At 39.2% G+C, this 140,943-nt stretch overlaps 9 protein-coding genes and 1 long non-coding RNA gene across 13 annotated transcripts in view; 4 read left to right on the top strand and 6 right to left on the bottom strand.

Annotated features, from left to right (window-relative positions):
• Positions 1-8,194, bottom strand: part of LOC138197889 (myosin heavy chain, fast skeletal muscle-like) — an 11,173-nt gene extending 2,979 nt beyond the window's left edge. The window contains exons 1-30 of the mRNA XM_069148904.1: positions 8,146-8,194; positions 7,833-8,055; positions 7,544-7,687; positions 7,296-7,452; positions 7,157-7,184; positions 6,959-7,064; positions 6,780-6,872; positions 6,630-6,693; positions 5,912-6,010; positions 5,712-5,815; positions 5,485-5,623; positions 5,262-5,380; positions 5,010-5,159; positions 4,753-4,923; positions 4,360-4,666; positions 3,844-3,914; positions 3,671-3,758; positions 3,451-3,568; positions 3,167-3,290; positions 2,938-3,074; positions 2,583-2,838; positions 2,215-2,457; positions 1,928-2,104; positions 1,674-1,819; positions 1,449-1,539; positions 966-1,355; positions 724-850; positions 492-610; positions 136-332; positions 1-52 (exon numbers count right to left, since the gene is read on the bottom strand). The exon at positions 1-52 is cut by the window's left edge and continues 132 nt beyond it. Coding sequence (XP_069005005.1) covers positions 1-52; positions 136-332; positions 492-610; positions 724-850; positions 966-1,355; positions 1,449-1,539; positions 1,674-1,819; positions 1,928-2,104; positions 2,215-2,457; positions 2,583-2,838; positions 2,938-3,074; positions 3,167-3,290; positions 3,451-3,568; positions 3,671-3,758; positions 3,844-3,914; positions 4,360-4,666; positions 4,753-4,923; positions 5,010-5,159; positions 5,262-5,380; positions 5,485-5,623; positions 5,712-5,815; positions 5,912-6,010; positions 6,630-6,693; positions 6,780-6,872; positions 6,959-7,064; positions 7,157-7,184; positions 7,296-7,452; positions 7,544-7,687; positions 7,833-8,036 — 4,221 coding nt within the window. The 5' untranslated portion in view covers positions 8,037-8,055; positions 8,146-8,194. The remainder of the gene's footprint in view (positions 53-135; positions 333-491; positions 611-723; positions 851-965; positions 1,356-1,448; positions 1,540-1,673; positions 1,820-1,927; positions 2,105-2,214; positions 2,458-2,582; positions 2,839-2,937; positions 3,075-3,166; positions 3,291-3,450; positions 3,569-3,670; positions 3,759-3,843; positions 3,915-4,359; positions 4,667-4,752; positions 4,924-5,009; positions 5,160-5,261; positions 5,381-5,484; positions 5,624-5,711; positions 5,816-5,911; positions 6,011-6,629; positions 6,694-6,779; positions 6,873-6,958; positions 7,065-7,156; positions 7,185-7,295; positions 7,453-7,543; positions 7,688-7,832; positions 8,056-8,145) is intronic.
• Positions 8,195-16,155: 7,961 nt separating this feature from the next.
• Positions 16,156-27,223, bottom strand: LOC138197890 (myosin heavy chain, fast skeletal muscle-like). Its single transcript, XM_069148905.1, has 40 exons — positions 27,174-27,223; positions 26,861-27,083; positions 26,572-26,715; positions 26,324-26,480; positions 26,185-26,212; positions 25,987-26,092; positions 25,808-25,900; positions 25,658-25,721; positions 24,955-25,053; positions 24,757-24,860; positions 24,530-24,668; positions 24,307-24,425; positions 24,060-24,209; positions 23,803-23,973; positions 23,410-23,716; positions 22,898-22,968; positions 22,725-22,812; positions 22,504-22,621; positions 22,268-22,391; positions 22,041-22,177; positions 21,682-21,937; positions 21,314-21,556; positions 21,027-21,203; positions 20,765-20,910; positions 20,543-20,633; positions 20,060-20,449; positions 19,818-19,944; positions 19,587-19,705; positions 19,231-19,427; positions 18,964-19,147; positions 18,710-18,875; positions 18,299-18,423; positions 17,873-18,181; positions 17,585-17,788; positions 17,343-17,468; positions 17,056-17,226; positions 16,857-16,961; positions 16,686-16,781; positions 16,466-16,597; positions 16,156-16,278 (listed from the first exon to the last, which is right to left on the bottom strand). The coding sequence occupies exons 2-40, from the start codon at positions 27,062-27,064 to the stop codon at positions 16,261-16,263; spliced, it is 5,805 nt and encodes a 1,934-aa protein (XP_069005006.1). The 5' UTR covers positions 27,065-27,083; positions 27,174-27,223; the 3' UTR covers positions 16,156-16,260.
• Positions 27,224-34,272: 7,049 nt separating this feature from the next.
• On the bottom strand, positions 34,273-45,358 carry LOC138197888 (myosin heavy chain, fast skeletal muscle-like). Its single transcript, XM_069148902.1, has 40 exons — positions 45,309-45,358; positions 44,997-45,219; positions 44,708-44,851; positions 44,460-44,616; positions 44,321-44,348; positions 44,123-44,228; positions 43,944-44,036; positions 43,794-43,857; positions 43,090-43,188; positions 42,891-42,994; positions 42,664-42,802; positions 42,441-42,559; positions 42,189-42,338; positions 41,924-42,094; positions 41,531-41,837; positions 41,018-41,091; positions 40,845-40,932; positions 40,624-40,741; positions 40,388-40,511; positions 40,159-40,295; positions 39,804-40,059; positions 39,436-39,678; positions 39,150-39,326; positions 38,896-39,041; positions 38,679-38,769; positions 38,196-38,585; positions 37,954-38,080; positions 37,721-37,839; positions 37,365-37,561; positions 37,098-37,281; positions 36,844-37,009; positions 36,416-36,540; positions 35,990-36,298; positions 35,702-35,905; positions 35,460-35,585; positions 35,173-35,343; positions 34,974-35,078; positions 34,803-34,898; positions 34,583-34,714; positions 34,273-34,395 (listed from the first exon to the last, which is right to left on the bottom strand). The coding sequence occupies exons 2-40, from the start codon at positions 45,198-45,200 to the stop codon at positions 34,378-34,380; spliced, it is 5,808 nt and encodes a 1,935-aa protein (XP_069005003.1). The 5' UTR covers positions 45,201-45,219; positions 45,309-45,358; the 3' UTR covers positions 34,273-34,377.
• A 4,531-nt stretch (positions 45,359-49,889) lies between these two features.
• Positions 49,890-51,020, top strand: LOC138197891 (uncharacterized). The gene is made up of 2 exons (XR_011178234.1): positions 49,890-49,947; positions 50,860-51,020. It is a non-coding gene; the product is annotated as an uncharacterized lncRNA (long non-coding RNA).
• Positions 51,021-52,377: 1,357 nt separating this feature from the next.
• LOC138197708 (uncharacterized) lies at positions 52,378-77,133 on the bottom strand. Its single transcript, XM_069148567.1, is given in 78 exon segments — positions 52,378-52,500; positions 52,687-52,818; positions 52,907-53,182; positions 53,277-53,447; positions 53,564-53,689; positions 53,806-54,009; positions 54,094-54,402; positions 54,520-54,644; positions 54,949-55,114; positions 55,203-55,386; positions 55,470-55,666; positions 55,826-55,944; positions 56,047-56,173; positions 56,289-56,678; positions 56,772-56,862; positions 56,978-57,123; positions 57,232-57,408; positions 57,518-57,760; positions 57,886-58,141; positions 58,246-58,382; positions 58,475-58,598; positions 58,711-58,828; positions 58,921-59,008; positions 59,094-59,167; positions 59,607-59,913; positions 60,000-60,170; positions 60,265-60,414; positions 60,517-60,635; positions 60,740-60,878; positions 60,967-61,070; positions 61,165-61,263; positions 61,869-61,932; positions 62,019-62,111; positions 62,200-62,305; positions 62,398-62,425; positions 62,537-62,693; positions 62,785-62,928; positions 63,074-63,284; positions 66,997-67,010; positions 67,119-67,250; positions 67,342-67,437; positions 67,507-67,611; positions 67,693-67,863; positions 67,979-68,104; positions 68,196-68,399; positions 68,483-68,791; positions 68,909-69,033; positions 69,335-69,500; positions 69,601-69,784; positions 69,866-70,062; positions 70,222-70,340; positions 70,444-70,570; positions 70,686-71,075; positions 71,169-71,259; positions 71,384-71,529; positions 71,638-71,814; positions 71,924-72,166; positions 72,292-72,547; positions 72,683-72,819; positions 72,914-73,037; positions 73,159-73,276; positions 73,378-73,465; positions 73,551-73,627; positions 73,756-74,062; positions 74,149-74,319; positions 74,406-74,555; positions 74,658-74,776; positions 74,855-74,993; positions 75,089-75,192; positions 75,294-75,392; positions 75,534-75,597; positions 75,684-75,776; positions 75,868-75,979; positions 76,068-76,095; positions 76,233-76,389; positions 76,477-76,620; positions 76,749-76,971; positions 77,094-77,133. Coding segments are annotated over 77 exon segments (11,703 nt in total). The 5' UTR covers positions 76,953-76,971; positions 77,094-77,133; the 3' UTR covers positions 52,378-52,482.
• Positions 77,134-82,177: 5,044 nt separating this feature from the next.
• xab2 (XPA binding protein 2) lies at positions 82,178-90,248 on the top strand. Its single transcript, XM_069148869.1, has 19 exons — positions 82,178-82,310; positions 82,470-82,618; positions 82,932-83,055; positions 83,179-83,376; positions 83,723-83,857; positions 83,952-84,116; positions 84,266-84,410; positions 84,500-84,651; positions 84,785-84,904; positions 85,010-85,141; positions 85,666-85,797; positions 85,935-86,048; positions 86,166-86,328; positions 86,430-86,620; positions 87,402-87,524; positions 87,636-87,807; positions 88,027-88,153; positions 88,297-88,406; positions 88,533-90,248. Exons 1-19 carry the CDS (start codon positions 82,275-82,277, stop codon positions 88,592-88,594), a joined length of 2,550 nt encoding a protein of 849 aa, XP_069004970.1. The 5' UTR covers positions 82,178-82,274; the 3' UTR covers positions 88,595-90,248.
• Positions 90,249-91,589: 1,341 nt separating this feature from the next.
• camsap3 (calmodulin regulated spectrin-associated protein family, member 3) lies at positions 91,590-114,714 on the top strand. Of its 3 annotated transcripts, none has more exons than XM_069148868.1 (18): positions 91,590-92,107; positions 98,352-98,614; positions 104,842-104,982; positions 105,197-105,283; positions 106,238-106,270; positions 107,057-107,195; positions 107,299-107,438; positions 107,550-107,634; positions 107,746-107,788; positions 107,899-107,954; positions 108,164-108,200; positions 108,287-110,426; positions 110,516-110,640; positions 110,938-111,230; positions 111,335-111,428; positions 111,856-111,980; positions 112,086-112,204; positions 112,294-114,714. In XM_069148868.1, exons 1-18 carry the CDS (start codon positions 91,975-91,977, stop codon positions 112,591-112,593), a joined length of 4,353 nt encoding a protein of 1,450 aa, XP_069004969.1. In that variant the 5' UTR covers positions 91,590-91,974; the 3' UTR covers positions 112,594-114,714. The 3 variants fall into 3 exon arrangements, with proteins under 3 accessions (XP_069004969.1, XP_069004966.1, XP_069004968.1); XM_069148865.1 differs by having other exon boundaries at positions 108,128-108,200; XM_069148867.1 differs by lacking the exon at positions 106,238-106,270 and having other exon boundaries at positions 108,128-108,200.
• Positions 114,715-114,996: 282 nt separating this feature from the next.
• nr5a5 (nuclear receptor subfamily 5, group A, member 5) lies at positions 114,997-119,383 on the bottom strand. Its single transcript, XM_069148870.1, has 7 exons — positions 119,167-119,383; positions 118,320-118,435; positions 117,964-118,105; positions 116,924-117,666; positions 116,624-116,743; positions 116,350-116,497; positions 114,997-115,522 (listed from the first exon to the last, which is right to left on the bottom strand). The coding sequence occupies exons 1-7, from the start codon at positions 119,264-119,266 to the stop codon at positions 115,275-115,277; spliced, it is 1,617 nt and encodes a 538-aa protein (XP_069004971.1). The 5' UTR covers positions 119,267-119,383; the 3' UTR covers positions 114,997-115,274.
• Positions 119,384-120,955: 1,572 nt separating this feature from the next.
• soul5 (heme-binding protein soul5) lies at positions 120,956-123,381 on the bottom strand. The gene is made up of 7 exons (XM_069148871.1): positions 123,320-123,381; positions 123,108-123,167; positions 122,657-122,738; positions 122,447-122,570; positions 121,714-121,856; positions 121,386-121,549; positions 120,956-121,286 (listed from the first exon to the last, which is right to left on the bottom strand). Coding segments are annotated over exons 1-7 (663 nt in total). The 5' UTR covers positions 123,322-123,381; the 3' UTR covers positions 120,956-121,198.
• Positions 123,382-125,825: 2,444 nt separating this feature from the next.
• LOC138197649 (retinol dehydrogenase 8) lies at positions 125,826-129,448 on the top strand. Of its 2 annotated transcripts, XM_069148505.1 has the most exons (8): positions 125,826-125,942; positions 126,713-126,794; positions 127,189-127,329; positions 127,428-127,589; positions 127,687-127,866; positions 127,962-128,055; positions 128,214-128,397; positions 128,495-129,448. In XM_069148505.1, the coding sequence occupies exons 3-8, from the start codon at positions 127,233-127,235 to the stop codon at positions 128,705-128,707; spliced, it is 930 nt and encodes a 309-aa protein (XP_069004606.1). In that variant the 5' UTR covers positions 125,826-125,942; positions 126,713-126,794; positions 127,189-127,232; the 3' UTR covers positions 128,708-129,448. The 2 variants fall into 2 exon arrangements, with proteins under 2 accessions (XP_069004606.1, XP_069004605.1); XM_069148504.1 differs by lacking the exon at positions 126,713-126,794.
• Positions 129,449-140,943: the final 11,495 nt, after the last annotated feature.

Below are 140,943 nucleotides of genomic sequence, written 5' to 3'. Positions count from 1 at the left end.
CACAGCCTCAATGGATTCCTCAGCATCCTGCAGGCGCTGGGCAAGCTTTTTCCTGTGTTTAAGATATTTTTAATCATTTCAAAGCAAACAATTGAAATGAAAACCATTTTAAACAATAAAATTGTAGTTACTTACTTGGCCTCCTCCAGCTCCTCAGTGCGCTGGATAGCATCAGTCTCATATTTGGCTCTCCACTGAGCCACCTCACTGTTGGCCTTGGACATTCCTCTCTGCAGCTCAGCCTTGGCCTCCTGCTCCTCCTCAAACTGCTCTCGGAGCAGATCACAGTCATGGCGAGCTGACTGAACACCGTGGGCAAGGGCGTTCTTTGCCTGTTGAGCACATACTCCATGTCAGATGGACATTTCCATTGAGCTTATCTGTTTTACATCCAAATGCTGGATGGATAAGTAGTTTAAGTGATCGTTTAATATCTTTTTATGTTGCATCTACTTAAATAGTGTAATGATATAAAAGGAGACTTTTCATACCTTCACTTCCTCCTCAACGAGCCTCTTGAGCTCCTCAATCTGCTGAGTGAAGGCCTGCTTGCCTCTGGTCAGCTGAGAAACAAGAGCTTCCTTCTCCTCCAGCTGGCGTGAAAACTCACCTACGTAACAAAGTTTTTAGACATCATTGTGAGTATAATTTTTTGTTAAATGGGTATATTTTCATTGAAGATGTGCTTCAAGTAAAGAGCAGTTTGTATGACAGCTGACTCACCATTCTCTGTCAGTAGTCTCGCCTTCTGTCCATTAATGTCATTCAGCTGGCGAACGTTCTCGTCATTTTTGGCTTTGAGCTCACTCAGCTGGTCCTCAAGAGTTCGGCACATTTTCTCCAGGTTGCCCTACAGCAACAAAATGTTGTTTACGTTGTGCATTTCTATAAGTTTAAAGCTACTGGTATATTTATCAGTTACAGTTGAATTTCTGAGCAGAGTGAAAGGCTAACCAATCACTCACCTTTGATTTAGCAACAGACTCCATGTTGCTGGAGAGGTCATCAATCTCCATCTTGAACTCACTCTTCTCCTTCTCCAGCTTCTGCTTGACGCGCTGGAGGTTGTCGATCTGCTCTCCCAGCTCTGCAACGCTGTCAGCCTGCTTCTTGCGGAGAGCTGCTGCAGTAGATTCATGCTGCAGAGTTGATTCTTCAAGGTCCCGACGCATCTTCTGGAAGTCAGCCTCACGCTTCTTGTTCATCTCAATCTGAGCAGCTGTTGCTCCACCAGCTTCCTCAAGCCTCTCACTGATCTCCTCAAGCTCTCTGGAGAGATCAGCTCTCTGCTTCTCAACCTTAGCCCGAGCAGCCCTCTCAGCCTCAATCTCCTCTTCCAGCTCCTCAACACGAGCCTTGATTTAATGATGTTAACATCAAGAAAACTTAAAACTTGAACATGTTGTTGAAGAATATCTGAGTTTAATATTCATGTGAAACAGTTTTACCTGGAGTTCTTTGATCTTCTTCTGAAGCTGAGCACTAAGAGACTGTTCATCCTCAATCTTGCTGAGCAGCTGGCTGATTTCAAAGTCCTTCCTGGAAACACAGAACACAAGACAATTTTGACATTTGTAAATTTTGCTGAATCAGGAATATTATGTTTTATTATGGCACAGACAAAAAAAAAAAAAAAAAAAAAGGATTAAAGATAATAAAAAATAACAACACACTTTTTGATTTTCTCGTCAGATTGCTGCTTGTCATTCTCCAGATCCATTATGGATTCCTGGGCCAGTTTCAGATCTCCCTCCAGCTTCCTCTTGGCTCTCTCAAGGTCCATACGGAGCTTCTTCTCTTGCTCCAGTGAGCCCTCAAGCTATAAAGCAGTAATTGTTGATTTGAGGGATTTGAAAGACAAACCTTAAATACCAACAACCATTCAAAAAACCCCAACATAACAACATCATAATTATTGTTTTCTTACATCGTCCACTTGCTGTTCCAGCTTTGTCTTGGACTTGGTCAGAGTGTTGACTTTGTCTTCCTCTGCCTGGAGGTCATCCAGTGTTTGCTGATGGGCCTCTTGGAGAGCTTTCTTCTCCTTGGTTAACTTGGCAATCGACTCATCTTGAGATGCCATCTCCTCCGTCAAGTTTTTCACCTGAAATTACGTGAGCAGTTCAATCCCCCGCCCAAATATGAAGTGAAGTAAAGGGGAATAACATCACATGTCTAAAGTTGCATTGAAAAGATAGTCAAAATGAAGTAAACCTTGTTTTCTGTGGCATGTTTCTCCTTCTCCACTTTAGCCAAGGTGAGCTCCAAGTCATCAATGTCCTTCTTCAGCTCAGAACATTCATCCTCCAACTTCCTCTTCTTGGCAGTCAGCTCAGCATTGATTTCCTCTTCATCCTCCAGTCTCTCAGTTGTCTCTTTGAGTTTGGCCTCGAGCTGGATCTTGCTCTTAATGAGCCCCTCACACCTCTCCTCAGCATCATCGAGATGCTCAGCTTCCTATTTTTGAGACAACAATATGGGCTCTTTATTTATCACCTATATGTTGGAAAATGTGAGCAATAGTGTCCAATAGGAGAAGTACAGATGTGTTTCAGTCAAACTTGCTCTTGTTTCCAACTTACTGCAGACACTTGGAGTAGTAGGTCATTCTTCTCCTGCAGGATGGAAACCATCTTCTCCTCCAGATCCTTTTTCTTGGCCAGAGCAGTAGCCAAGTCTGTCTTCATCTTGTCATAGTTCTCCTTCATTGACTGCAGCTCCTTCTCAGTCTCAGCACTCTTCAAAAGAGGCTTGATCTTGAAGTACAGATTCATCCATGGCCAATTCTTCACATTCATGAATGAACGGACATTGTACTGGATGGTGTAGATGGATTCTCTGAAAAAAAGAAGCATTTCATTAACAAAATGTCAATTTTACAATAATAGGGTGATGTAAAACAGAACAGTTGTGTTCATATTTTGATGATAATCCTACCTCCTCTCCGTCATCTTAACATACACCAGCCTCATGACATATCCTCTGCAGAGAGCCTGAGTCATGGTCACCAGAGCGGCCAGTTTCTCATCTCTCATCTCCTCAAGGTTACCCAGCAGACCAGCTTTGAAGAACACCTATGTTGTCAGATGAAGTATATTAGTCATCAGTTCAAATTGATACGACAGTACATTTGTATATGACAAACATTGATATCGTCAAAATGCACCTTAGTGTGTCCAAACTTGTACTGAGTGTGGTCCACATCAATGGAGCCCAGCAGCTTCTCTGAAGCCTTCTTGTTGTCCATGAACTGTCCATCAGGGATGACACTGGCATTCAATACTTTGTATCTGCAAGATAAATGATGTGGTTTATTATATTTTACTCCCATCTTTTCCTGTTGTTTACAATCACAGTACCTTTGAAATCATCTTGACTTTTTATAATTAAAACTGCTGTCACCTCTGCTTGAGACTTCAAGCTTACACATAAACTGAAAATTATTCTCACCTCTGCTTGAAGTCAGCGTAGAGGACTCTGCTGGGGAAGCCCTTTCTGCAGATTCGGATGCCCTCCAGTACACCGTTACACCTCAGCTGGTGGATGACCAGGAAGTTCTCCATAAGACCTGCATATTACCAAATGTGCATTGTTAAAAATATTTCTTTTTTCTCTCTTTTTTTTTTTTTTTTACTTGAAAATGCTGAAAAGTGGATTACAAACTTCTTACCAGGCGTTTTTGATTCATTAGGAATCAGGCATCGGACAAAATGAGGATGAGTGCTCCTCAAGTTGGTCATCAGCTTGCCCAAGTTCTCCTGTTGAGCAGCATCATGAGAAAATTGGTCAACATTACATCAAGATGTGTTTATAATTGTTACGCATAAAGGAAACAATACATACTCTGAACAGAGCAGACACAGTCTGGAAGGAGCCACCCTTCTTCTTGCCACCCTTCTTGCCAGCAGCAGCCTCTGTTCTCCAGAAAATTTTAAATCAGTAAAAGGAATCATCAGTGAGTAAATAATGTTACACACATCTCTTGGTCTTCTTTGTGGAAAGTTTAAACTTTCCAATGAATGAATGTATTACCAACTTCTTACAAGGCCTGAACCAAGCACAACAGGCAGAGTTCCATATGTGTAACTACAAACTTACCTGACCTCCTCTAACATCACAAACTACACTTTTATCCTCATAGTTTACAAAACAGACGTAGCTATTTCAACCATGTTGCTCTCTATCTTGTACCATTAATATAAAATACAAAATTTTGTTATCTGCATAAAAATTCTTGCTAAAAATAAACATTATTTCTAACACTATTGATATCTGTGTTCAGTATCCACACAATGCTTTATTAAAATGATGGAATCTGTACTGGATATTGAAATTTTGCTGCTCATTCTTATTTCTTACCCTCAGGTGCACCATGGGTTCCATACAGTAAGCACAGCAGTTTGTTTGCAGACTTCTGATAGAGCTGAATAACTGAGTCGTTCAGTGGGTCCTTGTTCTTGTCCAGCCAGCCAGTGATATTGTAGTCCACTGTACCAGCATAGTGAACCAAGGAGAAGTGAGCCTCAGCTTTGCCCTTTCCAGGCTTTGGCTTCTCAAAGGCCTTGTTCTTGCCAAGATGCTGATCATGCAGCTTGTTCTTGAACGAAGTGTCTGAGGCCTTGGGGAACATGCACTCCTCTTCAAGGATGGAGAAGATGCCCAGTGGCTGGGAAGGATTTACAATTTATGTTAAAGATTTGCCTCCAGAAGCAATCATTTTCACATGAATCAAGAAGTTATTTGGTTACACACCTTCTCGATAAGCTCAATGCAGGCAGCCAAGTCCATACCGAAGTCAATGAACGCCCACTCAATGCCCTCTTTCTTGTACTCCTCTTGCTCCAGGACAAACATGGTGTGGTTGAAGAACTGTTGCAGTTTCTCATTGGTGAAGTTGATGCACAGTTGCTCCAAGCTGTTGTACTGTAATACAGATATAGATCATTAGTTTATTGAGCATTATGTGTTGATATATAATCACAACTGACATCTTTAAAAATTTGACTCACATCAAAGATCTCAAAACCAGCGATATCCAACACTCCAATGAAGAAATTCCTTGGCTGCTTGGTGGCCAGCATCTCATTGATACGAATGACCATCCACAAGAACATTTTCTCATAGATAGACTTGCACAGAGCACTGACAGAATTGTTGACCTAAGAGAAGAGATTTTAGCAAAACAAATTTTCAGAATATGTTCATGTCAAAATGCAAATATCTCGCAAAAATTTTCAAAGATCAAATTTTATTTGAATTACCTGTGGGACGGTCTGACCTTTGGTCACCATCTCATTTCCAACCTTGACTCTGGGGTAGCACAGAGCTTTCAGCATATCAGCAGAGTTCAGGCCCAAAAGGTAGGCGATTTTATCAGCCACTGATGGAAAGAAACAAAATATGTATTGAAACCCTTTAACATCAGAAGTATTTTCCACATTACAAAACTTGCCCTATGAAAATGATACTATTTTATAGAATTACCCTCATTGCCATCAGGCTCAGCCTGCTCCTCGCGCTGCTTCTGCTTGAATTTCATGCTGCCATGATGAATCACAGCTCCAGTCAGCTTGAAGATGCTTATCTTTTCATCAGCATTGAAGCCCAAGATGTCAATGGCAGTCTGCACAGGAAAGAAATTAACTTATATTTTAAAAAGGGGATTTATTTTTAAGTCTAAGTATCCAAACAAAAGTGAAATGTGATTTTACATCAGTTGCAACGAACTCCTCCACATCATCAATGCTTTTGACAGTGATTTCACCCTGACTGATCATTGGGTAGTCGTAGGGGTTAGTGGTGATCAGAAGAGCCTCTGGAGGAGAATAAAAAAAAAAAAATACATGAGATGTTACTCTGATATTTCTCCAATTTTTAATTCATTCAAGTTTTAAGTTGTCTATAAACAAACCCAGGATCTCAGGCTTGTGGCCCGTCATCAGCTGGTAGAAGATATGGTAGCTCCTCTCAGCAGACAACTGGAAAGTGACACGAGACTTCTCCAGCAGATCTAGGACAAACAAATTAGTATAAAATTGTGGTACCGCACCATAACTGTTTCAAATTAACTCCAGTGTATTCACCATCTGTTTATGATTTTATTGGCTTACTAATAACTGCAGTGATATCAATTCCTTATCCACTTATCCTAATCCAGCTGCATGATGGCAGGAAGAGCTGCCAGACCAACAGACTGATGGCAGTCAGTTACTGTGCCTCTATCTATATCACTTGTTAGTCACCTTCTCATATGTTACTTTTGCTGCAGCCACACTATACTCATGCATATGCTTCACCACAACATAAATAAATTGTCCTCAAAACTGAACTCCTGTATTTGTGCTATGTAAGCATAAACATGTCAATCCTAAACTTCAGCTGCACCGTGCCAACCTAATGTTCAAACACAACCACTTTTGAATAAATAAACTGTTAAAAAAAGTTATTCCGCAAATGCTGAAATTTTTCTGCCATCTATAATGCAAACGACAGGCTTTACTTTAGGCCTAAGTTTCCCTCTGCATGCACTGTATATATTTAGGATAACCAGAAATGTATGCCGCAGTTGAATCATCATTGTGAGGTGTAAATTAAAACAAACGTAATTGAAAATGTAGAAAATGACTTACATGTTTCAATATCTGCTGAGGCCAGTTTGCCAGTGGTTGCGAAGTGAATTCTGATGAATTTACCCTAAACACATCAGGTTTAAGTTAACAGCATTTTAAATATTGATATGCAACTCAGAAAGCTTCATTTTGTGCCCTTTCAACACTTACAAAACGAGAGGAGTTGTCATTCCTCACAGTCTTGGCATTACCGTAGGACTCCAGCAGAGGGTTGGCTGCAACAATCTGGTCCTCAAGAGAGCCCTGCAAAAGAAGATTGTAGTTAAAGGATCCATGCATGAAAAACAATTTTTTTTCCGACAAACATTTTTATTCTCTAATAATCTTACCTGTATTTTGCTACTTTGCTCCTTCTTACCACTAAGAGCTGCAATTGTTGCAAAGTACTGGATGACACGCTTGGTGTTGACAGTCTTTCCAGCACCGGATTCTCCACTGGGGTATAAGAGACACATTTTCAATATTCTGTTTCATTATCATAAAGTTGATAAAACTGTCGGTTAATAGTTTGTGTTATATTTACTCACGTAATCAGGATAGACTGGTTCTCACGATCTGCAATACAAATATTTATGCTTCACATGAGTTCTGGTTTCATGGTTCCTCCAACAATCTCATACTCAAATTCATTCATGCTTTTTCTAACATGCGGAACTTTGATCTTACCAGTGAGCATGAACTGATAGCCATTGTCAGAGATGGAGAAGATGTGGGGTGGAGCCTCAATCCTCTTCTTGCCTCTGTATCCACCTACACATGCCTCATCATACACAGGAAGCCACTTGTAGGGATTCACGACAACGCAGAACAACCCAGAGTAGGTCTGTAATAGCAGAGAACAAATTATATTTGAACAGATTGAGATTCACGTGATATTCACATTGCACTCACATTCAAGCAAATTTAAAACTTACGTAGATCATCCATGATGCATAACGCTCTTTGAGGTTAAACAGCACAGCTGGCTCATTGAGGTGGGTCATCATGGCCATGTCCTCCATCTTATCGTACTTTGGAGGGTTCCTTTGATGGATGTCTTCCTCTTTTACAGTCATTGACTAAATAGGACATAGAGACCAAAGGTTTTGTTTTGTGAAGATTTTATCAATTAGACGACATCAACTTTTAAAGTTAAAGTCTTTGAGTAAAACAGCTGTATAAAATATATGAAAAATAGTTAATATCATATGATTCTTCACCTACCTTTCCTCCCTCTGTTTCAACTGTGGCTTTGCCCCCCTCCAACTTCACCAGTTTACATTTGAGGTACATCTCTTCAGGCTCAGCCACAAAAAAAGCTGTTTTAGCATCAAATGGAGCAGTCTGGGCCTCAATCCTCTCCTTTGCTGGCTTCCGGAGGTAAACGGCCGCCGGGCCATACTGCTCCATCTCCGCGTCTGTGCTCATGATGGCACTTTAATGGACACTATAAATATGAGATTGAAACATAAATCCTAAATTTATTACAGTTTGTACTATGAACACATTTTCATAATTTTTGTTTCACAGAATTTACCCCAGCTGTTGTCAAAAGAAATACTTTGCTGTCCTGTCTACGCCAAGATGCTACAAAAAAAAAATTTAAGGGTCAGTAAGTTTTTTCTTTCATGTGCAAAACACAATATAATTGTGCATGTTAAGCAAAATAATTGAATCATTAATCAATGAAGCATGCATTTTTTTTAAAAAGAGTAATATGGTATATAAGTTTTTTAACAGAGACATACACTAATAAAGGACCTGTTTACTACACTCACCTGTCTTAGATGCCCACCAGTTAGAGAACCCCCAGAGCTGCTGTTTTTATAAACAACGGCTCTGCCTCCTCAGCATATGCACCCCACTCAATTTGGTCAGGACATCTTGACACCTTGTTGCTTGATATTGATATGGTCAAGAATAAATTACTAATCATGTTTCGTTTGCTGGATATATAATTACCATTTTACAAAGCTGTCTTCAAAATACAAATATTTCTAATTATGCATTTTATTAAGGAACAGATATAATATAGCAAAAACAAGTACATTGTCAGATTAATTATATCTTATTTGCATGATAATAATATCAGCATTGCTTATGGTTACCTCAAATTTCTGAATTTTAACTCAACATAAATTCCTCATATACTAGTACAAGCTTGATAATGAGTCATATTTTACTCACGCTCAAAAAGTATGATGACAATGTTAAATATTTACTATATTTTGGAACCTAATTATGCTTTCAAATACTTTGTACCCCAGTAATGTTCACAGTATACCCACTGGTAAATTGCAGAAGTGCACTGCATCGTTTGTGGGTTATTTGTTCCAATAAATCTACCGGGTGAAATAATTATAAGTTGACACACTTAATAGCAGGCATCTACGTGTGCTGTTAATTTTAATATCACAGTCAGGATTGAGTTTTAAATTTGGAGAAGCATTGCAATGCCAATGGTGTATAGTTACAGGATACACAAATCTCAAATATCTGAAATACAATTCGGGCTGATGGACTTTCCATTCCACTGCATAAGTGTTAATGGGAACGGAGTATTAAAAGGTTTGCCAACTCAGATTATTTAATGACGGGAAAGTCTGGGATCATATCCAGGATCAGCTATGGGAGGGAGCAGTGATTTGTGTTTGACATTGAGAGACAAAGTATTTACAGGACACATTTAGATATGTTGTTAACACCATATCCCAAGTTTAAAGAGATTTATCATGTCAAATTATCTATTTAATTTTCCAAAAACATAATGTCTGTAAAGGTAAAGTAAGGCAATTGTTAGGGATCAAGTACAATAACTCCTGCATATTGTCTGTAGTTGTCTATAAGGGCTTGGTAGAATTGCCAGAAAACTGCTGAGCAGACACATGGAATTAAGGAGGAGCCACAACCAAAAGAGGAAAATGACTGCCTGTGATTTTCAGAGGAGTATCTTAAGGATAATGATGTTATGGTGCTTTGCCAAGTCTGCAACATCAAACGATTAGCTGAACTTAAAGTTACCACTTCCTTGAAATAATAAGAAATATAAAGGTTCTGCAATTGAAGCCCTCGGCCTCCATCTGCTTGCTCTTTACAGAGAAGCACATTGAAATTTGCAGGTCAGTCAGAATGAAGCTACCAATCTCTTCCGGGACATCGTCTAAATTGCTAACCTGCCATCTATGGTGGCCAATGGCATGCATACAGGATAGATTAGATCCACTTCCAAATTTTCCCGAAAAACACTTGCTTCAGCAAATACATCCTGATTGAAATGTATTATAAAATCTAGACCGGTACAATAAAATTGAGTTAAAACATATCCAGAAATACCGTCTAGCGGTTGTTTGTCTCCGTTAACCATTCAAGTTGTAGTTTACAAGCATATCTGTCCAAACTCATAGATATTGCTTCAAAGAAGCCATGGATACTAAAATATGGATGGTTCACACAACTTCAATCCTGACAGCACAGATGATCGATACAATCAGCTGGTGGACACCCAAGATTAGTGTCACAAATTCAGTATCTATCTTAAAAGTGAAATATGGTTAATGGGGTTTGTGGTAGTGGGGCGTGGTTTGGTTCAGCTGCAGGAGGGACTGATTGTGGGAGTGGTTCAAGGAATGGTGCCTGGAAGAGGCTAAATTAGCACAGCTGCAGTGAATCACTGATTGTCTCTCTCCACATAAAAGCCCCTCGGAGGTCACCGGACAGCTCTCACTCCTGGGGACATGGAGCAGCAGGCTGGCTGCCGACAGGACGTGTGGCATATGCTCGAATAACTGGCAGGAGAGCACAAGTGAACTCATATTTTGTTTATGTTGAATAAAAACGCTGACCAACTGTACTGTGGCGAGTTTTTGTGCGTTCGGACCGGAAGAACCCATGGTGACGGCAACATGTCTGTAACAGGGTTAAATACAATAACAGACTTAACAAGCTGGTTAAGAAGGCCGGCTCCATCATCGGCTACAAACTAGATAGTCTGGAAAAGGTGGTGGAGAGGAGGACGCTGAACAAACTATTGTCCATCTTGGATAATCCTGTCCACCCTCTCAACCACCTGCTGCAGGGACAGCGGAGCACTTTCTCTAAAAGGTTCCTCCAGCTCCACTGTCACAAGGACAGATACAGGAGATCATTCCTGCCCACTGCAATAAGACTTCACAATAACTCACCTCTGGCAAAATCCATCACAGTACAACAACACTGTTGACTGTGTTTCTTGGTTGCTTGCATATTATATATATAGATATATACTGTACTGTATGTATATATATAGATACATATATATATATATATATATATATATATATATATATATGTATCTATATATATTGACTGTGTTTATTGGTTTGTTGTATATAATATATATAGATATATAATGTACTGTATATATACTGTATATACTGTGCATTTTATATTTTATATTTATATTTTTTACTGCTATTTTCTGCTATTTTATTTTATTGCTTTTCTATTCTATTATTCTATTCTATTATTTTATTCTATTGTTTCTATTATTGCTTCTGTATGTATGCTGCTGTGGCGAAAAAAATTTCCGATGGGATTAATAAAGTATATACCTACCTACCTACCATACTTCAAGAAAGAAACACAAATTATTTGAACTTGTTAGACATAAATGTATGAATTGCTGACTTTATGGCCCCAAAATACTTTTTGTGAGGTCACAGTTACCTTTGACCACCAAATTCGAATCAGTTCTTCCTTGAATCCAAGTACTATAGTACTAGTAGTATCAGTATTCTTGTGAATTACGTACAATTTGTCACTGACACTTACTTGGAATTTAAGGATGAACTGATTACAGTTTTGTGTTCAAAGGTGAGTGTGATCTCACAAAACATCTTTGTCTCCACAAGTCAAAAAAAAAAATAATCACATGTTAATTACGATAACATTTCTCAAAGTTTAAAATGATTTTTATTCTTTTCTGTCCATTATTAATAACACCAAAACTGAGGAACATAAAAGGGGGTTAAGACCATATTTTACATTTATGACAGATGCTTAATTGACGACATAACGCCTGGGTGTCATTCTGGATAGTGCGGTGACTGTATAGATCTTCTGTGCTGTCATGATTGAAGTTGTGTGTGAACATGGATCGAATGTACAACGTACTTCAAACAACTGCACAGTCTCAATTAGCTTTATAAGGTAGTCACCAGCTTTCTCAACAGTCTTGAAGGAGTTTCCACGTATGTAGAGCCTTTGTTGGCTGTTTTTCCTATGTTCTGCGGTCCAACTCATCCTAAACCATTTGGTTTAAAAAAATGTAGGAGAAGCCACATAGTTAACTTTTCATAACCTCAGAAAAGCAGCCTTGTATTAACCTTGATGACAGAGCAGATTTGTCATTATTCTTTTCACTACGGAATTCATGATGGCCTTACAATATTTCAATTTAGACTTTTTTCGATCATAAGAACGACCTAAGAACTGCGATTTCAAAAATTATTCAAATATTCAAAACATGTCAAATGTCTATAGGAAAAGATAGCTCAAAAGCCCCCTGGAGCTCAGATATCAGCCACCGCATACATTTGTGGGTTACAACCATTCAATCAATTTATTCATTTTTATTTGAGACCCTATAAATATTTTATATCCAGTTAGTCATGGCAGTGGGGCTGTGGTGGAGGGGTGTGGTTTGGCTCGGCTGCAGGAGGGACTGATTGAAGGAGTGGTTCAGGGAACAGTGCCTGGAAGGGGCTTAATTAGCCCCAGCTGAATCAGATTCCTGATTGTCCCTCTCTAATCCAAATAAAAACCCTAGCAGGTCACTAGACTACTAGGAGCGCACTACGGAGGACGCGGAGCAGCAGGGTGGCTGCTGAACAGATGCGCGGCGAGAGCTCGGATGCTTGGCAGACGAGCACTCAGAAATTGTGTAATTATTTATTGTATATTTGTGGTTGGTGGAATAAAACACATGTGGAAACCATACTTCAGCTGACTTGTCGTTCGTTGCTGGGAGAACCCACCTGTGATAGGAAGATGCCTGTCACAGGGGCTTAACATGCGAAACTATTATTTACACAAGAACTCATAACTAAAAGTGCTATACAAAGATTTTGGGACTCCTTGAAATTTGACTCTGTGGAGGATTTCCTGTGATACTATCAGTTGTGTGAACAATATATGATGAACTATAGCATTGTAAACAATTAGTTTGTACCTCAATCTTGATTTTTGTATAACTTTGCTCAGACTTAAAGCACAAACATTTCACATCCAAGGTTTCTATTCTGTTCTTAACATAATAAACCATGTGTAGCACATGCTCTGCATGACCACTAGAACAAATGGCTCCCAGTGAAAATGCATTACTAGTGTCACAATTTAATTTAGGGACATTTTTGTAATGAGTCTCATGAAGAGTCAAAAACATAATTTACATATTTATAAAAGAAAAATCTGTGTAAACATCTTACGTAGACTCACAAAAGAGAGTGATTTAAAAACACACATTAAGCAACTCACCAAATGCCAAAGTTTTCCGTTACAATGTATGTATTACGGTATGAAAGCCTTACCTTGTGATTATGAAAATACATTCTCTGCAACTCTGTATAATATTTTCCAACATTAGGCTCTTTGGGGTTACTATAATTTTAGATGTGAATCCCAACACTTTATTTTGTACAATATAAGAGCTGCCAACTAATAATCTTTTTTGGTGCATTTCAGTTGCTGGCTTTAAGTGAATTACTGGTGGGCTTTTATAAAAATAGAACATCTTCAATTTCCAAATCTCCTCACGTTTAATATGGGCAGAAGATGTGCTGTGGGGAGGTATCAGATTTTATAGGGCGTCTCTTTAATTTATTTGATGACTGCCCACATTTTCAGTTAGGGTAATGTTGTCCAGCATGATCATAGATAGAAAGGCATCTGCAAAATTGGCCTCATGTCAGTAAGTGTAAACAGATGACAGAAGATTCTGGGGTACATATAAGGTGGTACGCAAGCATGTGTTTTCAGTAATGTTTGGCTTCTGTTTTGACCACAGCTACATGCCCTGTTTAACGACATGGAAAACACAGTGATACGTATAACCAATTGATTTAAGATGTATTCTTTAACAGTAAGTGTTAAAAGAAGCCTTTGAGTGATGTGCAGATGTTTGGGCTTTTGTTTTCTTGCTACAATAACAGTTCAATTGTGTGTCGTTCTGTTCAATTTGTGCATGCTGGCAGCTCTGTAAAAGCATTGCTTCAGAGGAGATGCAGTATGGCATGCTTAACTTACTATTAGACCATTACTGCCAGAATGTCAAAGATTGACTGAAAATGATTATTTTTGATGTAAAATGCAAAACTGAATTGACGTAAAGAGATACTTTACATGTGCAACATTTTCTATAACTGCATTTGTTTAAGTTTTCAGTATCAGTTTTCAGTATCTGAATATAAACAACAGGAATAAAAAATACCTTTAACATTAGTCTGCATGTAAAATGTTAACCAATACCACAGGACTAAACTGTTAAAACTGCTGAGAGTGAGTACTGAGTGCTGAAACAAACCCTTTTAAAGCAGATGCCCTTGCATAAGATGAGACATCAAAGAGTCAATGAGTTCAAAGTTATACAGGTTTCCACAGGAGTCTGTTTCTTAAACTGTGCACAAGGGAGAAACTGTCCACAAATCTTCATGAGGACTTTTGCATGACTTTGTATTGTACATGTACCTTGGCTTCTTAGGATAGCCTTTGTTGTGGCAAATGCACTTAGCAAGTTCCTTTTCAAATTGTTTGCAGTCTATTATATGCTTATCCAAATAACGTGTGAAACAATAAGCTCCGCTAATGTTCATCAGGAACTTTCGAATGACGTCAATGTGTACCTCAATTGCTTTAAATAGTCTTTGTTGAAGACAAAAAGAAAACCCATCAGCATGGCAATTGCGGTCGTGATGTCCTTCAGATCAGACAGAAACAATGCTTCCTCCAGGTCAACTGACACATCAATGACATCTTCTCTTTCTTTCACCTTCAGAATGCCAACTTTCATCGCCTCGGTGAATACGTCCTCATCATCTGTCCTAGAAGAGTTAAAAGAGAGCCGCACCACTTTTACCATAATGGTGACATCTTCAAGAAGCCTAAATGTCTAGAATTTGATCTCATTTACAGTAAAAAAAAAATTTAAAACGAGAATACTTTTCTGTTGTTTTATCTACATTTTATGCTGAGATTTTCATACACATTCTCAGCATAAAAACTGTCCTCTTTTGTGTGGAGCAATTTCTTTTTTTTATTGTTTATGGAGCACCACCTTGTACAAAGTTACAAATTACAGTTGTTTGTTTTAGGATTCCATCAGAAAACAAACACATTTATGATTCAGGATACTTTGTTAAAGTAAAAATGCAGAGTTTCCTTCCAAAGTATGCTCTTATATAGATATTCCTACAATATTTAGGTTGTCACCAGCATGGAGGCACACACATTCTTCAAGGCAAAGGTTCATGGGGATTTAGATTTACCAAAGTGTACAAGAATTAACAGAGTAAAAACGTTTTATTTTTTAGGGTTTTGACAGTATTACACTTTTAGCTCCTCACTTGCTTTGCCGTAAATAGCAACTTTCAAAAACTAAATGCGGATTTTTGTTAGTTTGCCTATTTTAGTTGTAACTGGATACTTGATCAGAAAGAAAATGCAAGAGGAAACACTCCAGACAATCATGTGTTGTTATTATGTTGGTTGTCCCCATTAAAGATTACTTATTTCAGTCATACTGTGATTTGCAGTATGTGCTACCATTCAGTTTATGCTCATGTTTTGCACAAGAAGAACTTTCAACCAAGGACTCTAAATGGTGCCCTTTTGTACAGTGTAGTTTCTAATGTAACTGATACATTACAATATGAATTTATGACATCTTTGGGCACCACAATAGATCATCTTTGTGGATCCATCTAGACCACTCAATTTCAAGCAAATGTATTCTTAAATAAAAGTTTGATCTTCTCTATTGTATATGATGATATTCCATTCTAGGAATTAATTAAAAACATTCATTATCCATCGGTGTAATACTCAATCAGTGCTATGCAGAATGCTGAAAGCATTTTTACGTATGGTTTGGTGAAAAGTGTTCAGATTCTTTTCTTTAAAAAAAAAATCTTTTGTGTAGCTTATATGAGAATTAATTGTGGTTCTGAATGGTTTATTTTGGCCAATATATTACATTTGAAGTCAAATGTTGCCTTAATTTCTATTCTGTAAAATGTGGTGTCTTCATAGGTGAAGCCAGAGCAGACTGCTAGCACTCATGCCCAAATCTGAGGGAACGCTAAATAGAAGTTCCTTCCAGACTTATTTGGACTTTGTCATCTGGGTATTAATCATAATTATTTTGAGGAAAGAAAGATGTTAATGAGCTGGAGCAGCTCTCCACCCTGCTAGCTAAGTTAACTTATGAAGCGTCACTGAACTTGTGGAAAACTGTCCTCCCAAATGTGACTTTTCTATATAAGCTAGTAAATAATAAAGAGTAAACATAATAAAATAATGATGGAACAGTTTATTGAATTATTACAGCGTAAGAACACAATTCAACAGCTTGTTCATATTTTATGAGCTCTGTCGAAAGGTTCCCAAAGGATGTTGTCTCTTACTCAGCACTTTCAGACTGGAAAAAAAGCAAGAAAAATACAATTATCCAGCACATATTACCAACATGTAAATATCACATGTAGTTATGCACATTCATAAGTTACATAAGTATCTACTCTTACAATACAGAGTAATTGAAGAATTGTATGAAGAACCGATAAACTAAAGTGTAGATTTGTGTAGAATGTGATCATCTGAATTACCTTTCCAGCATCACGGCTCTTGACTCTCAGCTTGTTGACCTGGGACTCAGCAATGTCAGCGCGCTCCTGAGCTTCCTCCAGCTCATGCTGGGCCTTCCTGTGCCTAGACAGATGAGCGTTGGCCTGCTCCTCCTGTGAAGGGATTGGAATTGTACTTAGTTACAAGGACGTTTCTGTTGGCATTCAGAATTAAAAGACGGGTCATAAAATATTCACTTACCGCCTCCTCAGCCTGTCTCTTGTAAGCCTTCACTTTGAGCTGCAGCTTGTCCACCAGATCCTGAAGTCTGTTCACATTCTTCTTGTCCTCCTCAGTCTACACAGATGAAAGATTTGAGTAAAAGAAAACAAGTAATTCACAGAAAGGTGTATTCTTTGTGAAGTTATTTACCTGGTAGGTCAGCTCCTTCACTCTCCTCTCATATTTGCGGACTCCTTTAACAGCATCAGCTCCGCGTCTCTGCTCGGCTTCAACCTCAGACTCCAGTTCACGTACCTGAAACAAAATGATGAATAAAGATTTTGGTATTGAGAAAGGTGCTTCCTAAAACTTCTCTCTATATATATCTGTAGATATATACAGTTCATACCCTGGACTCCAGTTTCTGGAGCTGCTTCTTGCCACCCTTCATGGCGAGGTTCTCAGCCTCATCCAGACGGTGCTGCAGGTCTTTGACTGTGACCTCCAGATTCTTCTTCATCCTCTCCAGGTGAGCGCTGGTGTCCTGCTCCTTCTTCAGCTCCTCAGCCATCATGGCAGCCTGAAATGTTGGGCAGGTTTAAAATATGATTTTACGAGTCTTGGCATTCATGATTATACATAAATAAGAATTTGGTGAACTAGCATTGAAAACAAAGCTCATTAAAATAATCTCACATCAGTGATGGCCTTTTTGGCCTTCTCTTCAGCGTTTCTTGCTTCCTGAACAGTATCATCCACCTCACCCTGAACCTGGACGAGGTCAGACTCCAGCTTCTTCTTGGTGTTGATAAGACTGGTGTTCTGAATTTTGAAAAGAGACACAATGCATTTTATATATTTATTTGTCATGTAAAATAAATCCAATCTGTATGCTTATTAGCTGCAAAGACAGATCTTGTGAATTAATGAAAACCAACCTGAGAGTGAAGCAGTCCGACACGCTCACTGGCATCAACCAACTCCTGCTCAGCCACCTTGCGTCCTCTCTCTGTCTGCTCCAGAGCGGCTCTCAGCTCCTCAATCTCGGCCAACATCAGACCATTTCTGCGCTCAACCATGGCAGCCTGCTCCTTCATGTCTTCCTGTCCTCTGACAGCATCATCAAGGTGCAGTTGGGCATCCTAAGATAAATAGTAAACAAAACAATAAGCCTTCTTTACTCTTTTTACTTGTCTTTTTGAACTAAGCAATTATGCAAAACTCACCTTAAGCTGTCCCTGGACATTCCTCAGTTGTTTCTGGGCTTCAGCAGCCTGCCTGTTGGCATGGCTCAGCTGAATCTCCATCTCATTCAGGTCTCCCTCCATTTTCTTCTTGACTCTCAGGGCATCGTTCCTGCTCCTGACCTCAGAATCAAGAGTGCTCTGCATGGAGTCAATCACCCTCTGACTGTTCCTCTTGATCTGCTCCATCTCCTCGTCCTTCTCCGCCAGCTTTCTATCAACCTCACCTTTGATCTGGTTGAGCTCAAGCTGAACACGCAGAATCTTGGACTCCTCATGCTCAAGAGTGCCCTTTAAATAGTTTTAAACAATCATGTTAAAAAGTCACTTGAATGGATACTTAACTACAGTTAATTCAACTGATTTAGTTCGAACAGAACTGGTTTCTGTCATGTTGAGATATATTACCTCAGCTTCCTCCAGTGCTGTCTGAATTTCAGACTTCTCAGTCTCCACAGTCTTCTTGGCTTTCTCCAGCTCATGAATGCTCTTTCCAGTCTCACCGATCTGCTCAGTCAGATCTGAGATCTCCTCTATATGGCAAAAAATAAGATGAAAATGTAATTCATATCCGTCCTCAAGACAGTTAGGATTACATTGTTTGTAAAAGTTAAAGTAGGATTTTTCAAAAAGAATAATTCCCCTTACAGTCAAATTTAAAAGGTCTGACTCCCTCCTGAAATTAGAATGCGTTTCAGCAATTTTAGAGTTTTTAGGCAACGGAGCTTGTAACTTGACCAAGGTTCATTAACTACTCTTGTAAAAGTCAGAGCATAACCCATACAAGTTAGATTTTTAAATTGAATAAGATTGACATACGCTGCAGGTTCTTGTTCTCTCTCTTCATGGTTTCCAGCTGATCCAGTGACTCCTCGTAGGAGTTCTTCATCTTGAACAGCTCAGTGCTGAGAGAGCGAGCCTCCTTCTGGGCTCCTTCCAGCTCTGCCTGACCCTCCTCATACTTCTGTTTCCATTCTGACAGGACCTAGAAATATATCGATGGAACATTTTGTTTGGGACTGGCCTGGTCCTGTGTTGAGCCATGTTTTGTTTTCCGCTTTAACAACTTATACCTTATCAAAGTTCCTCTGCTTCTTGTCGAGGTTGGCAGCCAGACCGTTAGCTCTCTCCACATCAATCATGAGGTCTTCCACTTCACTCTGCAGCCTCTGCTTGGTCTTCTCCAAAGAGGCACACTTGGAGTTCACAGCCTCAATGGATTCCTCAGCATCCTGCAGGCGCTGGGCAAGCTTTTTCCTGTGTTTAAGACATTTTTAATCATTTCAAAGCAAACAATGGAAATGAAAACCATTTTAAACAATAAAATTGTAGTTACTTACTTGGCCTCCTCCAGCTCCTCAGTGCGCTGGATAGCATCAGTCTCATATTTGGCTCTCCATTGAGCCACCTCACTGTTGGCCTTGGACATTCCTCTCTGCAGCTCAGCCTTGGCCTCCTGCTCCTCCTCAAACTGCTCTCGGAGCAGATCACAGTCATGGCGAGCTGACTGAACACCGTGGGCAAGGGCGTTCTTTGCCTGTTGAGCACATACTCCATGTCAGATGGACATTTCCATTGAGCTTATCTATTTTACATCCAAATGCTGGATGGATAAGTAGTTTAAGTGATCGTTTAATATCTTTTTATGTTGCATCTACTTAAATAGTGTAATGATATAAAAGGAGACTTTTCATACCTTGACTTCCTCCTCAACGAGCCTCTTGAGCTCCTCAATCTGCTGAGTGAAGGCCTGCTTGCCTCTGGTCAGCTGAGAAACAAGAGCTTCCTTCTCCTCCAGCTGGCGTGAAAACTCACCTGCGTAACAAAGTTTTAGACATCATTGTGAGTATAATTTTTTGTTAAATGGGTATATTTTCATTGAAGATGTGCTTCAAGTAAAGAGCAGTTTGTATGACAGCTGACTGACCATTCTCTGTCAGTAGTCTCGCCTTCTGTCCATTAATGTCATTCAGCTGGCGAACGTTCTCGTCATTTTTGGCTTTGAGCTCACTCAGCTGGTCCTCAAGAGTTCGGCACATTTTCTCCAGGTTGCCCTACAGCAACAAAATGTTGTTTACGTTGTGCATTTCTATAAGTTTAAAGCTACTGGTATATTTATCAGTTACAGTTGAATTTCTGAGGAGAGTGAAAGGCTAACCAATCACTCACCTTTGATTTAGCAACAGACTCCATGTTGCTGGAGAGGTCATCAATCTCCATCTTGAACTCACTCTTCTCCTTCTCCAGCTTCTGCTTGACGCGCTGGAGGTTGTCGATCTGCTCTCCCAGTTCTGCAACGCTGTCAGCCTGCTTCTTGCGGAGAGCTGCTGCAGTAGATTCATGCTGCAGAGTTGATTCTTCAAGGTCCCGACGCATCTTCTGGAAGTCAGCCTCACGCTTCTTGTTCATCTCAATCTGAGCAGCTGTTGCTCCACCAGCTTCCTCAAGCCTCTCACTGATCTCCTCAAGCTCCCTGGAGAGATCAGCTCTCTGCTTCTCAACCTTAGCCCGAGCAGCTCTCTCAGCCTCAATCTCCTCTTCCAGCTCCTCAACACGAGCCTTGATTTGATGATGTTAACATCAAGAAAACTTAAAACTTGAACATGTTGTTGAAGAATATCTGAGTTTAATATTCACGTGAAACAGTTTTACCTGGAGTTCCTTGATCTTCTTCTGAAGCTGAGCACTAAGAGACTGTTCATCCTCAATCTTGCTGAGCAGCTGGCTGATTTCAAAGTCCTTCCTGGAAACACAGAACAGAAGACAATTTTGACATTTGTAAATTCAGCTGAATCGGGAATATTATGTTTTATTATGGCACAGACAAAAAAAAAAAAAAAAGAGGATTAAAGATAATAAAAAATAACAACACACTTTTTGATTTTCTCGTCAGATTGCTGCTTGTCATTCTCCAGATCCATTATGGATTCCTGGGCCAGTTTCAGATCTCCCTCCAGCTTCCTCTTGGCTCTCTCAAGGTCCATACGGAGCTTCTTCTCTTGCTCCAGTGAGCCCTCAAGCTATAAAGCAGTAATTGTTGATTTGAGGGATTTGAAAGACAAACCTTAAATACCAACAACCATTCAAAAAAAAAAAAAAAAATAGCAAAACAACATCATAATTATTGTTTTCTTACATCGTCCACTTGCTGTTCCAGCTTTGTCTTGGCCTTGGTCAGAGTGTTGACTTTGTCCTCCTCTGCCTGGAGGTCGTCCAGTGTTTGCTGATGGGCCTCTTGGAGAGCTTTCTTCTCCTTGGTTAACTTGGCAATCGACTCATCTTGAGATGCCATCTCCTCCGTCAGGTTTTTCACCTGAAATTATGTGAACAGTTCAATCCCCCGCCCAAATATGAAATGAAGTAAAGGGGAATAACATCACATGTCTAAAGTTGCATTGAAAAGATAGTCAAAATGAAGTAAACCTTGTTTTCTGTGGCATGTTTCTCCTTCTCCACTTTAGCCAAGGTGAGCTCCAAGTCATCAATGTCCTTCTTCAGCTCAGAACATTCATCCTCCAACTTCCTCTTCTTGGCAGTCAGCTCAGCATTGATTTCCTCTTCATCCTCCAGTCTCTCAGTTGTCTCTTTGAGTTTGGCCTCGAGCTGGATCTTGCTCTTAATGAGCCCCTCACACCTCTCCTCAGCATCATCGAGATGCTCAGCTTCCTATTTTTGAGACAACAATATGGGCTCTTTATTTATCACCTATATGTTGGAAAATGTGAGCAATAGTGTCCAATAGGAGAAGTACAGATGTGTTTCAGTCAATCTTACTCTTGTTTCCAACTTACTGCAGACACTTGGAGTATTAGGTCATTCTTCTCCTGCAGGATGGAAACCATCTTCTCCTCCAGGTCCTTTTTCTTGGCCAGAGCAGTAGCCAAGTCTGTCTTCATCTTGTCATAGTTCTCCTTCATTGACTGCAGCTCCTTCTCAGTCTCAGCGCTCTTCAAAAGAGGCTTGATCTTGAAGTACAGATTCATCCATGGCCAATTCTTTACATTCATGAATGAACGGACATTGTACTGGATGGTGTAGATGGATTCTCTGAAAAAAAATAAAAAGCATTTCATTAAGAAAATGTTAATTTTACAATAATAGGGTGATGTAAAACAGAACAGTTATGTGTATATTTTGATGATAATCCTACCTCCTCTCCGTCATCTTAACATACACCAGCCTCATGACATATCCCCTGCAGAGAGCCTGAGTCATGGTCACCAGAGTGGCCAGTTTCTCATCTCTCATCTCCTCAAGGGTACCCAGCAGACCAGCTTTGAAGAACACCTGTTGTCAGATGAAGTATATTAGTCATCAGTTCAAATTGATATGACAGTACATTTGTATATGACAAACATTGATATAGTCAAAATGCACCTTAGTGTGTCCAAACTTGTACTGAGTGTGGTCCACATCAATGGAGCCCAGCAGCTTCTCTGAAGCCTTCTTGTTGTCCATGAACTGTCCATCAGGGATGACACTGGCATTCAATACTTTGTATCTGCAAGATAAATGATATGGTTTGTTATATTTTCCTCCCATCTTTTCCTGGTGTTTACCATCACAGTACCTTTGAAATCATCTTTACTTTTTATAATTAAAACTGCTGTCACCTCTGCTTGAAGTCACCATAGAGGACTCTGCTGGGGAAGCCCTTTCTGCAGATTCGGATGCCCTCCAGTACACCGTTACACCTCAGCTGGTGGATGACCAGGAAGTTCTCCATAAGACCTGCATATTACCAAATGTGCATTGTTAAGAATATTTCTTTTTTCTTTTTTTCTTTTTTTTTTTTTACTTTAAAATGCTGAAAAGTGGATTACAAACTTCTTACCAGGCGTTTTTGATTCATTAGGAATCAGGCATCGGACAAAATGAGGATGAGTGCTCCTCAAGTTGGTCATCAGCTTGCCCAAGTTCTCCTGTTGAGCAGCATCATGAGAAAATTGGTCAACATTATGTCAAGATGTGTTTATAATTGTTATGCAAAAAGGAAACAATACATACTCTGAACAGAGCAGACACAGTCTGGAAGGAGCCACCCTTCTTCTTGCCACCCTTCTTGCCAGCAGCAGCCTCTGTTCTCCAGAAAATTTTAAATCAGTAAAAGGAATAATCAGTGAGTAAATAATGTTACACACATCTCTTGGTCTTCTTTGTGGAAAGTTTAAACTTTCCAATGAATGTATTACCAACTTCTTACAAGGCCTGAACCAAGCACAACAGGCAGAGTTCCATATGTGTAACTACAAACTTACCTGACCTCCTCTAACATCACAAACTACACTTTTATCCTCATAGTTTACAAAACAGACGTAGCTATTTCAACCATGTTGCTCTCTATCTTGTACCATTAATATAAAATACAAAATTTTGTTGTCTGCATAAAAATTCTTGCTAAAAATAAACATTATTTCTAACACTATGGATGTCTGTGTTCAGTATCCACACAATGCTTTATTAAAATGATGGAATCTGTACTGGATATTGAAATTTTCCTGCTCATTCTTATTTCTTACCCTCAGGTGCACCATGGGTTCCATACAGTAAGCACAGCAGTTTGTTTGCAGACTTCTGGTAGAGCTGAATAACTGAGTCATTCAGTGGGTCCTTGTTCTTGTCCAGCCAGCCAGTGATATTGTAGTCCACTGTACCAGCATAGTGAACCAAGGAGAAGTGAGCCTCAGCTTTGCCCTTTCCAGGCTTTGGCTTCTCAAAGGCCTTGTTCTTGCCAAGATGCTGATCATGCAGCTTGTTCTTGAACGAAGTGTCTGAGGCCTTGGGGAACATGCACTCCTCTTCAAGGATGGAGAAGATGCCCAGTGGCTGGGAAGGATTTACAATTTATGTTAAAGATTTGCCTCCAGAAGCAATCATTTTCACATGAATCAAGAAGTTATTTGGTTACACACCTTCTCGATAAGCTCAATGCAGGCAGCCAAGTCCATACCGAAGTCAATGAACGCCCACTCAATGCCCTCTTTCTTGTACTCCTCTTGCTCCAGGACAAACATGGTGTGGTTGAAGAACTGTTGCAGTTTCTCATTGGTGAAGTTGATGCACAGTTGTTCCAAGCTGTTGTACTGTAATACAAATATAGATATTTAGTTTATTGAGCATTATGTGTTGATATATAATCACAACTGACATCTTTAAAAATTTGACTCACATCAAAGATCTCAAAACCAGCAATATCCAGCACCCCAATGAAGAAATTCCTTGGCTGCTTGGTGGCCAGCATCTCATTGATACGGATGACCATCCACAAGAACATTTTCTCATAGATAGACTTGCACAGAGCGCTGACAGCATTGTTGACCTAAGAGATTTTAGCAAAAACATTTTTCAGAATATGTTCATGTCAAAATGCAAATATTTCACAAACATTTTCAAGGATCAAATTTTATTTGAATTACCTGTGGGACGGTCTGACCTTTGGTCACCATCTCATTTCCAACCTTGACTCTGGGGTAGCACAGAGCTTTCAGCATATCAGCAGAGTTCAGGCCCAAAAGGTAGGCGATTTTATCAGCCACTGATGGAAAGAAACAAAATATGTATTGAAACCCTTTAACATCAGAAGTATTTTCCACAGTACAAAACCTGCCCTATGAAAATGATACTATTTTATAGAATTACCTTCACTGCCATCAGGCTCAGCCTGCTCCTCGCGCTGCTTCTGCTTGAATTTCATGCTGCCATGATGAATCACAGCTCCAGTCAGCTTGAAGATGCTTATCTTTTCATCAGCATTGAAGCCCAAGATGTCAATGGCAGTCTGCACAGGAAAGAAATTAACTTATATTTTAAAAAGGGGATTTATTTTTAAGTCTAAGTATCCAAACAAAAGTGAAATGTGATTTTACATCAGTTGCAACAAACTCCTCCACATCATCAATGCTTTTGACAGTGATTTCACCCTGACTGATCATTGGGTAGTCGTAGGGGTTAGTGGTGATCAGAAGAGCCTCTGGAAGAGAATAACAAAAAAAATACATGAGATGTTACTCTGATATTTCTCTTATTTTTAATTAATTTAAGTTTCAAGTTGTCTATAAACAAACCCAGGATCTCAGGCTTGTGGCCCGTCATCAGCTGGTAGAAGATATGGTAGCTCCTCTCAGCAGACAACTGGAAAGTGACACGAGACTTCTCCAGCAGATCTAGGACAAACAAATTAATATAAAATTGCGGTACCGCAACGTAACTGTTTCAAATTAACTCCAGTGTGTTCACCATCTTTTTATGATTTTATTGGCTTACTAATGACTGCAGTGATATCAATTACTTATCCACCTATCCTAATCCAGCTGCATGATGGCAGGAAGAGCTGATGGCAGTCAGTTACTGTGCCTCTATCTATATCACTTGCTAGTCACCTTCTCATATGTTACTTTTGCTGCAGCCACACTATACTCATGCATATGCTTCACCACAACATAAATAAATTGTCCTCAAAACTGAACTCCTGTATTTGTGCTATGTAAGCATAAACATGTCAATCCTAAACTTCAGCTGCACCGTGCCCAACCTAATGTTTAAACACAACCACTTTTGAATAAATAAACTGTTAAAAAAAGTTATTCCGCAAATGCTGAAATTTTTCTACCATCTATAATGCCAACGACAGGCTTTACTTTAGGCCTAAGTTTCCCTCTGCATGCACTGTATATATTTAGGATAACCAGAAATGTATGCCGCAGTTGAATCATCATTGTGAGGTGTTAATTAAAACAAACGTGATTGAAAATGTAGAAAATGACTTACATGTTTCAATATCTGCTGAGGCCAGTTTGCCAGTGGTTGCGAAGTGAATTCTGATGAATTTACCCTAAACATATCAGGTTTAAGTTAACAGCATTTTAAATATTGATATGCAACTCAGAAAGCTTCATTTTGTGCCCTTTCAACACTTACAAAACGAGAGGAGTTGTCATTCCTCACAGTCTTGGCATTACCGTAGGCCTCTAGCAGAGGGTTGGCTGCAACAATCTGGTCCTCAAGGGAGCCCTGCAAAAGAAGATTGTCGTTAAAGGATCCATGCATGAAAAACAATTTTTTTTCCGACAAACATTTTTATTCTCTAATAATCTTACCTGTATTTTGCTACTTTGCTCCTTCTTACCACTAAGAGCTGCAATTGTTGCAAAGTACTGGATGACACGCTTGGTGTTGACAGTCTTTCCAGCACCGGATTCTCCACTGGGGTATAAGAGACACATTTTCAATATTCTGTTTCATTATCATAAAGTTGATAAAACTGTCGGTTAATAGTTTGTGTTATATTTACTCACGTAATCAGGATAGACTGGTTCTCACGATCTGCAATACAAATATTTATGCTTCACATGAGTTCTGGTTTCATGGTTCTTCCAACAAGCTCATACTCAAATTCATTCTGACTTTTTCTAACGTGCGGAACTTTGATCTTACCAGTGAGCATGAACTGATAGCCATTGTCAGAGATGGAGAAGATGTGGGGTGGAGCCTCAATCCTCTTCTTGCCTCTGTATCCATTTACACATGCCTCATCATACACAGGAAGCCACTTGTAGGGATTCACGACAACGCAGAACAACCCAGAGTAGGTCTGTAATAGCAGAGAACAAATTATATTTGAACAGATTGAGATTCACGTGATATTCACATTGCACTCACATTCAAGCAAATTTAAAACTTACGTAGATCATCCATGATGCATAACGCTCTTTGAGGTTATACAGCACAGCTGGCTCATTGAGGTGGGTCATCATGGCCATGTCCTCCATCTTATCGTACTTTGGAGGGTTCCTGGGATGGATGTCTTCCTCTTTTACAGTGAATGACTGAATAGGACATAGAGATCAAAGGTTTTGTTTTATGAAGATGTTATCAATTAGACGACATCAACTTTTAAAGTTAAAGTCTTTGAGTAAAACAGCTGTATAAATTATATGAAAAATAGTTAATATCATATGATTCTTCACCTACCTTTCCTCCCTCTGTCTCAACTGTGGCTTTGCCCCCCTCCAACTTCACCAGTTTACCTTTGAGGTACATCTCTTCAGGCTCAGCCACAAAAAAAGCTGTTTTAGCATCAAATGGAGCAGTCTGGGCCTCAATCCTCTCCTTTGCTGGCTTCCGGAGGTAAACGGCCGCCGGGCCATACTGCTCCATCTCCGCGTCTGTGCTCATGATGGCACTTTAATGGACACTATAAATATGAGATTGAAACATAAATCCTAAATTTATTACAGTTTGTACTATGAACACATTTTCATAATTTTTGTTTCACAGAATTTACCCCAGCTGTTGTCAAAAGAAATACTTTGCTGTCCTGTGTACGCCAAGATGCTACAAAAAAGTTTAAGGGTCAGTAAGCTTTTTCTTTAACGTGCAAAACATAATATAATTGTGCATCCTAAGCAAAGTGATTGAAACGTGAATCAATGAAGCATACATCTTTTTAACGAGCATTAATATGGTATCATTTTTTTTTAACAGAGACATACACTAGTAAAGGACCTGCTTACTACACTCACCTGTCTTAGTTGCCCACTCGTTAGAGAACCCCCAGAGCTGGTTTTTATAAACAACGGCTCTGCCTCCTCAGCATATGCACCCCACTCAATTTGGTCAGGAAATCTTGACACCTTGTCACTTGATATTGATATGGTCAAGAATAAATTACTAATCATGTTTCATTCGCTGGATATATAATAACCATTTTGCAAAGTTGTCTTCAAAATACAAATATTTCTAATTATGCATTTTATTAAGGAACAAACATCATATAGAAAAAGCAAGTACATTGTCAGATTAATTATGTTATTTGCGTGACAATGATATCAGCATTGCTTATGGTTACCTCATATTTGTGAATTTTAACACAACATAAATTCCTCAAATTTTACCCACACTTAAAAAGTTCGATGACAATGTTAAATATTTATTATATTTTGGAACCTAATTATGCTTTCAAATACTTTGTATCCCAGTAATGTTCACAGTATACCCACTGGTAAATTGCAAAAGTGCACTGCATCGTTTGTGGGTTATTTGTTGCAATAAATCTACCGGGTGAAATGATTATAAGCTGACACACTTAATAGCAGGCATTTGTGTGTCTTGTTAATTTTAATATCACAGCCAGGATCGAATTTTAAATTTGGTGAAGCATTGCAATGCCAATGGTGTGTAATTACAGGATACACAAATATCTGAAATACAATTTGAGCTGATGAGCTTTCCATCACACTGGGTAAGTATTATATTTCTCTTGGGAAGAGAGTATTAAAAGGTTTGCCAACTCAGATTATTAAATGAAGGGAAAGTCTGGGATCATATCCAGGAACAACTATGTTTCCAAGTTTTGCATGGTCTTGGCTTATTAAAGTAATGGTCATCTTACCAGCAGATCACGAGGCATTGCCATGGTCAAAAATAAAACCAACTATGGGAGGGAGCAGTGATTTGTGTTTGACATTGAGAGACAAAGTATTTACAGGACACATTTAGATATGTTGGTAACACCATATCCCAATTTTAAAGAGATGTCAAATTATCTATTTAATTTTTCAAAAGCATAATGTCTGTAAAGGTAAAGTAAGGCAATTGTTAGGGATCAAGTACAATAACTCCTGCATATTGTCTGTAGCTGTCTATAAGGGCTTGGTAGAATTGCCAGAAAACTGCAGAGCAGACACATGGAATTAAGGAGGAGCCACAACCAAAAGAGGAAAATGACTACCTGTGATTTTCAGAGGAGTATCTTAAGGATAATGATGTTATGGTGCTTTGCCAAGTCTGCAACATCAAACGATTAGCTGAACTTAAAGTTACCACTTCCTTGAAATAATAAGAAATATAACGGTTCTGCAATTGAAGCCGTAGGCCTCCATTTGCTTGCTCTTCATGGAGAAGCACATTGAAATTTGCAGGTCAGTCAGAATGAAGCTACCAATCTCTTCCGGGACATCGTCTAAATTGCTAACCTACCATCTATGGTGGCCAATGGCATGCATACAGGATAGATTAGATCCACTTCCCAATTTTCTCAAAAAACATTTGCTTTAGCAAATACTTCCTGTTTGAAATGTATTATAAAATATAGACCGGTACAATAAAATTGTATTGAGTTAAAACATATCCAGAAATACCGTCTAGCAGTTGTTTGTCTCCATTAACCATTCAAGTTGTAGTTTACAAGCATATCTGTCCAAACTCATAGATATTGCTTCAAAGAAGCCGTGGATACTAAAATATGAATGGTTCACACAACTTCAATACTGACTGCACAGAAGATCTATACAATCAGCTGGTGGACACCCACGATTAGTGTCACCAATTCAGTATGTCTTAAATGTGAAATATGGTTAATGGGGTTAAATACTGACAGAAAGAAATAAAAAGATTGTATCCTGTTAGACGTAAACATATGGATTACTGACTTTATATCTCAAACATTTTTTGTGAGGTCACAGTTACTTTTGACCACCAAATTCGAATCAGTTCTTCCTTGAATCCAAGTAAATATCAGAACTACATTTTTATTTACATAATAATGACATTTTCCATTTCAAGGCGTTCCTAAGATATCGCATTCACAAGAATGGGACTGATGGAAAGGATGGCCTTCAGGTCATATTGACCTTTGACCTCTGATCACCAAAATCTATTTGTTCCATCCTTGAGTCCAAGTGAATGTTTGAACCAAATTTGAAGAAGGTCCCTCAAGGCATTCCTGAGATATTGTGTTCACAAGAAGGGGAAAGATTTGAGGTCATAGTGACCTCTGACCTTTGACCACAAAATCGAATCACTTAATTACTAAGGCAAAGTGAACATTTCTGCCAAAGTTGAAGATATTCCATTTATGCATTCCCAAGATATTGTGCTTAAAAGTATGGGTCAGTGGGAGGTGAAAATGACCTTGACATTTGACCACCAAATTCGGACAAATATATCCTTAAGTCTGAGTGAATCTTTGTGCCACATCTGAAGAGATTTCCTGAAGCGCTCCTGAGATATTGCGTTGATTGTGGGAAATGGATGTGAATTCACAGTGACGTTGACCTTTGACCACCATCAGCGCAATCTTGAGTCAAAATGAACATTTGTGCCAAATTTGAGAAAGGCCCCATAAGGCTTTCCTAAAATATCACATTTCCAATATCGGGAGTTATGTGAGGTCACAGTGACCTTGACCGTTAACTTTGTTCACCAAAATCAAATCAACTCGTTGCTAAGGCATAATGAACATTTGTGACAAATTTGAAGAAATTTCCTCTGGGCATTCCTGAAATGTTGTTTTAACAAGCATGGGTCAATGTGAAGTAATAGTGACCTTGAACATTGACCTTTGACCACCAAAATCTTTTTAGTTCAGCGTTGGTACCAAGTGAATGTTTTTTGCCAAGTTTGAAGAAACTCTCTAAAGGCAGTCTTGAGATATTGCGTGAAAAGGGATTGGTGGATGAGAGTGATGGGTGATCACAGGGACCTTGGCAAAAACATTCACTTGATACCAGGGATGAACTTATTAGATTTTGATCGTTAAAGATCAAGGTCACTGTGACCCCAATTCAATAAATTCACATGATGATACATAAGGAACTCCTTCGTGGAATTTCTTTAAATGAGGCACAACCATTCACTTGACCGCAAGGATGAATCAATTGGAGTTTGGTGGCCAAAGGTCAAAGTCCAAAATCACTGTGACCCCACATCCCTCCCACCTGTCTGTCCGATTCTCATGAGTGTAATATCTCAAAAACACCTTCAGGGAGTTTCTTAAAAAAATTCACATGGTACAAACACTGAACTGATAAGATTTTAAATGACAAAAGTCAAAGGTCAAGGTTATTGTCACCTCATAGTGACCCATGTTTGTGAAGGCAATATTTCCGAAAATCTAAATCTAAAATCTTGCACAAACATTCACCTGGACTCAACGGTGATATAAGTAGATTTTGGTATTACAAGGTCAGTGGTCAGGGTCAATGTCATCCATCCTATCCATCAGTCTGTCAAAAACATAATTTACATATTTATAAAAGAAAAGCTGCATAAACATATTACATATACTCACAAAAGAGAGTGATTTAAAAATACACATTAAGCAACTCACCAAACGCCAAAGTTTTCCGTTACAATTGTTGTACTCATGTTTAGGATATGAACTATGTAAAGAACTGAATCACTTTATATTAAATAACTCCACTTTGGACAAATAGCATCAAAACATGGTGGGGCTTTACTGAGGCAAAAGCTAAAATGATGCAACTGTTGAAAAACTAAAAAAACATAATAAAGCTGAACAATTTGATTGCCTTTTATATCTATTAGCTATTTAAGAGGACAAATTATTTAACTTTAATGAAACACAAGGAGTCTATTACGGTATAAAAGCCTGACCTTGTGATTATGAAAATACATTCTCTGCAACTCCGCGTAATATTTTCCAACATTAGGCTCTTTGGGCTTAACATCATTTTAGATGTGAATCCCAACACTTTATTTTGTACAGTACAATATAAAAGCTGCCAACTAATAATCTTTTTTAGTGCATTTCAGTTGCTGGCTTTAATTTAATTACTGGTGGGCTTTTATAAAAATAGAACATCTTCAATTTCCAAATCTCTTCGCGTCTAATATGGGCAGAAGATGTGCTGTGGGGGAGATATCAGATTTTATAGGGCGTCTCTTTAATATATTTGATGACTGCTCACATTTTCAGTTAGGGTAATGTTGTCCAGCATGATCATAGATAGAAAGGCATCTGCAAAATTGGCCTCGTGTCAGTAAGTGTAAACAGATGACAGAAGATTCTGGGGTACATATAAGGTGGTACGCAAGCATGTGTTTTCAGTAATGTTTGGCTTCTGTTTTGACCACAGCTACATGCCCTGTTTAACAACATGGAAAACACAGCGATACGTATAACCAATTGATTTAAGATGTATTCTTTAACAGTAAGTGTTAAAAGAAGCCTTTGAGTGATGTGCAGATGTTTGGGCTTTTGTTTTCTTGCTACAATAACAGTTCAATTGTGTGTCGTTCTGTTCAATTTGTGCATGCTGGCAGCTCTGTGAAAGCATTGCTTCAGAGGAGATGCAGTATGGCATGCTTAACTTACTATTAGACCATTACTGCCAGAATGTCAAAGATTGACTGAAAATGATTATTTTTGATGTAAAATGCAAAACTGAATTGACGTAAAGAGATACTTTACATGTGCAACATTTTCTATAACTGCATTTGTTTAAGTTTTCAGTATCAGTTTTCAGTATCTGAATATAAACAACAGGAATAAAAAATACCTTTAACATTTGTCTGCATGTAAAATGTTAACCAATACCACAGGACTAAACTGTTAAAACTGCTGAGAGTGAGTACTGAGTGCTGAAACAAACCCTTTTAAAGCAGATGCCCTTGCATAAGATGAGACATCAAAGAGTCAATGAGTTCAAAGTTATACAGGTTTCCACAGGAGTCTGTTTCTTAAACTGTGCACAAGGGAGAAACTGTCCACAAATCTTCATGAGGACTTTTGCATGACTTTGTATTGTACATGTACCTTGGCTTCTTAGGATAGCCTTTGTTGTGGCAAATGCACTTAGCAAGTTCCTTTTCAAATTGTTTGCAGTCTATTATTTGCTTATCCAAATAACGTGTGAAACAATAAGCTCCGCTAATGTTCATCAGGAACTTTCGAATGACGTCAATGTGTACCTCAATTGCTTTAAATAGTCTTTGTTGAAGACAAAAAGAAAACCCATCAGCATGGCAATTGCGGTCGTGATGTCCTTCAGATCAGACAGAAACAATGCTTCCTCCAGGTCAACTGACACATCAATGACATCTTCTCTTTCTTTCACCTTCAGAATGCCAACTTTCATCGCCTCGGTGAATACGTCCTCATCATCTGTCCTAGAAGAGTTAAAAGAGAGCCGCACCACTTTTACCATAATGGTGACATCTTCAAGAAGCCTAAATGTCTAGAATTTGATCTCATTTACAGTAAAAAAAAAATTTAAAACGAGAATACTTTTCTGTCATTTTATCTACATTTTATGCTGAGATTTTCATACACATTCTCAGCATAAAAACTGTCCTCTTTTGTGTGGAGCAATTTCTTTTTTTTATTGTTTAAGGAGCACCACCTTGTACAAAGTTACAAATTACAGTTGTTTGTTTTAGGATTCCATCAGAAAACAATCACATTTATGATTCAGGATACTTTGTTAAAGTAAAAATGCAGAGTTTCCTTCCAAAGTATGCTCTTATATAGATATTCCTACAATATTTAGGTTGTCACCAGCATGGAGGCACACACATTCTTCAAGGCAAAGGTTCATGGGGATTTAGATTTACCAAAGTGTACAAGAATTAACAGAGTAAAAACGTTTTATTTTTTAGGGTTTTGACAGTATTACACTTTTAGCTCCTCACTTGCTTTGCCGTAAATAGCAACTTTCAAAAACTAAATGCGGATTTTTGTTAGTTTGCCTATTTTAGTTGTAACTGGATACTTGATCAGAAAGAAAATGCAAGAGGAAACACTCCAGACAATCATGTGTTGTTATTATGTTGGTTGTCCCCATTAAAGATTACTTATTTCAGTCATACTGTGATTTGCAGTATGTGCTACCATTCAGTTTATGCTCATGTTTTGCACAAGAAGAACTTTCAACCAAGGACTCTGAATGGTGCCCTTTTGTACAGTGTAGTTTCTAATGTAACTGATACATTACAATATGAATTTATGACATCTTTGGGCACCACAATAGATCATCTTTGTGGATCCATCTAGACCACTCAATTTCAAGCAAATGTATTCTTAAATAAAAGTTTGATCTTCTCTATTGTATATGATGATATTCCATTCTAGGAATTAATTAAAAACATTCATTATCCATCGGTGTAATACTCAATCAGTGCTATGCAGAATGCTGAAAGCATTTTTACGTATGGTTTGGTGAAAAGTGTTCAGATTCTTTTCTTTAAAAAAAAAATCTTTTGTGTAGCTTATATGAGAATTAATTGTGGTTCTGAATGGTTTATTTTGGCCAATATATTACATTTGAAGTCAAATGATGCCTTAATTTCTATTCTGTAAAATGTGGTGTCTTCATAGGTGAAGCCAGAGCAGACTGCTAGCACTCATGCCCAAATCTGAGGGAACGCTAAATAGAAGTTCCTTCCAGACTTATTTGGACTTTGTCATCTGGGTATTAATCATAATTATTATGAGGAAAGAAAGATGTTAATGAGCTGGAGCAGCTCTCCACCCTGCTAGCTAAGTTAACTTATGAAGCGTCACTGAACTTGTGGAAAACTGTCCTCCCAAATGTGACTTTTCTATATAAGCTAGTAAATAATAAAGAGTAAACATAATAAAATAATGATGGAACAGTTTATTGAATTATTACAGCGTAAGAACACAATTCAACAGCTTGTTCATATTTTATGAGCTCTGTCGAAAGGTTCCCAAAGGATGTTGTCTCTTACTCAGCACTTTCAGACTGGAAAAAAAGCAAGAAAAATACAATTATCCAGCACATATTACCAACATGTAAATATCACATGTAGTTATGCACATTCATAAGTTACATAAGTATCTACTCTTACAATACAGAGTAATTGAAGAATTGTATGAAGAACCGATAAACTAAAGTGTAGATTTGTGTAGAATGTGATCATCTGAATTACCTTTCCAGCATCACGGCTCTTGACTCTCAGCTTGTTGACCTGGGACTCAGCAATGTCAGCGCGCTCCTGAGCTTCCTCCAGCTCATGCTGGGCCTTCCTGTGCCTAGACAGATGAGCGTTGGCCTGCTCCTCCTGTGAAGGGATTGGAATTGTACTTAGTTACAAGGACGTTTCTGTTGGCATTCAGAATAAAAAGACGGGTCATAAAATATTCACTTACCGCCTCCTCAGCCTGTCTCTTGTAAGCCTTCACTTTGAGCTGCAGCTTGTCCACCAGATCCTGAAGTCTGTTCACATTCTTCTTGTCCTCCTCAGTCTACACAGATGAAAGATTTGAGTAAAAGAAAACAAGTAATTCACAGAAAGGTGTATTCTTAGTGAAGTTATTTACCTGGTAGGTCAGCTCCTTCACTCTCCTCTCATATTTGCGGACTCCTTTAACAGCATCAGCTCCGCGTCTCTGCTCGGCTTCAACCTCAGACTCCAGTTCACGTACCTGAAACAAAATGATGAATAAAGATTTTGGTATTGAGAAAGTTGCTTCCTAAAACTTCTCTCTATATATATCTATAGATGTATACAGTTCATACCCTGGACTCCAGTTTCTGGAGCTGCTTCTTGCCACCCTTCATGGCGAGGTTCTCAGCCTCATCCAGACGGTGCTGCAGGTCTTTGACTGTGACCTCCAGATTCTTCTTCATCCTCTCCAGGTGAGCGCTGGTGTCCTGCTCCTTCTTCAGCTCCTCAGCCATCATGGCAGCCTGAAATGTTGGGCAGGTTTAAAATATGATTTTACCATTCTTGGCATTCATGATTATACATAAATAAGAATTTGGTGAACTAGCATTGAAAACAAGGCTCATTAAAATAATCTCACATCAGTGATGGCCTTTTTGGCCTTCTCTTCAGCGTTTCTTGCTTCCTGAACAGTATCATCCACCTCACCCTGAACCTGGATGAGGTCAGACTCCAGCTTCTTCTTGGTGTTGATAAGACTGGTGTTCTGAATTTTGAAAAAAGACACAATGCATTTTATATATTTATTTGTCATGTAAAATAAATCCAATCCGTATGCTTATTAACTGCAAAGACAGATCTTGTGAATTAATGAAAACCAACCTGAGAGTGAAGCAGTCCGACACGCTCACTGGCATCAACCAACTCCTGCTCAGCCACCTTGCGTCCTCTCTCTGTCTGCTCCAGAGCGGCTCTCAGCTCCTCAATCTCGGCCAACATCAGACCATTTCTGCGCTCCACCATGGCAACCTGCTCCTTCATGTCTTCCTGTCCTCTGACAGCATCATCAAGGTGCAGTTGGGCATCCTAAGATAAATAGTAAACAAAACAATAAGCCTTCTTTACTCTTTTTACTTGTCTTTTTGAACTAAGCAATTATACAAAACTTACCTTAAGCTGTCCCTGGACATTCCTCAGTTGTTTCTGGGCTTCAGCAGCCTGCCTGTTGGCATGGCTCAGCTGAATCTCCATCTCATTCAGGTCTCCCTCCATCTTCTTCTTGACTCTCAGGGCATCGTTCCTGCTCCTGACCTCAGAATCAAGAGTGCTCTGCATGGAGTCAATCACCCTCTGGCTGTTCCTCTTGATCTGCTCCATCTCCTCGTCCTTCTCCGCCAGCTTTCTATCAACCTCACCTTTGATCTGGTTGAGCTCAAGCTGAACACGCAGAATCTTGGACTCCTCATGCTCAAGAGTGCCCTTTAAATAGTTTTAAACAATCATGTTAAAAAGTCACTTGAATGGATACTTAACTACAGTTAATTCAACTGATTTAGTTCAAACAGAACTGGTTTCTGCCATGATGAAATATATTACCTCAGCTTCCTCCAGTGCTGTCTGAATTTCAGACTTCTCAGTCTCCACAGTCTTCTTGGCTTTCTCCAGCTCATGAATGCTCTTTCCAGTCTCACCGATCTGCTCAGTCAGATCTGAGATCTCCTCTATATGACAAAAAAAGATTAAAATGTAATTCATATCTGTCCTCAAGACAGTCAGGATTACATTGTTTGTAAAACTTATGGTAGGAAATTTCAAAAGGAATAATTCCCCTTCAGGTTCCGAGCAGGCAACAGTCAAATTAAAAAGGTCTGACTACCTCCTGAAATTGAAATTGGCATTTCAGCAATTATACAGTTTTTAGGCAACGGAGCTTGTAACTTGACCAAGGTTCATTAACTACCCTTGTAAAAGTCAGAGCATAACCCATACAAGTTAGATTTTTAACTTGAATAAGATTGACATACGCTGCAGGTTCTTGTTCTCTCTCTTCATGGTTTCCAGCTGATCCAGTGACTCCTCGTAGGAGTTCTTCATCTTGAACAGCTCAGTGCTGAGAGAGCGAGCCTCCTTCTGGGCTCCTTCCAGCTCTGCCTGACCCTCCTCATACTTCTGTTTCCATTCTGACAGGACCTAGAAATATATCGATGGAACATTTTGTTTGGGACTGGCCTGGTCCTGTGTTGAGCCATGTTTTGTTTTCCGCTTTAACAACTTATACCTTATCAAAGTTCCTCTGCTTCTTGTCGAGGTTGGCAGCCAGACCGTTAGCTCTCTCCACATCAATCATGAGGTCTTCCACTTCACTCTGCAGCCTCTGCTTGGTCTTCTCCAAAGAGGCACACTTGGAGTTCACAGCCTCAATGGATTCCTCAGCATCCTGCAGGCGCTGGGCAAGCTTTTTCCTGTGTTTAAGATATTTTTAATCATTTCAAAGCAAACAATTGAAATGAAAACCATTTTAAACAATAAAATTGTAGTTACTTACTTGGCCTCCTCCAGCTCCTCAGTGCGCTGGATAGCATCAGTCTCATATTTGGATCTCCACTGAGCCACCTCACTGTTGGCCTTGGACATTCCTCTCTGCAGCTCAGCCTTGGCCTCCTGCTCCTCCTCAAACTGCTCTCGGAGCAGATCACAGTCATGGCGAGCTGACTGAACACCGTGGGCCAGGGCGTTCTTTGCCTGTTGAACACATACTCCATGTCAGATGGACATTTCCATTGAACTTTTCTATTTTACATCCAAATGCTGGATAGATAAGTAGTTTAAGTGATCGTTTAATATCTTTTTATGTTGCATCTACTTAAATAGTGTAATGACATAAAAGGAGACTTTTCATACCTTCACTTCCTCCTCAACGAGCCTCTTGAGCTCCTCAATCTGCTGAGTGAAGGCCTGCTTGCCTCTGGTCAGCTGAGAAACAAGAGCTTCCTTCTCCTCCAGCTGGCGTGAAAACTCACCTATGTAACAAAGTTTTTAGACATCATTGTGAGTATAATTTTTTTGTTAAATGGGTATATTTTCATTGAAGATGTGCTTCAAGTAAAGAGCAGTTTGTATGACAGCTGACTCACCATTCTCTGTCAGTAGTCTCGCCTTCTGTCCATTAATGTCATTCAGCTGGCGAACGTTCTCGTCATTTTTGGCTTTGAGCTCACTCAGCTGGTCCTCAAGAGTTCGGCACATTTTCTCCAGGTTGCCCTACAGCAACAAAATGTTGTTTACGTTGTGCATTTCTTTAAGTTTAAAGCTACTGGTATATTTATCAGTTACAGTTGAATTTCTGAGCAGAGTGAAAGGCTAACCAATCACTCACCTTTGATTTAGCAACAGACTCCATGTTGCTGGAGAGGTCATCAATCTCCATCTTGAACTCACTCTTCTCCTTCTCCAGCTTCTGCTTGACGCGCTGGAGGTTGTCGATCTGCTCTCCCAGCTCTGCAACGCTGTCAGCCTGCTTCTTGCGGAGAGCTGCTGCAGTAGATTCATGCTGCAGAGTTGATTCTTCAAGGTCCCGACGCATCTTCTGGAACTCAGCCTCACGCTTCTTGTTCATCTCAATCTGAGCAGCTGTTGCTCCACCAGCTTCCTCAAGCCTCTCACTGATCTCCTCAAGCTCTCTGGAGAGATCAGCTCTCTGCTTCTCAACCTTAGCCCGAGCAGCTCTCTCAGCCTCAATCTCCTCTTCCAGCTCCTCAACACGAGCCTTGATTTAATGATGTTAACATCAAGAAAACTTAAAACTTGAACATGTTGTTGAAGAATATCTGAGTTTAATATTCACGTGAAATAGTTTTACCTGGAGTTCCTTGATCTTCTTCTGAAGCTGAGCACTAAGAGACTGTTCATCCTCAATCTTGCTGAGCAGCTGGCTGATTTCAAAGTCCTTCCTGGAAACACAGAACAGAAGACAATTTTGACATTTGTAAATTCTGCTGAATCGGGAATATTATGTTTTATTATGGCACAGACAAAAAAAAAAAAAGGATTAAAGATAATAAAAAATAACAACACACTTTTTGATTTTCTCGTCAGATTGCTGCTTGTCATTCTCCAGATCCATTATGGATTCCTGGGCCAGTTTCAGATCTCCCTCCAGCTTCCTCTTGGCTCTCTCAAGGTCCATACGGAGCTTCTTCTCTTGCTCCAGTGAGCCCTCAAGCTATAAAGCAGTAATTGTTGATTTGAGGGATTTGAAAGACAAACCTTAAATACCAACAACCATTCAAAAAAAAAATATATAACAACATCATAATTATTGTTTTCTTACATCGTCCACTTGCTGTTCCAGCTTTGTCTTGGCCTTGGTCAGAGTGTTGACTTTGTCTTCCTCTGCCTGGAGGTCATCCAGTGTTTGCTGATGGGCCTCTTGGAGAGCTTTCTTCTCCTTGGTTAACTTGGCAATCGACTCGTCTTGAGATGCCATCTCCTCCGTCAGGTTTTTCACCTGAAATTATGTGAGCAGTTCAATCCCCCGCCCAAATATGAAGTGAAGTAAAGGGGAATAACATCACATGTCTAAGTTGCATTGAAAAGATAGTCAAAATGAAGTAAACCTTGTTTTCTGTGGCATGTTTCTCCTTCTCCACTTTAGCCAAGGTGAGCTCCAAGTCATCAATGTCCTTCTTCAGCTCAGAACATTCATCCTCCAACTTCCTCTTCTTGGCAGTCAGCTCAGCATTGATTTCCTCTTCATCCTCCAGTCTCTCAGTTGTCTCTTTGAGTTTGGCCTCGAGCTGGATCTTGCTCTTAATGAGCCCCTCACACCTCTCCTCAGCGTCATCGAGATGCTCAGCTTCCTATTTTTGAGACAACAATATGGGCTCTTTATTTATCACCTATATGTTGGAAAATGTGAGCAATAGTGTCCAATAGGAGAAGTACAGATGTGTTTCAGTCAAACTTGCTCTTGTTTCCAACTTACTGCAGACACTTGGAGTATTAGGTCATTCTTCTCCTGCAGGATGGAAACCATCTTCTCCTCCAGGTCCTTTTTCTTGGCAAGAGCAGTAGCCAAGTCTGTCTTCATCTTGTCATAGTTCTCCTTCATTGACTGCAGCTCCTTCTCAGTCTCAGCACTCTTCAAAAGAGGCTTGATCTTGAAGTACAGATTCATCCATGGCCAGTTCTTCACATTCATGAATGAACGGACATTGTACTGGATGGTGTAGATGGATTCTCTGAAAAAAAGAAGCATTTCATGAACAAAATGTTAATTTTACAATAATAGGGTGATGTAAAACAGAACAGTTATGTGCATATTTTGATGATAATCCTACCTCCTCTCCGTCATCTTAACATACACCAGCCTCATGACATATCCTCTGCAGAGAGCCTGAGTCATGGTCACCAGAGTGGCCAGTTTCTCATCTCTCATCTCCTCAAGGGTACCCAGCAGACCAGCTTTGAAGAACACCTATGTTGTCAGATGAAGTATATTAGTCATCAGTTCAAATTGATACGACAGTACATTTGTATATGACAAACATTGATATCGTCAAAATGCACCTTAGTGTGTCCAAACTTGTACTGAGTGTGGTCCACGTCAATGGAGCCCAGCAGCTTCTCTGAAGCCTTCTTGTTGTCAATGAACTGTCCATCAGGGATGACACTGGCATTCAATACTTTGTATCTGCAAGATAAATGATATGGTTTGTTATATTTTCCTCCCATCTTTTCCTGGTGTTTACCATCACAGTACCTTTGAAATCATCTTTACTTTTTATAATTAAAACTGCTGTCACCTCTGCTTGAAGTCACCATAGAGGACTCTGCTGGGGAAGCCCTTTCTACAGATTCGGATGCCCTCCAGTACACCGTTACACCTCAGCTGGTGGATGACCAGGAAGTTCTCCATAAGACCTGCATATTACCAAATGTGCATTGTTAAGAATATTTCTTTTTTCTTTTTTTCTTTTTTTTTTTTTACTTTAAAATGCTGAAAAGTGGATTACAAACTTCTTACCAGGCGTTTTTGATTCATTAGGAATCAGGCATCGGACAAAATGAGGATGAGTGCTCCTCAAGTTGGTCATCAGCTTGCCCAAGTTCTCCTGTTGAGCAGCATCATGAGAAAATTGGTCAACATTATGTCAAGATGTGTTTATAATTGTTATGCAAAAAGGAAACAATACATACTCTGAACAGAGCAGACACAGTCTGGAAGGAGCCACCCTTCTTCTTGCCACCCTTCTTGCCACCAGCAGCAGCCTCTGTTCTCCAGAAAATTTTAAATTGGTAAAAGGAATAATCAGTGAGTAAATAATGTTGCACACATCTCTTGGTCTTCTTTGTGGAAAGTTTAAACTTTCCAATGAATGAATGTATTACCAACTTCTTACAAGGCCTGAACCAAGCACAACAGGCAGAGTTTCATACGTGTAACTACATTTGACCTCATCTTAAATCACAAACTGCACTTTTATCGTCATAGTTTACAAAACAGATGTAGCTACTTCAACCACGTTGCTCTCTATCTTGTACCATTAATATAAAACACTAAATTTGGTTATCTGCAGAAAAATTATTGCTAAAAATAAACATTATTTCTTACAATATTGATATCTGTGTTCAGTAGCCATACAATGTTTTTCTAAAATGATGGAATCTGTACTGTATATCGAAGTTTTCCTGCTCATTCTTATTTCTTACCCTCAGGTGCACCATGGGCTCCATACAGTAAGCACATCAGTTTGTTTGCAGACTTCTGGTAGAGCTGAATAACTGAGTCATTCAGTGGGTCCTTGTTCTTGTCCAGCCAGCCAGTGATATTGTAGTCCACTGTACCAGCATAGTGAACCAAGGAGAAGTGAGCCTCAGCTTTGCCCTTTCCAGGCTTTGGCTTCTCAAAGGCCTTGGTCTTGCCAAGATGCTGATCATGCAGCTTGTTCTTGAATGAAGTGTCTGAGGCCTTGGGGAACATGCACTCCTCTTCAAGGATGGAGAAGATGCCCAGTGGCTGGGAAAGATTTACAATTTATGTTAAAGATTTGCCTCCAGAAGCAATCATTTTCACATGAATCAAGAAGTTATTTGGTTACACACCTTCTCAATAAGCTCAATGCAGGCAGCCAAGTCCATACCGAAGTCAATGAACGCCCACTCAATGCCCTCTTTCTTGTACTCCTCTTGCTCCAGGACAAACATGGTGTGGTTGAAGAATTGTTGTAGTTTCTCATTGGTGAAGTTGATGCACAGTTGCTCCAAGCTGTTGAACTGTAATACAGATATAGATATATAGATAATTAGTTTATTGAGCATTATGTGTTTATATATAATCACAACTGACATCTTTAAAAATTTGACTCACATCAAAGATCTCAAAACCAGCGATATCCAACACTCCAATGAAGAAATTCCTTGGCTGCTTGGTGGCCAGCATCTCATTGATACGGATGACCATCCACAAGAACATTTTCTCATAGATAGACTTGCACAGAGCACTGACAGCATTGTTGACCTAAGAGAAGAGATTTTAGCAAAAACATTTTTCAGAATATGTTCATGTCAAAATGCAAATATCTCGCAAACGTTTTCAAGGATCAAATTTCATTTGAATTACCTGTGGGACGGTCTGACCTTTGGTCACCATCTCATTTCCAACCTTGACTCTGGGGTAGCACAGAGCTTTCAGCATATCAGCAGAGTTCAGGCCCAAAAGGTAGGCGATTTTATCAGCCACTGATGGAAAGAAACAAAATATGTATTGAAACCCTTTAACATCAGAAGTATTTTCCACAGTACAAAACCTGCCCTATGAAAATGATACTATTTTATAGAATTACCTTCACTGCCATCAGGCTCAGCCTGCTCCTCGCGCTGCTTCTGCTTGAATTTCATGCTGCCATGATGAACCACAGCTCCAGTCAGCTTGAAGATGCTTATCTTTTCATCAGCATTGAAGCCCAAGATGTCAATGGCAGTCTGCACAGGAAAGAAATTAACTTATATTTTAAAAAGGGGATTTATTTTTAAGTCTAAGTATCCAAACAAAAGTGAAATGTGATTTTACATCAGTTGCAACGAACTCCTCCACATCATCAATGCTTTTGACAGTGATTTCACCCTGACTGATCATTGGGTAGTCGTAGGGGTTAGTGGTGATCAGAAGAGCCTCTGGAGGAGAATAAAAAAAAAAAATACATGAGATGTTACTCTGATATTTCTCCAATTTTTAATTCATTCAAGTTTCAAGTTGTCTATAAACAAACCCAGGATCTCAGGCTTGTGGCCCGTCATCAGCTGGTAGAAGATATGGTAGCTCCTCTCAGCAGACAACTGGAAAGTGACACGAGACTTCTCCAGCAGATCTAGGACAAACAAATTAATATAAAATTGCGGTACCGCAACGTAACTGTTTCAAATTAACTCCAGTGTGTTCACCATCTTTTTATGATTTTATTGGCTTACTAATGACTGCAGTGATATCAATTACTTATCCACCTATCCTAATCCAGCTGCATGATGGCAGGAAGAGCTGATGGCAGTCAGTTACTGTGCCTCTATCTATATCACTTGCTAGTCACCTTCTCATATGTTACTTTTGCTGCAGCCACACTATACTCATGCATATGCGTCACCACAACATAAATAAATTGTCCTCAAAACTGAACTCCTGTATTTGTGCTATGTAAGCATAAACATGTCAATCCTAAACTTCAGCTGCACCGTGCCCAACCTAATGTTTAAACACAACCACTTTTGAATAAATAAACTGTTAAAAAAAAGTTATTCCGCAAATGCTGAAATTTTTCTACCATCTATAATGCCAATGACAGGCTTTACTTTAGGCCTAAGTTTCCCTCTGCATGCACTGTATATATTTAGGATAACCAGAAATGTATGCCGCAGTTGAATCATCATTGTGAGGTGTAAATTAAAACAAACGTGATTGAAAATGTAGAAAATGACTTACATGTTTCAATATCTGCTGAGGCCAGTTTGCCAGTGGTTGCGAAGTGAATTCTGATGAATTTACCCTAAACATATCAGGTTTAAGTTAACAGCATTTTAAATATTGATATGCAACTCAGAAAGCTTCATTTTGTGCCCTTTCAACACTTACAAAACGAGAGGAGTTGTCATTCCTCACAGTCTTGGCATTACCATAGGCCTCTAGCAGAGGGTTGGCTGCAACAATCTGGTCCTCAAGGGAGCCCTGCAAAAGAAGATTGTAGTTAAAGGATCCATGCATGAAAAACAAAATTTTTTCCGACAAACATTTTTATTCTCTAATAATCTTACCTGTATTTTGCTACTTTGCTCCTTCTTACCACTAAGAGCTGCAATTGTTGCAAAGTACTGGATGACACGCTTGGTGTTGACAGTCTTTCCAGCACCGGATTCTCCACTGGGGTATAAGAGACACATTTTCAATATTCTGTTTCATTATCACAAAGTTGATAAAACTGTCGGTTAATAGTTTGTGTTATATTTACTCACGTAATCAGGATCGACTGGTTCTCACGATCTGCAATACAAATATTTATGCTTCACATGAGTTCTGGTTTCATGGTTCCTCCAACAAGCTCATACTCAAATTCATTCTGACTTTTTCTAACGTGTGGAACTTTGATCTTACCAGTGAGCATGAACTGATAGCCATTGTCAGAGATGGAGAAGATGTGGGGTGGAGCCTCAATCCTCTTCTTGCCTCTGTATCCATTTACACATGCCTCATCATACACAGGAAGCCACTTGTAGGGATTCACGACAACGCAGAACAACCCAGAGTAGGTCTGTAATAGCAGAGAACAAATTATATTTGAACAGATTGAGATTCACGTGATATTCACATTGCACTCACATTCAAGCAAATTTAAAACTTACGTAGATCATCCATGATGCATAACGCTCTTTGAGGTTATACAGCACAGCTGGCTCATTGAGGTGGGTCATCATGGCCATGTCCTCCATCTTATCGTACTTTGGAGGGTTCCTGGGATGGATGTCTTCCTCTTTTACAGTGAATGACTGAATAGGACATAGAGATCAAAGGTTTTGTTTTATGAAGATTTGATCAATTAGACGACATCAACTTTTAAAGTTAAAGTCTTTGAGTAAAACAGCTGTATAAATTATATGAAAAATAGTTAATATCATATGATTCTTCACCTACCTTTCCTCCCTCTGTCTCAACTGTGGCTTTGCCCCCCTCCAACTTCACCAGTTTACCTTTGAGGTACATCTCTTCAGGCTCAGCCACAAAAAAAGCTGTTTTAGCATCAAATGGAGCAGTCTGGGCCTCAATCCTCTCCTTTGCTGGCTTCCGGAGGTAAACGGCCGCCGGGCCATACTGCTCCATCTCCGCGTCTGTGCTCATGATGGCACTTTAATGGACACTATAAATATGAGATTGAAACATAAATCCTAAATTTATTACAGTTTGTACTATGAACAAATTTTCATAATTTTTTTTCACAGAATTTACCTCAGCTGTTGTCAAAAGAAATACTTTGCTGTCCTGTGTACGCCAGGATGCTACAAAAAAGTTTAAGGGTCAGTAAGCTTTTTCTTTAATGTGCAAAACATAATATAATTGTCCATGCTAAGCAAAGTAATTGAAACGTGAATCAATGAAGCATACATCTTTTTAACGAGCATTAATATGGTATCATTTTTTTTAACAGAGACATACACTGGTAAAGGACCTGCTTACTACACTCACCTGTCTTAGTTGCCCACTAGTTAGAGAAACCCCAGAGCTGGTTTTTATAAGCAATGGCTCTGCCTCCTCAGCATATGCACCCCACTCAATTTGGTCAGGACATCTTGACACCTCATTGCTTGATATTGATATGGTCAAGAATAAATTACTAATCATGTTTCATTCGCTGGATATATAATAACCATTTTGCAAAGTTGTCTTCAAAATACAAATATTTCTAATTATGCATTTTATTAAGGAACAAATATAATATAGAAAAAACAAGTACATTGTCAGATTAATTACATGTTATTTGCGTGACAATAATATCAGCATTGCTTATGGTTACCTCATATTTGTGAATTTTAACACAACATAAATTCCTCAAATTTTACCCACACTTAAAAAGTTCGATGACAATGTTAAATATTTATTATATTTTGGAACCTAATTATGCTTTCAAATACTTTGTATCCCAGTAATGTTCACAGTATACCCACTGGTAAATTGCAAAAGTGCACTGCATCGTTTGTGGGTTATTTGTTGCAATAAATCTACCGGGTGAAATGATTATAAGTTGACACACTTAATAGCAGGCATTTGTGTGTCTTGTTAATTTTAATATCAAAGTCAGGATTGAGTTTTAAATTTGGTGAAACATTGCAATGGTGTATAATTACAGGATACACAAATATCTGAAATACAATTTGAGCTGATGAACTTTCCATTACACTGGATACGTATTATATTTCTCTGGGGAAGAGAGTATTAAAAGGTTTGCCAACTCAGATTATTGAATGAAGGGAAAGTCTGGGATCATATCCAGGAACAACTATGTTTCCAAGTTTTGCATGGTCTTGGCTTATTAAAGTAATGGTCATCTTACCAGCAGATCACGAGGCATTGCCATGGTCAAAAATAAAACCAACTATGGGAGGGAGCAGTGATTTGTGTTTGACATTGAGAGACAAAGTATTTATAGGACACATTTAGATATGTTGGCAACACCATATCCCAATTTTAAAGAGATTTATCATGTCAAATTATCAATTTAATTTTCCAAAAGCATAATGTCTGTAAAGGTAAAGTAAGGCAATTGTTAGGGATCAAGTACAATAACTCCTGCATATTGTCTGTAGTTGTCTATAAGGGCTTGGTAGAATTGCCAGAAAACTGCAGAGCAGACACATGGAATTAAGGAGGAGCCACAACCAAAAGAGGAAAATGACTACCTGTGATTTTCAGAGGAGTATCTTAAGGATAATGATGTTATGGTGCTTTGCCAAGTCTGCAACATCAAACGATTAGCTGAACTTAAAGTTACCACTTCCTTGAAATAATAAGAAATATAACGGTTCTGCAATTGAAGCCGTAGGCCTCCATTTGCTTGCTCTTCATGGAGAAGCACATTGAAATTTGCAGGTCAGTCAGAATGAAGCTACCAATCTCTTCCGGGACATCGTCTAAATTGCTAACCTACCATCTATGGTGGCCAATGGCATGCATACAGGATAGATTAGATCCACTTCCCAATTTTCTCGAAAAACATTTGCTTTAGCAAAAACATCCTGATTGAAATGTATTATAAAATCTGGACCGGTACAATAAAATTCTATTGAGTTAAAACATATCCAGAAATACCGTCAAGCGGTTGTTTGTCTCCGTTTACCATTCAAGTTGTAGTTTACAAGCATATCTGTCCAAACTCATAGATATTGATTCAAAGAAGCCGTGGATACTAAAATATGAATGGTTCACACAACTTCAATATTGACTGCACAGAAGATCTATACAATCAGCTGGTGGACACCCACGATTAGTGTCACCAATTCAGTATGTCTTAAATGTGAAATATGGTTAATGGGGTTAAATACTGACAGAAAGAAATAAAAAGATTGTATCCTGTTAGACGTAAACATATGGATTACTGACTTTATATCTCAAACATTTTTTGTGAGGTCACAGTTACTTTTGACCACCAAATTCGAATCAGTTCTTCCTTGAATCCAAGTAAATATCAGAACTACATTTTTATTTACATAATAATGACATTTTCCATTTCAAGGCGTTCCTAAGATATCGCATTCACAAGAATGGGACTGATGGAAAGGATGGCCTTCAGGTCATATTGACCTTTGACCTCTGATCACCAAAATCTATTTGTTCCATCCTTGAGTCCAAGTGAATGTTTGAACCAAATTTGAAGAAGGTCCCTCAAGGCATTCCTGAGATATTGTGTTCACAAGAAGGGGAAAGATTTAAGGTCATAGTGACCTCTGACCTTTGACCACAAAATCAAATCACTTAATTACTAAGGCAAAGTGAACATTTCTGCCAAAGTTGAAGATATTCCATTTATGCATTCCCAAGATATTGTGCTTAAAAGTATGGGTCAGTGGGAAGTGAAAATGACCTTGACCTTTGACCACCAAATTCGGACAAATATATCCTTAAGTCTGAGTGAATCTTTGTGCCACATCTGAAGAGATTTCCTGAAGCGCTCCTGAGATATTGCGTTGATTGTGGGAAATGGATGTGAATTCACAGTGACGTTGACCTTTGACCACCATCAGCGCAATCTTGAGTCAAAATGAACATTTGTGCCAAATTTGAGAAAGGCCCCATAAGGCTTTCCTAAAATATCACATTTCCAATATCGGGAGTTATGTGAGGTCACAGTGACCTTGACCGTTAACTTTGTTCACCAAAATCAAATCAACTCGTTGCTAAGGCATAATGAACATTTGTGACAAATTTGAAGAAATTTCCTCTGGGCATTCCTGAAATGTTGTTTTAACAAGCATGGGTCAATTTGAAGTAATAGTGACCTTGAACATTGACCTTTGACCACCAAAATCTTTTTAGTTCAGCGTTGGTACCAAGTGAATGTTTTTTGCCAAGTTTGAAGAAACTCTCTAAAGGCAGTCTTGAGATATTGCGTGAAAAGGGATTGGCGGATGAGAGTGATGGGTGATCACAGGGACCTTGGCAAAAACATTCACTTGATACCAGGGATGAACTTATTAGATTTTGATTGTTAAAGATCAAGGTCACTGTGACCCCAATTCAATAAATTCACATGAAGATGATATCTAAGGAACTCCTTTGTGGAATTTCATTAAATGAATTGGAGTTTGGTGGCCTAAGGTCAAAGTCCAAAATCACTGTGACCCCACATCCCTCCCACCTGTCTGTCCGATTCTCATGAGTGTAATATCTCAAAAACACCTTCAGGGAGTTTCTTAAAAAAAATTCACATGGTACAAACACTGAACTGATAAGATTTTAAATGACAAAAGTCATAGGTCAAGGTTATTGTCACCTCATAGTGACCCATGTTTGTGAAGGCAATATTTCCGAAAATCTAAATCTAAAATCTTGCACAAACATTCACCTGGACTCAACGGTGATATAAATAGATTTTGGTATTACAAGGTCAGTGGTCAGGGTTAATGTCATCCATCCTATCCATCAGTCTGTCAAAAACATAATTTACATATTTATAAAAGAAAAGCTGCATAAACATATTACGTATACTCACAAAAGAGAATGATTTAAAAATACACATTAAGCAACTCACCAAACGCCAAAGTTTTCCGTTACAATTGTTGTACTCATGTTTAGGATATGAACTATGTAAAGAACTGAATCACTTTATATTAAATAACTCCACTTTGGACAAATAGCACCAAAACATGGTGGGGCTTTACTGAGGCAAAAGCTAAAATGATGCAACTGTTGAAAAACTAAAAAACATAATAAAGCTGAACAATTTGATTGCCTTTTATATCTATTAGCTATTTAAGAGGACAAATTATTTAACTTTAATGAAACACAAGGATCCTATTACGGTATAAAAGCCTGACCTTGTGATTATGAAAATATATTCTCTGCAACTCTGTATAATATTTTCCAACAATAGGCTCTTTGGGCTTAACATAATTTTAGATGTGAATCCCAACACTTTATTTTGTACAGTACAATATAAAAGCTGCCAACTAATAATCTTTTTTAGTGCAATTCAGTTGCTGGCTTTAATTTAATTACTGGTGGGCTTTTATAGAAATAGAACATATTCAATTTCCAAATCTCTTCGCGTCTAATATGGGCATAAGATGTGCTGTGGGGGAGATATCAGATTTTATAGGGCGTCTCTTTAATTTATTTGATGACTGCCCACATTTTCAGTTAGGGTAATGTTGTCCAGCATGATCATAGATAGAAAGGCATCTGCAAAATTGGCCTCATGTCAGTAAGTGTAAACAGATGACAGAAGATTCTGGGGTACATATAAGGTGGTACGCAAGCATGTGTTTTCAGTAATGTTTGGCTTCTGTTTTGACCACAGCTACATGCCGTGTTTAACAACATGGAAAACACAGTGATACGTATAACCAATTGATTTAAGATGTATTCTTTAACAGTAAGTGTTAAAAGAAGCCTTTGAGTGATGTGCAGATATTTGGGCTTTTGTTTTCTTGCTACAATAACAGTTCAATTGTGTGTCGTTCTGTTCAATTTGTGCATGCTGGCAGCTCTGTGAAAGCATTGCTTCAGAGGAGATGCAGTATGGCATGCTTAACTTACTATTAGACCATTACTGCCAGAATGTCAAAGATTGACTGAAAATGATTATTTTTGATGTAAAATGCAAAACTGAATTGACATAAAGAGATACTTTACATGTGCAACATTTTCTATAACTGCATTTGTTTAAGTTTTCAGTATCAGTTTTCAGTATCTGAATATAAACAACAGGAATAAAAAATACCTTTAACATTAGTCTGCATGTAAAATGTTAACCAATACCACAGGACTAAACTGTTAAAACTGCTGAGAGTGAGTACTGAGTGCTGAAACAAACCCTTTTAAAGCAGATGCCCTTGCATAAGATGAGACATCAAAGAGTCAATGAGTTCAAAGTTATACAGGTTTCCACAGGAGTCTGTTTCTTAAACTGTGCACAAGGGAGAAACTGTCCACAAATCTTCATGAGGACTTTTGCATGACTTTGTATTGTACATGTACCTTGGCTTCTTAGGATAGCCTTTGTTGTGGCAAATGCACTTAGCAAGTTCCTTTTCAAATTGTTTGCAGTCTATTATATGCTTATCCAAATAACGTGTGAAACAATAAGCTCCGCTAATGTTCATCAGGAACTTTCGAATGACGTCAATGTGTACCTCAATTGCTTTAAATAGTCTTTGTTGAAGACAAAAAGAAAACCCATCAGCATGGCAATTGCGGTCGTGATGTCCTTCAGATCAGACAGAAACAATGCTTCCTCCAGGTCAACTGACACATCAATGACATCTTCTCTTTCTTTCACCTTCAGAATGCCAACTTTCATCGCCTCGGTGAATACGTCCTCATCATCTGTCCTAGAAGAGTTAAAAGAGAGCCGCACCACTTTTACCATAATGGTGACATCTTCAAGAAGCCTAAATGTCTAGAATTTGATCTCATTTACAGTAAAAAAAAATTTTAAAACGAGAATACTTTTCTGTCATTTTATCTACATTTTATGCTGAGATTTTCATACACATTCTCAGCATAAAAACTGTCCTCTTTTGTGTGGAGCAATTTCTTTTTTTTATTGTTTAAGGAGCACCACCTTGTACAAAGTTACAAATTACAGTTGTTTGTTTTAGGATTCCATCAGAAAACAATCACATTTATGATTCAGGATACTTTGTTAAAGTAAAAATGCAGAGTTTCCTTCCAAAGTATGCTCTTATATAGATATTCCTACAATATTTAGGTTGTCACCAGCATGGAGGCACACACATTCTTCAAGGCAAAGGTTCATGGGGATTTAGATTTACCAAAGTGTACAAGAATTAACAGAGTAAAAGCGTTTTATTTTTTAGGGTTTTGACAGTATTACACTTTTAGCTCCTCACTTGCTTTGCCGTAAATAGCAACTTTCAAAAACTAAATGCGGATTTTTGTTAGTTTGCCTATTTTAGTTGTAACTGGATACTTGATCAGAGAGAAAATGCAAGAGGAAACACTCCAGACAATCATGTTTTGTTATTATGTTGGTTGTCCCTATTAAAGATTACTTATTTCAGTCATACTGTGATTTGCAGTATGTGCTACCATTCAGTTTATGCTCATGTTTTGCACAAGAAGAACTTTCAACCAAGGACTCTAAATGGTGCCCTTTTGTACAGTGTAGTTTCTAATGTAACTGATACATTACAATATGAATTTATGACATCTTTGGGCACCACAATAGATCATCTTTGTGGATCCATCTAGACCACTCAATTTCAAGCAAATGTATTCTTAAATAAAAGTTTGATCTTCTCTATTGTATATGATGATATTCCATTCTAGGAATTAATTAAAAACATTCATTATCCATTGGTGTAATACTCAATCAGTGCTATGCAGAATGCTGAAAGCATTTTTACGTATGGTTTGGTGAAAAGTGTTCAGATTCTTTTCTTTTTTTAAAAAATCTTTTGTGTAGCTTATATGAGAATTAATTGTGGTTCTGAATGGTAAATTTTGGCCATTATATTACATTTGAAGTCAAATGATGCCTTAATTTCTATTCTGTAAAATGTGGTGTCTTCATAGTTGAAGCCAGAGCAGACTGCTAGCACTCATGCCCAAATCTGAGGGAACGCTAAATAGAAGTTCCTTCCAGACTTATTTGGACTTTGTCATCTGGGTATTAATCATAATTATTTTGAGGAAAGAAAGATGTTAATGAGCTGGAACAGTTCTCCACCCTGCTCGCTAAGTTAACTTATGAAGCGTCACTGAACTTGTGGAAAACTGTCCTCCCAAATGTGACTTTTCTATATAAGCTAGTAAATAATAAAGAGTAAACATAATAAAATAATGATGTAACAGTTTATTGAATTATTACAGCGTAAGAACACAATTCAACAGCTTGTTCATATTTTATGAGCTCTGTCGAAAGGTTCCCAAAGGATGTTGTCTCTTACTCAGCACTTTCAGACTGGAAAAAAGCAAGAAAAATACAATTATCCAGCACATATTGCCAACATGTAAATATCACATGTAGTTATGCACATTCATAAGTTACATAAGTATCTACTCTTACAATACAGAGTAATTGAAGAATTGTATGAAGAACCGATAAACCAAAGTGTCGATTTGTGTAGAATGTGATCATCTGAATTACCTTTCCAGCATCACGGCTCTTGACTCTCAGCTTGTTGACCTGGGACTCAGCAATGTCAGCGCGCTCCTGAGCTTCCTCCAGCTCATGCTGGGCCTTCCTGTGCCTAGACAGATGAGTGTTGGCCTGCTCCTCCTGTAAAGGGATTGGAATTGTACTTAGTTACAAGGACGTTTCTGTTGGCATTCAGAATTAAAAGACGGGTCATAAAATATTCACTTACCGCCTCCTCAGCCTGTCTCTTGTAAGCCTTCACTTTGAGCTGCAGCTTGTCCACCAGATCCTGAAGTCTGTTCACATTCTTCTTGTCCTCCTCAGTCTACACAGATGAAAGATTTGAGTAAAAGAAAACAAGTAATTCACAGAAAGGTGTATTCTTAGTGAAGTTATTTACCTGGTAGGTCAGCTCCTTCACTCTCCTCTCATATTTGCGGACTCCTTTAACAGCATCAGCTCCGCGTCTCTGCTCGGCTTCAACCTCAGACTCCAGTTCACGTACCTGAAACATGATGATGAATAGAGATTTTGGTATTGAGAAAGGTGCTTCCTAAAACTTCTCTCTATATATATCTATAGATATATACAGTTCATACCCTGGACTCCAGTTTCTGGAGCTGCTTCTTGCCACCCTTCATGGCGAGGTTCTCAGCCTCATCCAGACGGTGCTGCAGGTCTTTGACTGTGACCTCCAGATTCTTCTTCATCCTCTCCAGGTGAGCGCTGGTGTCCTGCTCCTTCTTCAGCTCCTCAGCCATCATGGCAGCCTGAAATGTTGGGCAGGTTTAAAATATGATTTTACCATTCTTGGCATTCATGATTATACATAAATAAGAATTTGGTGAACTAGCATTGAAAACAAGGCTCATTAAAATAATCTCACATCAGTGATGGCCTTTTTGGCCTTCTCTTCAGCGTTTCTTGCTTCCTGAACAGTATCATCCACCTCACCCTGAACCTGGATGAGGTCAGACTCCAGCTTCTTCTTGGTGTTGATAAGACTGGTGTTCTGAATTTTGAAAAAAGACACAATGCATTTTATATATTTATTTGTCATGTAAAATAAATCCAATCCGTATGCTTATTAACTGCAAAGACAGATCTTGTGAATTAATGAAAACCAACCTGAGAGTGAAGCAGTCCGACACGCTCACTGGCATCAACCAACTCCTGCTCAGCCACCTTGCGTCCTCTCTCTGTCTGCTCCAGAGCGGCTCTCAGCTCCTCAATCTCGGCCAACATCAGACCATTTCTGCGCTCCACCATGGCAACCTGCTCCTTCATGTCTTCCTGTCCTCTGACAGCATCATCAAGGTGCAGTTGGGCATCCTAAGATAAATAGTAAACAAAACAATAAGCCTTCTTTACTCTTTTTACTTGTCTTTTTGAACTAAGCAATTATGCAAAACTTACCTTAAGCTGTCCCTGGACATTCCTCAGTTGTTTCTGGGCCTCAGCAGCCTGCCTGTTGGCATGGCTCAGCTGAATCTCCATCTCATTCAGGTCTCCCTCCATCTTCTTCTTGACTCTCAGGGCATCGTTCCTGCTCCTGACCTCAGAATCAAGAGTGCTCTGCATGGAGTCAATCACCCTCTGGCTGTTCCTCTTGATCTGCTCCATCTCCTCGTCCTTCTCCGCCAGCTTTCTATCAACCTCACCTTTGATCTGGTTGAGCTCAAGCTGAACACGCAGAATCTTGGCCTCCTCATGCTCAAGAGTGCCCTTTAAATAGTTTTAAACAATCATGTTAAAAAGTCACTGGAATGGATACTTAACTACAGTTAATTCAACTGATTTAGTTCAAACAGAACTGGTTTCTGTCATGTTGAAATATATTACCTCAGCTTCCTCCAGTGCTGTCTGAATTTCAGACTTCTCAGTCTCCACAGTCTTCTTGGCTTTCTCCAGCTCATGGATGCTCTTTCCAGTCTCACCGATCTGCTCAGTCAGATCTGAGATCTCCTCTATATGACAAAAGAAGATGAAAATGTAATTCATATCTGTCCTCAAGACAGTAAGGATTACATTGTTTGTAAAACTTATGGTAGGAAATTTCAAAAGGAATAATTCCCCTTCAGGTTCCGAGCAGGCAACAGTCAAATTTAAAAGGTCTGACTACCTCCTGAAATTGAAATTGGCGTTTCAGCAATTATACAGTTTTTAGGCAACGGAGCTTGTAACTTGACCAAGGTTCATTAACTACCCTTGTAAAAGTCAAAGCATAACCCATACAAGTTAGATTTTTTTACTTGAATAAGATTGACATACGCTGCAGGTTCTTGTTCTCTCTCTTCATGGTTTCCAGCTGATCCAGTGACTCCTCGTAGGAGTTCTTCATCTTGAACAGCTCAGTGCTGAGAGAGCGAGCCTCCTTCTGGGCTCCTTCCAGCTCTGCCTGACCCTCCTCATACTTCTGTTTCCATTCTGACAGGACCTAGAAATATATCGATGGAACATTTTGTTTGGGACTGGCCTGGTCCTGTGTTGAGCCATGTTTTGTTTTCCGCTTTAACAACTTATACCTTATCAAAGTTCCTCTGCTTCTTGTCGAGGTTGGCAGCCAGACCGTTAGCTCTCTCCACATCAATCATGAGGTCTTCCACTTCACTCTGCAGCCTCTGCTTGGTCTTCTCCAAAGAGGCACACTTGGAGTTCACAGCCTCGATGGATTCCTCAGCATCCTGCAGGCGCTGGGCAAGCTTTTTCCTGTGTTTAAGACATTTTTAATCATTTCAAAGCAAACAATTGAAATGAAAACCATTTTAAACAATAAAATTGTAGTTACTTACTTGGCCTCCTCCAGCTCCTCAGTGCGCTGGATAGCATCAGTCTCATATTTGGCTCTCCACTGAGCCACCTCACTGTTGGCCTTGGACATTCCTCTCTGCAGCTCAGCCTTGGCCTCCTGCTCCTCCTCAAACTGCTCTCGGAGCAGATCACAGTCATGGCGAGCTGACTGAACACCGTGGGCCAGGGCGTTCTTTGCCTGTTGAGCACATATTCCATGTCAGATGGACATTTCCATTGAGCTTATCTGTTTTACATCCAAATGCTGGATGGATAAGTAGTTTAAGTGATCGTTTAATATCTTTTTATGTTGCATCTACTTAAATAGTGTAATGATATAAAAGGAGACTTTTCATACCTTCACTTCCTCCTCAACGAGCCTCTTGAGCTCCTCAATCTGCTGAGTGAAGGCCTGCTTGCCTCTGGTCAGCTGAGAAACAAGAGCTTCCTTCTCCTCCAACTGGCGTGAAAACTCACCTGCGTAACAAAGTTTTAGACATCATTGTGAGTATAATTTTTTGTTAAATGGGTATATTTTCATTGAAGATGTGTTTCAATTAAAGAGCACAGCTGACTCACCATTCTCTGTCAGTAATCTCGCCTTCTGTCCATTAATGTCATTCAGCTGGCGAACGTTCTCGTCATTTTTGGCTTTGAGCTCACTCAGCTGGTCCTCAAGAGTTCGGCACATTTTCTCCAGGTTGCCCTACAGCAACAAAATGTTGTTTACGTTGTGCATTTCTATAAGTTTAAAGCTACTGGTATATTTATCAGTTACAGTTGAATTTCTGAGCAGAGTGAAAGGCTAACCAATCACTCACCTTTGATTTAGCAACAGACTCCATGTTGCTGGAGAGGTCATCAATCTCCATCTTGAACTCACTCTTCTCCTTCTCCAGCTTCTGCTTGACGCGCTGGAGGTTGTCGATCTGCTCTCCCAGCTCTGCAACAGTGTCAGCCTGCTTCTTGCGGAGAGCTGCTGCAGTAGATTCATGCTGCAGAGTTGATTCTTCAAGGTCCCGACGCATCTTCTGGAACTCAGCCTCACGCTTCTTGTTCATCTCAATCTGAGCAGCTGTTGCTCCACCAGCTTCCTCAAGCCTCTCACTGATCTCCTCAAGCTCTCTGGAGAGATCAGCTCTCTGCTTCTCAACCTTAGCCCGAGCAGCCCTCTCAGCCTCAATCTCCTCTTCCAGCTCCTCAACACGAGCCTTGATTTAATGATGTTAACATCAAGAAAACTTAAAACTTGAACATGTTGTTGAAGAATATCTGAGTTTAATATTCACGTGAAATAGTTTTACCTGGAGTTCCTTGATCTTCTTCTGAAGCTGAGCACTAAGAGACTGTTCATCCTCAATCTTGCTGAGCAGCTGGCTGATTTCAAAGTCCTTCCTGGAAACACAGAACAGAAGACAATTTTCACATTTGTAAGTTTAGTTGAACTGGGAATATTATGTTTTGTTATGGCACAGACAAAAAAAAGATAATTTAAAAAACAACAACACACTTCTTGATTTTCTCGTCAGATTGCTGCTTGTCATTCTCCAGATCCATTATGGATTCCTGAGCCAGTTTCAGATCTCCTTCCAGCTTCCTCTTGGCTCTCTCAAGGTCCATACGGAGCTTCTTCTCTTGCTCCAGTGAGCCCTCAAGCTATAAAGCAGTAATTGTTGATTTGAGGGATTTGAAAGACAAACCTTAAATACCAACAACCATTCAAAAAAACCCAATATAACAACATCATAATTATTGTTTTCTTACATCGTCCACTTGCTGTTCCAGCTTTGTCTTGGCCTTGGTCAGAGTGTTGACTTTGTCTTCCTCTGCCTGGAGGTCATCCAGTGTTTGCTGATGGGCCTCTTGGAGAGCTTTCTTCTCCTTGGTTAACTTGGCAATCGACTCATCTTGAGATGCCATCTCCTCCGTCAGGTTTTTCACCTGAAATTATGTGAGCAGTTCAATCCCCCGCCCAAATATGAAATGAAGTAAAGGGGAATAACATCACATGTCTAAGTTGCATTGAAAAGATAGTCAAAATGAAGTAAACCTTGTTTTCTGTGGCATGTTTCTCCTTCTCCACTTTAGCCAAGGTGAGCTCCAAGTCATCAATGTCCTTCTTCAGCTCAGAACATTCATCCTCCAACTTCCTCTTCTTGGCAGTCAGCTCAGCATTGATTTCCTCTTCATCCTCCAGTCTCTCAGTTGTCTCTTTGAGTTTGGCCTCGAGCTGGATCTTGCTCTTAATGAGCCCCTCACACCTCTCCTCAGCATCATCGAGATGCTCAGCTTCCTATTTTTGAGACAACAATATGAGCTCTTTATTTATCACCTATATGTTGGAAAATGTGAGCAATAGTGTCCAATAGGATAAGTACAGATGTGTTACAGTCAAACTCGCTCTTGTTTCCAACTTACTGCAGACACTTGGAGTATTAGGTCATTCTTCTCCTGCAGGATGGAAACCATCTTCTCCTCCAGGTCCTTTTTCTTGGCCAGAGCAGTAGCCAAGTCTGTCTTCATCTTGTCATAGTTCTCCTTCATTGACTGCAGCTCCTTCTCAGTCTCAGCACTCTTCAAAAGAGGCTTGATCTTGAAGTACAGATTCATCCATGGCCAATTCTTCACATTCATGAATGAACGGACATTGTACTGGATGGTGTAGATGGATTCTCTGGGAAAAAAAAAAGAAGCATTTCATGAACAAAATGTTAATTTTACAATAATAGGGTGATGTAAAACAGAACAGTTATGTGCATATTTTGATGATAGTCCTACCTCCTCTCCATCATCTTCACAAACACCTTCCTCATGACATATCCTCTGCAGAGAGCCTGAGTCATGGTCACCAGAATGGCCAGTTTCTCATCTCTCATCTCCTCAAGGGTACCCAGCAGACCAGCTTTGAAGAACACCTATGTTGTCAGATGAAGTATATTAGTCATCAGTTCAAATTGATACGACAGTACATTTGTATATGACAAACATTGATATCGTCAAAATGCACCTTAGTGTGTCCAAACTTGTACTGAGTGTGGTCCACATCAATGGAGCCCAGCAGCTTCTCTGAAGCCTTCTTGTTGTCAATGAACTGTCCATCAGGGATGACACTGGCATTCAATACTTTGTATCTGCAAGATAAATGATATGTTTTGTTATATTTTCCTCCCATCTTTTCCTGGTGTTTACCATCACAGTACCTTTGAAATCATCTTTACTTTTTATAATTAAAACTGCTGTCACCTCTGCTTGAAGTCACCATAGAGGACTCTGCTGGGGAAGCCCTTTCTGCAGATTCTGATGCCCTCCAGCACACCGTTACACCTCAGCTGGTGGATGACCAGGAAGTTCTCCATAAGACCTACATATTATCAAAAGTGCATTGTTAAAAATAATTCTTCTTTTTTGTTTTTTTACTTTAAAATGCTGAAAAGTGGATTACAAACTTCTTACCAGGCGTTTTTGATTCATTAGGAATTAGGCATCGGACAAAGTGAGGATGAGTGCTCCTCAAGTTGGTCATCAGCTTGCCCAAGTTCTCCTGTTGAGCAGCATCATGAGAAAATTGGTCAACATTATGTCAAGATGTGTTTATAATTGTTATGCAAAAAGGAAACAATACATACTCTGAACAGAGCAGACACAGTCTGGAAGGAGCCACCCTTCTTCTTGCCACCCTTCTTGCCACCAGCAGCAGCCTCTGTTCTCCAGAAAATTTTAAATTGGTAAAAGGAATAATCAGTGAGTAAATAATGTTACACACATCTCTTGGTCTTTTTTGTGGAAAGTTTAAACTTCCCAATGAATGAATGTATTACCAACTTCTTTCCAGGCCTGAACCAAGTATAACAGGCAGAGTTTCATACGTGTAACTACACCTGACCTCATCTAATATCACAAACTGCACTTTTATCGTCATAGTTTACAAAACAGATGTAGCTACTTTAACCATGTTGCTCTCTATCTTGCACCATTAATATAAAATACTAAAGTTGGTTATCTGCAGAAAAATTCTTGCTAAAAATAAACATTATTTCTTACAATATCGATATCTGTGTTCAGTAGCCATACAATGTTTTACTAAAATGATGGAATCTGTACTGGATATTAAAGTTTTCCTGCTCATTCTTATTTCTTACCCTCAGGTGCACCATGGGCTCCATACAGTAAGCACATCAGTTTGTTTGCAGACTTCTGGTAGAGCTGAATAACTGAGTCGTTCAGTGGGTCCTTGTTCTTTTCCAGCCAGCCATTGATATTGTAGTCCACTGTACCAGCATAGTGAACCAAGGAGAAGTGAGCCTCAGCTTTGCCCTTTCCAGGCTTTGGCTTCTCAAAGGCCTTGGTCTTGCCAAGATGCTGATCATGCAGCTTGTTCTTGAAAGTTGTGTCTGAGGCCTTGGGGAACATGCACTCCTCTTCAAGGATGGAGAAGATGCCCAGTGGCTGGGAAAGATTTACAATTTATGTTAAAAATGAACCTGCAGAAGCAATCATTTTCACATGAATCAAGAAGTTATTTGGTTACACACCTTCTCGATAAGCTCAATGCAGGCAGCCAAGTCCATACCGAAGTCAATGAACGCCCACTCAATGCCCTCTTTCTTGTACTCCTCTTGCTCCAGGACAAACATGGTGTGGTTGAAGAACTGTTGCAGTTTCTCATTGGTGAAGTTGATGCACAGTTGCTCCAAGCTGTTGAACTGTAATACAGATATAGATATATAGATAATTAGTTTATTGAGCATTATGTGTTTATATATAATCACAACTGACATCTTTAAAAATTTGACTCACATCAAAGATCTCAAAACCAGCGATATCCAACACCCCAATGAAGAAATTCCTTGGCTGCTTGGTGGCCAGCATCTCATTGATACGGATGACCATCCACAAGAACATTTTCTCATAGATAGACTTGCACAGAGCACTGACAGCATTGTTGACCTAAGAGAAGAGATTTTAGCAAAAACATTTTTCAGAATATGTTCATGTCAAAATGCAAATATCTCGCAAACGTTTTCAAGGATCAAATTTTATTTGAATTACCTGTGGGACGGTCTGACCTTTGGTGACCATCTCATTTCCAACTTTGACTCTGGGGTAGCACAGAGCTTTCAGCATGTCAGCAGAGTTCAGGCCCAAAAGGTAGGCGATTTTATCAGCCACTGATGGAAAGAAATTAAATATGTATTGAAACCCTTTAACATCAGAAGTATTTTCCACAGTACAAAACCTGCTCTATGAAAATGATACTATTTTATAGAATTACCTTCACTGCCATCAGGCTCAGCCTGCTCCTCGCGCTGCTTCTGCTTGAATTTCATGCTGCCATGATGAACCACAGCTCCAGTCAGCTTGAAGATGCTTATCTTTTCATCAGCAGTGAAGCCCAAGATGTCAATGGCAGTCTGCACAGGAAAGAAATTAACTTATATTTTAAAAAGGGGATTTATTTTAAGTCTAAGTATCCAAACAAAAGTGAAATGACTCTTTTACATCAGTTGCAATGAACTCCTCCACATCATCAATGCTTTTGACAGTGATTTCACCCTGACTGATCATTGGGTAGTCATAGGGGTTAGTGGTGATCAGAAGAGCCTCTGGAGGAGAATAAAAAAAAAAATACATGAGATGTTACTCTGATATTTCTCCAATTTTTAATTCATTTAAGTTTTAAGTTGTCTATAAACAAACCCAGGAGCTCTTGCTTGTGGCCCGTCATCAGCTGGTAGAAGATATGGTAGCTCCTCTCAGCAGACAACTGGAAAGTGACACGAGACTTCTCCAGCAGATCTAGGACAAACAAATTAGTATAAAATTGTGGTACCGCAACGTAACTGTTTCAAATTAACTCCAGTGTGTTCACCATCTTTTTATGATTTTATTGGCTTACTAATGACTGCAGTGATATCAATTACTTATCCACCTATTCTAATCCAGCTGCATGATGGCAGGAAGAGCTGATGGCAGTCAGTTACTGTGCCTCTATCTATATCACTTGCTAGTCACCTTCTCATATGTTACTTTTGCTTCAGCCACACTATACTCATGCATATGCTTCACCACAACATAAATAAATTGTCCTCAAAACTGAACTCCTGTATTTGTGCTATGTAAGCATAAACATGTCAATCCTAAACTTCAGCTGCACCGTGCCCAACCTAATGTTCAAACACAACCACTTTTGAATAAATAAACTGTTAAAAAAAAGTTATTCCGCAAATGCTGAAATTTTTCTACCATCCATAATGCCAATGACAGGCTTTACTTTAGGCCTAAGTTTCCCTCTGCATGCACTGTATATATTTAGGATAACCAGAAATGTATGCCGCAGTTGAATCATCATTGTGAGTTGTAAATTAAAACAAACGTGATTGAAAATGTAGAAAATGACTTACATGTTTCAATATCTGCTGAGGCCAGTTTGCCAGTGGTTGCGAAGTGAATTCTGATGAATTTACCCTAAACATATCAGGTTTAAGTTAACAGCATTTTAAATATTGATATGCAACTCAGAAAGCTTCATTTTGTGCCCTTTCAACACTTACAAAACGAGAGGAGTTGTCATTCCTCACAGTCTTGGCATTACCGTAGGCCTCTAGCAGAGGGTTGGCTGCAACAATCTGGTCCTCAAGGGAACCCTGCAAAAGAAGATTGTAGTTAAAGGATCCATGCATGAAAAATATATTTTTTTTTCCGACAAACATTTTTATTCTCTAATAATCTTACCTGTATTTTGCTACTTTGCTCCTTCTTACCACTAAGAGCTGCAATTGTTGCAAAGTACTGGATGACACGCTTGGTGTTGACAGTCTTTCCAGCACCGGATTCTCCACTGGGGTATAAGAGACACATTTTCAATATTCTGTTTCATTATCATAAAGTTGATAAAACTGTCGGTTAATAGTTTGTGTTATATTTACTCACGTAATCAGGATAGACTGGTTCTCACGATCTGCAATACAAATATTTATGCTTCACATGAGTTCTGGTTTCATGGTTCTTCCAACAAGCTCATACTCAAATTCATTCTGGCTTTTTCTAACGTGCGGAACTTTGATCTTACCAGTGAGCATGAACTGATAGCCATTGTCAGAGATGGAGAAGATGTGGGGTGGAGCCTCAATCCTCTTCTTGCCTCTGTATCCATTTACACATGCCTCATCATACACAGGAAGCCACTTGTAGGGATTCACGACAACGCAGAACAACCCAGAGTAGGTCTGTAATAGCAGAGAACAAATTATATTTGAACAGATTGAGATTCACGTGATATTCACATTGCACTCACATTCAAGCAAATTTAAAACTTACGTAGATCATCCATGATGCATAACGCTCTTTGAGGTTATACAGCACAGCTGGCTCATTGAGGTGGGTCATCATGGCCATGTCCTCCATCTTATCGTACTTTGGAGGGTTCCTGGGATGGATGTCTTCCTCTTTTACAGTGAATGACTGAATAGGACATAGAGATCAAAGGTTTTGTTTTATGAAGATGTTATCAATTAGACGACATCAACTTTTAAAGTTAAAGTCTTTGAGTAAAACAGCTGTGTAAATTATATGAAAAATAGTTAATATCATATGATTCTTCACCTACCTTTCCTCCCTCTGTCTCAACTGTGGCTTTGCCCCCCTCCAACTTCACCAGTTTACCTTTGAGGTACATCTCTTCAGGCTCAGCCACAAAAAAAGCTGTTTTAGCATCAAATGGAGCAGCCTGGGCCTCAATCCTCTCCTTTGCTGGCTTCCGGAGGTAAATGGCCGCCATGCCATACTGCTCCATCTCCGCGTCTGTGCTCATGATGGCACTTCAGTCCAGACTGAAAAGAGTTCAAAGGAGTCCACAATAGTGTTAACATATCAACATGATGTAGCTATTGCTATGTAGCAATAGCTACGAATTTTATGTTTTTCTTGGTGACCTTTCTTTTTTTTATTACCTCCGCTCGTTCCAAAAAAAGACTGGGTAGTTCACTCTCTGTGGGAGTCCCAAGATGCTTTAAAAAATGAATGAACATATTTACAGTCACTGAATTGATGTATATTTTTCCAGTTTATTTTTTGTTTTTTGATTTTAGCTGCAGAATTTTGGTCGTTTGACAGCAGCAGATGATTTTTGAAAAGATGAAACTGTAAAATGTCTTTTCAATTAACTAATAAATTGCAACTGTATTCAACTAAGTCATTAAAAGGTTATGCTACTCCACCACTTCAACCACAAACTTACCAATGTTATTAATAATAACCTTATTTGGAATATGATGAGACAGTAAGTGAACTGAAAGTCAACAAAACCTGGTTAATTATGTGATTTCCCTGACAAAATTGATTTACTCCAAAATTGTGACATTTTTTTTGGTACAACTCCTCTCAAAAGTACTTTGATATGGCAATATATTTCACCTCATTGTTATCTGAAATGAGGTGACCAAACCAACATTTTTTAAATAACATGCAAAAGTAACGAGCAGCATTAAATTTACCAGGTAATACAAGCACAAACTGAGTTCACAGTGATTGCACTCACCGGTGATGGGAGCCTATCAACTAATGCAGAAGTCCAGAGCTGCCTCTTTTATAGAAGGTGGGAGTGCACGGTCAGCAGTAGTCCCTCGCTCGGTTTGGTCATGGTCATTCTCATCCTGTTGCTTATTTGGTGGCAGTGATGTTTAAGAAATGATATGCATAATTATTTGTACCTAAAAAATAATAATAAAAAAAAAAGCAGGATCCATTATGATGTTGTATCAAATGATTTGATGACAAACATGGAGATGGGTGGTAAATTGGAAAATAAGTTTATGCTTGCACCGGTAGGTTAATTGTTTGTTAACAGTCATTCTACTGAAACAAAAGAGGATTCTCAGAGCAGAGAAAACACTCGCTAAAATGCACTCACACACATAACGTTCTAAAAACATTTTAATAAACCAAGGCTTAATCGTCTGCTTAAGGCAGCAATGTGCAATCACTTAGAGTAAAAGACTGAGGTGCTTGTGTATTGCTGCTTCAGATAATCGTATTGAGTTACAAGCTTCCTGCTCTATAATTTGGTCCTCCACTGTGTCCAAGTGCAGGCATAGAAGTGATGGTCATGTTAATTCATTAATTCAACAGTGCAGAATGTGGTTTGTGTATGATTCCAATAAATATAGAACTTGATTTAGGAGTTAAAACGTGTAGTGAACATGAACAAAATAGGGTTTTTTTTAAATCGTGGACACCTTCGGTGGGGGTTTGGGTTTTGAGTCTTCCAAATACCGCTGGTATTCAGTTGCAGGACATTTGCACATTTGAGATTTCTAAAATGATAGAAAGTTAACCCTTAAATGACACTAATCTGAGAGATTTTTCAAGTCATTATCATGAAATAATAATATTAATGTCAAATATAAATTAGTAAAATACGTTTGACTAGGTTCCAGGGGGGAAATGTAAACATAATTCATAATATTTCCTAAAAATAATAATAATAGTAGGTGTAGCAAAACCAGCATTGTGCTCATAAAAGTGTATAATAAGTATGTTAATAAGACCTGAGCAACAATTTGCAATCTATATCCAAAGTCTAAAGTTGTGCACTAATTGAACCTTACAAATCTAAATCAAAGCATCCTATTAATAGGGATGACATCACATTCATGTTTTTAATGGGAAATGTCAGATGCATGTATGAAGCTTAGTTTTGGAAATGCCCCCAAATGTTTGTGGTCTACAGTTACAGAACACTTGCACATCTCATATTCCTTTAATAAAATGATATGATATTATCCATATAAGTTCATTGGGCAATTATATGACTCCCTGTATGGACATGAAAACAGTTGGCAACTTGTGAGATCAGGCCCAAAATAAGTTGCACACGAGGCAAAATGAACCTCATCCACCCACTACATCTGAGAGGATGTAGCATCTATTAAAGACGCTTGATTCAAGGGTCCTGACGAACCTTTTATGTCTGTTATGATATTTTTTTAGTCAAATTGGGATAACATGGAGGAAAAAAAGTAGGTTAACAGTTTTCTTCACTTTGTTGACTATTTTTGAGTTGGCTCTCAGAAAACATGGATTTGAGCAAATAATGTGAGGACTTAAAATGCCCAAGTGACCGATCCCTATCCCTCCTTATGCAGTGGCTTCTCTGTTGCTGATACAGTACATCAGGCTATGGACTCAAAATGAAATTTCTTTAAAATATGTTGTGCTTTGGGTACTGGTACATCAGTGTGTGTGCGTGCGTGCAAGAGAAAAAAGGAGAGACACAGAGTGGAGACTGTTCCACAAGCTTTATTCCTTTATTTGACCTGGATGCTCATCAAATTGAAATCCTATTTGGGTAAAGCGTAATCGTTACTTGGACACAGGATTTATTTATGTTGTTCCTTTGACATTTGGATTACAGAAAGGAATCCACCTTGGTAAATGGGTGGTGTTGATTTCCTTTGCTACTTGACACAGGCCTTTTTCCCTGTCACCATGACACTATATATTCCCTTCAGGAGGATACAAAAGGGATGTGAAATCCAAGTACCCTTCACATATAAGGCCACAGGGCTAGAGGATCAAGGGTCATCAAAAGCTTGAGTGCAGACCTCATTCTGCTCCAAGATTCCAAGTCAAGCTTTAATTTCTTCTAGGAGACATAGTGCAAAGATTTGCATGACTTGGCAACCGACTGTTACTTATGACATCCCAAATAGAGCATTGCATGGATGCAGGGGAGGCCAGTGCCATTTTTGTCTCCTCAGCAGAATGTGATTCCCTCACTGTATTCATGTGAGAAAAACAAGCCACAGTTTTTTTCTGTTGTTCTTTATCCTTTATATTAGAAAAAAAAAATTGTCATAATCTTGTATGATGGTTTTGGTAAATTTAGTTTCTGAGTGTTAGAGAGGCATCTGTAATAATGTTTGAAATTGAAATGTAATACAAAGTAACAATCTACCAACAGTGCAAGACAAAATCTGATCATGTGATCTAATTTTTGTGTGAACTAATTCACTCAGGGTGTAAAAATACACATTTTAGCTGAGCATACACATTTAATATCTATATAAACAGCCATAAACTGAATTTAACTGATTAAAAACTGAGCTGGGCGCCAAAATACTTTGTACGGAGCTCGTAGCAGTGGGTCTCAGGGAGCAAGACCAGAATCTGCTTCACATTTCCCGGTCCATTGTAACTTCTACTTGGCTGCCCTTGCTTCATTCCCTCCTTTTTTGACATTTTTTCAAACTATTACACTACTGTGGAAACTATGTTTTCAAAAGTAGCATCAAATTTATCAACTTTTACTTACAAACATTTGAGAAAGACATTTTGTACTGCACTACAAGACATTACAGCATTGCTAACGGCTCTACCTAGTTTTGAACTAATTGTTAGTAATTAGAAAAAGTGACAGGATTCAGGATAGTGATGCCAATAATCATCTTTATTGAAATGTCAGTCAACTTAACCACGAGTTCATATTTTATGAACTCTGTTGAAAGGCCTCAGCAGAATGATGACTTTTACTCAGCAGACGCAGACTAAAGAAAAAGACGGGGAAGATCAATCAGTAATAAAATAAAAAAAATAAAATTTAGGAATCTAAGAGGCTGATACTGTCATCATCAAAATCCATATAATAAAGTTACCTTTCCAGCATCACGGCTCTTGACTCTCAGCTTGTTGACCTGGGACTCAGCAATGTCAGCGCGCTCCTGAGCTTCCTCCAGCTCATGCTGGGCCTTCCTGTGCCTAGACAGATGAGTGTTGGCCTGTTCCTCCTGTGAAGGGTGTACGGTTTTATTGACATAGTTACAGATATTAAATGGTGATATTATGAATCCAACTATAATTGATCTCTCATTGACTTACAGCCTCCTCAGCCTGTCTCTTGTAAGTCTTCACTTTGAGCTGCAGTTTGTCCACCAGATCCTGAAGTCTGTTTACATTCTTCTTGTCCTCCTCAGTCTACACAAATAAATGATTGTAAGTCTAAGAAAACAGACAAGACATTAGATCGTTTTAACAATAAATTACCTGGTAGGTCAGCTCCTTCACTCTCCTCTCATATTTGCGGACTCCTTTAACAGCATCAGCTCCGCGTCTCTGCTCGGCTTCAACCTCAGACTCCAGTTCACGTACCTGTGAGATACAACACATATGAGCAATGAGTAATACTTTAAGTATTCTCAACCATAATACACATACATGTACAAATCATACCCTGGACTCCAGTTTCTGGAGCTGCTTCTTGCCACCCTTCATGGCGAGGTTCTCAGCCTCATCCAGACGGTGCTGCAGGTCTTTGACTGTGACCTCCAGATTCTTCTTCATCCTCTCCAAGTGAGCGCTGGTGTCCTGCTCCTTCTTCAGCTCCTCAGCCATCATGGCAGCCTATAATGATGACATGCTCTCTATTTAATTTATAATATTTAATATATATGTAACATTATCACTGCATGGAAATGACCAAATCAACAAAATAGAAGAGTGAGAGACATGAACTCACATCAGTGATGGCCTTTTTGGCCTTCTCCTCAGCATTTCTTGCTTCCTGAACAATATCATCCACCTCACCCTGAACCTGGATGAGGTCAGACTCCAGCTTCTTCTTGGTGTTGATAAGACTGGTGTTCTGAATATTGAGCGAGATAAGAGAGTATTTTAAGGGCATGTGTCTTACAGCTTTGCTGGAGCACAGATCTTGTGAATTAATGAAAACCAACCTGAGAGTGAAGCAGTCCGACACGCTCACTGGCATCAATCAACTCCTGCTCAGCCACCTTGCGTCCTCTCTCTGTCTGCTCCAGAGCGGCTCTCAGCTCCTCAATCTCGGCCAACATCAGACCATTTCTGCGCTCCACCATGGCAGCCTGCTCCTTCATGTCTTCCTGTCCTCTGATAGCATCATCAAGGTGCAGTTGGGCATCCTAACAACAAAGAGGATAAAAAGGAATTAACTGTCTTTGCTCCTCAGTGTGTTCTTTTCATGTAGCAGTCAAGAAAAACTCACCTTAAGCTGTCCCTGGACATTCCTCAGTTGTTTCTGGGCCTCAGCAGCCTGCCTGTTGGCATGGCTCAGCTGAATCTCCATCTCATTCAGGTCTCCCTCCATCTTCTTCTTGACTCTCAGGGCATCGTTCCTGCTCCTGACCTCAGAATCAAGAGTGCTCTGCATGGATTCAATCACCCTCTGACTGTTCCTCTTGATCTGCTCCATCTCCTCGTCCTTCTCCGCCAGCTTTCTATCAACCTCACCTTTGACCTGGTTGAGCTCAAGCTGAATACGCAGAATCTTGGACTCCTCATGCTCAAGAGTGCCCTTTAAATAGTTTTAAACAATCATGTTAAAAAGTCACTTGAATGAATACTTATCGACAGTTAATTCAACTGATTTAGTTCAAACAGAACTGGTTTCTGTCATGTTGAAATATATTACCTCAGCTTCCTCCAGTGCTGTCTGAATTTCAGACTTCTCAGTCTCCACAGTCTTCTTGGCTTTCTCCAGCTCATGGATGCTCTTTCCAATCTCACCAATCTGCTCAGTCAGATCTGAGATCTCCTCTATATGACAAAAAAAAGATGAAAATGTAGTTTACATTTGTCCTCAAGACAGTCAGGATTATATTGCTTGTAAAAATTAAAGTAGGATTTTTCAAAAGGAACAATTCCCCTTCAGGTTCCGAGCAGGCAACAGTCAAATTAAAAGGTCTGACTACCTCCTGAAATTGGAATGCTTTTCAGCAATTATACAGTTTTTAGGCAACAGAGCTTGTAACTTGACCAAGGTTCACTAATTACTCTTGTAAAAGTCAGAGCATAACCCATACAAGTTAGATTTTTAAATTGAATAAGATTGACATACGCTGCAGGTTCTTGTTCTCTCTCTTCATGGTTTCCAGCTGATCCAGTGACTCCTCGTAGGAGTTCTTCATTTTGAACAGCTCAGTGCTGAGAGAGCGAGCCTCCTTCTGGGCTCCTTCCAGCTCTGCCTGACCCTCCTCATACTTCTGTTTCCATTCTGCCAGGACCTAGATTCATGTAGGATAATTCAATAGTTTCTTACTAATACACTGTAGGTATGTGTTTCTTCAGATAAAACTGGTTTTGAATCCCTGTTAAACAATGTACCTTATCAAAGTTCCTCTGCTTCTTGTCGAGGTTGGCAGCCAGACCGTTAGCTCTCTCCACATCAATCATGAGGTCTTCCACTTCACTCTGCAGCCTCTGCTTGGTCTTCTCCAAAGAGGCACACTTGGAGTTAACAGCCTCGATGGATTCCTCAGCATCCTGCAGGCGCTGGGCAAGCTTTTTCCTGTGTTTAAGATATTTTTAATTGTTTCAAAGCAAACAATTGAAATGAAAACCATTTTAAACAATAAAATTAGTTACTTACTTGGCCTCCTCCAGCTCCTCAGTGCGCTGGATAGCATCAGTCTCATATTTGGCTCTCCATTGAGCCACCTCACTGTTGGCCTTGGACATTCCTCTCTGCAGCTCAGCCTTGGCCTCCTGCTCCTCCTCAAACTGCTCTCGGAGCAGATCACAGTCATGGCGAGCTGACTGAACACCGTGGGCCAGGGCGTTCTTTGCCTGTTGAACACATACTCCATGTCAGATTGACATTTCCATTGAGCTTATCTGTTTTACATCCAAATTCTGGGTGGATAAGTAGTTTAACTGATCGTTTAATATCTTTTTATGTTGCATCTACTTAAATAGTGTAATGATATAAAAGGAGACTTTTCATACCTTCACTTCCTCCTCAACGTGCCTCTTGAGCTCCTCAATCTGCTGAGTGAAGGCCTGCTTGCCTCTGGTCAGCTGAGAAACAAGAGCTTCCTTCTCCTCCATCTGGCGTGAAAACTCACCTACGTAACAAAGTTTTTAGACATCATTGTGAGTATAATTTTTTGTTAAATGGGTATATTTTCATTGAAGATGTGTTTCAATTAAAGAGCACAGCTGACTCACCATTCTCTGTCAGTAATCTCGCCTTCTGTCCATTAATGTCATTCAGCTGGCGAACGTTCTCGTCATTTTTGGCTTTGAGCTCACTCAGCTGGTCCTCAAGAGTTCGGCACATTTTCTCCAGGTTGCCCTACAGCAACAAAATGTTGTTTACGTTGTGCATTTCTATAAGTTTAAAGCTACTGGTATATTTATCAGTTACAGTTGAATTTCTGAGCAGAGTGAAAGGCTAACCAATCACTCACCTTTGATTTAGCAACAGACTCCATGTTGCTGGAGAGGTCATCAATCTCCATCTTGAACTCACTCTTCTCCTTCTCCAGCTTCTGCTTGACGCGCTGGAGGTTGTCGATCTGCTCTCCCAGCTCTGCAACAGTGTCAGCCTGCTTCTTGCGGAGAGCTGCTGCAGTAGATTCATGCTGCAGAGTTGATTCTTCAAGGTCCCGACGCATCTTCTGGAACTCAGCCTCACGCTTCTTGTTCATCTCAATCTGAACAGCTGTTGCTCCACCAGCTTCTTCAAGCCTCTCACTGATCTCCTCAAGCTCCCTGGAGAGATCAGCTCTCTGCTTCTCAACCTTAGCCCGAGCAGCCCTCTCAGCCTCAATCTCCTCTTCCAGCTCCTCAATACGAGCCTTGATTTAATGATGTTAACATCAAGAAGACTTAAAACTTGAACATGTTGTCGAAGAATATCTGAGTTTAATATTCACGTGAAATAGTTTTACCTGGAGTTCCTTGATCTTCTTTTGAAGCTGAGCACTAAGAGACTGTTCATCCTCAATCTTGCTGAGCAGCTGGCTGATTTCAAAGTCCTTCCTGGAAACACAGAACAGAAGACAATTTTGACATTTGTAAATTCAGCTGAATCGAGAATATTATGTTTTATTATGGCACAGACAAAAACACTAAGGATTAAAGATAATAAAAAATAACAACACACTTCTTGATTTTCTCGTCAGATTGCTGCTTGTCATTCTCCAGATCCATTATGGATTCCTGGGCCAGTTTCAGATCTCCTTCCAGCTTCCTCTTGGCTCTCTCAAGGTCCATACGGAGCTTCTTCTCTTGCTCCAGTGAGCCCTCAAGCTATAAAGCAGTAATTGTTGATTTGAGGGATTTGAAAGACAAACCTTAAATACCAACAACCATTCAAAAAAACCCAATATAACAACATCATAATTATTGTTTTCTTACATCGTCCACTTGCTGTTCCAGCTTTGTCTTGGCCTTGGTCAGAGTGTTGACTTTGTCTTCCTCTGCCTGGAGGTCATCCAGTGTTTGCTGATGGGCCTCTTGGAGAGCTTTCTTCTCCTTGGTTAACTTGGCAATCGACTCATCTTGAGATGCCATCTCCTCCGTCAGGTTTTTCACCTGAAATTACATGAACAGTTCAATCCCCCGCCCAAATATGAAATGAAGTAAAGGGGAATAACATCACATGTCTAAGTTGCATTGAAAAGATAGTCAAAATGAAGTAAACCTTGTTTTCTGTGGCATGTTTCTCCTTCTCCACTTTAGCCAAGGTGAGCTCCAAGTCATCAATGTCCTTCTTCAGCTCAGAACATTCATCCTCCAACTTCCTCTTCTTGGCAGTCAGCTCAGCATTGATTTCCTCTTCATCCTCCAGTCTCTCAGTTGTCTCTTTGAGTTTGGCCTCGAGCTGGATCTTGCTCTTAATGAGCCCCTCACACCTCTCCTCAGCATCACCGAGATTCTCAGCTTCCTATTGTTGGGACAACAATATTCGCTCTTTATTTATCACCTATATGTTGGAAAATGTGAGCAATAGTGTCCAATAGGAGAAGTACAGATGTGTTACAGTCAAACTTGCTTTTGTTTCCAACTTACTGAAGCCACTTGGAGTTGCAGGTCATTCTTCTCCTGCAGGAGGGAAACCATCTTCTCCTCCAGGTCCTTTTTCTTGGCCAGAGCAGTAGCCAAGTCTGTCTTCATCTTGTCATAGTTCTCCTTCATCGACTGCAGCTCCTTCTCAGTCTCAGCACTCTTCAAAAGAGGCTTGATCTTGAAGTACAGATTCATCCATGGCCAGTTCTTCACATTCATGAATGAACGGACATTGTACTGGATGGTGAAGATGGCATCTCTGAAAAAAGTGAGCGATAACATGTCATTTCTATTGATGTGGTTTTGTGGAATTGCTGACGATAACAATTGAACAACAGTATACAGAATATAAACTTTATTACTGAACAGTACAGTTTAGAGGAGAAAATCCTACCTCCTCTCCATCATCTTAATAAACACCTTCCTCATGACATATCCTCTGCCGAGAGCCTGAGTCATGGTAACCAGAGTGGCCAGTTTCTCATCTCTCATCTCTTCAAGGGTACCCAGCAGACCAGCTTTGAAGAACACCTATGTTGTCAGATGAAGTGTATTAGTCATCAGTTCAAAATGATACGACAGTACATTTGTATATGAGAAATGCATTGATATTGTTGAAATGCACCTTAGTGTGTCCAAACTTGTACTGAGTGTGGTCCACATCAATGGAGCCCAGCAGCTTCTCTGAAGCCTTCTTGTTGTCAATGAACTGTCCCTCAGGGATGACACTGGCATTCAATACTTTGTATCTGCAAGATAAATTATGGTTTTACTTGAAGTAATTTCAACTTTTAGGCTGGTATTCTCCATTATAGTCATTCAAGTGAAATCAATTGCATTTATTACACATAAACTGAAAATTATTCTCACCTCTGCTTGAAGTCAGCGTAGAGGACTCTGCTGGGGAAGCCCTTTCTGCAGATTCTGATGCCCTCCAGCACACCGTTACACCTCAGCTGGTGGATGACCAGGAAGTTCTCCATAAGACCTGCATATTACCAAAAGTGCATTGTTAAAAATATTTATTTCTTCTACTTTCTTCTTTTTTTTACTTTAAAATGCAGAAAATGTGGATTACAAACTTCTTACCAGGCGTTTTTGATTCATTGGGAATCAGGCAACGGACAAAGTGAGGATGAGTGCTCCTCAAGTTGGTCATCAGCTTGCCCAAGTTCTCCTGTTGAGCAGCATCATGAGAAAATTGGTCAACATAGTTTCACAATGTGTGTATGATTGTTATTCAATAATGAAGCAATACATACTCTGAACAGAGCAGACACAGTCTGGAAGGAGCCACCCTTCTTCTTGCCACCCTTCTTGGCACCACCACCAGCAGCATCTGTTTTTCAAAGTAAAGTTTCAATTAAGTCATTTGTTTTACATGCTGAGGTTTATATCCACATAATAACTGCATATTTTAACTGAGTAACATAATTAATCACATCACCAGTTTGGACTAATCCTTACCGTCAGTTGCTGAATGGGATGCATACAGAAGAAGAAGAAGTTTGTTTCCAGACTTCTGGTAGAGCTGAATAACTGAGTCATTCAGTGGGTCCTTGTTCTTTTCCAGCCAGCCAGTGATATTGTAGTCCACTGTACCAGCATAGTGAACCAAGGAGAAGTGAGCCTCAGCTTTGCCCTTTCCAGGCTTTGGCTTCTCAAAGGCCTTGGTCTTGCCAAGATGCTGATCATGCAGCTTGTTCTTGAAAGTTGTGTCTGAGGCCTTGGGGAACATGCACTCCTCTTCAAGGATGGAGAAGATGCCCAGTGGCTGGGAAGGATTTATAATTTATGTTAAAAATGAACCTGCAGCAGCAATCGTTTTCACATGAATCAAGAAGTTATTTGGTTACACACCTTCTCGATAAGCTCAATGCAGGCAGCCAAGTCCATACCGAAGTCAATGAACGCCCACTCAATGCCCTCTTTCTTGTACTCCTCTTGCTCCAGGACAAACATGGTGTGGTTGAAGAACTGTTGCAGTTTCTCATTGGTGAAATTGATGCACAGTTGCTCCAAGCTGTTGTACTGTAATACAGATATAGATCATTAGTTTATTGAGCATTATGTGTTTATATATAATCACAACTGACATCTTTAAAAATTTGACTCACATCAAAGATCTCAAAACCTGCGATATCCAACACTCCAATGAAGAAATTCCTTGGCTGCTTGGTGTCCAGCATCTCATTGATACGGATGACCATCCACAAGAACATTTTCTCATAGATAGACTTGCACAGAGCATTGACAGAATTCATGACCTAAGAGAAGAGATTTTAGCAAAACAAATTTTCAGAATATGCTCATGTCAAAATGCAAATATCTCGCAAATATTTTCAAGGATCAGACTTCATTTGAATTACCTGTGGGACGGTCTGACCTTTGGTCACCATCTCATTTCCAACTTTGACTCTGGGGTAGCACAGAGCTTTCAGCATATCAGCAGAGTTTAGGCCCAAAAGGTAGGCGATTTTATCAGCCACTGATGGAAAGACAGACTTTTAGCTATCAATGCACTGTAACACATTTAGTTATATTTTGCATTTGTTTTCAGAATTACCCTCATTGCCATCAGGCTCAGCCTGCTCCTCGCGCTGCTTCTGCTTAAATTTCATGTTGCCATGATGCATCACAGCTCCAGTCAGCTTGTAGATGCCCTGTTTCTCCTCACCAGTGAAGCCCAAGATGTCAATGGCAGTCTGTATCACACATAAAAGGAAATTAATCTGGGAAATTTTGTCTTGAATTCCTTTTGCTTTTGCCACCTTAGAATAGGTGTGAAATGACTCTTTACATCAGTTGCAATGAACTCCTCCACATCATCAATGCTTTTGACAGTGATTTCACCCTGACTGATCATTGGGTAGTCGTAGGGGTTAGTGGTGATCAGAAGAGTCTCTGGAAGAGAATACAAAAAAAAACAAAAAAAACATGAGATGTTACTCTGATATTGCTCAAATTTTTTATTAATTTAAGTTTCAAGTTGTCTATAAACAAACCCAGGAGCTCAGGCTTGTGGCCCGTCATCAGCTGGTAGAAGATATGGTAGCTCCTCTCAGCAGACAACTGGAAAGTGACACGAGACTTCTCCAGCAGATCTGAGTTCAAAAAAACAACGTCAAAAAACATCATGCTGCATGTATGACATCACGCAGTGGCAATAATGTCTCGTCACATGTATCATCATTGTGAGGTGTAAATTAAAACAGACGTGATTGAAAATGTAGAAAATGACTTACATGTTTCAATATCTGCTGAGGCCAGTTTGCCATTGGTTGCGAAGTGAATTCTGATGAATTTACCCTAAACATATCAGGTTAAAGTTAACAGCAATTTAAATATTGATATGCAACTCAGAAAGCTTCATTTTGTGTCCTTTCAACACTTACAAAACGAGAGGAGTTGTCATTCCTCACAGTCTTGGCATTACCGTAGGCCTCCAGCAGAGGGTTGGCTGCAATGATTTGATCTTCCAGCGAACCCTAAAAAAAACATATTTCAGTATTTTGTATCCTATAGAAAATGAATTTACAGACGGTACTCTGACAGTTGTTTCAGTATAGACAACCATACCTTGATTTTGCTAGCTTTTTGCTCTTCCTTCTTAGATCCAGCCACTGCAATTGTTGCAAAGTACTGGATGACACGCTTGGTGTTGACAGTCTTTCCTGCACCAGATTCTCCACTGGGGATAGAGAGATATATCTTAAGTTTTTGTGTTGTTTTAATATCTTTGAATGTACTGTAAAGATATTCACTCATATATTACTCACGTGATAAGGATAGATTGGTTCTCACGATCTGAAATGAACAAATACTTTAATAATTAAATATAAATACCATATATGCTCAAATAGATAAAAACAAAACATGTTATATCTGCTGTCTCATTTCGTGTATCATGTAAATTCATATGTCCTCAAATAAAAACATCTTACCAGTGAGCATGAACTGATAGGCATTATCAGAGATGGAGAAGATGTGGGGTGGAGCTTCAATCCTCTTCTTGCCTCTGTATGCGCTAATAACTTGAGCATCGTACACAGGAAGCCACTTGTAGGGGTTCACGACGACACAGAACAGGCCGGAGTAGGTCTGTGGTGTCAAAGAGAGAAACATTATCAGACTTGATGCGTAGGCTTCACAGATACAAGCAAACTGTATTGTTAAATTGTTGCTCACGTAGATCATCCATGATGAAAAACGCTCTTTGAGGTTATACAGCACAGTTGGCTCATTGAGATGCGTCATCATGGCCATGTCCTCAATTTTATCGTACTTTGGAGGGTTCATGGGATGGATGTCGTCCTCTTTTACAGTGATTGACTAAACAGGGATTGCAGTACAGTATATATATATCACATAATAGTTTTATAATCACAATAATTCTATAGGATGGATGGTATCATATTTCACTGTTCCAAGAATTGTAAACAAAGTTTTTATTCACTTACCTGTCCGGTAAGTGTCTCAACTGTGGCTTTGCCACCCTCTTTTTTGGTGAGTTTCCCCTTGAGGTACATCTCTGCAGGCTCAACCACAAAGAAAGCCGTTTTGGCATCGAATGGAGCGGCCTGGGCCTCAATCCTCTCCCTTTCTGTTTTTCGGAGGTAAATGGCCGCCGGGCCATAGGCCTCCATCTCTGCGTCTGTGCTCATGATGGCACTTTAGTCGAGACTGAAAAAAGGAAAAGTAGTTTCAATAACTTTAAAAATATTTCTTTGTGATGTAGTTTAAATAAATAGCATTTCTTGTATCTGGATATTATGGAGTTTGTGTAATTTGCAGACAAATCTTACCTCAGTTAATCCAAACTGAGTTAACCAGACTGGTTGTTCTCTAAAGGTGCATTTAAATAAAGATTGAGATGATCAGTGAAGAAGACACAAACTCAGAATATCTTCCACTGTCTAGCACTTACACCAGTAAACACCAGTCACATTATACACAATTTAGCTTATTTTAGCAAACTTTCATGGCCCTGTAAACTTGTACAATTGCCTCAGTTACAAGTGCGATATCACTGAAAACTATTTCTAAAGCTAGCCAGTAAATTTAATGCATTTTAATCAATACAAAAATAGAATTGGCGATTCTCTGTAAAAAAAAAAATTCTGGATTCCATATTGAGTTGTTCCAAGAGAATAACATATCTGATCAGTGATATTATTCCTGAAAGATTACTAAACATAAAAAACATGACAACCAAGACACGCATGAAATGGGTAGTAGCAAGTAAAAGATAATTAGGTTTGTGTAAACACACAAAACACTAACCTGTGTGGGATGCCTGTCAGTTGTGAGAGGAGACTGAAGCTGCTGCTTTTATAGAGGCTGGAACTGCCCAGTCAGCAATAGTCCGCCCCTCGATTTGATCAAGCATCCCTGTCATTTTAAGACCCATCTCGTCACATTGCAGATTTAGTCTGCTTTTTTGTGTTTGAGATACACAATTGCTTAACCATCAAAAAAATAAATATACAAGGAAACCCTAAGCAGAATAAGAATTATTTTACAAAGACTATAAATTTAAAATAGGCAAATAGAATAGCTGTGAATTGCTTTATTGCACATTAAACAAATATATATATATATAAAAATAAATAAAATATACAAATTACTTCCACTTGAAAAATATTTAATAAATAATCTATTCAGGGAATTGTGCTTTGACATCACTTTTTGAACCCATAAACTCTTTGCCCTTGTAAAATACCATTAAATGTCATTGGTATTGTGTCAGAGGTTGTCCACATCTAAAATCTTTGAAATGCAGTAAAACTGAATAAATTTAAATAGTAATTTTAAATTCCCCACACAACATATATTCATTTTGAGGAGTATTTCAAATAATATCCAGCACTATGTTTTATGGAGATGCACTAGAGCTTTAGCTTTAGTTCTGCTCATAAAAACGTAAGTGTAATGTCCAAAGTATGTCCCAAAATATGTGTGGGTGTTTAAACCACTAATTTGCTCCAATAAATAATTTACTCAAATAAATTTAGCTTCTGATTTACTGAAGAAGCATTTCTTAATTTTATAATGAGAGGTTTCTCTACTGACCCCTGCAAATGCACGTGTTCACAGACAGAAATAGAAAATATGTTTGGAGAAGCAAGCAAGTGGCGCTGGTATAAAGTTGCAGGACACTGGCACATCTTGTATTCCTCTAATAAAACTGAATGTAAAGCCCTTTCCATAAAGTTCAAGTGGTGTTACACCTTGCCTTAAAAGGACTAAACCATTTGCCAAGCAGGCTGAGATAAGACCTATAATAAGTCCCACTCAGATATCAAAGATCTTTATCCCCATGCTCAATTTGATTCATAGAATGGTGTTGTTGTTATGCACACTCAGTGACCTTGAAAAACTATGTGACTTTGGTTTTGAGACATTGCTGGCAAAGGCCCCAAAATAAAATGCCATATACATAATCCTGAAATAAATTACAAACTGCCCAGATGTCTCTCAGGAATTACCAAAGAATCACACAATAATAGTGTCAAACATTGTTATAGGTTTTTACAACTGTATACTTTTTGTTAAAAAGTTTTAGATATTGACAATAGTACATCTCTGTGTCGCTTTTACTCAAATATAACTATCTCTGCCTGGAAGCAATAAGACACATGAAGGTTTGCTGCAGCACACTTTTACTGTAACACAGCACATTTAGACAAAGTTAAACAAAGAGTTTTGATTTTGGAAGTTCATTTTCTAAGTGAGACTCCAGCTCGTGTTCAGTCTTACTCTTTAGTGGGGTAATATTCTGGTGTTCATTCGCTGAGTGTTGAGGAGCATGATTCAACACGACTCCTGGTGTTGACTGCACAGCTTTGTTGCCCAGTAGCATTTCCCAAGATGCTTTTGTTATTTCTTCGTAACTTTTGATAATAAAGCAGCCAAATTCAATCTAAGTGATGGGCAAAAAATATGTTTAGTTTTGTTAAAACATGCTGTTTATTAATATTTAAATGAAGACATAATGCTAAATAAAATGGGGCTATCATTCTAAACCATAAGTGTACAAGGTAGGAACATAAGATATATAGCAATCACTGGACATTATACATTGCATTGCAAGCTGGTATGCAAAGAACTCATGCTGCAGTAGTTATTGCACACTACATAATCACATTACATATAATTGTCAAATATAAATGTGACAAATATTTTCTTATCTTGTCAGTAATACCTTAAAACCCTTTTTAGTGTGATGAAATCTTAACCCCATGAATGTCAAACAGTGCACATTTTAAAGTGTTGACTCTTCACACTGGAAGGAATTCACAACTTAAGGTTAAAGTAAAAATAACTCCCAAAGAGGTTCATCTCCTGAAAAGTGTTAAAAATCAACTCCAAGAAAAGAGTAACTTTCACTCTGCTTGAGAGTGTATTCCATGGTCTCACATGTCCAAGCAAAAAAGAGTTGATTTGAACTCGGAGAGAGTTTATTCCAAAGATGTGAATTTGCTGTGTAGCAGGTTAATCAAGTTATATGAACAATAATTAAGATAATGAGTGATGAATGCTACTGGTGTAAATAAACATTTCATCCTAAAACAAGACAATCAGAGATAGCTTCATTATAAAATATTTTTTATTTTATTCTATAAAAAGAAATAATAATTTAGTGATGGCTTCATGAACAAATATATCAACATGATTAATATGCAAGACGAAATGACATGTTGCATTTCTTCCATACAGTCTATGATTTCTTCCAAGTATAGGCTCATATAGAGTTACTGGAAAAGGATACCTTGTGTCTCTCATCAGAGTAATACTGTAATGACCAGCTGTTTTGCGCAGAGCACATTTGAGCCACACGAACATCTCTCTTGTGGTCAGAAAAACAGTCGCCAGCAGAGCTATGCATCATTTAAAGAAAAGTATTCAGCTTACACTTAGACATTTCAGTTTCAGTCAGATGCAGGATTTTACCTATCAGAAAGCTTTTACATAGCCGCTAGTGATGTTACGAGATGTGCCGACGCTTCGAAGCGTGTGTCGAGTAATGGAGGGGGCGTTTCCTCGAAGCGTGTGTCGAGGCTTGCTTCATTTAGGGGAGGAGCCAAAAAATGATGACGTCCGAAGCCTCGCTGCCCGGCTGTACCACGTGACTGCTTCGGGAAGTGGTTCAGATTTTGCCGGGAGGTTTGACAGCAATATAGACCCCTCAGGCTCCGTTCAAAATGTGGGTTGTTGGTGGAGAGTTGCGGTCAGTTGAGAGTTTGGATAGTTTGGAGAAGTTAGAGAGAGAGAGAGAGAGAGATAGTTTGGAGATGTAGGAGAGTGAGGAGAGATGGAGCCAGATAGGAAGAGGAGGATTTCCCCTGTGTGGGAACACTTTGATTTGATAACTCCTAATAAGCTAAATCTAACTCTATTTCAGACACATTAGGTTTGCTTATCAAGAACTGTATTTTTCACAGTTTCTTATTTTATTCAAAGGTGAGGTGTTTATTGTGCTCCAAGGAGTTGGGGTACAATAACAACACCTCATCCATGCTGAGGCATTACCGTGCCTTGCATGAGAATAAGGAGGAAACTGGAGCTTCACCCAGCCAAGGTAAGTCATTACAATATTACAAATGCACCATCACAATTTTTCCCTGTTCATTTTTGTTTATTGTGCAAATAAAGACAGGTAACAGACACTGTATTTATTCTCTTTTAACCAGCCACCAGAAAACAAGAGCTGGATGAAGCCCTCGTCTCCATGATAGTGAAGGACACACAGCCCTTCAGTATTGTGGATGATGTTGGATTCAGGGCATTTGTGTCCAAACTGGATCCTAATTATGTTCTCCCTGCAAGGCAGGTATGTATGGGTGCATGCATGAAACAAATGAGTACTTTATTGTGTCTCACAGTTCAGCACTATATATTTTTTCCTTGAGGCTCTGAAGGCCATGGTGGAGGCCAAGTATGAGTCAGCTAAGGAGAAGGCTGAGGCTAAAGTGGAAAAGGTGGCTGCTGTTAGCCTTACTTCTGACATGTGGACATCCACAAAACCAAAAACTGTTGAGAAACTGTTATTTCTGAATAAAAATGAATAAAATGTCCCCTGTCCTGTACATCATTGTCCAAGTTACACAAGCATATTCAGTCCCCTCTTGCTAGTTCCACAAGCACTTTCACTGTCCTCTGCCTGCTTAAGCCCAGGCCATTTTCCTAAAGTGACAGAAAAACATTATTACACAACCTGCCATATCATATGATACTACCATTTTGGGAAAATTTACACACACAGAATACATTCAAAAAATATTTTATTATGCACATATGTGATAATTTATGTACAGAAATTATTTGGTCATACATTTTTGTAATTCATAGTCATTCCCAACAGCCATAACAGACACAAACATTCAATGCATCACATGTGGTTCAGATACAGCTGCCTGTGATTACACACTTGGCCAGTAGGTGGTTTCGTGTGCACATGAAGCTTCGAGAAATGAACCCTTTCTCGAACCAATTGGCTGAAGTGGTTCGATGCCTCATGAGGCTTCATCTCACCATCACTAATAGCCGCACATGTACTTCAGAAATATTTTTACGTTTTTAAAATATAGCTGAACGAATGTGCAGTGCTGCGCAGCACTTTATGTTTCATGTTTAATTTAACGCCGCTTCCATGAAAACATTTGACCTTAAGTAATGCGATTTAAAGAGAGCAACTTTGTTAATATCAGGCTGAGCACAACTTAGACATTTTATATAAATCAATTCGTTCGCAAAAGAAAGGAAAGTATCCAAAAATATCTTTCGGGGCATACGCGTACGTCACACCACTTCCGAACTACAAAAACTTTACGGTTTGTAGTTTGTACCTTAACGCGCCTGCGCACTCTGTGACAAAGCCACCGGAAGTTGTACTGCGGACTGCACGTTTTGAGTACGCAAGCTAACGATAGCTTGCTAAAGTTAGTATTGCTGTTATTTGGAACAATCATTCTTCCTACGAAGAAATGCCCTCGTTAAATGGAAAACCTGATGTTATGTTTGTAAGTCACCGCATACGGTATATTGTTTTCTATTCGTGTATGTTCAAAATAAGTAGGAAGCGCGCCATAAATGTTAGCTTCAGCAAACGCAATTCTTTCGGAAAGTTCTCATAGTTTAGGTTGAAGTCTCCCCATCTGCTGTGATGTCTCGTCTGTTAGGAAGATGACGATCTGCCTTACGAAGAGGAGATCATCAGGAATCCGTACTCGGTCAAGTGCTGGATGCGTTACATCGAGTTTAAACAGAATGGACCCAAATCCATCCTGAACATGATTTATGAGCGGGCCCTGAAAGAGCTGCCTGGCAGGTAAATAACAAGGCGACGTTCAAAGAAAACACGAGGACGTTGCTACATGCAAACCCAAAAGTATTATTGCAACTCCCATTTTAAACATGCTACGCTATTTTTGGCACTTTTTTTTTTTTTTTAATCAACTATTTTTCTGTCGTAAAATGCATTTAAAGTGCTTTTTTTGTTGTTTTTTTTTTCAAAGTAAGAGACATGTACTCTGATCCTGATATAGATTAAGGTGTCGACATGGACACATTAAGTCTGCAACAGCTTTTTTCTTTTTGCATGATCAAACTCGTATGAACAACAATTTCTCCCCCTTTAACAGCTATAAACTGTGGTACAATTATCTGAGAGAGAGACGGAAACAAGTCAAAGGGAAATGTGTTACTGAACCAACTTTTGAAGAGATCAATAATTGCCATGAAAGGGCACTGGTGTTCATGCATAAGGTAATATTTCCTATGGAACTCAACACTGAGTGACTTCACAGTAAAAAAAAAAAAAATACACCTTTACCTTGTGGTCTGTGGTGGTTGTGCTTATAACTAACAACCTGTCTTTCCCTAAACTAGATGCCAAGAATATGGCTCGATTACTGCCAGTTACTTGTGTCTCAGTGCAAGATCACAAGAAGTCGGCGAACATTTGACCGTGCGCTTAGAGCTCTTCCTGTTACTCAGCACCCACGCATCTGGCCTCTGTATCTCCGCTTTGTCCGTAACCTGCCCCTGCCTGAGACAGCCATCCGGGTGTACCGCAGGTACCTCAAGGTGAGAACCGACCAGGTCTACTCAACAGCTATTATTTAGGATGTTACAAAAGACACCTTGGACAGCTTCTACTGTCATATTGTATTGCTGAGCCCTGTAAATTGTAAATGCCTAAATTTTTTTAGTATTGAGGATGTTTCAATAATTAGCCAAATAGCTTCATCAGCATATTATGTAAGGCTCTAATATAATATGAGCTTTAGGAACGATTTCGAAGTGATACACACATTTTTCTAACACTCAAGGAAAGCTGTCAAAATTTTGGTGGACATTTTTTTTGACATTCCGTGATAATGTCTCAAAATGTTATCGTCTTACTTTTTTTCTTACTTACTTTATAATGTAGCTTTCTCCAGAGAACGCTGAGGAATACATAGACTTCTTACGGTCTGTTGGCCGCTTGGATGAAGCAGCTCTGCGACTAGCAGCTGTCGTCAATGACGAAAGCTTTGTGTCCAAAGAGGGCAAGTCTAACTACCAAGTAAGATTTTAATCTCATACCAAGCACCTCCGTCTTTCAAGCTGAGTGGGAAAATTCATAAACCCTTCTTCGTTGTCATCTATTTCTTGTACAGCTGTGGCATGAACTATGCGACCTGATCTCCCAGAATCCTGATAAGGTGACCTCCCTGAACGTTGGAGCCATCATCCGAGGAGGCCTCACTCGCTTCACAGACCAACTTGGAAGACTTTGGTGCTCGTTGGCTGACTATTACATCAGGAGTGGCCACTTTGAGAAAGTGTGTTCCCTCAATAACTTCTATTTTTATACCTTCAGCACTTTACTGACTAAAAGATGTTTAACCAAAACACTTACTTCCATTCCCATGAATTTACTGTGTGCAGGATTGACTCACAATGACTTCTTTACTTGTCTTTATTTTCCCAGGCACGTGATGTGTATGAGGAGGCCATCCTTACAGTGGTGACAGTAAGGGATTTCACACAAGTGTTTGATAGTTACGCCCAGTTTGAAGAGAGCATGATCGCTGCCAAGATGGAGACCAATGCTGAGATGGGGCAACATGAAGATGGTGCGTGTGGATTCGTGAATATTCATCCACGTTCTTTGCATTCACCTATCTCGTCCTGCCCGCCTCACTCTTTGTCCCTCTCCTCCCAGATGACATAGACCTGGAGCTTAGATTGGCCCGTTTTGAGCAGCTGATAGCCCGACGGCCCCTCCTGTTGAACAGCGTACTACTGAGGCAAAACCCCCACAATGTCCACGAGTGGCACAAGCGGGTAAAACTGTATGAGGGTAATCCACGGCAGGTGAGTTTTTGATGTCTTTTCATACATAATGTTTGGACAGCGACAGTGCACACATTTAACAAAACGCACACGGGTGACACTGTCTTTATGTACTGCATTACTGATCAATCCATGCGCACTATATTCTCTGCAGATCATCAACACTTACACCGAGGCAGTACAGACTGTGGATCCAATGAAGGCCACAGGGAAGCCTCACTCTCTCTGGGTTTCCTTTGCTAAATTCTACGAGGAAAATGAGCAGCTTGATGACGTAAGTCACTGATGTCTTTCCGTAGGGATTTTGTAAACATTCTGACCTTTTATATTAGATTTGTTTTTGTCTTAATATGTCCTGTATTTACCTATTGTAACTCAGGCCAGGACGATCTTTGAGAAGGCTACCAAGGTGAACTACAAGCAGGTGGATGACCTTGCTGCAGTGTGGTGTGAATATGGAGAGATGGAGCTCCGCCATGAGAACTACGAACAGGCACTACGCATACTGAGGGTAAGAGATCTGCAGGTATTATTTCTGGTACAATCAGTGAAGTAGTTGCACCATTTAAAGTGGACGTTTATCAACATCTAGTGGCAGGGTCGAGAAACTACAATAATACTGGCAAACATCTGTCTTCGTCTGTTATTTTGAAAGCACATTTTCAAAATGAACACATGGAAACTGATGCAGTACAGATGTTAAGCTACATGTCAAAATAATCTTTCGGGTTCGCATGTTGGTTGCTTTGTCGGAACCTTTGAGACATTGTTCAGATATTCACTTGAGACTGAGCACACTGTAGTTAAGGGCCTGAGGAGATTAGAGCATTCACAGCAAAATAGTTTGGAGCAGGTCCTAAATAACTGCCATTGAGTAGCAACACTTGCAAGTCCTCGCTTGTGAATTATGGCAATTTTGAGCAAAGAATATATGAAACCACTTATGTATTTCATTGTATGTATTTGTGCATGATGTTTTTTCTATATTGCAAATGTAACTGTACATTTCTATTTATTTTAATGATTTAATCATAGAAAGCTACAGCCATCCCATCCAGGAAAGCAGAGTACTTTGATGCATCTGAGCCGGTCCAAAACCGAGTCTACAAGTCCTTGAAGGTCTGGTCTATGTTGGCAGACTTGGAGGAGAGTCTTGGCACGTTCCAGGTATACAGTTGTATTTTATATGAGCCATTGATACATTGCAGATAAACTCAATATTTAGTATTGGTCTCGGTATGTTGTTTTGTGTTGTTTGAAGAAGTTTAACCTACTTCCTCCGTTCTCCTTTTATTTCTCCACAGTCTACAAAAGCAGTGTATGATCGCATTATTGATCTCCGCATCGCCACTCCACAGATCATCATCAATTATGCCATGTTCCTTGAAGAGCACAACTACTTTGAAGAAAGCTTTAAAGTAATAACATGCAACTAATCAACTAAACCTCCATTTACTTTCAAAACGTACTCTTGCCTTGCTCAATGTTTCACACTTTTAAGTAATTCTTTCATGTCTTTGCCGTTACCTTTCTAGGCATATGAGCGTGGTATCGCTCTCTTCAGGTGGCCAAATGTTTATGACATCTGGAACACTTACCTCACCAAGTTCATTGATCGATATGGGGGCAAGAAGCTGGAGAGAGCCAGAGATCTATTTGAACAGGCCCTGGATGGCTGCCCTGCCAAGTTTGCCAAGAGTAAGTAGCTTTGATAGAATTATATTGACAACTGTTTTATGTTGCATTGTGTTTATTTTTTATTTATAAAATGCACTGAAACACTGTGCCTGACTTTTCAGCCATTTATCTGTTGTATGCCAAATTGGAGGAGGAGTATGGATTGGCACGACACGCCATGGCTGTCTATGAAAGAGCAACGCAGGCTGTAGAAACTCAGGAAAGACATCATATGTTTAATATCTACATCAAGAGAGCAGCTGAAATTTATGGAGTTACACATACCAGAGCGATTTACCAGAAGGCTATTGAGGTACAGTAGCAATTTTCTTTTCTCTCACAAAATACCTAATGTTTCTTCTTTAACAGTTTTTCTACAAATTCAAAATTACAGGGTTCACTATGAAGCAGTGCCATAAAACTACTCTGTCTTTTGCAGGATCACAGTATTATTTGTAGTATTTTCCTCCCAGGCTTAAAATGAGATTAGCCTAATTTAATTTATTTTTATGCCAGAAAATTCTTAACAAGCTCAAAGTGCGAGATCAAGCCTTTTGAGGAACATTGTCAATAACACATTAGGGAAGCACAATCATGAAATTCCAAGGCCAATAATGACAACCAATCATTATCTGTTCATTTTGTTCCTTAATGATATGAAAGCTGACAATATTGTTCAAAATATAAAGACAAAAATATGTTTTTAAAGTTTATTATACAAATACAACACCAATATTCAAAGAGCTGTCACCCTCTTTAGAATAATAAATACCGTGATTTATTGTAAACTTGCTATAAATAATAATTCACAACTGTTTTATTTTTTATATTTACTCTTGTGCCAGATATTACCTCCTTCCTGTCAAGTGTATTATGCTGCACAAAACAGAATCATTTAATGTTGGGATTATCTTGATCTTGGGATTATTAATGATTACCTGCAGCTACTCAACCAAAGTTGCTCCACAGCACTAAACTTCCCAAGAACAATAATTTGCAGGCCAAAAATATATTTTGGATCCTTTGTCCTAATGAATTATTCTGTTGTGTTGAAATACATGAAATCTGAGTTGTACCGTTTGTAATGTATTTAGGTCCTTCCTGATGAGCATGCAAGGGACATGTGTCTGCGATTTGCAGATATGGAGAGTAAACTGGGTGAGATTGATCGGGGTAGAGCAATCTACTCCTACTGCTCCCAGATCTGTGACCCAAGGGTGAGAGAAACCACCTCTGTCTGAACAAAATGTCCTTTTTTTTTTTTTTTATCAATGGTGTGGACATATTTAATAATGCTTTTCGATGTATTTATAACCTTGTTATTTCAGGTGACAGCTCATTTCTGGCAGACCTGGAAAGAATTTGAGATCCGCCATGGAAACGAGGACACCATCAGAGAAATGTTGAGGATCAAACGCAGTGTCCAGGCAACATACAACACGCAGGTCAACTTTATGTCCTCCCAGATGCTGAAGGCCACAACAAGCTCCACAGGCACTGGTGAGAGAACTTGGACTATCCTAAAAGTGTCATCCATTATGGGCTTGTACCATGAGTGCTCTGTGTGGGCCATATAGGATAGTTGCAGATATTTGAAGTTATATTAAAATGGTAGTCACACATACTCCATATTTGCCCCAAATCTTTGACCCCCAGAACTACACAGGTAGTAATGAAGTAATATGTTTTTACTGACCTTTGTGTTTGTCTTGTGTCTAGTGTCAGATCTTGCTCCAGGCCAGATGGGAATTGATGATATGAAGATGTTGGAACAGAAAGCACAGCAGCTTGCTGCAGAAGCCGAGCAGGACAAACCCAAGCCCAAAGAGAAGATCCTCTTTGTCAGGTTTGTTGTTCGTCTGTTGTTTTTAACTCCCGTGAAAAGTATTTGGAAGAAATTATGCTTTTTACAAAATTGGACTTTCATACATGCATGCATACATACAGACATACAGACATACAAGTCTTACTTTCTTCATCTTAATGCAGGAGTGACACTTCTCGCAGTGAGTTGGCAGAGCTTGCCAAACAAGCCAATCCTGATGAGATCAACATTGATGATGATGATGAGGATGACGATGAAGACCAAGGACCGGATGGTGAGTGATAGTTCATTTAAAAAAAAAAAAAAAAACATTTTTAAAAAGGGTTAATAACAATTTGTGTAGACATGTTTATGCATGAAAATGCACGCACTAACTGCCTTGTACTGTTGGCCTTTACAGAGGTGCAGCTCGAACAGAAGAGCGTCCCCACCGCAGTCTTTGGAGGGCTTAAAGATGACTGAAAGATGACTCACTGAGTTTTGCAAAGATGCAGACTTATGATTTCGCCTGTAGTCATTCAGTTGCTCCATTTTAAAATTTGTATAATTGTGTCACAAGTGAAACAGTCAGAATGGCAGCATTTGTGCCTTCTGTATATTTTCTTGTCTATGTTTGTAGTAAAGTCTATAAAGGATGCTAGTTTTGGCCACATGGTGTCAGTCTCTGAAGTACGAGACTCAAGGTAATTGGGCAACTATAAGCAGTTGCGTTTGTCTGTTATTAGTTTGTGGTACATGATAACTGAAGCCTAATATGATGTGACTTTATTTCTCAACAACAGTTTGTTGTGAAAGTGAAAGTGAAAATCTTTTTTACCCCTAATAAATGCAAAGATGTTTCTCTGTCAGGAAGTTCTGCCCTAGAAAACAAAGGGGAGGAGCACAGTTTCTTCAGCAGGGAGCATTCATTAGAAAGTGGCGCTGAGCATTCAAGCTTTGCATTGTTGGCTTGGGGATCACAAGTAGGTGGGTGAGTCTCGCAAAGCTTAGGGTTTCTGAAATGGTTGCATAACTCTTGGACAAATGTCCCCCACACTATCCAAATATTAATGCTCTAGTTGTATGGGTACAAATACTATCAAATACTTCTGACTGAACAATGGGAGGGTTGTGTTAACTTTTTAACAAATCAGTAAATGCTGATTAGGAAGAGTGCCTAATCCTTGTTGGTTTCTGTTGTTTTAATTGCCGGTTTATTTGGCTCACTGCTCATTTTTAGTTTGCAGGTAATGCTATAAAAATGTGATTTAGCTAGCGTTGGGGAGGGTCCTCCTGCGAACCATCAGTTTTTTGTATACAAGTTTTCCTATTGCCAAAAGGTATATCCTGACAGTGTTTGAGAGTTATGCACCAGCCATTCTGGCTATGGCAAGCTGGTCTCTTTGTATCGCAGAAACTTTCTATACACTTAAAAATGCAGTTGTAATAAAAATGGATTTATACCTGTTAAATGCACTGGCTTTTATCTGACTGAGGACACTGCTCTAGAAAAAGGGTTAGGTGTTTGGTTTCTTTTTAAAGTAACAGTTAATGAAATAGGAGCATTCAAGTCTCAGGATGTTACATTTGCTGTATAGTCGTGCAAAAACTCTTCCATTCAGATGTGCTGGAATATATCAAAAGGATCCAAACAATTTATGTACAAACCATGCTGACGGAATTACTTTAAAGATTAATGTGTGTTTAATGGAAAAGGACTTGTGCTTTCAGTTGTTGCCAACCCACCATTCAGAGTGATCGAGAGCTGGAAAAAGCACTGACTAGGAATTATTTTTTCTTTCATAATTAGATTAAAATAGCTGAGAGGTAATCCTCTTAAAAAGTTACTGCAGCGGGGTGCTTGATGAGCCCTTGGAACTTTGAACATCATGTGATGGGGCACTCTTGAGATTTCTGTTTTCCAGTGGATGCTGCAACTGGAAACATGACTTCAAAAACAATTGGAAAGAAACTGGAACAATAAATGGAAGCAAACAACTAAATTAATTAACAAATTGAATTTCCTCCTTTTCTGCAAATTTACATGAAATACAAGTATGTTTACTGTTCCTCTTGTTGCATTTTTTTTTGTATATACTGCAACCTGCTGTAAGATACATAAACATGCCTATATCTGCCAGTGTTTGACGTTGTTGCTGATCCACACAAGCCTTTAACTCAAACATTACTTAATCAGAAGTTAATGTGAATAGTTCTGCTCTAATTACATCCTTCCTTGACAATGTGACCATCATATGCCTTGCATTTATTTTGCATATTGATGGAGTGTCATGGTTATATTTAATATGTTCAGAAAAGTCCCAAACAATTTGATTAATGTGTTTTTTCTAAATATCAAATACAAGACATCAAAATAGCGTTTCAAAAATCAGCAATGGGAAGCTTCATGATCTTATCTTTTTGTTTTGCATCAGCAAAAGGTCAGGGGTCAAGGTCATCTATGTATGGATGTTTGTCCACTACAGGGCCCATTATGCTGTGTTGTTGAACCAAGGTCATCCACCTGAAGCAGTCTATAAGGTACAAACTTATATTTGAATAGTCCAGGACAATGAGAAATAGTTGTTCAATGTATTTTTCATTAGCAGTGTTTAAACGGCCATAAAAAATTTTTATCAACCATGTCACCTCATAGTAGACAGAAACTATAGGTAATGTCAAGCCTTTGTTAAGTAACGAAGTGCATGTATATATGTAGCCTACAGTTTTGATGTAACTTAACTCAAGGATTTACTTACCATTCACTATACTTACTGAACTTAAAATGCACTTTTCATTCAACTACACTTCAATTTTATTTACAAAACATGAGATAAGCTCATTAAATATGATGCACTGTACTAAATTGTAGATGGAGTTGAAAAAGAATCGTTGTGCTCAGAGTTGATTGAGTGTTTTTTTTTGTTTTTTTGTGCGAACTACCCAACATTGAATAAAATACAACTATAATTATCATCAGCTAAACAAGCCACAGTATATTAAAATACTGTCTACATATTAACACTTCAAATAGTGATTAACGTGCAAATATTCAGTCCTCCGATGTCTCCTAACTGTATTTTTTTTTATTATTGTGTAGTAACAGATAATTTAATTGTTCTGATAATAGGCCTACCTCTCTTGATCATGTTAAACTTTAATTCAAGGTTTTATGGGTTAGCCTATTTGTACATCGTGGTATTATAGTAACTATTTAACAGAATACTTGTATGTCATGGTAAACCTATTCACGGGACATTATGCTATTAGGTTACTCTCAGCTGTTGGACTTTCCCATCGAAAAGCCCACCGGTGTGCCAGCAGATGCACCTGCAGCAGAAGTCACACCACACCTGTACCTGCTGTCTTCGTTCACAGGGAGGTCCCGCCCTCATCGTCCAAGCTCAATTCCTATTGGACAGCAGCAGTGAGTGAGCGCTGCCAGTGTGGAGCACCTGGTAGTCAGTCATCGGCTGGACTGGAGTGAAGCTGCGTACGGTGAACTGACAACACAGCAATGCGGACGAAGAAGGGAAAAAAACGAGGGGAATAGTCTGGTTTTTCGTAACAGCCCGATGGGTCGGGGCTTCATTTGATCGCAAGGCACAATTAAGCAGGAATTTCGCCTTCAAAACCAGGCAGGAAAAACGACATTAGCTGGCTTGGAAAGCAGCTCCGGGGCGGATATTTTCCCGACAAAACCCGAAACCACATCCGTATTCCCAGTCCCGCTCGTGTGGAATAGTCTACTAACAGAATGATTGCTTGAATTTTTGTTTTTTTATATATTGTCTTCTTTTTTTTTTTTTTTTGCCAGCATTGCTTCCAATTTTTTTTTTATATTTTTTTTTTACGGAGTCGCTATGGTGGACTCCCCTACCATGAGGAAGACTTTTGTGGTCCCAGACATAAAGCCATTGGATTTGTATGACTGCACTAAATCAAAAATATGCGCAAGTGTCGGGTGGCTGTTGGGGAAGTCCTACGGCAGCGCAGGTAGGTTTTTTTTTTTTTTAGTGTAGGCGGCAGGCCTGGTGACTCAATAACGAGGTCGTCTAAAGACCACCATCCTTTTGTTGTCCAGCAATGTGTTCATATTATATGTTCAGCGGTGTGGCGAAAAGCACATGCGTGTAGGGGAACCCGCAGTGTGTGTGTGTGTGTACGGTTCAGCGATTTTTTTTTTTTTTTTTTTTCTTTTCAGCACAAAGAGACGCATATGAAAAGAAGGACCCACGCGCTGGGTGCAATGTTGAGTCTGACACATGTCATTTGTTCCCACTCAATGGGTGGTCACATTTCAGAGGCAGAAACGGGCCTCCCTCCTCACAGGCCTTATCACGCCAAACCCATTTTGTCGCGTTTCCAGGCTTCAGACTGAAATTGCAGACTGCTGGGTATGTTTTTTTTTTTTTTTTTTTTTAATCCGGTTACACAGACATGGCACATGGGGCGGGTATGTTTTTCAGTATCATTCACTCCTCCCCGTGATGATGACAGCCCCCTGCTAGTCAAAGTGAACGAGCGCTTTCTGCTGCATATATTTTTTGGGGGGGGGATCAGAAGCAGGCAGTAAGTAGCCCGTTGTGCACACAGTGAATATACTGCACGGACTCCTGTTCCATCGTAAATTATCAGGGGGGAAGTGGGGGTTCTTACAGTATCCTTGGTCAGCAAATTTCTATAGGCATTTGTGAGAAACCATCCAGCCTCTATGGTGCAAAATACACCCAACTAAAAAAAAAAAGATCGTTTCAGTGCAAATAGGGCCTCATAAGACTTTGTTTTGCCTTAGGTTTCCTGAGACAAGTCTTGCTTTGACCCTGAGGTGATAATACGTTTCTTTGTTTTAGAGCACTAACTGGTAAAGATAAGATCTCACAAAGGCAACACCAAAGTAGGGGCTGTTTGAGAAAGGCTTGATGACATGTTCCTTTCCTTTCAATTTAACTTTATTTTACTCAGAGTACACACAGCAGCCTAATGATAGGTCACTCTTTTCAAGGTAATCTTGGGTACAGTCACATAAACAAAGGACACACAAGAAAAACACCTCTAAACACTCACATTCATGAGATGTGCTGGAGTTGATGGTAAAGGTTTTAATTGCGAACCAATTCGTTTGGCCTGGAAAGGGTGTGAGGTGAACTCCATTTCAGTTTAACAACATGACTTGTGTGTTACACAATCCCAGGCAAACCGTGGGTTCAGGACTCCGGGCTGCTGCAGCTTGTTTGTACTCTGTTAAGCACCTCAACCACACCCTTCGGTCAAAGTCACTCCATGCCAGGCTCCAGGAGTATGTGGACAAACACTGTGATGATCTGTAGTTTATTTCTTAATCAAATCCATGTCCTTGCTGATAAATTTCCTGCAAATTGAAAATGACATCATCGAGTCCCTTCTCAGAATACCGCAGATACCCGGAGCCAGACGTGGTGATCTGGTCCTCAGCTCCGAGGTCAATTAACCTAATGATGACGATCGGTGACAGTTTTAGTCTTTGCAACAAAAGAAATTGACATCTGAGGTCTTTATTTGGTTGGGGGAATGGTAAATGCTTTAAAAACATGTCTTGGGACTAATGACATACAAAAAAAAATAATTAGAAAATATCTGTAGTCTAATATAGGCTATCCTAAAATGAATCCATGATAATCTGCTTAGAGACTTGACCTGAAATACCTATGTTAGTGTGACATTTTCTTTTTTTTCAAGGCTAGAAGCTAGAAGTGCCCAGAATGCAGTTTCCAACAAGGTCATTTAAACCACTACCAGATCCATGGTGTAAAGATAACCAGCTCCAAAAAAACATTTATAACCATGCCTAAGCGAAACAGTTTGGAACATAATACTTCAACCTTGTACAAAATGTTAAAGTAAAGAGCCGCCCTGATATTTTATTATCTACTTTAGCCAAGAAAAACATCCCTTTTGAACAGAAAGGAGCCTAAGCCATTTGCAAAACTTCTTGCTTTCGTAATAGACAGCACATTCTGCTCACTATGCTCAGACATTATGTTTAAGTTTCCCAATCGTACTGTCAGGAGGCAACATAAAACTCAATCATTACATGCTGTCATACAGCATAAAGGAATCATTTGGTGCCAGTTTATGTATGTTAAAGGTATGGTTTTCTGTGAAAGGTCAAAGAAAAGTAGTTAGGCAAGGAAGTAATTTATGATCTACTCTTGAAGTCGCTATGACAAATGACTTGACAGATCATTTGAGGGTGACTAAAACCATTGGTGCTTTTACATTGGAATGAGACTACTCTAGATTTACCTGTTTAGGTTTGGGAGAAACTTGTCCTTATATACTGACAAGTTCATTGGGATGATGTAGGCTACAGTATATTTATTCTGCTTTTCAGTTCACAGCACTAATCGTAAATTGTATGTGTACAAAACAGTCAGTGCCCCAGTTAAAATGTTCCCTGTTTTGGTCATTAGTGTCTTTGGTATCCTCTCCTGGTTATTTTAATTCTAACAGTGAAACAGAGTCACCTTGTACTTGTCCCACTGGTAAACCACTTTTATCTTTAGCATGCTAACTCCACTCGGCTTCAAAGTTGCTGTTGGATCATAATGCAGTCCTGTTGGAATTATTACTCATCCTCTTCCAGTCATTATAACTGTGGTGAGTCAACACGGGACAAGGACCTAAAGGAGGATGTTGGGCGCTATTTAGTGTTTACTCAAACGGTAGGAATTCATAGTGGTATACTATATCAAAATCCTTCAGGCAAACTCCCGCTGACCTAGTTACTGAGATGCACAGTGTGTTTCAAGGTAATATGATACATGACAGTAGGAAAAATGAATTGCTGCACTTCACTGGGATCTCCAAGGTACAAGGAAGCTCCTGAACCAACAGGTCTGTTTGGGAGTTTGTGTCTCGCTGGAGGACACTTCTGCAAGGAGTGTACCCTCGCTGTGGTCCAGTGTTTTCCTGTTAGCCTCGTACGTCAGCCATAATGTAATCACACACTCTGTCTGCAGGATGTGTACACTGGCCCTTTAATGCAATTTAAGGCTGCTGTGCTATCGCAGTGCAGCCTGTGTTGATGTGTTACAGGATACGAAGGGCTGTTAGAGGTGGCAGGTTTATGTTAAGTGGACCTGTGAATGCATATGGAGATGGGAGACTCTTCACATGTAGTGTTTGAAGTGTGCTTTTTCCTTCAGCGCACATACTGTCAGATGCCGGTTCATTGATCAAATACATGAATATTGTATTTATGCGTTTCAGCAAACAACCATATGAATGGAGTCAAATCAGTCAGCGTAGTATTATATATTAGTATTCATCCATGTCAGATATTTCTTCAAGCCAGCAGATGAGACGTACATCCGATATCTTATCTGATAAACGTATCATTTGATTTGTTTCCAGTTGGCTATCAAAACAAACACTATTTTTTTTAATATAAATTGAATAATACGGTCTTAAATTGTCCAATTTTAATCTCTACCAGTCTTGTCGGAGATGCTAATCTGTAGTTTATTAATAGTTTTGTTGGCATTAGCAGTTCAGTCAGAACGATGGGTCATGTGTAGGGTACGATACCACAGCCGCTCTCACCACTGCTTGGTTTTGGGGCAACAAAACAGTACCTGCTCTGTTCTAAAAGAGAGAACTGTATAATCATCAGTATTTGATCCTTCCCACCACATGATGATGATGTTTATAGTGCAATTTTCCAAGTAGGATTTCTCAGTTGCAAGCGATAGCCTTATTAAAACACAAGCAATGCTGAGCTATTCATTTTGTAAAAGTAATTTACAGAAGTGGCGGAGTAAGAAAAATATCTGTCGCCTTATTGGATTTTTTTTGATTGGCGTGAATGCATTGAGGCCGAAACATGACATGGAGGTGGAAATGTTGTCATTTAAGCCTTTAGCTTGTATGCTTACCCTGACCACTTGTGCATATCTGAGCTGCGATAAATTATTTGTGTGCCAGAGTTCCTGAAAGGTTCCAGTAAGCAGCCCGACAGTTTACACTGTCAAATCCGGCAGGTTTTGCAAACTGCTGTGACTTGATATTAACAGAGAAAGAGCTACTTAACGTTCATTGTTACTGTGACAACCGTCGTGAAATCCAATGCTGGTAGTTGTACTCTAATGTAAAGTGAGAAGGGTGGGTGGTGGGGTGTCGTCCAACCTTTTTCTACCAAAGGAGCTGGCTTGGTTTAAACACCGGTTTATTTCAACCACACTTTGTTTGTATGGGTTTGTGTTGCTCTGTGCCTGTTGATTATTCTCAGACATGTCTGTGATACGACTAGCACGCTGGCTCAACCAGTCAATGATGTGGAAGGACACATGGCTCCTGTTATCAGCAAGCTATCAAACAGTGCAGATCAGTACAGATAGAAGCTTACATAGCTGCCTTGACTACAGCCACGATGACAAGCTCTTATCAATTCCACTATATTTTTAATAGCTTGGTCAATGAGTAAATATTTTGCAGCTCCTCTCTGAAATGGTACTGGATTTTTTTTTTTTTTCTCCGCTTATTCTGGTGTGACATTAACAACAATGTGACCCTACGGTTTGCTCTCCTCACAGCACATCCTGCAGATGTAAGAGTTTTGGCCTCTTTGTCAAAATCGCCTCAATAGAGCCCAATTGCTTGAACTTTTCTACTTTTATGTGGTAATGTGTTGATAAACTTTGCACACTTTTGACTTTTGCCTTCTCAGTCAAACCACTAGATAAGGACTGACCCCTTGACCTGTGAAAGTGACTGAGAGGTGGTTGCTCCAGTTTATGCAAACACACAAGCACGTGTTTATAATCTAAATATTTCCCTGGGAGTGTGTCGGTGTCAACACTACAGTGGCATCGCATTTCTTTTTGCTTGGGCTAGTTACACTGAATATTTTTGTACACCTGTGCCTCAAATTTGTACCTAGCTCATTTCCAATATGTGACACACAAAGTCATTATTCATGGCCATACTGTCTCATAGGAAAATCTGGTTCATATCGATCTCTTCCATCTCACTGAGTTGTGATATTTGCATCCTGCTTTGCCTTCTGGGAGAGCTTTTTTTCTTCTTCTTCTTTTCTTTTTTAAAACACACCATTGTTGGGACTTTTTTTCCTTTTACCTTTATTATGCAACTATGTGGACCTAAAACAGTGTGAACAGGAGTGACGTTAGCAATTTCTGAAACCATGTGGTGTGACAGACAATATTGATTGACAGCTGTAGTCATCACGGGGTGAGAGTGAGACAGAGACGAGGGCATTGTCCAACGCAGGCTGTTTTGTTTTGTTGGCTGATGTCAGTGGATCCAATACATGACTCTATAATGATGCAACACTGTAGGACACCTCCCTTGTAATGACCCCCTTTGTTCCTCTGTTAAGCACAATCTTAGGCTCTCATAAACACACATTTAAAGTTTCTCTTTGCTGTTCTCAGGCACATACTGATTATTACAGCTTGTCGACTTTTTTTTTTTTTTCTTCCCCGAAGGCCCTTTAAAGTAGCAAGACACTAATTCGACTATGTTTGCACACAGACACAATCTGTTACGCTTGCCGCTGGTTTGGCCCAGATGTAGAGAAACCAGTTTTAAAGAGGGTGTGTCAAGTGTGTGTTTTTAGGCTAGTGATGCTGTGTTGGTTTTATTTTCCGAAAGACCCGTCTGAACAAATTGTTCATCAGTCCTTCATCTAGCCTCTGATAATGTCACATATTACCTTATTATTCCCTCTCTGAGGTGTGACATAATAAGAGTTGCTCCTTACCCTTTGATATTTGTGAGGTTGAAAGCTCCTTTTAGGTTGCTGTTTTCTAATACTGAGATTTAAATCATTGCTGAAGATATTAAAGAGCACATTTCCCTGAAGCTGTGAACAAATTTGAAGCAAGGGGTTTAAAAAGAGGAAAGAAACAAGTGCCAGAGCATCTTGTAATCTGCAGATGCCAACCTCTGAGCTCATCATGCCCCACTAACCTTGATGTTTCCTCTGCTCCACTCACTCATATGATTATAGATCTATGGTATACACCAGCTGGCTTAATCTGCCACTGAACTGGCAGACGGCTGGTCTGCATGCCCACAACAATAGAACATGCGCATGATAAGCAGTTGAGGTAAATGGGTAAAGGCAGACATTTCTCTCCTGACATTTTTCCCTGGAAATATTGTTGCTCACAGTTCTCCTGTGAAACCACCTCAGGAACTTGTCTAACCATGTCTTTTATGTTTTGTCTCTTGGTAGAAAATGTCCCTGCAGACCTGCGTGACCCCTTCTACTGTGACCAGTATGAACAGGAGCATCTTAAACCGCCAGTCACACGCCTCCTGCAGTCCTCAGAGCTCTACTGTCGCACCTACAGCCTTCTACTGGGGGGCACTGGAGCCGAGGCACAGCCCAAAGACAACGCCGCCCTGCTGCTGCTCCTTACTCAGAGAGGCGTAGTCGCCAAAGACCAGGACACAACAGTGACCGATGCAGACCTCCGGCATAAACCCATCAAAATGGTAACGTTGTCATGCTTAAATTGAGACTTTTAACAGGTTATAAGAGCAGTAAACACAAAGGGGATGTTTCCACTGAAGTTCAGTTGGCTATATAGTTGCCACTTCAAGGAGAACTGTTATTTTTGAGGAGGTTGGAGGGGTAGGAATTACTTTTATGTTTGTCTGTCACACTAAGGAGAGAATGTCTCCTCCTGCGGAACCATATTCTCTGCTTTCCAGGAGTCTGTAGAAAAGCAGCAGGGGTCAAGTTCTCTTGGTTGCTGATGTAGGGGCATGTTTATGCTTTGATTCGAGGGATTAAAGGACATCAAAAAGACCCCCACCATCCCGGAGGATGAGCGGTTCCAGCTGTGAGGACTATAGGGCAGCCAACGTGACACAAGGGATGACTACTTTACTTTCAGGGTGTGAGAGGGAGAGAGCGAGTCCACATACAATAGACGATCCAGATTGGAACAATACCTGACCAGTTCTGGTGAAACTTTAGATTCTGTGTGTGGAGAGAATACTCCAGGCTCGTTTACCGAGTTAAATCAAGAGAAACAGGTTTGTCATCTGAGCTCGTGACAATGTCCTTTCTTTCTTTCTTTCTTTCTTTCTTTCTTTCTTTCTTTATTTCTTTCTTTCTTTCTTTCTTTCTTTCTTTCTTTCTTTCTTTCTAACTGTCTTTCTTTCTTTCTTTCTTTCTTTCTTTCTTTCTTTCTTTCTAACTGTCTGTCTGTCTTTCTTTCTTTCTTTAACATGTGTTTTTATTTTTTACGACTCAATATAATGAAATATCTGCTGCTTTTCTGAGTTTGTTTTTTTTCTCTCAGTTTGGAAAAACTCCTGTAAATCCTCCCTTTATACCGATCATCATCTTCCTTATAGAATGACCTGCAGTTCCCCAGCCATCTTGGTTCATCCACATACAGGCTGTTTGTGAAAGCTTTGTGGGAACTCTTCAGGGATTTGTAGAGAAAATGGTGTCGCTATGTGATCGCTGTTTGCGCCGCTGTTGTCTGCTGGCCCCTGCAGCAGGTACAGGACTGTTGATTGCACGGTTGGGATGATGAGCTCAGTTGTATGCTTTAAAATGCGTGAATGTATCTGTGGCATTTTAAAAACTACTATAAATAATAATTTTAAAAAAATCCACAACCAGTAGATCCTTGTTACATGGAAATTTACTACCTGCAGCAGCATACGTGTCATTTCACACCAAGGCACCAACAACGGCAAAAATGTAAGCAGTGAAGGTTAAAAATTGTAGTCGCAGTAATAACGACTACATTTGCTCATGATAATTGCTCCAGCACCAATAATGGCCTAATGACACAGGTCTCTTTCATGCATGATGTCGCTGTAATCTGTGTGCATGAATCTCTATGCGTGCACGACATGCGTCGTAGCTCTGGATGATGTTTCCAGGTCAAACCGTGGCCCTTAGCTGTAAATCCTAATCATCCAACTCTAATTTTGGCTGTTACTGTTAATGCTGCTTCTCCTGTTTGCCGGTTTGGTGTATGAACCTTCCAGTCACCGCTCGGCTGCTCTTGGAGCTCGTCTGCCACTGACTGCCACTGCAGCTACAGTGTGGCAAGCGATGAAAGTGGGTCATGCTGCAGCAATAGAAGGATGGAGCATCAACGTGGGTCTTGGCCAGTAAACGGCTTTGCGGCAGCCGCAATCTGCTGCAGGACTGCTGCATATTAAATCTTCACAGATTTGTGCCAGACAAAAGGATAACACACAGTGTATGTATGTAAAAGTATGTTGAGTCATGCTTGTTGCTGACCGACGAATACTACTGCCAGTTAATGTGCTCATTATGCACACTGTTAATGACTTTTCGTTATTTGCTACATTACAAGTCTTACATTATTGCTGCTGCTGGCTGATCGTTCTGAAATTTGGCTCGTGTGTAAATCCAGGGATGTCGGTTTATCCTAACCCGTAAAGATGTCGGTAGTGGCTCGGCTTGAAGTGGAGCACCAGTGACCTGCTGTTTGGAAAACTACACGGCTGGCACCACGATCCAAGTAGGGCAAAAAGAGACACGTCAATAGCTAACCTACAACGTAAAGAGCCGTACAATAATAAGTATTCTCTTCATCAAACTGTACACCGATGCTACGGAATGACGAAGCGTTTGCCGTTTCTCCCCGCTTTGAGACCTTGAATTTCCTCCGTTAAGGGATTCAAAAATATTTACGAAGAAAATGAAACAAAATGTTGGCACATTGATTTGGTTTATTCAACACCTGCATAAGTATTATTGACCGATGCTTTTGCTATACCTTTACAGGGTGTCTAGAAGGTATGCAATTCTTTAAACGGCAAATCATGGACACTCTTCCTGCAATCCAAAGTAGCACCAGCATCTGTACAGGCTGGGGTCATTATAAAAGGGGAACTCTATAGATTTGGAGTGGTGTTCAGGGTGTCCGACTGCCTCCACCCGTAACTTGCTGCATGTGAGCGTGTGTGTCCTTTTGGTGGTGGCCCAGCCCCCATCACTCCTCAGATTGAGGATAAAGATCTTGGAAGATTAGAGATAATCTGCCATCCAGACTGAACGTCACTATGCACGATTGGATGACACGCCAGAGATGACCACTGACTCGCCCTGTACCTAATATGTCTCACAACATCAAACTACATGGGAATATTTATTGTTGTTGGGACAATAGACTATAATGATTATTATCCATTTCAAGGTCACCGATATTGACCACACGAGAGATGTGATTAAACATCGGTTCCCACAGTGACAAAGTAAGTCATGTAGCCATAATGCAGCTAACCCTCTTCCTGGTTCCCTGTTGGTTTTGGACAGGCAGTGACACTTTGTCTTAAATTATACTGCTGTGTTGGCAGGTTTCTGGTCAAGTGAGCATCGGTCGGGAGCTTAGCTGAAAGTAGAAGTGGCAGACCATCAGAAACACTAACCATCATCTTACACCACTTGTTCTGATTTGGGCCTTTGCTGATGGGAAGCTAATGTCCAGTAGGAATTAAATATATCTACCGTATGCTAAGCAAGTTTTTCCACACTAATCTTTCTAGCATACAGTTCATGTACTGTACATATCAGTGTTCATATAACCTCCTTTCAAAAATCCCCTCCTGGGCCCCAGGCCCGCCTGATCCCCTGTTTGTCTCCCCGTCAGTAGGCACCAGGCGGGGCAGGGGGATGGGGTTAAGTCATATTTCAGACATAATCAGATTTTGCCCTCATCATAATCGCACCTAACGATCAACATGATGCCTTCGCTTTCTTTGTTTAGCGGAGTCGTTGACACGATTATGCAAGCAGATTTCCGAAATAAGGTCATAAAGATTTCATGTTGACGGGGTTAATTGACGGGGTATTAATTTTTCCTCTCTCCGCCACATTGGTTTGAGGGGTGCTGGATGTTTCCGAGCAGAGAGCAGGGGCTGAGCCGGGAGCACAGAGCAGCGCTGCAGCCAGGCTCGTACTGAGGTGCATTGTGGGTCAGCTGGATGGTTGTTATGGTGATCTGGCAGGCTCAGTGCTGTGTGTTCGAGTTGCTCCTCTCTGTCGTCTCATTAGGGAGACTTGTGATTTAGCTTAGCGAGCTCTCCTGGGTCTGCAACGGGAAATCCACCAGCAACACCCCTCTTCTTCCCCTTTTATTCTGCACTTTCTGTCATGGACTATCGTCTACTCGCTCTTCTGAATAATTACTATATAGCATGACAACAGAGTTGGACACTTTCACTAAGTCTGTCAGTCATTTCCTCCCTTTCTCTCAGTCATCCTGTCTCCTTTCACACTGTGGTAAAAGCTCCAACCCGTGATTATACGTTATGGTTAAATGTAAAAATGTGTCACTATCTTAAATCACTTTGTTTTCAAATGGAGAGTTAAAAGCACAGCTGCTGGCAGAACTTAGCTGCAGAAAGAGACCCGAGAACAAAATGGTTGAAATTAATTTCTCAATATTATGTAGTATTTTCAATCAGTGGCCACTTTATTTGGTACACGCATGTTATTGAATACAACAGCTCAGCTATAAATTCTACCTTTACAATGATAATAATATTCTGTTTTGACCTCGTCGGTTATTGACGTATTGATTGAACTGTGTTTATTTTTTAATTACTGAGGTTCACTTTGCAGTAGTGTTGAATTGAACTGCTTTATTTGGAGTGGTGTTTCTACTGTCCTGCCCACCTCATATACAAATATAAAGTGGCAAAATTGGATAATACAGTCAGATACAACACCCTTAAAGTGGCCAGGGAGTGTGACAATGTAACAAATCAATGTAAACAGAAAAATAATCTGATGGATGTTCGATGAAATGGACGTTTGTCTGTTTACATCAGAGAAACTCTTCACACAACAATAGCTTGAATTTGTTCGGTGTCACTATTTTGGACTATTTTGTAAAACAATAAATACAATACATTCATTTAATTACAGCAGTAAAGTTGATATAGTACGCAATTGAATTATTATTATTATTATGACAACAAATAAAAATGTAATGTCAATGACAGCTTGTGGCTGCTCTAGTTTCAAGAATTTTCCCTCTCCAGAGGCCTCAGCCTCGGTCTCTGTATCAGGTCATTTGTCCCCATCTGTGCTGTATACATTTCCACCGAAAAGACAAGCCATGTCTTACAGCCACACTAGAGTGGGAGGGAGGGAGGGAGGGAGCAACCCTCGTGTTGGCAGAAGTGTTTGGAGGGCAGGCCAGTCAGTGCCACATCTCTCCCACTGACTGAGCTTGGCCCAATACTATCTGACAAGCCTTTCCTGGCATAGCCTCCCTTGCCCGCCCCAGCACAGGGTCTGCCCAGGTCAGCATTTTACTTCAGGGTTGAGTAGGCAGCTCATGCACGCAGCTGGACTGCCACCGGCCCCCATCTAGCACTACACAAGAGGTTTGAATAAGAATGTGTGGCCTCTGTGGTGGAATTTGTAAGTAGTAAATGGGAGCAGGCACTGATTTGCACAGATTAAGCCTCAAATTGTTGACTGGAGTTTGAAGGAGTGGCCCCATGACAGGAATGTGTTATTTGTGACCTGGCCGTCCTCTCTGTTGGCCAGAATTAATTATTACAAGGTGCTTGTTGCAGTTAACCAATAGAGAGCAGAACAGAGCCTCTGTACTGAGGTTGAGTGGAAACTGAATTATTAAATAAATAGACCAGGGACGAGTTGTTTACAGAACAACCTAACAGGCAAATCATTATCACTTCCAGTTTTGTCTCTTTTTTTCCAAGCCCTACTGCACTAACTTTTGTTAATGAGCCATAGAGGGTTTTTTAAACTAGAGAGCACTTTATTTTCCAGTTGTGATCACATTATTAACTGCAAAAAAATGTAAAACTAGATGAAATGTTGGACAAAAGACAGGATTGTGCGATTCTGTATATACACTACTTTTCACTGTAGCCTCACGACACAAACAGAGCATGACTTCTAATGAGCTAAAAGGTTTATGGAGTTAAGGCGCTCGCTCTAACTGAGCTGATAATGTTGTTGGTGCATTTTAATGGGCTCTGGCTATTAGAAAGTACTCTCTGATGGTCTCCCAAGAATGAGATCTGTTGGATCTCAAATGCATGGGAAGGTTAAAATAACCATGTTTTTTGTTTTATTGTTGTATTTGTGTGGGAAAACCTGCATCTAAATAGGTTTTTAAATTCATTCTGTTGGTTGACAAAAATACATGCAGTCACAGACACCTGTTTCTTCCAATGAATGGTCTTTGTTGTGTGTCCCGGTAATCTAATTACAACACTTCATTTAATCCTGCAGTCTCTCATACATGAGTCGCACAGAAATACAAATACTGCAGAAAGGGAAGGAAAGCAGCTGAAAAGAAGACAAATAAAGGGAAAGCAGCTGAGGAATGACAGTCCTGGGACACGTGTGTTATCATGTCACAGGTCCATTGCCTATTTAATGATTTAATGAGTGTTCAAGCTTGGGTCCAAAGTTCACCCACATCGAGTGATGTGTGTGTTTGCTTGCTGGGAACTTGTCCGAGTTTCTGCTGACTCACAGCTGGCTTAGTGTGACCTCTAGAGCATGCCTTTGGTAAATAATAGAAGTGATGCAGATAGAGATGTTATCTGTTCTGCAGTAAGCAGTGCTGAAGCAGTAGAAATGTATGCGTTCAACATTATTGTGTTAGCTGTAATTGATTGATGCCATATGGGCTCTCTGGCCTTCACTTCCTCTTCTTTCTCCCATGTGATTGGTGCAGAGTGCTCACCTGGCAGTGATAGATGCCCTGATGGCCGTGGGAGCCGTGGAGACGGTGACTGCGGCGAAGACATGTGATTCTGCTGAGCTACTGGGTGGAGCTTCCAGTTGGGAGGATGCTCTGCTTCATTGGGTTAATGAGGTAAAGAGCCGGCCAGAGAGAAACAATGCAAGCACACATCTGTCTTGTATCCTGTCAGAAATTGTCCAGACTTGTCCTCGATGACTTTGTGTCTGTTTAGCTTAATAAATGACATTGCTGTAATTCTTTACTCCACTATATGTCTTACTGTGTGAACACAGAACAAATTATTGATGCGTGTGTTCACTATTTTGTCTTCTTACGATGCTCTCAGTTAAACCAGAAGCTGAAGGAACGTACTGAAGGAGCCCAGAATGACTCATCTCAGGCCATAACAGAGCCCCAACCTGTTCAACCCTCTGTGAGTATGGCATTACACGCTCAGCGTATTATTATTTATTAACACACATGATAATGTCTTCGGGATTATGCCCTCAGGGCTCTGTTTTTATGAAATGAGACGCAGGCGCAAACGTAAGCAAAATCCCCATGGCGCAAACATAAATAGGTGTGAACAGAAACGCTTTGCAATTTTGGTGACCACAGTCAGTGATGCAAACCAGCCGCAGTTAGGTGCGGCTTCGGGCAACATTCAAGAGACATTGTGTGGGGGAGTAACACCAGGAGGAATACAGAATCATTAGGTGGAGTTAGGGTGAACTTCAATAATGACTGATCACTCTAATCTAGCTTTAAAAGCAGCAGCAGCAGCAGAGTGTCTGAACTCTCTGACGGACAGAGAAACAGTAAATCCACCTCCATGAAGCACCTGAAGTTCCAAAATAGAACAAACCATAACATCACAGGGCATTTTATATAGTAAGGTAACACCTTGCAATATTTTAGAGAGAAACCTAACGATTGCCCCTTTAGCAAAAAGTCGGTGGCACCCCAAATATTCATATTGCAGGAATCAGTTTACAGGAATGTTGGTGCTGCAGGTTCCATTTTTAGAACAATTAATAAAGGCCAATAATCACATTTAAACTCAATGGTTTCTCACCTTCTTTGCTTATTTGAAAAGACCTGTTTATGTCTCAGTCTCTGCTGTGGGGAAAAACTGGCCACTCAGTGCAGTAATATTGTTTGTTATGCTGCAATTCCAGGTAGTGTACAAGCCTAACAAGTATTGGTTGACATAATAAATCCAAGGACTGCGTCATTGCTTTGACAACAAGGTTCTCTTGTCATTTCAAGAAAGTACTGTCGTCACAACCCTTGTCTAGTTCTTCCACTGTAGGCTTAATACCTCTCCTTGTGCTCCTCTTCTCCATTTCCTTGTCTTTCTCTATTTCCTGTCCCTCCTCTCGGACAGTGTCCTACTCGCTGGTACTGGAAACTTGTTCCTGTAAGTTCCCTCCTTTCCTCTGCTTCCTCCTTCTCTCCCTCCATCCCTCCAGTGCCTTCATCCAATTTATCAGCAGATATCTGATGGTCAGGTGTGTTAACCCCCCCCCCGCCCCCCACCACCCAATATGCTGGTGTGAGAATGCATCGTGCGTCACATCCTACTCTGCATTGAATTACACTTAACAGCATAATAGAGTGGGGCAGGACAGCGGCGTGAAAAGCATAGATTGTGGACACATGAGTGGTGCATGAATCACAGTCTGTATTCAAGCAGGCGTTTGAAACTCCCATGCTTAACTGGTTCCTCTGGTGTGTGACAGAGGTGCGTGTTTGTTTGTGAATGGCTGCGGGGTTTAACAGAGACGGGCTTCTAGTCAGCTGGTTCCTGCTGACAGTGGGCTGTTTGTCTGTGTACTGCAGTTGTACCTGAAGCATTTTCTGTCTCTCTGAGTCTCTGTTTGCCTCCTGAGACTCTTTCGTGACCCAATTGTTCCTAAAAAAAAAAAAAAAATCTTCTTTTCTGCTCTGATTCAGTCACTCCCTTTGCATCTGCCATTGGTTCACCTATAATCTCTCCTGACCTTGACCTTGGCATGAACTTTATTTGCCCTCTTTGTCACATTCGTAATGTTACTCCTTCACAACTTATTCTGTAGTTAATCACTGTGTGTAAACTTTGAACAACTTTGACGACGATGACTAACAACTAACGTTTGAAAGTACCACTAAAGTCACAATCGATGTGTGATTGTCTTGTTTGTTGTTGTTGTTGTTGTTTTCTTAGCTGCGCTACAGGAAGGATAAAATTCAGTCCAAACTAAAGCCCGTCTTTCCAGTGGTGAATGAAGTTAAAGATCTGTCCAGTGGTTGTGCTGTTGCTGCCGTGATACATTACTATTGTCCTGGCCTGCTGAGACTTGAAGGTACCAACAACACATTTTCTTCATGTACTATAAAGATTGTACTGTTTTAGTTCTTCGGCCTTTTCTGTCAGTTTAACACTTGTTTTCCTCCTCTCTCTGTCAGATGTTTGTATGAAGGATTCCATGTCTGCAGCAGACAGTTTGTACAACCTACAGTTCATCCGGGAATTCTGTGACAGCTGTCTGAAGAGCTGCTGTCAATTAGCACTGGAGGATATGCTATACACGCCACAGGAGCTCCGGGTACTTTCGCACTCTCGATCATTAGTGAATTGTAGAACACATCAGCAAACATATTGACTGAATCCTGTGTTATGTTCTTAATGCCTGATTTATTTCTTGTGATTTCTTTAGCTAAACTTGTTGAGCTTCCTGTCAGAACTGCTTAGCTGGTTTGAAGTACGACGGCCAGAATTTGTTCAGCCACTAGACACGTTAGGTAAGTGTCACCAATTTGCCTTGATTTGTAAATACGATGTAACATTACGGTTGAAGTTACAGCATTTATAATCTGTTACAAAGTCTGATTTTGAGTTTTCTTCTTTGTCAGATGGATCTATACCAGTAACACCAAGTAGCTTGAGTGGTAACAGGTACAGAAGCTTTTTGAATGTGATTTTTGTATTGAAGTAGTCTTGACATATCACATCTTTTGGATTAAACACTTGTCTGGACTGAAAGGTTATTTCCCCCACTTCAACAGTTCCTCCCCCTCAATCTTCAAGAAGCCCTTCCTCCCTATTTCCTCCCCTGTGTCAGGTAAGATTAAGTTAAGATTAGTTGTGTTTTGTGCTGTTGTGTTTTCTTATTTTGGTGGATATTTGAAACGTTTTGTACGTGTTTTTCCTTTCAGTGGTGAATTGTTTGCTTGATTTGTGCACCCCTGTGTGGTTTGCATGCCTTTACGTGTCTGTGTGTCCCATTGTACTCAGGATCTTTGACTCAGTCTACCTCAATGTCTCATATAGAGGGAGTTGGAAAGACATGGGGCAAGAAACCTCTCAGGTAGGAGCCATATATTTGGTACCGTTTAAACACTGTTTTTTGAAACATTTAATTGTACTCATACTCGCATTTTTCTTCCTTCTTAGCCGGCCCTTGTCTGCTGTATCCTTCAGCATACCTTTCGGCCTGGACAGTGATGTGGACATTGTCATGGGCAACCCTGTGATAACCCGCTCTGTGAGCTCCGATCAACTCAACCCGACAGGCCAAAACATGACCCGGGTGCCCTACACCCCTCCTGAAGACCTCAGCCATTTGCTTAGCAAACCTTCTGGACCCAACGGCCCACAGAGAGCATCGTGGGCCACGCCGACTCCCGGCGTTCCAAGGTTGGCAGAAGAGAACGGCCACGGGACAAGTGAAACAGGAGAGCTGCCTACCATTGAAGAGGCTCTCCAAATTATTCACAACGAGAGCAAGATGGAGCCTCGCTTGCACCCCGATGGCGCTCCTGATGGCTTCTACCTCCACTCTCCTGATGACCCTGTGAGTTCTAGATATAACAACAACTCGGCACCAATCAGCTGCTCTGCCCCAACACGCTCAGGAATGATGTACCGGCCTACGGGAGAGTCCAGGGAATCCGCTCGCACCAGAAACACATCTGAATGTTCACGAGATGATGACTCAGTCTTGAGGGACGGCAGTGTGGATTCGGATGCATCAGAAGACCTTCCTAAGGCCCAGTCCACTCCAACCACACCAGCTGCTGCTGCTGCTCACTCTGCTCGAGGCCACGGTAAAGAGGTGCCCGACAGTGGCGTGAAGATGACCAGCTTTGCAGAACGCAAAAAGAAGCAGATTATGGATTCACCTAAAGCTAGCGAACCATCTTCTCCTCCGATGACCAGTTGGGCACAGAAGCCTGAAGAAAGCCCCAGCAATAGCCCACAAATCAACAATGACGTGTCTGAGCTGGGGGCTCGGCTCGAAGAAAAGCGCAAAGCTATTGAAGCCCAGAAGAAGCGTATTGAAGCCATTTTTGCAAAACACCGGCAACGACTCGGGAAGAGTGCCTTCCTGCAGTTGAAGAAGGAGCAGCGGGAAGATGAACATGAGGGGAAAGGAGGGGATGGTCAGGTCAGTACCTCATCCACAGAAGAAGACCTCTCTCGCTTGACACTGGAAGAAAGATTAGCTCGAATGGAGGAGGAAGAGCAGCAGGAACGGGATGAACAGCGCCCCTCAGTGGAGGATGAGGATAATGTTAAAGGAGCACTTGTGCCCAACAAACAGGTCGATCAGTCCAAAGAAAAGGCAGGTACGCCAGGAGAGAAGAGCTCTGGGACACCTGGTGAGAAATCGGTAGCGCCTTTAGGGGATTATAACAATGCCGTGTCAAAATTAACTGCAGCTCTAAGCTCTCTGCAAAGTGACATGCAGCGGCTGACTGAGCAGCAGAATCAGCTCGTCAAGAAGAAACCTGCAGCTTCCAGCAACAAATCCTGGGTTATTCCAACCAGCCCTAAAACCCCCCCCACGGCCCCTCCCCCTACACGCCTGTCTCGAGAATCCACCAGAGATTTAAATTCAGCCTTCTCCTCTCCTTCTCCATCCCGCAAAATCCCAAACCATACCACTCCTCCAAAGTCTCCAAAAGTCCAACGAAGAGCCCAGTCTGTACCCCCTAAAAGCCCCAAACACAGTCGTCCCATGGACATCAAGGTCCCAACTCTGTCGAGGGTTATGACCCCGCATCAAAACGTGGACTGCATACCCCACCTTCGCCGTGTAAGTCCCTGGCAATCCCAAGTCCAGACTTCGTCCTCATTCTCCATCGGTGACTCTGAAAGCGTGGATAAACAGCGCTCATCTGGACCGACTCCTGCCCCCACGCCTACGCTGACCCCGATACCGACCCCTGTACCAACTCCTACCCCGACTCCTCATCCTGCGGCGGACGACGCCCTGTCAGAGGTAGGCTCCAATGACGGACAAAGTATATTCAGCTTGGACCTCGAGGCGGGGCCCTCGCACAGTCCTTTGGCGAGGAGGGAGGGGTTTGCGAGTGCAGGCTGCAGCTCGGGTGCCCCGTCAGAGTGCTCCTTTGAGAGCGATGCCCCTGCAGGGACGCTGAATGGCAAACGCAGTAGCCTGATCGAGATCTCGTTGTCTGCCTTGCGAGGAGATAGGGAAGAGGATGACCAAGTGCAAGACGCTTTCTCTGACTCGATGAGTGACTGGACAGAGCCCGATGCCAAAGGGGGAGTCGGTTTCTTTTTCAAGGTTGGTGACTGATTTCTTATTGTTTCTGTGTCATTTTAGAAATGAAGGTCTGTCCATTCATGCTTTGTTGTATCTGTCTTCATTATTAGGATGACAAGGACCGCCCGGAGGATGAGATGGCCCAGCGAAGAGCAGCCTTGATAGAGAAACAGCAGAAAAGAGCAGAAGAGATGAAAAGACGCAAACTTGAGCAGGAAAAAGAAAAAGAGTCAAAGTGAGGCCCTTTTTTAACGAAATACATGCAATCATAACCCAATTAGAATCATTACATTGAATGTGTTTCATTTTATTTGATCAGTTTTGTAAAGTTGAAATATTACTGTAGTCAAGGTTTTACACCGTATAACCAGTGATTTGGATTTAAAGATGTACGATCTTACTTTAAAATGAATGAAACAAATAGTTGCCATTAATGTCTGGTACTTCAGTCTTCTCACGTTTTTAAAGTCGGTTTGGTGGCGTTGGTGTCACCCACTTAAAGTTTTACACAGCATCTCCCCCGTGCTTTTAGCAAGCCCCAGTGGATGATCATCGAAGGCTGGGCGAATAAGAGTGAGGACCGACCCCAGACTCCAGGCACCCCTCCAGCGCCACGCACCCCGCCGGCAGAGGGGACTCCCCAGCGCAGGGGAGACTTCACTCGGCTGGAGTACGAGAGGAGACACCAGCTCAAGATCATGGAAGACTTGGACAAGGTGCTGAGGCAGAAACCCACCACGGTCCGCGGTGTCAAGAAGCAGAGACCCAAGACTGTGTTCAGAGACGACTCCGTTCTCTCTCGCAGCCCTGTCAAGGGTTTCATGGGTAAATCACTCTGACGACAAAAGTTCGTAGTTTCGTGAGCTCACTTTCTACACCCACATTATTGTCTATTATTCATTCTTCTGTCCCTCTTTTCGTCCTTGCAGGCACTAAGCTGAACAAGGTGTACTCCCACTCAACCATGAACCTGTCGTCCATGGCGAATGACTCTGGAGGCCTGACTATCAGGAAGTCTCCTAGGTAACCTGCACAGAGATGATGGATTGTATTTTTATTTTTTTATAAATGCTTGGAAAGTGGGAAGCGTGCAATTCAGTATAAAACAGAGCCAAAGAGATACAACATGTATCTTACACCATGTTTGGAAAAATGTCTATAATATAGTAGATCTAATAATGCAGTAGATCTGGGCGTTATATCATTATAATACAAATATAATCGTGTGAGACTGAACTCTTGATTCAGAGTACAATGAGCAAGAATCACTATAATTCTCTCGGACTATTGAGTATGTGTGTGTAATGTATCCCTGCATAGTAACTACAGGTACTGTGAGAGCTTTTATCAGTGTTATCAGGTGCAAAGGTGCATTTGACACACAACATGTACACACAGCCTCAAAGTTGATAATCGACTTCCCTCACTAAACTCCTTTGACTCTCTCCAGCCGTTCACACTCTCCCTCCCGTTCACGGTTGATGTCACCCGGACGAATGAGTGCTCAGAATGGAGAGAAGGACTGGGAGAATGGCTCCACCATTTCCTCCCCTGCCTCAATCCCAGAATACACAGGTCAGTGAGCTGGTCCAAACGAAGAGTTTATAAATAAAAAAAAAAGAAGTCCACTAAACTGTGTTTTGTTCGGTACATGATATTTAGAAGTGCTGTGTCTTGCAGGACCAAAGCTGTACAAGGAGCCTAGCTTTAAGTCCAACAAGTTCATCATCCATAATGCTATCACTCGCTGCTGCCTGGCCGGCAAGGTCAATGAACCACAGAAAAACAAGATTGTAGAGGTGAGCCGTCCTGCTGTGTCAGAGTCCACTCTAACAAGGCTGGAAGTGACCACACTTAACTTTGTCTTTGTCTGTATCTCCCTCTTCAGGAAATGGAGAAGAGCACGGCCAATCACTTCCTCATCCTCTTCAGAGACACCAGCTGCCAGTTCAGAGCCGTTTACACCATGAACCCTGAAACTGAGGAGATGGCACGGCTGACTGGCATCGGCCCCCGCCTCATCTCGGCAGAGATGGTGGAGTCCATTTACAAGTACAGCTCTGACCGCAAGCAGTTCACCGCCATCCCGTCCAAAACCATGTCCATGAGCGTTGACGCTTTCACCATCCCTGGACACTTTTGGCAAAAGCGCCCAGGAACTCCCAAAAAGCTTGGCACCCCCAAATGAAGACTTCCCTAAGATGGGTAGGGATGTTTCCATTCAGGGAATCAACTCCCAACTTGACTTTTATTTTCCTGTTTTTTTGGGCCAGTGTGGCACTTAAGATTGTTCTTTACCCAGTTAGAATAGCAGCAGACAGCATGACTGATTAGTTTTTCGGCCAGCTATGAACCTGGACCCTGAGAACAATCAAGTCTATCCTACATGCCAAGAGAACAGGCCAATCTCTCTCAATCGGCCAATGTATTTAGCATCTCTTGAGAATTTCTGACAGGCTCGGCCTGGTCTACCTAGATTGTAAAATGTAATTGCGACTTGTTCTATCAGGATGACAATTTTTTGTTCCCTTTCCTCCTCATGCCTTGCCTTACCCTGCCATGCCGGAGTCATTTTTGAGACTCTTAGGTAAGAAAAAGAGGGGATAACCACACTGCCTTTGCCCACACAACAGTATTTTGGGCACAAGTAGTTCCCACCCCTCCTCAGTTCTGCTTGCTTTTCCTTTTGCTGCCTTTTCTTCTTCCAGGGCTCACTCTCTCTCTCTCTCTCCAGTCGACTGAGACCAGCGGCTCAGCTCTCAGTTCTGATCGGAGATCTCAGCTGAAAGTTATTTGCAGGTAACACTGCTCTCATATGAATGTAGGGCACACACTAACCACTCATTCCATTCAGGGGTGTTTTCACTCTTTGGTCAGGACCAGAAAATACCGAAGTGGGTGGTTCCTCTCTGGGCTGCACTGGTGGTGGCCGCTGTGATTGTCAGTGGACTTGCACACCTCGAAACTGCCTGTGCTCCATAGTTTGTGCACTCCGCTCCACTCCACTCCGCATCCTCTTCAGCTGTAGACATCTGGATGTTTTTTTTATACTATTTTGACATGTTTTTGCTGGACAAACTGATTCAGCCTTTGAGAGCTGAAAGAAAAATGAAATTCATGTGACTTGTTTTTTTTTTCCCCTCTTAACTTGCTTTCTCATTTTCAACATGTGATGAATTGAAATGTTACGTGAGTTAATCTTGAAAAAGAATCCTGGAAACATGAAGTAGGGCTTTATTATGTTTATCATTACTTGGATACGGCTCTGTGTGAAAATGATAATCAATGCTGATTTAATATATACTGAATGCTGATTATTTTGATTATTTTTTTTTTTTTGACAATGATTTGTAAAAAGTAAGTTGACCTTTGTAAGCTACGAATAAGCTAGCCTGCTGCTTAAGCATTAGTGAGATGTATGTTTGAGATGAGAATGAGTGAATGAGAATGAATTGAAATTGTCAAACAGTTGAAACTGCTGAAACTGTTTGTCTAGGGATTAATAAATCCTCTAGGTCATGAGTAGTCTGTTTCCTATTATATTATTCCCTGTTTGTGTGTCCTGGCATATAAACAGTAGGTTGCTTGATGAAGGATCATTCCGGACTGTAACAGCCCTCGTCTTCCCCACAGTCTCTAGAGACTCCTTCACGTACAACTGGGGGAATGTAAAATGCCAAACTGCTTTTTTCTGCCAGTGTCCACTCTTAATATGAAAAACAGACCCTGCAGCTGCTCGTGTTAAGATCACTATCACTACAAAATGAATGGGTAACTAGCCCTCTTCACTTCCTTTGCAGTCCTAAGCACTACAGCAGTGGCCGTAGTGCAGCTGTCTTCTATCAAATCACTGACTGCCTCCAAGAAACGTCTTTGAATGAGATTCCAAAACGGATGTGAAAAATAAATGTTGAGAGCAGCATTTAGAAAAAAACATGGTTAAGTGCGTGTGGAGGAGTACATATGGAATTTGTGGATGTTTGTATTTATGTGTTCGTAAAAACTAGTATGTGGTAGGAAACACCATATTTTGATTCTGTGCAATTCTTCCCCCTTAGAAATCCCGCACATCATCCAGACGTGTATTTATTTGCTTTGAAATAGATGGTGCATTTGATGTATAGTTTCAAGTACTTCTTCTTTTGGTTAAGGTTATAAGTCACATATTCATTTCATAGAAGTTGTCATCACATTTATGTTTTCTTTTTCTTCTGTTGTCAAATCTGTGCCAGCACATTATGTATGTTCATTCCATAAACTGACTATCCTTGGTAACTGGACCAGAGAATAAAATCATTTTTAAATCATCCACATTAATGTTTTTTTTTTTTTTTTTCATTCCCATGTTTATTTTCCCCATATTTAGTGTTTATGTTATTAGAATTTTGAATGAGTGCAGTTGATATCCTTCAACTGGATGTTGACATCTTTCCTTTCCTGTGAATAGTGGGGGAGCTTTGGAAAGGGAAATCTGCTTTAAAGAACTTTTGTGTTATTATGAGGAAGTGACACTGATGTTCATTCATTTTCTTAGACACTGAAGTGAAATTCATTCATCGGTTTTGGGTACACAGAGACATGCAAAAACAAATTCCTTTGTTCCGTGATGTATTTTCATTCGTCTTTGAACAGGGAAGCTTGGTTCTTAGATTTCACAACAATACTGACAAAATATACTGGTTGTTTTGGCTCTGGTAATACTGCTGAAAATAGAAACTTGGAAAAAGCACAGCTCGGGTTGAGTAAACATTCCCCTTCGATGTTGATCCTGGATTAACTATCTTTCTCCTCACTTCTGTGATTTCTTGAAACAATGAATCACGGCAAAATCTTGCTACTGGTGTCACCGAGGACACGACAGCATCTTCCTCAGTTGTGTTTGGTGTGCAGCATCTCCGTAAGAAGGGAGTTGCAGGGCAAATCTCCAAGAAGATGGCGCTGGTACAAATAGTCCTCAACCTGCAAGCTAATGCTGCGTACTTCCGGCAGCCGCAGAAGCAGCTGGCCAAACTTGTCTGAGTGTCCCGGATGAGTTCGTTGGGTGTGCTCCATCAGGGCCCTGTTGACCCTCTCTTGAATATGCTCCACCTGCCTGCGGCTGTGCACTGACTTCACATCTAGAGCGGGGGAAAAAAAACAACAACACAGAAGTCCAAGAGTCATATCGTGAAAACTTTGAAGGGATCTTTTATACGTGTTTGCATGTTTTGGCCAATAAAGCTGACCATAGACAATGCTTCAAATATAGATGTCGCTGTAAAGAAGCTACCAATTCTAAAACATGGCTGCTGAACACGCATTGTCAACCCGACAGCATGGAAAAGCTCTACAATCACAAGTTCAAGGTGGACATTCCAGAATGGTGTCACTAATTCGGTATTTGTCCAAATGTGAAATATGGTCGCGGTCTCACCTGTTGTGGGCAGAAAAGTGTATTTGCGGACCGTTTTTGATGTCACACTGAAGTTGACCTTTGACCTTTCAGCTTTAAAACATCCCTTCACCATGTTATCCTGTTTGACATTTGTGTGAAATGTTGTCGTAATTTGCGCACAAAGTCCTAAGTTATGGCCACAAATGCGTTTTATGCGGTCACATTAACCTTTGACCTTTGGCCACTCAAATCTAGAGTTCATCCTTGAGTCCAAGTGAACATTTGTGCCAAATTTAAAGAAAGTCCAGAGACTGTCTTCCTGAAACATCACATTCATGGGAATGATGTGATGTCACAGAGACTTTGACCTTATATTTAATAAGTTTATCCTTGAACCATTCCCAAGAGTTTTCACAAACTACAACATAAAGCCTCCAGCCGTGATTGTCATCGGCACAGAAGCATAAAAACACAGAACTAAATGGTTATAAAGTTGATCAAAAAGATACATCTGATTTGTATCTTCTATAAATGGCTTAATCACTATGATTTTCAAAATGAAACGCTCACCCGGGTTGAAGAGCACCAGGTATTTGAGACAAACAAACTCTTGTCTGTCAAAGTGGAGTGCCTTAAGTTTGGACACAAGTTCCTGGGTCCTTGATACCAGGCTGCAGAGTGTCACTCCGGCCTGGGAAAGGATGGTCAACACCTCGATCTGCAATCAGAACGAGACGAGTGGGGTTATCATTATCAACGTCGCGTGTGTGCAACCCAGTCAAACACATGACGGCAAGCCAACGACATTTTTTATTTTGTGCAGCCGGACGGTGGGACACTTTACCTGTTGTCCTGTGACCAGATAAATGCAGCCCTCTTTGCCGTAGGTCACTTGTCTACAGAGGTGATCCAGGACCAGCAGCTCACTCCAGCAGCTCTGCAGCAGCACCATCTGGTCCTCCACCTGTCGGAAGCGTAAACCCGATGTAGTTGCAAATTAAAGGCTACGACCGCTGACCTCCAGTTACAACACACCAAACACAAAAAGTAAATGTCATACAGTCTCTCGCGGTCCATTGACACGAAAGCAGTTTCTAGTACAGTGAAAATGTTTATACGACTCTGTGTACCATGTCTTCATCACCTTGAGCTCCTTAAAGAGTGCACTGTTCCTGGCCCACTCCACGAGCCCAAACAGAGTCTGGTCAGTCATTTTGCACATGATGCTGAATGTGTTTAGCCGGTCATGTTTGCCTCGATTGGCCTGTTCTCTCTGCAGACTGGCCAGGACTTTGGCACGCAGCTGGCTTTCATCCTGCTCTCCCTCCAGAAGTTGGCTTAGGAAGTCTGGTGTATGAGAGACAGATGAGGTCGGGATTTGGGTGGGAGCCTGGGAGAGTGGGGTGGCTGAACTTTGTGTGGAGCAAGGGGATGATACCGGTGTTAAAGAAGTATTTGGTGTTGAATGCACTGGGTAGTTTGCATGAGCTTGGCTGTAACCAAAAGACGTTTCTCCTCTCTCCGCATGAGGGTATCCAGGAAAGGTGCAGTGGTACAGTCCAGGGTAAGGCAAGGATGGAGGAGTGACAGCTCTGTCTGTGTTCATGGTGCAGCCCAGAGGCTTGGGTTCACCTGACTGCCTGATGCCAGGGGGAAACATGTGGGACTGATGAAGAGCATCAGAAGATGATGGACCACTGGTATGACTGCTTATAAGGTGAAGGTCATTTGGAGCTTGGGGGCAGTGTGTTTGTGTAGTTTCCGTCTTAATCCTGTAGGGAGCAGTGTTTCCTTGGTGACACACTTTTTGCTGCTTCATCTGTCTGTCCCGCCGGTACAGAGGACCAAATTTATTCCTGCCACCTCTCATACGATCTGCTCTCACAGCTGATGACAGAACGTAAAATAAAACAAATTATCAGGGTTTTACAACAAGATTTCAAACATTGCCAGAGATAATTTATTTCATAAAACTGATAACGTGCCCAATTTTGATTATCTCCACAACACAAAGTCATAATTTGCCATCTGGGTCATGACAGCGCTGGTTTATGGTTTCCCAGATAAGTCGTGATGGAGACAAGAACACGCATGTCAGTGAAACGCTAACCATGTCGCAATGGAGCAGGAAAGCACGTGTGTACAGTATGTTTCTGAGGAGGACGTGGTGCCAGTTTATTGTACCTTCTCTCTTCATGCCTACTGCCAAACACTTCTGGAAGCGGCAGGAAGGGCAACGTTTCCTTTGGGAGAGGTTCAAGGGGCAGCGTTGTTGTTCTGCACAGGTGTAATGCTTGTTATTTTGCACTGAGCGCTTAAAGAAGCCCTGCAGAGAGAGACGGAGAGACGGTGAGCCTGCTGCTTCGTTCTCTGCAAGCCACAAGACAATCCCAAGTGACGATACAACATGTGTTTCAATGAAGTTACAGAAAGACATATATCTTGGTCAGTGCCAGACTACGGCTAATTGGTGTGTACTGCAAAATGGTTCCATTAGAGCGCAGATCTTTTGAATTAATTATCCAGACCTCACTGCTTACCTTGCAACTCTCACAGGTGAGCAGTCCATAGTGGTATCCTGACACTTTGTCTCCACAGATGGGACAGCTCTCCGCTGACTCTGGTCTGCTGTCCGCCTCTGTCTTCAGCTCCTGGGCTGGAGAACGGCACCGATATTAAATATCAAATATACAATATGACACAAACTTCAGCTACTGAAGGGTGACATCAATGTGGGGCATGTTGACTTTACAAGTGCTGGTCATTAAATGGAGATTGTTGTTATGATATGCCAAGCTACGTCTAAAACTGAATGTATTTCTAATGTTGGAAAGTGTGTTTGACAAAAATGGAAACGAACATTCATTCACACCATACTTCGGGCTTGCATCAGTAAGTAATATTTCAAGTCAGCCACAAAGAATAATGATAATCAGATTGGAGTTCAAATCCAGTAAAAGCCCCATTAGTTGAAGAGACTGAAGTGCTATGCTTCCGTCATGAAAATATGTCATCTCATGAGGTTTATTGCTCAGCTGTTGAGAGAACAGGACCATCCCTCTGTTGCAGACAGAACCTTATCACTCAGCTTTGATTTGCTTGACTACGATCACAGATATGACCCTTGCATAATTCCCAGAAACAATCTCCCAAATGAAAAACTGTAGCGTAACAGGAAACCGCTTTTTTTAAAAACTTTTTTCACTGTAAAAATTGATTTTTAAATGGAAGCAATTACTGTATTTCATGCACTACTACATTATACATTATAGAAAACTCTAAAATATGACCATTAAAACAGACATATTTACTACACTGTACAATTACAAATATTATCTTCTGCCACACACCTAAAAAGATCACTGTCCACTTCCATCTAGTACTCACATGTTGATGATCCCTCCAAAGTTACCAGATCCTCTGGATAGTGACAGGAGTTGTGGACAAGAGGCTGGGGCTGCTGTTGGTAATAACCAGGTGGGTCCATTTTGGCCGGTGGGATGTGGACTCCACAGTCAGTCCAGCCTGATCTTCATTGTCGCAGAGATCAGCAGAGCAGACAGACACTGCAGCAGAGTCAGAGAAAGGCCGGCGGGCAGTCCCAACAGCTCTGGTGGACTGATGGTTGTTTGAGGCCCACAGGTGGACTTCGATCTGTAGTGAGTGTCATAAAACCTCTCCTAACTGGCACTCCTACCCAGCCTGTATGTCAGTAAGCAGGCCAGCCAACCAGCCCTTCCATGGGACAGAGCCAGATAGCCACCTGCTGGAATCAGCCTGCAGTGAAAACACTTCTGTATCAAAGAGCTATCCTGAAACCCAGCTGATAAGATAAGAGTGCACCAAAGAGTGCACATAATCACTGTCAGAACTACAGACAGGAAAGTTTGGAAATCTAATTGCTGCATTATTCTTGTGTAATGAAGCCCTGTTGTTCATGCAGCTTTGGGAGAAGTGCACACATCCTTTACTTAAGTGAATGAAGCAACCAGAAGAGCAGAGTTAAGATACTCCATGACAAGAAAAAAATATTTTCTTTCATTTAAAATGCCATTAAAATAAGTATCGTCAGCAAATTATTTCAAACGCAGTACTCTGAAGGACTTACAAGTACTCAGTGCAAAGCAAAAACTCGGCCTCTAGGAATGATGTATGACATTTACGGATAGCTCATACTAATGTGGAACGTGAATTTTATTGTTGTTGCTGCTTGAGCCGGAGCTAATTCCAACTACTGATAATTTAGTCCATTGGTCCCAAACCTAATGGCCAACCATCTGCAAAGAGTAGCAAAATACATCTAAGGATCATCAAATAATAAATGGAAATACATTTTTTTTAAATATCCATAAATGTTGCGTCATTTTTGTTCTTCAATAAATATCAGATAATTTTACTTTAATACACCTTTAATAGTTTTTGAATTTACCTGAAACTATTTGAGATGTCCGTTTAATCAGTCTTTTGTGTAACAGCTAAAAGTTGATCGATGATAGAAACATGAGACGAAGTGCGTCAACGAGACACTTCTGTTTAGTGAGGGTCAAGGTTGGTAAGAGTTTAATCTCTAGTAATATATCAAATTAACTGATTATAGTTTTTTTATGTAAAAGGTTGCAAGTAATTATAGTTTTAAATTTAAACATAGCGGAATACAGAGTACATTATTTACACTATAAATGTAGTGCAGATATCTCAAAACTGAACTTAATTGAAGTACTTAAGTAAAGTTGTGTACTCATGTTCCACCTCTGAGTTTATGAATGAAGTCCATTATCAATGAACAGCCCTAATGAGCTTTTAGTGAAGCTTACTGTGACGTCAACATGGAGCTGTTCAAGGTTGGATGTTATGACACCTGGGCATTATAAATAAAAAAAGTCTTTTTGCTCATTTTAAATAGCATTTGTGGCTTCAGACACTTGACAGTTTTCCTCTTTTTTACACGTTAAATCTTCATGAAATGCAAAGTATTTATGAACTGAAAAGTTTGAAGTGCTGGACAGTATGAATCTTGGAAACAATGGTCCAGTTGAACTTAGTAGTGTCATCTGGTGGCATAGAATAAAACTGTACTAAACTGGAATGAGATGTAATTGTCTTTTGTGCGTTTTTTTTCTATTGTTAAACCAGATGATTTAGGATAGCTTCAAAAAGACAAAAACAACCAAAAGAATCACTGCAAAATGTAACTTTATTGAATATAAAAGAAAGCCATTAAACTAATTTAAAACCATCATCACAAGAAGATTATGGTGTGTTCAATTCATTACATTTAAAATCGGAGCTCTCACTAGCAGGTTATTTACTACGTTGCATGGTTTGAAGCAATGATCAGCTACAACACCTCTCCATCATCTCCATGTCGGCAGCATAAGCTGTCATAACACAGGGCTCATGATATTCAAGAGAAAGCAGATTAATCCATTTCCTCACTGCTGGGACACACCGGGTCATCCTCAGCAAGAAACCACACCTCATTGTGCCGGTTGAACATTGTCATTGGACTGCAAAAAAACCATACATTTACATTAGAATACAAATATTGAGGGTTTTTGTTTTAGCTGTCTTGTGTGTTTTTCATGAAATCATGATGATTAGCTTACCTGTTATATCCAACAGCCAAGTGGAATCCTTGTTCGTAATTTGCATTAACTAAGTCAAGGTCAGACGACAGACTGTCAGCATGCTTTCTATCAGAAAAGGTTGTCATCCATCCTCCGTAGCTCCGTACATACACGTTCATATCCGGAGTGTCATGGATGTACACCTGCAAGTCAGTCAGATTTGATTATCTGCCAGAGCAATATATATATATATATATATACAAAGTGTGAATTCAAACACAATAATGGAATTTATGACTTAATGGAAGTTAATGTGTTTTTAGAAAAAATAAATGTTCTGCTATTTTAGGGGGATAGAAAAGCTTACTTTCTCATCTGTAGGTTTGGGGGGATTCTTCTGACAATCAGACGGCAGCAGGAAGCTCATTGTGAAACGGTTCGTCGCAAAAAATCCCCCTTTCTTTTCGTGCATTTTCATAACAACAGGAGCCGTCATGTTGATTTTCTGTCCTGAAAAAAACCCATTATTTTAGTGCAAAGGCATTTGAGAAATGTCACAAATAGGAAATACAAACAAACATCCTTTTTGCATAAAAAGCAGAAGAAAACATGAGCAAACACATGCAATTGTTCTGACTAAAATATCCAATAAAACCGCTGAACTGTCTGTGCTCTCTGATCACAACTAAATACAGTAATTATACTGCTGGGTCAAAAGGACATTTTAGTTTTAGCTGTACCACATGTTCAAACAGAGATTGGAGAACTGGCTTTAAAAACTGAACTTGAAAGATGGAAAGAATCACAACAGGTTTTGCCATTAAAATCTTTTATTTTATTTCAAAATATCATGGTCAAGAATATTTGATGGCATTTGCAATTGTTTAGAATAATTTGGAGCCACTGTAGGCAAATTGTATGTTGTTGGGAATTTCTGTCTTTTTTCATGTTAATATTGTGCATTTTCACAATTACATTATTTTTGTCTTTCTTTAAAAACATTTTTTTTATTATTTTTTTTTATTTTTTAAATAAAACCTATGTAAATAAAGGGTTAGATAGGAAAAAACAAATAGGTGGATGCATGCACAAATACGCACCATTCTCGTTTCCACCGGTGATGTAATCAAACAGTCGTCTGAATGCTTTATAGGATGCAAATTCCATCATGTAGTAGTACGTTTCCTCAGTTGAAACCCATTTCACAGAGTCATAGTGACGCACCTGACACACACGAACAAACATACTGGAGTGGGCATTTGAAAGGTTTTGTGCGAAAGTTTTTCCTTTTTTGCCCAAAGACTACTCACCTCATATGTTTCGGTCTCACAAATCAAATCAAACAGCAGGCACTCCTCTGTCTCAGAGCAGAACTCAACCTGAGATGAGTCTCTGGAAGATTAGGGAGAATTATTATTATTATTATTATTATTATTATTATTATTTTTAAAGGGCACTAATGCAGACAATAGGAGGGTAACTACTTGTGCCAGGCACTGAATGAAAATGTCATTAATGTTCTCATGTATAGAGGTCACTATAGTGGACAGCTATTCAAATGTTGTTTTCTTGTATATGCATGGGTTTTGATGGCATAGTTGCACATCAGCCACTACAGTGAACGCTATTGCATCATCCCATACGAGGCTGATGTGCAACTATGCCATCAAAACCCATGCATATACAAGAAAACAACATTTGAATAGCTGTCCACTCTGGTGACCTCTATACGTGAAAGGGTTAAATTCACAGGTTTCTTACCCAACTTTAGCCTCAGCTGTCAGAACCAGCAGAAAGCCAACAAGTCCTGGAAGATAAATCCTGACACATACATGGAGAGTGTTTTCATTCAGCAGCAAACTGAGAGTTTAATAAGTTATTCATGTTTATCTGATGAAAAAGCCTTTTGCACCAAGAAATTTCAATCAAATTATTGTCTACTAAGACCATCTGGAAAGTAAAACTGTACTTACATCGTGGCAGTCAAGGTCTCAGAAGTCAAAAATGGAATGCCTGCAGTTTGGTCCAAAACAACTATTTATTCCTGCTCTGGTTATAAAACACAACTGGGCCACTCCCTGAAGCCATAACTTGAACCAGACAATGGAGGGTCTAAACCAATAGAAACTCAAAGCGGAAACAAGAAAAACTGGAAGGAATTATGTGTCATCTTCATGTTTTGTAACCTCTTGAACCAATAACATTGCTCTAATGTCCATAATTTTTTTTGGACTATTCTGTATCAGGGGGTCAACATAATGCAGAATTCAACACAGTTAAAGACAGTCAGAGAGGTGCCATCTACTGACGGACTAAAGCACATCAAACAAGGGGTCAGTTGTGCTATTTTGTGTCATAAGTTGTGTTCATGTGGGTGGTTGAGTCATCGGGTCATATGGACGTTGCAGTATGTAAAAAAGTGTCAATGTGTAGAGCCACTGCAGAAAATATATAACAACAAATTTTGTTTTTATTGACAAATGTCCACTGTCTTTATTGTACATTCCTGAATACTGGGACCTAGGAAAGAAAAAAACCTTCCTTCAAAAAAAACCAAAACGGTGTAGTTTTAATAAAATAAACCTTAAAATACAATTCCAATTTGATAGTTTTTTTGAATCATTGGTTTACCTTTTTATATTAGCTATTGCTCATTGTTATTGTTTGTCATATATGCCCCTGTCATACAAATACACCAGTTTAGTTTTTGTTATTACATTTTTTTTGTGTTACTTTTTGAAGATCGATATACATGGCAGGAGTTTTTGAGTACAAAAACACATCGGTTGGTACAAACTGTGACGAAACATCACAGAATACATTGTTCCCATACAATATTATTTACCACTGCATTGTAAAGAAAAGGTCCTGAATGACTGCTTTGGCCCCGGTATACACGTTAGAACAAAATAAGTATGTTATCCATCACGTCTCAAGAGAATTACTTACTTTGTAACTTTTGTTGGCACAGAACACACGATACCCTTAGAGCAGCAGATCCTCCCAGTTTGTTCCCTTTTCAAGAAACAAAAAAAAACAAAAGAGACAAAAGGTCCAATCACATCTATATTTACAATGGACAATAGCTTTTGTGCCCGACGAGATTGTTTGAGGTGGTGTTGAGATGAACTTCCTGTGTAAAAAATGTATTAATGTGAATCATACTTTAAGGTGTAATACTTGACATTGTAAGATGTGCAGACTTTGTGTCCACCTAGTATAAAGCAGATCGATGTCAGCATCCTTTCAAAATAAATTGCTTTGATTCCTATTTTAAACAAAGTTTGGTTTGCTTAAAGCATGACAGAGCAGGAAACATGAGGACTGTACTCTTGTGGCTTAAAAATCTTTACACACTCCTATATCAGCTATGCTATGCAAACAGTATTGTATTTCAAATTCTACTGTACTCCTGCATCTAAATTATACTCACCATGTATCATTATAACATTAACCACTGCACATCACAGAAAGACCCGGTGGTTTAAAAACCCATTTTTAAGCACCATAAAGAAATTCACATGAACAGTGAATAGGCGGTAAAGTAACCTGAGCACAACGGCAGCTTAGAATTAAAAGATTTTCCTTTTGTCACCGTAGGACAAAGCATATCAGAAGATGTGACACTCCCTCGTGTCCCAGTCTACCTTTCCTTGTGTTACAAAACACTAAAACGGTAATTCTTTTCATAAAGTTGATCACGAATAAAATAACTCTTTACAACATGGTGTAAATATATTTACATATATAGCCTATTTATGAACATATTTATATGTCTCTACACAATCATCAAAAGATGTCTCTGCTGCAAGCTTTTTATAGTGACAGACTTGTAAAAAAAAAAAAGATATCAATTTTATAGGGCACAATCATTTTCTTCCTGGATATAGAGGTTCATTTTAAAGTATTATCTTATCATAATGGATTATCTGGATAGCGTAGTGTTTGGAAAATAAAAATAAAATCTCTCTCTCTATTTATATATATATATATATATATATATATATATATATATATATATATATGCATAAATAGGCTGTATATGTAAATATATTTACACCATGTTGTAAAGAGTTATTTTATTCGTATATATATATATATATAAGGCAAATTAATGGCAAAATGTATGGTTTGCCTTTAAAATGACCGAAATGAGAGTTTAAGGCAGTGAAGCTACCCCCCCCCCCTCCCCCCTCATACATTCATGAAGCGTGCCCTCCTATGGTAACAACACTAAACTGCAACGCTGCGGTAGGACTGCAGTCGGACCTTACTGTAGGAGGATAAACAAGTTAACAAATTAATTTTATTCCATTATTTAAACGTATTAAGAGACATAGTACAGCAAGAGCAGCAGCAACAACAACAACAACAACAACAACATGCGCTGCAGTTACCGGGGAGGTCGTTATCTCCCTTAAGAACTACAACTCCCATGGACTGAGTGTGCCTGACTGACCCATTTAGATAATCACAGAGCTTATGTAGCCACATGTCCCGATGTGAATTGGCCGTGTCTCTGCTAAATGCTGCAGTAAAAGTCTTTCTGGTTTTCCATTTCCGCCGCTGTGAAGAACGCGCTGCTCGCTCCAAGAGGTTGGTAGACTGACCACAACACCACTCACACAAAACTACAGGCTTCCACGGTTGAACCTTAATGTGGATCACTGGTCTTGCGGGGATTTACAGTGTCTGCAGTGACCTCGTGTTTTTATCCTGTGGTGTCACTGTAATTGATCTACCATTTTGATGATTTACAGTGGTGGGAAATGATGTTACTCAAATGCTGTGCTGAACCACACATTTGAGTTTATGGTACAATTGTACTGTCAGAGAGGAATAAGGTCTTTTATTTATTTTTTTTTATTTTATTTTTTTTTTTACTTGCATTAATCTGTCCACTTGTCTTCACCTCTGTGGAAGTAAAAAAAAAAAAAAAAAAAGGGGTTGAATCTTTCAAGGAACTGAATTTGTGAAATTGAATCACCAATGGATTCTTTGTTTGATGAAAACCTCAAATTATGAAGCAAAATATGTTACTTTGAAAACCATTTTTGTGAATATTCAAGTCAGGACAAAAAAAATAAAAAAGACGCTGAAATTGAATTTGTAAAATCAACACACATCTAACAGTCAAAAAAACTGCTGGAGGCTGCTGCACCCTACCAGGGCCCATGATGACGACTTTTACCCTTGATTTCGGTGATATTGCTGGTTTACTTCAAATTTTGATGCTGGACTTCCAACAGAAGGTTTTGCTAAATCGTGATATTTCTACTTTAAGGATCAGATAACTTTCTTCAGTGGTGATAGAGGTTTTTAACCAGTTGCTTTTTTTGTCCTTTGCTTTAAAAAAAAAAATGAAGGTTTTATGACTCTTGAGACTCATAATATATGAAATCCTGCTCCTCAACAATATCAACAGTCCTCACATCACCCACTGATCAGGTAGGGACTCAATGTCCAGAACTGTTATCATGTTACTGCTTCTAGAAAATTAGACACTTGACATATTTACTCATAGAGAATCTACCTGTTGTTTTGAGCGCTTGGCTGCTTTAAGCAGCAAAACATTCCAGGCCACATAAATCAGATTAGAGTGAATATAATCTTTAAACTCCTAACACACTCTGGTCTCAATGGTGCCTCACAGGGATGAAGTGACTAAGATTATTCAGTCCTAATTTACATTTATTGGGGAAAAACTCAACTTAATGACTCTCTCACTACTAAAAGATAGAGCATTACGACTTACTATTTTTCAGCAACATTCAGTGATTCTACTGGAAAAAATAAAGATGGTAAATAAATGAAAAATAATAATACATTTCTCTGTTTACAGCCGTCAAGATTCCCCCTGAGACTAGAGGTCAGAGGTCAAAGAGCATGGGGACCAGGAGGGTTCTGGTGACTGGGTGCTCCTCTGGCATTGGCCTGGCCGTGGCCGTCCGGCTGGCCAAGGACGAACTTAGACGGTTTAAAGGTCAGCTACTCTCTCTCCTCAGCGAAGAAATGGCGCACAGTTAGATGATAGAGGTAACCATAGCTACTGACAGTGTGTTCATTGTTTATCTGAGGTAGTGGTCGCCACAATGAGGGATCTTGGGAAACGAGGACCTTTGGAGAAAGCAGCAGGTGACTCCTTAAACAAAACCCTGGAAATCAAAGAGTTGGATGCCTGTTGTGAAGCCTCCATCAAAGAGTGTGTCAACAGCCTGCCAAACAGACGGGTGGATGTTCTTGGTTCGTCTCCCCTCCTCCTCATAGACATGCTTTAAGTGAATTTAAGATTTCTCCACAACTGAACGGCATAATAGCCCAGAATGTCCTGTTGTTATAGTGAACAATGCTGGTGTTGGCATGATTGGGCCGCTGGAATGCCAAAGCATCGCCGCCATGAAGGAGCTCTTTGACACTAACTTCTTTGGCCTTGTGCGGCTGGTGAAAGAGGTGCTGCCCGACATGAAGCAGCGGCAGAGTGGCCACATTGTGGTGATGAGCAGTGTCATGGGAATACAGGGTGAGTTTGTTTGTGGCGATGACATTTTCAGGAGAAGCTCACAGTTAGAATGGGGTTAAGAAGTTGCTAATACCGTTTCTTACATGTCCATACAGGACTTCTGTTCAATGACGTCTACTCTGCGTCCAAATTTGCTGTGGAAGGATTCTGTGAAAGTCTGGCAGTACAAGCAATGAAGTTTAACATCAAGTGATTACATGTCCTGAAAAATACTTCAGCTTTAAAAATGCAGCCAGGCCACAACTAAAACTTGAGTTATCAGTAAGCCCACATTGGTGAGACTCTTTCAACTTACCGACTGTAACGGACAACCGGTCCTAGATTCATGTTTTTCTGTCTGTCACAAGGACAACTCTAGTGGAACCTGGACCCGTGGTGACGAAGTTTGAAGGAAAAGTGTATGATGATGCTGACAACATCGATCTATCGAGGACAGATGCAGAGACGGCCAAGATCTTCCGTGAAATTTACCTTCCATACTCTAAAAAGATCTTCAGCTCATTGGGCCAGACAGCAGAGGAAGTGGCCGAGGCAAGTAGAGACAGTTATGTTTGCATTTTAATTTTAAAAGGTCACACATTTTTATTTGTTTTGCAAGTCATAATGCGGAATATTATTTATTCTTTAGCAAACAGTTCGAGTGATCACTGCTAAGGAGCCGCCTCTGCGCCACCAAACCAACCGGCTGTACATGCCGCTGACCGCACTGAAGCACGCCGACCCGACCGGCCGACTGCCTCTGGACACGTTCTATAAGATGACCTTTAAATATAACAACCTGTTCAATGCTACACTTGGAGTTGTGCGCATGCTGCAGAGGAGGGGAGGGAAGAAATATTGACTCGACACAAACTATTTGTCAATTTGACTTTATTTATGTTAAGCTAAATTTCAAGATAAATCCTCTCAGGGCACTCTGAATATTGAGCAATTTCATTGCCACATGAGTAAGCATTTAGCGGGGAAGAAAAACTCCCCTTTAACAGGAAGAAACCTCCGACAACCAAATGAACTTGAAATGTTTTTATGAGGCAGTGTTTGACTGTCATAGCTAAAATTCTGGTCATTGTCTGTTTTTTTTTTTAGTGAGGTCACATAAGTTTCTGTCTGTGCAGCAGTGTACAAGGCACTGACTATTTTATCATATACAGTGGTAATTCTAAAAATAATAATTCCTCCATTTTTATGGACTTTGTTTCTTTCTGTGTATTAATTTCTTGTTTAACAATAAGATTGCATGTTTTATTCTTAATTTTAAGGAAAACAAGGTCAAGGCTATTGCAAAAAATGATTTCTTATAATGTATTGATGCTAACAAAATCTTACTACAAAACTGAGTAAGTATGTGTGTGAGTGCTGTATGTGATATATTCTTTTGACAAACAACAAGGAAAGCACTTTATCACAAAAATAAATTATCCATATTCATAAAACTGAAGTTATTAGGTAAGATTAGCCTCATATCCCACCTTCAACACACCCACATTAATTATGAAAAAAAGTCATACTCTTTTGTCCAAAATGGAAAAAAAACAACTCATACTATGTGTCCAAAAAAAAATCTAATAAAAAGTCAAACTTATGTTGTTCAAAATGCCACGTATGTTGTCCAAAAAGAAATGTCATACTATATTAATGGTCTGCACTTGTATAGCACTGTATTGTCTCAAAATGCTTTTGCATGGTTTTCCATTCACAAACAAATGAGACTGAGCTGCCATGAAAGGTGCCTGCTATCAGGAGTACATTCACACATTGTATGCCATTGGGAGAAACTTGGTGTTCAGTGTCTTGACCATTGATGAATATGGACAGGAGGAGCTTGGGATCAAACCACCAACCTTCTGGTTAGTGAGCAACCCACTCTACCATCTGAGCCACAGCCTCCCTGTACTTTGTACATATAATACGTTGTCCAAAATGGTGTACTATAGTATGTTGTCCAAAATGTAAAAAAACAAAAAAAAAAAGTCATAACCGGCATACATCATACTATTGTATGACTTTTTTGTCATATTTTATACGACATACTGTAGTCTTAAGTATTTTTAATTTTTTTGGCCAAAAAAAAAGTCATGCTATAGTATGGCTTTTTTGTGATTTTTTTGGACGAAAGAAATGTCATACTATAGCATGATGTTTTGAACGACATACTATGGTATGACTTTCTCCATATTTTATACGACATACTGTAGTCTTAAGTATTTTTAATTTTTTTGGCCAAAAAAAAAGTCATGCTATAGTATGGCTTTTTTGTGATTTTTTTGGACGAAAGAAATGTCATACTATAGCATGATGTTTTGAACGACATACTATGGTATGACTTTCTTGTCATATTTTAGACGACATACTGTAGTCTTAAGTATTTTTAATTTTTTTGGCGGAAAAAAAAGTCATGCTATAGTATGGCTTTTTTGTGATTTTTTTGGACGAAAGAAATGTCATACTATAGCATGACATTTTGAACGACATACTATGGTATGACTTTCTCCATATTTTATACGACATACTGTAGTCTTAAGTATTTTTAATTTTTTTGGCGGAAAAAAAAAGTCATGCTATAGTATGACTTTTTTGTGATTTTTTTGGACGAAAGAAATGTCATACTATAGCATGATGTTTTGAACGACATACTATGGTATGACTTTCTTGTCATATTTTAGACGACATACTGTAGTCTTAAGTATTTTTAATTTTTTTGGCGGAAAAAAAAGTCATGCTATAGTATGGCTTTTTTGTGATTTTTTTGGACGAAAGAAATGTCATACTATAGCATGACGTTTTGAACGACATACTATGGTATGACTTTCTTGTCATATTTTAGACGACATACTGTAGTCTTAAGTATTTTTAATTTTTTTGGCGGAAAAAAAAGTCATGCTATAGTATGGCTTTTTTGTGATTTTTTTGGACGAAAGAAATGTCATACTATAGCATGATGTTTTGAACGACATACTATGGTATGACTTTCTTGTCATATTTTAGACGACATACTGTAGTCTTAAGTATTTTTAATTTTTTTGGCGGAAAAAAAAAGTCATGCTATAGTATGGCTTTTTTCTGATTTTTTTGGACGAAAGAAATGTCATACTATAGCATGACATTTTGAATGACATACCATGGTATGACTTTCCTGTCATATTTTAGACGACATACTGTAGTCGTATTTTTTATTTTTTTGGCAAAAAAAAAAGTCATGCTATAGTATGAGTTTTTTGTGATTTTTTTTTGGACGAAAGAAATGTCATACTATAGCATGACATTTTGAACGACATACTATGGTATGACTTTCTCTTCATATTTTAGACGACATACTGTAGTCTTAAGTATTTTTAATTTTTTTGGCGGAAAAAAAAGTCATGCTATAGTATGGCTTTTTTGTGATTTTTTTTTGGACGAAAGAAATGTCATACTATAGCATGACATTTTGAATGACATACTATGGTATGACTTTCTCTTCATATTTTATACGACATACTGTAGTCTTAAGTATTTTTAATTTTTTTGGCGGAAAAAAAAGTCATGCTATAGTATGGCTTTTTTGTGATTTTTTTGGACGAAAGAAATGTCATACTATAGCATGACGTTTTGAACGACATACTATGGTATGACTTTCTTGTCATATTTTAGACGACATACTGTAGTCTTAAGTATTTTTAATTTTTTTGGCGGAAAAAAAAGTCATGCTATAGTATGGCTTTTTTCTGATTTTTTTGGACGAAAGAAATGTCATACTATAGCATGACATTTTGAATGACATACCATGGTATGACTTTCCTGTCATATTTTAGACGACATACTGTAGTCGTATTTTTTATTTTTTTGGCAAAAAAAAAAGTCATGCTATAGTATGAGTTTTTTGTGATTTTTTTTTGGACGAAAGAAATGTCATACTATAGCATGACATTTTGAACGACATACTATGGTATGACTTTCTCTTCATATTTTATACGACATACTGTAGTCTTAAGTATTTTTAATTTTTTTGGCGGAAAAAAAAGTCATGCTATAGTATGGCTTTTTTGTGATTTTTTTTTGGACGAAAGAAATGTCATACTATAGCATGACGTTTTGAACGACATACTATGGTATGACTTTCTCTTCATATTTTATACGACATACTGTAGTCTTAAGTATTTTTAATTTTTTTTGGCCAAAAAAAAGTCATGCTATAGTATGACTTTTTTGTGATTTTTTTGGACGAAAGAAATGTCATACTATAGCATGACATTTTGAATGACATACCATGGTATGACTTTCCTGTCATATTTTAGACGACATACTGTAGTCATATTTTTTATTTTTTTGGCAAAAAAAAAAGTCATGCTATAGTATGAGTTTTTTGTGATTTTTTTTTTGACGAAAGAAATGTCATACTATAGCATGACATTTTGAACGACATACTATGGTATGACTTTCTCTTCATATTTTATACGACATACTGTAGTCTTAAGTATTTTTAATTTTTTTGGCGGAAAAAAAAGTCATGCTATTGTATGGCTTTTTTGTGATTTTTTTTTGGACGAAAGAAATGTCATACTATAGCATGACATTTTGAACGACATACTATGGTATGACTTTCTCTTCATATTTTATACGACATACTGTAGTCTTAAGTATTTTTAATTTTTTTGGCGGAAAAAAAAGTCATGCTATAGAATGGCTTTTTTGTGATTTTTTTGGACGAAAGAAATGTCATGCTATAGCATGACATTTTGAACGACATACTATGGTATGACTTTCTTGTCATATTTTAGACGACATACTGTAGTCGTATTTTTAATTTTTTTGGCCCAAAAAAAAAGTCATGCTATAGTATGAGTTTTTTGTGATTTTTTTTTGGACGAAAGAAATGTCATGCTATAGCATGACATTTTGAACGACATACTATGGTATGACTTTCTCTTCATATTTTATACGACATATTAAAGTGTTAAGTATTTAAAGAAAATTTTGCACAAAAACACATCTATACTATAGTATGACCTTTTTTGACAAATACATACATGGCTTCCAGTTGGATTTGAACCCATGACTGGGAGGCAGCAGCACTAACCACTGTACCACTGTGCCTGTTAGAAAATTAATGTTTTTTTTAATGTTTTATTTAACGACATGCCATAGTATAACTGTTTTAAAAAAATGTTTGGTCAAAAAATAGTCATGCTTGAATATGACATTCTCTTCATATTTTAGATGACATGTTTGCTCCTTATGTATTTTGTCGACAAATATACACATCTCTCGAGCTGGAATTGAACCCATGACCTTCTCACTGGGAGGTAGTATCATTAACCAATGTACCACTGTGCCTGTGATAGAATACAATAGTTTTTTGGGGGGGTTTTATTTGACGACATGCCTTAGCGTGACTTAAAAATCATGGGAATAAGAAAAAGTCATGACGTTTCTGATGACATACTATGGTATGACTTTCTCTTCATATTTTATACGACATACTGTAGTCTTAAGTATTTTTAATTTTTTTGGCGGAAAAAAAAGTCATGCTATAGTATGACTTTTTTGTGATTTTTTTTTTGGACGAAAGAAATGTCATACTATAGCATGACGTTTTGAACGACATACTATGGTATGACTTTCTTGTCATATTTTAGACGACATACTGTAGTCGTATTTTTAATTTTTTTGGCCCAAAAAAAAAGTCATGCTATAGTATGAGTTTTTTGTGATTTTTTTTTGGACAAAAGAAATGTCATACTATAGCATGTCATTTTGAACGACATACTATGGTATGACTTTCTCTTCATATTTTATACGACATACTGTAGTCTTAAGTATTTTTAATTTTTTTTGGCCAAAAAAAAGTCATGCTATAGTATGACTTTTTTGTGATTTTTTTTGACGAAAGAAATGTCATACTATAGCATGACATTTTGAATGACATACCATGGTATGACTTTCCTGTCATATTTTAGACGACATACTGTAGTTGTATTTTTTATTTTTTTGGCAAAAAAAAAAGTCATGCTATTGTATGGCTTTTTTGTGATTTTTTTTTGGACGAAAGAAATGTCATACCATAGCATGACATTTTGAACGACATACTATGGTATGACTTTCTCTTCATATTTTATACGACATACTGTAGTCTTAAGTATTTTTAATTTTTTTGGCGGAAAAAAAAGTCATGCTATTGTATGGCTTTTTTGTGATTTTTTTTTGGACGAAAGAAATGTCATACTATAGCATGACATTTTGAACGACATACTATGGTATGACTTTCTCTTCATATTTTATACGACATACTGTAGTCTTAAGTATTTTTAATTTTTTTGGCGGAAAAAAAAGTCATGCTATAGTATGGCTTTTTTGTGATTTTTTTGGACGAAAGAAATGTCATACTATAGCATGACGTTTTGAACGACATACTATGGTATGACTTTCTCTTCATATTTTATACGACATACTGTAGTCTTAAGTATTTTTAATTTTTTTTGGCCAAAAAAAAGTCATGCTATAGTATGACTTTTTTGTGATTTTTTTGGACGAAAGAAATGTCATACTATAGCATGAAATTTTGAACGACATACTATGGTATGACTTTCTTGTCATATTTTAGACGACATACTGTAGTCGTATTTTTAATTTTTTTGGCCAAAAAAAAAAGTCATGCTATAGTATGACTTTTTTGTGATTTTTTTTTTGGACGAAAGAAATGTCATACTATAGCATGACATTTTGAACGACATACTATGGTATGACTTTCTCTTCATATTTTATACGACATACTGTAGTCTTAAGTATTTTTAATTTTTTTGGCGGAAAAAAAAGTCATGCTATAGTATGGCTTTTTTGTGATTTTTTTGGACGAAAGAAATGTCATACTATAGCATGACATTTTGAATGACATACCATGGTATGACTTTCTCTTCATATTTTATACGACATACTGTAGTCTTAAGTATTTTTAATTTTTTTGGCGGAAAAAAAAGTCATGCTATAGTATGGCTTTTTTGTGATTTTTTTGGACGAAAGAAATGTCATACTATAGCATGACATTTTGAACGACATACTATGGTATGACTTTCTCTTCATATTTTATACGACATACTGTAGTCTTAAGTATTTTTAATTTTTTTGGCGGAAAAAAAAGTCATGCTATAGTATGGCTTTTTTGTGATTTTTTTGGACGAAAGAAATGTCATACTATAGCATGACGTTTTGAACGACATACTATGGTATGACTTTCTCTTCATATTTTATACGACATACTGTAGTCTTAAGTATTTTTAATTTTTTTGGCGGAAAAAAAAGTCATGCTATAGTATGGCTTTTTTGTGATTTTTTTGGACGAAAGAAATGTCATACTATAGCATGACGTTTTGAACGACATACTATGGTATGACTTTCTCTTCATATTTTATACGACATACTGTAGTCTTAAGTATTTTTAATTTTTTTTGGCCAAAAAAAAGTCATGCTATAGTATGACTTTTTTGTGATTTTTTTTGGACGAAAGAAATGTCATACTATAGCATGACATTTTGAATGACATACCATGGTATGACTTTCCTGTCATATTTTAGACGACATACTGTAGTCGTATTTTTTATTTTTTTGGCAAAAAAAAAAGTCATGCTAAAGTATGACTTTTTTGTGATTTTTTTTTTGGACCAAAGAAATGTCATACTATAGCATGACATTTTGAACGACATACTATGGTATGACTTTCTTGTCATATTTTAGACGACATACTGTAGTCGTATTTTTAATTTTTTTGGCGGAAAAAAAAGTCATGCTATAGTATGACTTTTTTGTGATTTTTTTTTTGGACGAAAGAAATGTCATACTATAGCATGACATTTTGAACGACATACTATGGTATGACTTTCTCTTCATATTTTATACGACATACTGTAGTCTTAAGTATTTTTAATTTTTTTGGCGGGAAAAAAAAGTCATGCTATAGTATGGCTTTTTTGTGATTTTTTTGGACAAAAGAAATGTCATACTATAGCATGACATTTTGAACGACATACCATGGTATGACTTTCTCTTCATATTTTATACGACATACTGTAGTCTTAAGTATTTTTAATTTTTTTGGCGGAAAAAAAAGTCATGCTATAGTATGGCTTTTTTGTGATTTTTTTGGACGAAAGAAATGTCATACTATAGCATGATGTTTTGAACGACATACTATGGTATGACTTTCTTGTCATATTTTAGACGACATACTGTAGTCTTAAGTATTTTTAATTTTTTTGGCGGAAAAAAAAGTCATGCTATAGTATGGCTTTTTTGTGATTTTTTTGGACGAAAGAAATGTCATACTATAGCATGATGTTTTGAACGACATACTATGGTATGACTTTCTCTTCATATTTTATACGACATACTGTAGTCTTAAGTATTTTTAATTTTTTTGGCGGAAAAAAAAGTCATGCTATAGTATGAGTTTTTTGTGATTTTTTTTTGGACGAAAGAAATGTCATACTATAGCATGACGTTTTGAACGACATACTATGGTATGACTTTCTCTTCATATTTTATACGACATACTGTAGTCTTAAGTATTTTTAATTTTTTTGGCGGAAAAAAAAGTCATGCTATAGTATGGCTTTTTTGTGATTTTTTTGGACGAAAGAAATGTCATACTATAGCATGATGTTTTGAACGACATACTATGGTATGACTTTCTTGTCATATTTTAGACGACATACTGTAGTCTTAAGTATTTTTAATTTTTTTGGCGGAAAAAAAAGTCATGCTATAGTATGGCTTTTTTGTGATTTTTTTGGACGAAAGAAATGTCATACTATAGCATGATGTTTTGAACGACATACTATGGTATGACTTTCTTGTCATATTTTAGACGACATACTGTAGTCTTAAGTATTTTTAATTTTTTTGGCGGAAAAAAAAGTCATGCTATAGTATGGCTTTTTTGTGATTTTTTTGGACGAAAGAAATGTCATACTATAGCATGACATTTTGAACGACATACTATGGTATGACTTTCTCTTCATATTTTATACGACATACTGTAGTCTTAAGTATTTTTAATTTTTTTGGCGGAAAAAAAAGTCATGCTATAGTATGGCTTTTTTGTGATTTTTTTGGACGAAAGAAATGTCATACTATAGCATGACGTTTTGAACGACATACTATGGTATGACTTTCTTGTCATATTTTAGACGACATACTGTAGTCTTAAGTATTTTTAATTTTTTTGGCGGAAAAAAAAGTCATGCTATAGTATGGCTTTTTTGTGATTTTTTTGGACGAAAGAAATGTCATACTATAGCATGACGTTTTGAACGACATACTATGGTATGACTTTCTCTTCATATTTTATACGACATACTGTAGTCTTAAGCATTTTTAATTTTTTTGGCCCGAAAAAAAAGTCATGCTATAGTATGGCTTTTTTGTGATTTTTTTGGACGAAAGAAATGTCATACTATAGCATGACGTTTTGAACGACATACTATGGTATGACTTTCTCTTCATATTTTATACGACATACTGTAGTCTTAAGTATTTTTAATTTTTTTTGGCCAAAAAAAAGTCATGCTATAGTATGACTTTTTTGTGATTTTTTTGGACGAAAGAAATGTCATACTATAGCATGACATTTTGAACGACATACTATGGTATGACTTTCTCTTCATATTTTATACGACATACTGTAGTCTTAAGTATTTTTAATTTTTTTGGCGGAAAAAAAAGTGTCATGCTATAGTATGACTTTTTTGTGATTTTTTATTTGGACGAAAGAAATGTCATACTATAGCATGACGTTTTGAACGACATACTATGGTATGACTTTCTCTTCATATTTTATACGACATACTGTAGTCTTAAGTATTTTTAATTTTTTTTGGCCAAAAAAAAGTCATGCTATAGTATGACTTTTTTGTGATTTTTTTGGACGAAAGAAATGTCATACTATAGCATGACATTTTGAATGACATACCATGGTATGACTTTCCTGTCATATTTTAGACGACATACTGTAGTCATATTTTTTATTTTTTTGGCAAAAAAAAAAGTCATGCTATAGTATGAGTTTTTTGTGATTTTTTTTTTGACGAAAGAAATGTCGTACTATAGCATGACATTTTGAACGACATACTATGGTATGACTTTCTCTTCATATTTTATACGACATACTGTAGTCTTAAGTATTTTTAATTTTTTTGGCGGAAAAAAAAGTCATGCTATTGTATGGCTTTTTTGTGATTTTTTTTTGGACGAAAGAAATGTCATACTATAGCATGACATTTTGAACGACATACTATGGTATGACTTTCTCTTCATATTTTATACGACATACTGTAGTCTTAAGTATTTTTAATTTTTTTGGCGGAAAAAAAAGTCATGCTATAGAATGGCTTTTTTGTGATTTTTTTGGACGAAAGAAATGTCATGCTATAGCATGACATTTTGAACGACATACTATGGTATGACTTTCTCTTCATATTTTATACGACATATTAAAGTGTTAAGTATTTAAAGAAAATTTTGCACAAAAACACATCTATACTATAGTATGACCTTTTTTGACAAATACATACATGGCTTCCAGTTGGATTTGAACCCATGACTGGGAGGCAGCAGCACTAACCACTGTACCACTGTGCCTGTTAGAAAATTAATGTTTTTTTTAATGTTTTATTTAACGACATGCCATAGTATAACTGTTTTAAAAAAATGTTTGGTCAAAAAATAGTCATGCTTGAATATGACATTCTCTTCATATTTTAGATGACATGTTTGCTCCTTATGTATTTTGTCGACAAATATACACATCTCTCGAGCTGGAATTGAACCCATGACCTTCTCACTGGGAGGTAGTATCATTAACCAATGTACCACTGTGCCTGTGATAGAATACAATAGTTTTTTGGGGGGGTTTTATTTGACGACATGCCTTAGCGTGACTTAAAAATCATGGGAATAAGAAAAAGTCATGACGTTTCTGATGACATACTATGGTATGACTTTCTCTTCATATTTTATACGACATACTGTAGTCTTAAGTATTTTTAATTTTTTTGGCCCAAAAAAAAAGTCATGCTATAGTATGAGTTTTTTGTGATTTTTTTTTGGACAAAAGAAATGTCATACTATAGCATGTCATTTTGAACGACATACTATGGTATGACTTTCTCTTCATATTTTATACGACATACTGTAGTCTTAAGTATTTTTAATTTTTTTTGGCCAAAAAAAAGTCATGCTATAGTATGACTTTTTTGTGATTTTTTTTGACGAAAGAAATGTCATACTATAGCATGACATTTTGAATGACATACCATGGTATGACTTTCCTGTCATATTTTAGACGACATACTGTAGTTGTATTTTTTATTTTTTTGGCAAAAAAAAAAGTCATGCTATAGTATGGCTTTTTTGTGATTTTTTTGGACGAAAGAAATGTCATACTATAGCATGACGTTTTGAACGACATACTATGGTATGACTTTCTCTTCATATTTTATACGACATACTGTAGTCTTAAGTATTTTTAATTTTTTTTGGCCAAAAAAAAGTCATGCTATAGTATGACTTTTTTGTGATTTTTTTTGGACGAAAGAAATGTCATACTATAGCATGACATTTTGAATGACATACCATGGTATGACTTTCCTGTCATATTTTAGACGACATACTGTAGTCGTATTTTTAATTTTTTTGGCCAAAAAAAAAAGTCATGCTATAGTATGACTTTTTTGTGATTTTTTTTTTGGACGAAAGAAATGTCATACTATAGCATGACATTTTGAACGACATACTATGGTATGACTTTCTCTTCATATTTTATACGACATACTGTAGTCTTAAGTATTTTTAATTTTTTTGGCGGGAAAAAAAAGTCATGCTATAGTATGGCTTTTTTGTGATTTTTTTGGACGAAAGAAATGTCATACTGTAGCATGACATTTTGAACGACATACCATGGTATGACTTTCTCTTCATATTTTATACGACATACTGTAGTCTTAAGTATTTTTAATTTTTTTGGCGGAAAAAAAAGTCATGCTATAGTATGGCTTTTTTGTGATTTTTTTGGACGAAAGAAATGTCATACTATAGCATGATGTTTTGAACGACATACTATGGTATGACTTTCTTGTCATATTTTAGACGACATACTGTAGTCTTAAGTATTTTTAATTTTTTTGGCGGAAAAAAAAGTCATGCTATAGTATGGCTTTTTTGTGATTTTTTTGGACGAAAGAAATGTCATACTATAGCATGACGTTTTGAACGACATACTATGGTATGACTTTCTCTTCATATTTTATACGACATACTGTAGTCTTAAGTATTTTTAATTTTTTTGGCGGAAAAAAAAAGTCATGCTATAGTATGGCTTTTTTGTGATTTTTTTGGACGAAAGAAATGTCATACTATAGCATGATGTTTTGAACGACATACTATGGTATGACTTTCTTGTCATATTTTAGACGACATACTGTAGTCTTAAGTATTTTTAATTTTTTTGGCGGAAAAAAAAGTCATGCTATAGTATGGCTTTTTTGTGATTTTTTTGGACGAAAGAAATGTCATACTATAGCATGACGTTTTGAACGACATACTATGGTATGACTTTCTCTTCATATTTTATACGACATACTGTAGTCTTAAGTATTTTTAATTTTTTTGGCGGAAAAAAAAGTCATGCTATAGTATGGCTTTTTTGTGATTTTTTTGGATGAAAGAAATGTCATACTATAGCATGATGTTTTGAACGACATACTATGGTATGACTTTCTTGTCATATTTTAGACGACATACTGTAGTCTTAAGTATTTTTAATTTTTTTGGCGGAAAAAAAAAGTCATGCTATAGTATGGCTTTTTTGTGATTTTTTTGGACGAAAGAAATGTCATACTATAGCATGACATTTTGAACGACATACTATGGTATGACTTTCTCTTCATATTTTATACGACATACTGTAGTCTTAAGTATTTTTAATTTTTTTGGCGGAAAAAAAAGTGTCATGCTATAGTATGACTTTTTTGTGATTTTTTATTTGGACGAAAGAAATGTCATACTATAGCATGACGTTTTGAACGACATACTATGGTATGACTTTCTCTT

This window comes from Embiotoca jacksoni, unplaced genomic scaffold, assembly GCF_022577435.1.
Source record: "Embiotoca jacksoni isolate LCO1_2020_lvr unplaced genomic scaffold, fEmbJac1.0.p SCAF_15, whole genome shotgun sequence".
In the NCBI taxonomy this organism is placed as follows: Eukaryota; Metazoa; Chordata; class Actinopteri; family Embiotocidae; genus Embiotoca; species Embiotoca jacksoni.
This window is presented reverse-complemented; position numbering and strand designations above follow the sequence as displayed.

Bases quoted from the DNA above. Each gene is read 5' to 3' on its own strand.
- LOC138197890 (XM_069148905.1), bottom strand. From the start codon at position 27,064: ATGAGCACAGACGCGGAGATGGAGCAGTATGGCCCGGCGGCCGTTTAC. The intron at 24,426-24,529 runs GTAATTCTATAA...TCTTTCCATCAG, and splicing joins TGAGCCTGATGGCAGTGAAG to TGGCTGATAAAATCGCCTAC. The intron at 19,706-19,817 runs GTCAGTCAGCTG...TTTGTTACGCAG, and splicing joins GAGACTACTGACAGAGAATG to GTGAGTTTTCACGCCAGCTG.
- LOC138197888 (XM_069148902.1), bottom strand. From the start codon at position 45,200: ATGAGCACAGACGCGGAGATGGAGCAGTATGGCCCGGCGGCCGTTTAC. The intron at 42,095-42,188 runs GTGAGTCAAATT...TCTGTATTACAG, and splicing joins CTGGTTTTGAGATCTTTGAT to TTCAACAGCTTGGAGCAACT. The intron at 38,586-38,678 runs GTAAAACTATTT...CATTAAATCAAG, and splicing joins AGAAGATCAAGGAACTCCAG to GCTCGTGTTGAGGAGCTGGA.
- xab2 (XM_069148869.1), top strand. From the start codon at position 82,275: ATGCCCTCGTTAAATGGAAAACCTGATGTTATGTTT. The intron at 84,411-84,499 runs GTGCGTGTGGAT...CTCTCCTCCCAG, and splicing joins GATGGGGCAACATGAAGATG to ATGACATAGACCTGGAGCTT. The intron at 88,407-88,532 runs GTGAGTGATAGT...TGGCCTTTACAG, and splicing joins TGAAGACCAAGGACCGGATG to AGGTGCAGCTCGAACAGAAG.
- camsap3 (XM_069148865.1), top strand. From the start codon at position 91,975: ATGGTGGACTCCCCTACCATGAGGAAGACTTTTGTGGTCCCAGACATA. The intron at 104,983-105,196 runs GTAAAGAGCCGG...CGATGCTCTCAG, and splicing joins TGCTTCATTGGGTTAATGAG to TTAAACCAGAAGCTGAAGGA. The intron at 108,201-108,286 runs GTAGGAGCCATA...CTTCCTTCTTAG, and splicing joins TGGGGCAAGAAACCTCTCAG to CCGGCCCTTGTCTGCTGTAT.
- nr5a5 (XM_069148870.1), bottom strand. From the start codon at position 119,266: ATGGACCCACCTGGTTATTACCAACAGCAGCCCCAGCCTCTTGTCCAC. The intron at 118,106-118,319 runs GTAAGCAGTGAG...CTCTCTCTGCAG, and splicing joins TCACCTGTGAGAGTTGCAAG to GGCTTCTTTAAGCGCTCAGT. The intron at 116,498-116,623 runs GTAAAGTGTCCC...TTCTGATTGCAG, and splicing joins ATCTGGTCACAGGACAACAG to ATCGAGGTGTTGACCATCCT.
- soul5 (XM_069148871.1), bottom strand. The intron at 122,739-123,107 runs GTAAGAAACCTG...CTAATCTTCCAG, and splicing joins ACAGCTGAGGCTAAAGTTGG to AGACTCATCTCAGGTTGAGT. The intron at 121,550-121,713 runs GTAAGCTTTTCT...ACTGACTTGCAG, and splicing joins CCAAACCTACAGATGAGAAA to GTGTACATCCATGACACTCC.
- LOC138197649 (XM_069148504.1), top strand. From the start codon at position 127,233: ATGGGGACCAGGAGGGTTCTGGTGACTGGGTGCTCCTCTGGCATTGGC. The intron at 127,330-127,427 runs GTCAGCTACTCT...TATCTGAGGTAG, and splicing joins CGAACTTAGACGGTTTAAAG to TGGTCGCCACAATGAGGGAT. The intron at 127,590-127,686 runs GTTCGTCTCCCC...CTGTTGTTATAG, and splicing joins CAGACGGGTGGATGTTCTTG to TGAACAATGCTGGTGTTGGC.